This window comes from Dermochelys coriacea, chromosome 10 (assembly GCF_009764565.3).
Source record: "Dermochelys coriacea isolate rDerCor1 chromosome 10, rDerCor1.pri.v4, whole genome shotgun sequence".
NCBI classification, from domain to species: domain Eukaryota; kingdom Metazoa; phylum Chordata; order Testudines; family Dermochelyidae; genus Dermochelys; species Dermochelys coriacea.
Window position 1 is genome coordinate 67811094 of NC_050077.1, and position 144179 is coordinate 67955272.

At 40.5% G+C, this 144179-nt stretch overlaps 1 protein-coding gene and 1 long non-coding RNA gene across 2 annotated transcripts in view; both read right to left on the reverse strand.

Moving 5' to 3' along the window:
- Nucleotides 1-4007: 4007 nt before the first annotated feature.
- Nucleotides 4008-104864, reverse strand: BNC1 (basonuclin 1). Its single transcript, XM_038419393.2, has 5 exons — nucleotides 104746-104864; nucleotides 12818-12920; nucleotides 12426-12661; nucleotides 9272-11199; nucleotides 4008-6914 (listed from the first exon to the last, which is right to left on the reverse strand). The coding sequence occupies exons 1-5, from the start codon at nucleotides 104752-104754 to the stop codon at nucleotides 6230-6232; spliced, it is 2961 nt and encodes a 986-aa protein (XP_038275321.1). The 5' UTR covers nucleotides 104755-104864; the 3' UTR covers nucleotides 4008-6229.
- A 30721-nt stretch (nucleotides 104865-135585) lies between these two features.
- The window catches only part of LOC119862869, an 8669-nt gene continuing 75 nt past the window's right edge, over nucleotides 135586-144179 (reverse strand). Inside the window, exons 1-4 of the long non-coding RNA XR_005295410.2 lie at nucleotides 144020-144179; nucleotides 141997-142153; nucleotides 137460-137509; nucleotides 135586-136081 (exon numbers count right to left, since the gene is read on the reverse strand). The exon at nucleotides 144020-144179 is cut by the window's right edge and continues 75 nt beyond it. This is a non-coding gene — a long non-coding RNA (uncharacterized LOC119862869). The remainder of the gene's footprint in view (nucleotides 136082-137459; nucleotides 137510-141996; nucleotides 142154-144019) is intronic.

The window sequence follows — 144179 nt, forward strand, 5'->3', positions numbered from 1 at the left end:
GCCAGAACGCTAAGCAGAGTTTTACTAACCCACAGGAAGTGACGGTGTACAATGTGGACTGTTTCGTAGTCACTTAGCCATACCATACTCCAGGTACAGCTTATGAACCTCTGTCTTGTATGGAAAGTTAGGCTAATACCTACTGCCCAGCAATTTTGTGGGTTAGTTAATTAGTTTGGACTAGCTTGTACACGGATCCAAAGTGGTTGCATAGAGAAGTGGGGGAGGGGGGCTAAGTCTCCCACCCCCCAACATGGTAGCATTACTGTTACCTGGATTGTGACTCTGAGCACAGGAGGGAGAACAAAAGCCCGGAAGTGATTTGGAAGGGATATGGCTGACTAGATGTTGAGGTAAGGGGAGGAAGCATGGTCCACCCCTAAAAGGATGTAAGGCCTCCATAGCTCACTAAGTCAAAGACTCCCATTGACTTAAATGTACTTTGGATTCGGCCTGAAGTAATTTACTCCCTCCTCCCACTCCCCTGAGGAGTTCTCCCTAAAGCACAATGCCTCCTGAGTTTCCTGCTCAGGCAATGTACAAACATGCAATTACTTACTCAGAGTTGTGACTCAATGCTGTATCCCCGCCCTGACCCTTTGTACAGCCATTGGACTGTTGCTCAATTGGACATTCCAAAAATGTACCTACATTTGTGAAGTTAAAAATAAAGGATGATAATGAGGGCTGGGAGCAATAGTAACAGAAACTACACAGGAGACAAAAGTAGAAGCCATAAAATGAGGAGATAACTGACCTAACATTTAAGAGTTCCCATCTAAGGACCTTGCTCCCATTTGACATGATGTGAGTGGAAGCAGGATTGGGACTTAATTTATTACAAATGAGAAGCTAAAGGAAGGATATTAATGGCATAATATGGACCAACCTGCTCCCACTGAAGCCAGTATTTTGTTATTAATGTATCAGTGGGGGGCAGGCAGAGCCAGCGATCTGGGTGGCAGCCATTGGTGCCAAATCAACATCTTGGGAAGAGCTATATTGTTCCCCCTTCCCCTGTGCCCTTTGCAATAAAACACTTAGGGCCAGCTCTGGGGACAGGATCAAGTACTATGCAAGTGACATGCACCTATGTAGCTACCTGCAGCAGCTGAAGAGCATACATGCTTCTTCAGAAAGCGGTATCATTCAGATCACAGTCTGTCTACTGAGGCACAATGTAACCAATTCTCACCTGTCTGTGTGCATCTCCAGGGCTGTAAATTGATGCAGAATTAGTTAGCTAAGATTCTTACTGAATCGGCATTGCCAGTCAGGAATACAGATTTTTTAAACAAGCCATCGGCTTTAAAGAACAAACATGAAACTTGTAAGGACTTTATTGGGCTGATACGCTTAGAGCTCAACAAACATGGGTTTTTAAAGGCACTTCTGCAAGTTAGCAAATCTACTAATCTAAGATATGCCAAAAGAAATGGCAAAAGAAGAATTAAAAGCCAAAATCTGCCATTGGACTGCCATTAGGTTAGAGAAACCTGAGTGCAACAATGGACCATTTGAAAGAGTTTACAGTATCTTCAAGGACTAAAGCCAGGAATCACGGAACTGAAAGTCACCACACTTTACATCACTGCCCCATCCCCCAACCTCCATAATCTTACCTGCGAACTCTCCCTCCCAAACGGACTCTTCCCCTAGTACGCCTCCAAACATAACCTTTGTCTTACTTTTCTCAGACTCTTTGATCCAGCCACCCTTCCTCTCTTAAACTGTTGGCTTCTCTCCGATTTTCAGACCCAAACCCACATTTGATTGTTGCAAACAGTTGCTTCCCTCTTTAATAGATCAAATTACAACCCTGAATGTGTGCATCTCAAATGGGGGTAGGCTGCATTGAAACTAATTTTGCAATTCAGGCCATTCCTACTGGTGGGACAGGAGTTAACTGTGAACCAACCCAGATTTTGAAGGTCTCTTAGTACATTTACATGGCCCTGCTGTTGCAATTTTAAACTGTTTTTTTAGGCTCTTACATCAATGCAAGGAGGCTAATAGGCGGGGCATAATGGGGGGAGGCAGAGGACCTAGCTCCTCCACTGCACTTATTTTCCTTTCAGCTCCCCTACTATCCCCAGGTCACCTCTTCAGCTGCGACTAATCTCCCCATACACTTCTGCTATTTAGCAGGTAATCTGGGCATAGGTGCTGGAACTAGGTGTGCCGGGGTGATGCCAAATCCCCTGTCTTGAAGTGGTTTCCATCATATACAGGGCTTACAGTTTGGTTCAATGGCTCTCAGCACCCTTCCCCCATTGTTCTCAGCACCATTCCCAACACATTGTTCCAGCACCCCTGGATCTGGGCCTCCTCCTTAGGAAAGTTCTGGGTATGCCCCTGCTGACAGATATTGTCAGGGCCTGCTTCTCCACTCCACACCATGCCACCAGTTTTACATCACTGTAACTGCATTGAAGACTCAGGAAAGATAAATCCACCACAGTGGCCTGAGGTTTGCTGCAGTTCTTGTCATAGTACATAAAGTAGTACGATTGGGCTGAATCCTTGGTGTAACTTCAGTTGAACTACACCAATCTATACCAGCAGGGGATCAGGCCCTCTTACTCCAGAAAGGGCTTTTGCAATGTACTCCTGTGTATATTAGAGTGCACACTTTGTCACAACTACACCTACTAGACATCAGAAACTATTTACCCCCCCCCCCCCCGCCACCAAATAAAACAACAACCAACAACCCTGTCCTCTGAGCAGATAAGCTGTTCAAACTTAAAGCTTGGCTATACTGTAGTTTTCCTGAATGCTACCTCCTTGGGAATCCCAAAGTAGTGACAGGATCCAGTTTAAATAAACAAATCAAAGGCAGCGCACAGTGGAAACAGATACAGAGGAAGTAATATTTGTTTTATTAGGGCTAGCATGTACAGGCCCATTTCAATTCCCATGTAAGGCCTTGATCCTGCAAATGTTTACAACACGCTTATCTTTTCCCATGAGCAGTCTCATTAAAATCAAGGGGACTACTGTGCATACATTTAAGCATGTTTGTAAATATTTGCAGGATTGATTGAGCCCTAGTTCAATGGAAGGATTTTCATTGACTGCAGGGTTACTCTTGGGTCAGACCCCAAAAGAGCAATATCAATATATAACTTTTATGCATCTGTGTAACATGCCCCAAAAGTACCAGGGCGATTGCTCTGCCATGATGTTATTTCCCTGACTTCCGTGCTGGATAGGGGATGCAGGCAGTTCTAAACACCATATATTTCTAAAACTAAAGGAAGGCAGTCTTCTCAGCACAGGTCCAATGCGCTGCAGGTGGCACGTGACCAGGATTTATCACCGAAGTTGGTCTATGGGTTGGATCATTAGCTTCCCCCACTGGGTACTGACAGGGAGTGCAACATGAACGCTGATCCATGCCCCCAAGGCTAGCAGTATGGAGACTAAGTGAGTTTAAGAATCTTAGGGGATCTTGCATCTTGTCAAAACTGTGAGAGTAAACAGCAAAGTCTCAAGAAAGATTAAAAACTTTCCCCAGGAAAGGCCAGAATATTTAACTTAATCAATATTCAATGCTGAGTGATTTACCTCTGCGTACTGTGTGCAACAATATTTAAATGAACTGCACATTACAGGGTGAAGAATCAATACATGATCTGGTAACAATTACCTCCTTATTTATAATAGCTTGTTAAAGTAATTATGCTTCCTTTTTGTGGCAGCAGTTACTACAACTGTCAAACCAAGGTTCTTTTAGTAGAGAGAATGTGCTTAAAGGATTATTTAAAAATAAAGTGGCAGAATGATAATTTTCCAGTTATAGAAAAAAGAAAAGGAGTACCCGTGGCACCTTAGAGACTAACAAATTTATTAGAGCATAAGCTTTCGTGAGCTACATCTCACTTCATCGGATGCTCTAATAAATTTGTTAGTCTCTAAGGTGCCACGGGTACTCCTTTTCTTTTTGCGAATACAGACTAACACGGCTGCTACTCTGAAACCAGTTATAGAAACCTCTTTGCTTTGAATCAAAGACATCATCATATGTTTTTATTAACACATACAAAATTTGTAGGGTATACAAATTGTGTTACCGTTTTGGAAACAGTGAAAAACGAAATAACTGGGCATTACAGTATTTGTTTACATCACACTTGGTTTCAAACAGACCCTTAATGATTAAGCCAGCACATATATATGTAAAAAGCACACCAAATCGTTGGTAACAAGTCATTTGCTTGTGCCACCAGAAGACCTTGTAGCATCCAAGATTATACCATTGGTTTTTAAGCTAAAATCCCCATCAATATTAATTCCTGCTTAAAAAGTGAGGACACAATCTGGTCTTAGCCTAACAACATTTCTAACCGCTTCAAGCCCAAATTGTTTTAGTGTTTCAATACCACAGAGACCTACTGTAGAAATAAAATAAAATTACTGTACACAACATATGAAACCCATTTCTAGTAAGCACAAAAATTTACAACACTGCAAATGTAATAGTTTTTTCTTGTGCACACACACAACCAGATTTTCAAAAGAATTAATGAAATATTTAGTCCACTTTAGCTTCCTTTATACAATATAAAATGGTTACAATACTGTAGTATATTTTAGAATAAGTTAAACATCAAGACATATGGCAATAGCTTTGTACTAGTCTTCCTAAAACCTAAATCAGAAATTCAGTCTAATCTTGTTCAGTCACAAAGATGCATAAAGATGAAGATCCAGTTACACTGGAAACCCAGACTAGTTCTAGGAACCACAAATACTCTAAGCACTTTGGTATAATATGTACAAATTGTGCGGTCATTATCATGCTTGCCCACTACAACTCATGAACACTTGATTCAAAATGTAAAAGTTTACTAAACTTTTTAAAAAAATGGTTTTATAAAGCCAGCTTTAGCATTTCTTTCTGTTATTGAAAAATGATTCAGTCAAGCACACTGTTGCACCACATATACACACACAGCATTGGTATGACATAACTACAAATTAAATATTATCGAAGTGTTTTTTTTTAAATACAATGCAAACCAGTCTTTTTTTAAGTGCATAGAACATAATGCAGAATACTGTTAATTACAGTGACAGGTACAAGGATATTAAACATTTTAATAGATCTCAAGCAAGGTTCTAGTATCAAGAAAAGTGTGTGAATCAGAATAAATGCACTCTTTTTCTTATTGTTACACAGATCAGTGTGTTCTTCCCATGGATGAGGAAAATCAACAAATCATGAAGGACACCTACTGTAGGTTTTTTTTAAACTGTTCCTTTTTCCATAGCTCCCACAGGTTTGAAACTATACCTTTAAAATTATGAATAATTTGGGGGATTTCCTCCCCTCCCCGAATATTCCACTTTTCGTGAAAGTAGAGGTAAAAAATGCAATAAAAATATAGGACTTACTTTTTTCTATTTCCAGGATGTTTGCTGTGGTTCTGGAACCAACATGCTTAGCTTTCTTCTGCTGATACATGTCATGATCTCTCAGATTTAATGAAGAGACCCTCTTGCATGGCAAGAAATATTTCCTGTTTTAAATCTAGTTCTGGTCTAGTCTCAAAGGCCAGAATCCTGCAGTCTTTATCCAAGTAAAATTCCCATTGAAATCAAGGAGTAAGGACTGCAGAAATTGTAGAGAATTTGCATCTCATCCTACATTTCCTAAATTTGTATTTTGACTTTTGAAATGCAGTGAAAACTAAACTGAAAACACCATAATATATTTAATACTGCAAGTGAGCCTCTGACAATGGCCTCAGGAATAAAATGACAGTCCCCAAAGTCCCAACCCAACCAAAGTACTCCCCCCATCTTTATTGACACCCTAGAATACTACTCCCATTTAACATGTAAACATAACAGGATCCAATAGGATGGAGGTTTCTCCTTTGAACTTCGTACTGTAAGTGAATAATACTTTGCAAACTGTCAAAAAGACTTCAGTTAATGGTGCCACATTCATCCCAATGCCAGTACTGCTTTCTTTTCCTTAAAGAAGTTTCTATTATTTAATGTCAAACAAAATAATGGTTTAAAAATGATGGCACCACATTTTGCTCAGTGAAGCTGTGGGAGAGCATCCATATAAGTGAGAGAGAATTTGACCCCGTATGTTAAATGGGCCCAGCATCAAATGAGGTTGTTTTTTTTGTTTTGTTTAAAAATCATTCTAACTCTTTCTTATCTGAAATGATTTACGCTTAGCAAAAAGTCAATTGGGATTAGTATGTTGTTACTGGAGGCTATTTGGTGATCTGGTTAGACTTCTGTGCAGGTTGGGATTCTGACTATGCCTGTTTCGACTGCGAACAGATGAAAACATTGTATTGCAACCTGGGACTTTACATTTGTGGAGCTGGCGGAGATGCACAGTTTTGTAATGGGCCCTGAAGGTTCCTTTATTACTGTAATTTTTTTGGCATATATGACAAGTTATTGGCAAACTGGAAGGTAAATTTGTAAAGCTTTGATTAGCCTTCTCAATTACAGTACAGTCCGGGTAGAGCTCTTCATTGGGTATTAGGCTTGGTCCTTCACAGCTTTCATCACTGTCATCCAAAGGCATGATGCATTCTTCGCTTCCTCCATCAGAATCCCAAGAGGAACGTGCACTGCTCTCAGACTTAATGCTGGAAGTAGTGCTTAAATCCAGAACAACACCATCATTCACTGGATCATATCCATAATTCTCAGAACACGGTTCTCTGATTTTGCTCAGTGGAAAAACCAAGCTGCCTGTTCTGTTCATTCCTTTGAAGATAACAGAAGTCTGTCCAACATGTTGTTTTAGAGACACATCTTGACAAACCTCCTTAGCCATGTCTTTCAAGAGGTATGTTGCATTGAAATAGTTGTCCTTGAATTCCAGTGTATCTTTGGTCAGAAGCTTATGATGAAGATTTAAATTTGAACTATGTCTAGAAGAACAAAGAGAAGCTTAGCAAAAATGATTTTGTCATCAATACCTAACATCAGTTGTTTGAAAACTATTAACTAAGAAATAGTAACCAATATTTGGTAGTCTGCGTGAACTGTGTATGTTTAATCAAGTGCCACTATAAGATTAAAGGAGAAAATTCAAGCATCTGTACAGGTATTTGGCTTGCCTCAGATCTCACTTGTACCTGTGTGAATCAAGAATAACTCCATGGAAGTCATCAGCCCAGATACTCTCCTGTGGTGTGGCTACTTCATGCTTCACTCACATACTAGACCTAATGCTGGCCGAGATGGGTTAGTGAAGAGACTAGTTAACCTCTTCTAGCAGGACTCAGATATCAAGGAGTGGATTGGGTGAGGTTGGATGAGCCAGACAGTGGATTTTGAACCTCTCTCTCCCCCAAGACAAAGAAGTGAAAGAGACTGGCCCCTGGACCTGCTCTATAGCCAGAAAATAGAGGGCTCAAGTCACTGACGACTGCTGCCTGATACCATGAAACATGTGTCCTGCTGCAGCTGCACCCATCTGTCCGGTGTGTCTCCCTGCAGAGCTCACTTCTGCACTCAACAGAATGTTTTACTGTATCCACAATACAATTTTCAAACAGAGATCACTTTGCTCAAGCTAAACCAATTTTCTTCACACACGGGTAGTTGTTGCTCATCTCTGATAGCTAACTTCCAGACCTCAGCCATTTTTGATATGTAAAGAAGAGGGTTTTTTTTTTAAACTTCTACCCTTATCTAACTCCAAAAATGGCTGCAAGGGTATCATCCAGACTTTAACAAGAAAAAAAATTTCTTTCAACAGACAGTTTCATCCAAACGATGGATTATTCAGAACATTATCAGCACATGAAATCAGGGGGTTATCACTGAAAACTTTCTGCCCCGTAACTATAACATTCCTGGTCTAGGCTAGAACAGAATTGCTGTTAATTCTTGTCCTATGTAGAGTTCAGGAACTTTCTTGTGGGATCATTTTGTTTCTCTTTTTAAACTAGGTGCTTGAGGGTAGCAGAATTAAAGTTACAACAACATAGTGGTGTGGAAAGGCATTTGCAGTACAGGTGTATGAACTGCAGCATGGGGCTTCATTCACCCACCTGTTGTCACAGCTACACTGGAAGGGAATTCACTGTAGGGAAAAGAGAGGAAGCAGCCCTGTCACTGCCCTCCCTTGGGACTCTGCCACTGGGGAGTAGATTTCATTTCTAGTCAGGACATCACAGAAGCCCTGCCAGCAGCAGATTAATTCAGTGCATCTCCTGGCTGTAATGGCCACACCTCTCCCTGAATGTCTCTGCCCACTTCCTGGACTGCATCGACTGGCTTCAGGTCTCCCAGCAGAATATGGAGTCCTGGTACCCTGTGTCACTATGAGCTCCATCCAGGCAGATTTTCTACAACCAGGGCCTGCAGTCTGAGTTACAATGGTGTTACACAGTGGAACCAATGCAATGAGTCAATTTCATAATCTTTAACAATGTTACCACCATTTCCCAATAAAATATACAAAATTGAGGGTTTCAACAGTAAAGTTGCACATATGGAGCATTTTCAATTCTTGTTTCTCTATTAACTTACGCATATCAGACCTGAAATCAGTGAAATCAATGGATTTACAGTGGCATAAAACAGAAGTACCAGCAGTAACTTGGGCCCATGGTATTTCATTATCTATGAAGTATTATATGATCTTGTTATTAAAGACAGTATCATGACACATACACACACAAGGGGTAGTTAATGCTGCATGTTCACCTTTAATGTTTGCATATGCTGATCTTGTACTGTGCAATATTAACTTTGCAGTAACTCAAGGGAAAAATCCTGTTGTCCTTATCTTTTTTTCCTCTCCACTTGGTTTAAAATCCTTCAGTGGGACTTTACTTGCATAAAGCAAGGAAAGAATGAAAATGGAGTGAAGCTATTATGAACTTGCCCCATAGTTTTTGTATTTAAAAAAAAACATTAAGATACACACAAGTACATTTTAAACTCACGAACCCACATGTGCATATGCTGGAAAAGTGTTGAAGTCACACCTTATGCCTTTTTATTGATATTTTAAAGTATTCTTTCAACTATTGCAATCTTTATCAGTTATGAAATTTTCAAGGCTTTATTTAAAACCTTGTAGTCTAATGGAAAGAAAATGTTTCTTTCAATGGATTTTCATTTTATGAACATTCTGATAAGTTATCATACCTGTTATAGGTGGATACACAGAAAATCTTTGCAGCTCCATATTCCTCAAACACTTATTTACATTTCAAATTAGGCCCCCATTGTGAATGTAAAATAAATATAATTTTGTTTGTAATTTTCTTACCTGTCTCGACTTCTACGAGAAGGGAAAGCAGCATTACAACCCTCAACTGTGCAAATATGCATTTCTTTCAGATGAACATTTTTATAATGCATTTTTACACTGTAAGGGTTTTTAAAGATCTTCTTACAGATGTCACAATGAAAGCGGCTCTCTGCCTTCTGAATCCCTAGTGCATGTTGACTGATATGATCCATATCTTTAGAGTCTTCTAAACAAGGAATAGCAGCACCTCTGTTTGACAAAGCACTGAAAAGGCCCCCAGTTAGCAAGTGGTGGTGCAATTCAGTGCAATCATTATTAGGAATCCGGTGCTTTGACTGCTCTTTAATATAAAGAGAGGATGTAGTCACTGGTTTTATAACATCACTGTGGTGTTGTTCTGGATCTTCATACATGATTTCACGAGAAGCTATTTTTAATGCTTGGTTTTCTTCTGGCATAACCTCTCTCTTAGAGTGATCTAATTCATTCTCAGAGGTTTCCTTGATGTATGTGTTATTTGGCTCAATGACAGAATCAAAATATTTTGGACCCTTTACCCCAGAGAGAGATTTCCATGAATTACCTGAAATGGGGTGCTTTTCCACCCTGTCACTCATCTGCTTTTCAATCCTATGCTCACAGGTCTCCAGCTCTCCATCGCTTACCACCTGCAGGGGTGTATCATCTTCCGAGCTGGCAAGGTTGCTATTTTCATTAGTTGTCTCAACAGCTTCTTTCTCTATTTTGATGGGCATGCTCGATTTACGAGATTTTTTCTTGGGTAGGGCATCAAATTGCAATCCATTAGCAACCAGCTGTTCAGGTATTGATGAAGAAATGAGAGGTAGAGAAGGGAGTATGCCTGGGGTATTAGCAAGCTCAGCTGGCGTGACTGGACTGCGATAAAAAGGAAGAACTGGCTGAACAGTTTTTAAGTTTGGAAAGAGAACACCATTCTGTCCAATACTGGGAAAACTGGATTGCACCTTTGAATCTGTGCAAGAGCTGACATAGTTGGTAATAGGTCTACTATCTGGGGTTAAAATGGTAAAGTCTGTCTTTTTATTTTCTTCAGGTCCAGAGATAGTCAAACTATTCCTCAGGTCTTTATCTCTGTTGTTTCTGTTCATTGGCATATGGAGTCTTGGGTTGGGGTTTGCGCTATGACGATTTCGACTTCGCAAAGAACTAAACACCATATTGCAGCCTTCAATTGTGCATTTGTGTTTGATCTTCAGATGAACAGCATTATAGTGGATCTTCAGAGTTCCTTTGTCATAAAATGTCTTTTCACAGGCCGTGCAGAAAACGCGCCCTTTTCTTGGCCCAATGTTATTTTTTTCAACAGATTTCATTTTATTTTCTGGAGATAACTGTGTCCTTTCAAGCTTTGTTACTATATGATGTGAGCTAGAATCACTTAAAGGGGCATCGTCCTCTGTTTTAGTAGTGACATCTGGGCTGTTCATGCTCCTCTCATTTTCAACTTGAAATGAAGTAGAACTGGAAGTCAAGAAGCTGCTTTCAGAAAATGGTATCGGAACATCTTGTTTAGTTTCATTGCTGTGATCTTGACCTTGCTCAAGCAAACGTCTTTCTGGTGGTGAACCTATCAAAGGTGGAGGCACTGGACTGAAAAACTGAAAAGGCAGCATGAAAGCCATATTATTTACGATGTTCTCAAAGTGATGAATGTTGGCAGGGCTCATTTTGTCCATGGAAGAAGAAAGACTAGAATTTCTCTGATTGCAACTTTCTATAAATGCCCTAATATCCAAATTAGTCGTTGTTGTAGGTATTATAATTGACTGACCTTCTTTCTCTTGAATTGCCATTAGCTCTACAATAGATTTAGTCTCTCCAAAGCGAAGAAACTGCTGCAAAGTAGCCAGTTCTTCTTCATTAGTCATTATGCTCCAGTGATCCAGCACCTTTCCTGAAGCATCCTAAAAGAGAACATATTTAAAAGAGCGATGCATTCATTTAAACATATTTCAGAATCCCCTTTCTCAGAAATCCTTCTCCAGCAAGTCTGTAAAATTACTCTACTTACAGACAGTTTGATGGCAATTTTGATATTGTCTTTTGAGTTTCAACACGGTGGTGATCTTATTTCTTTCTGAACTAATAGTAATACTGTCTAACAAGCTATTTTGTAAATTTTTTTCACAAAAATTAAGACACGTATAATCTGAACAATTAACAACATGCAAGTACAAAGAGCAGAGATGGAGCAATCAGACCAATGTTTAGCTCCACATTTAAGTCAAGTATTCTTTCACTGCAAGTTTAATAATCTTCCAAGCAACTAAGATCAGAGAACAAATGAACCTGTATTGATCTATCACCAGTGTTCACAGAGCATAGCTGTAATTACACTAGAGTGTTGGAGTTCTTTCAAACTCTAGCTATGCCTAACTTTTCCCAATAACTACAATAAATATTTTATCACAGAACATGTATTTGATGGCCTACTGAGATTTTTCACAGTGCATGTAAGAGTTTCTAAGATGATGAACGTAACATCATAAATTTTTTATCTGATAGAGGTTCAAGGTAATTGATTCCATATTTTTAATCCTAACACTAAAAAGTAAGATTATCAAGACCATTAAATATTGATTTGTGTCATAATATAAGATCATAATGCTACTTTACATAAAAGGTAATTTCCAGCTAGTAGCATCTGTGTAAGCACATAGGGCCAGATTCATCTTTGGTGTAGATCCACTGAAGTCAGTGGAGTTACATTGGAGATGAATATAGGCCATGGTGTTTAGATGTTGACAGGTTAACTTTAAATGTATTATCCCACCATACAAAAATAAAATAAAATAAATTGTTAAACAAAATTTTGGGTCAATTTCTTAGGCCTTTACTTAGACAGACTGCTATTGACTTCTTTCCCCTTAGGCTGGTCAATGTCAATAGATATTTATCTGAGTAAAAACTAAATAAAAACTGAGTCAGGGCCACATCATTTTTACAAGTGTATAGCTGACTTTAAGTCATCTCCTCTGATCAACTTTTTAAGCAGAATTCTTCACTGAATTCAATTAAAAATAGATGGCTCAATATGATCCACAGATACCAAGATTCAAATGGAAGACATTTTAAATTATTACTTTGGTCAACTATTTTTTCGGTATTGACTAGGCTTTCACTACAATACCTGTAGCACATATCCACGTATATAATCCTGCAGTGTCCAATCCAGTGCATGGAGAATCTGTATCACCTCTTCTTGCTTCAGGACACTGAAGAGACGATCTAGCAGGATTTTAAGGCGGACAGGAATGGCTTGGGTTCCATACAGCATGAGGCTACTGATATCGAAGACCACATTGGATTGTACTATCTCTACCTGGCTTGTTGGATACAGGTTGGGAATCCTTAATTTACTTAGGGCTGAAAATAAAATTAAAACAAAGTAGAAAAGACATGAATGGCAAGAGTTATACACAACTGAGTGTGATGTATATTAAAAAATCCAAGAGCTGAGATAGTGTGTTGAGAAGGGCCATACAAGAACCTAGATAGATAGATTTACAAAAGCAATATTACCATGCACTACCCATCCATGTCGGCACTGGTCACATTGTCGTTGGTTTATTTTTCCTGGTTTGAAACACAGACAACTACAGTTCACCAGAGTGCATCGGATAGCCTGGAAATTAACAAAACGGGTTTATTGGTAACAAGCAACATCTGGAGCATGCACACTAAATGTATATATTCATACAGACTTTTTAATGAAGTATAAAATACATATGGATAACGCATATAGATCACATATGAATACACATATAGATTTAGCCAGGTGGACAGCCCAGTTACCACCTGAGCTGTGAAAATCAACAGGGCTGCTGCTATGAACTGGCATTACAGCTCACCCTCTAGAGCAGCAGAATATTATGGGCAGCAAAATATTCAGCAACACTTTTGTGGGTGGTTTGGGGCTGGTTGGTGAGCAGCAGTAGAACTGCTAGTGCTGTCCCTAGATGTATGTCAAATAAATAACTTGAATACACCATTAAAATAAATTGCTGTTATCCATTAGAAAATTATGCTATCCTTACATACAGCTTTAAATCCATTTTCCAGCAGAGTTTAAAAAGAGAAATGGGCACAGAGAGATAAAAGTTCCATTCCCTGATCATTTAGGGCAAATAAAACATTTAGTTTAGACCATTTAAAAATATTTTTGATTGTTTTATATAATTAAAGGAAATTTTAAAATGAAAATTTATTTCAAACCAAATTGAAATATTTTATTTTTAAAATGTCAAAACAAAACATTGGGGTTTTTTGGATTTTTTTTTTTATTTTAACCACAACAATTCAGTGAAACTAAAGTGAATTCAAGAATAGTTTCAGTGTCACGGTAATTGCATCTTTTGGAAAAAAAAAGTTTCAGCTAAAACTTTTCACCCAGTTCTAGGTGAAAGTTAATGACATATAGTGCAATCTATTGCATCGTATAAACAACATATTTGCTCAACAGAGCATCTTTAAGATCCAGGGCTAAAAGTTATCCCTAGCAGGGATTATTTAGCAGTATCCACATGGTGGATGTACTCTCCCAGCGGCAAAAGAAATCTGTCATCCCATTCTCAGTAGCAACACTGCAGTTCAGAATAAGTACTACAAATCCTCATTAATAGAATGGCTGCATTTTGTTTATTCCATGTATTCAATCCATCGGGTAGGCATGTTTAATATTAGGTAATATAAAAGAAATTCTTGAAAGGTTATAGATGAAACACAAAGTGCAGATAGATTAGCAACCTGTTGCATGGTTTAACGGGTGTACTACTTTGCTTTCACTGGGGTCATCTATAATACAAATCCAAATTAGTATTCAGATGCTCATATGCAACAGGCCAATGTAGCTGTGTTTCCTGGAATACACACTTCCCTCCTTACAGACCCATCTTGTGCAGGAAGTGAACACACAACTTTGAGGTCCTGGTTAAATCTCCACAGGGATTGCTACAGAGTACAGCATTTGTACAATCAAGTATTTCTTATCTTTCTTATTCTCAGTACAGCACTTAGTGTCCTGAATATACTTTCTACATAAATGAAATATTTATTAAGGAGGAGTTAACGTGAAGGAATTCATGCATCAGAAAGTGCACTGGAATATAACACACTTCATAGTGACTGGATCTAATCTAAAACATGTCTGAATTACTCTATTTTTAAAGCACCTTGTACAGTAAATACAGGGTATATATATTAAAACAAAAAATGTTAATATGAAATAATGAAGAAGAAAAACAGTCATCCCAATGATGTGCACCAAAACAGGACATTAAGAGCTGCAGCAAGAGACACAGGAAACAGGATGAGATTTAAGAAATTTCTGCAGCTCTTTTAAAGTATGTTCTGATTTTTTTGGGGGGGTGTGTGTGTGTGGCTTCTTTAACACCAAATCATAAAACAAACATCCTTTTCCCTCCAAACCAGAAAAATGGGAGATCTTACTTACAAAGAGTTATGGAAATCTCTTGTTCCCGGTCTCTCACTCCAATGCTAGCCCTCCTGTATGCATGTAATGCTATCAGGCTGCATTTCCTGTTGCAGTTCTCATAAAAGGCATCCCCAGGGATTCCACATCTATCCAATTCATATTAATGGAGATTTTGAAACATTTTCAGGGTTTCATAGTTGAAAATGCTTCTTTTAGAATGAATTTTTCTGTACCCCTCTAAAGCAGTGGTAAAAATTCAAAGCAGTTTTCCTTCAACATACTGAACTTCAAATAAGTTTAGCATTAGTAGCTGAACTTTCTAAACATTTCTCCTTTCTTCTTCCGCTCTTCAGGAGACCCACACCTAAGAAAATATACAAACTGAAAAGCAACCACTTTCATGGGGCCTTCTGTTTCACACACCATCTCCACCTCAAGCCCCAATCCTGTAAAGACATGTAAGTAAAGCTACTCATGTACAAAACTCTTTGCAGGACTGGGGTCTTGGATGTACCTTATCACGGAGGAGCTATTTGGGGCCACTCTCCCACGGTGGTTCAAACTGCATGGTTTCAACAGGCAGGAGCTACTCCCAATCAGCTTTGCTATTGTCTGCCATTCAATAGGTCTCAGAGACTGTTCCAGTTTCTTCAAACTTTAGGCAAAGTTGGAACTTGCTGTATTTATTAATATAGAGTCATAAATGGCCATCAGACTGAGAGGATGGAGAGACCAAATACCTCAGTATGTCACACATGAGATGGGGCTCTTTGCCATGAGCATTTCTTTAGCCATTGAGCCTCACTGAGGGCAGGGGAGAGCCCTACCTTAGAAGTTCACGTCCATGGCACTCCAGCATACAGTGCCTTTTGTCGCTAGATTTAGAATTTTAAATCTCAGCTGCTTGAGTATCTACAGTATTTATCCTGAAATATGATGAATATTAGCGTGCACACAAATGACTCGCTTCTAGAGACTACAAGCTGAGATTCATTCTCATTTGAAGGAACAAGTGGCAACATGGCCATTCAGCTAACGGAATCATTTTTTGCTTAATCCCTTAAAAAAGCCATCGCAAAATGCTAAATTCTTGAGAAAAGTTTTGAGAGCCCTATAAAGTCATAAAATACACAAGGCACCGTGAATTGCTTCACTTTAGTGCAGGATATATTGTAGCTTGGATGCTGAAATCTTTTAATAGAACAGTAAAAAGCCAGACATTTCTTGTATAAGGCTAAAAAAAGCATATTGTGCTAGGCAGATGATTCATTTACATCACAATATGTCAAACTATAAAGTGTAGTTCAACTCTTCTACCTCCCTGTGCTGTAATATACTATAACTTGCATAGATTGCACCTTCTTCCATAAGGCTATTCTGTTAGTCCCATAAACTAGATCAGAATTTCACAAATGTCTCTTTAGCAGCCCCTCCCAGCAATGTTAAAAAGAGGAACTTTCTTTTGCTGTGAGGAATAATAGAAAGATGTACAATAAAAATTGCTGTCATTATAATAAGTTAATTGAGGTTATTTCACAAGTTTTCACATTCTTTTTTCCTCCGTTGCATTCTGTATGCTACTGACCTCTAAAACTGTTTTTAATATTTTTGTACGTAGTTAACTAAGATAGTTAAAGTGCATTTAATTTTGCACTTCAGAGGTTTGTATACACCTTTCCTGTATGATGCATGTATCTGTTTCGCTTGACCACTTGTCTTTATTGTGTATATATGATATGTAAAATTTCTTCGATTAAAAAAACTGGAAAAAGAAAGAGGGACTTTTACATGCATGTAAATAGCTATTAGAAGGGCAAATATAAGTCCCCCCTCAAAATAAATACTGTATTTTTTTTTAAAAAAAATCCAGATATTGATGCTTATTGGAAGCATGCTTAGATGTGGCTAGCTCATGAATTGGTCTCTCATCAAACAACAACTCTTAAATCACATTTTTCTAAACTGGCTAAATTTTTTAACATTGCAGTTACTGACAGTGCACTCACTGAATAGCAAGGCCTGAAATTTGTTTTAAAACATTTCTTTAAACATGTTTATAAAGGTCTTTTATCCATTCTAGCTGAAGTTTACAAGGGGCTTTTCAGCAAGGAATCTGATTATGGCCCTGTGATCGGGTTCCCCCATCACCTGCTAGAGAAGGGAGAAAAGCGCCAATTAGAATGCATGTTCAACATCTGTGGGGTGCTTTGGCTGATTGCCTTCTGGCCAGAGAGGGCACTGCTAGATGAGGATTCACTGGACACCTGGACATTATAAGTAGACTGAAGGACCACAGTAAGGGGAGGAACTGCAGAAAAGGCAGCACTCTCCTGCAAGGAAAGAATCATGAGGGACAACAAAGGCTCTTGTGAGGGAAGTCCAGATGGGAGGACTGAGAGGGAAGCTGGCAATCTTGTACCTGGGGAGGGCCAAAAGGACCTTTCTGTTTATGGTTGATTGGAACTTATTACACTGGACTTTGGAGAAGTGAGCAGGCTAGGCTAAAGGACACAAAGATAAAAGGCAAGCCGGTGTAGGGCAGAGTAAGTGGACAAAGGGGATACTAGAGGTGCAGATTAATGCAATGTCATGCCCTGATACCAGGAGGCCTACGTCCATGAGAAGGAACAGTGACAGGCCCCAATCTTCCATGTACATAAATGCTCAGCGTGCTGGGAAATGCATCAATGTTAAAAAAAAGTTACAAACAAACAATCCCCATGAAAAAGAGAAAAATACCACATACTTTTTTTCAGTTATAGTCATCTTTGGATTATTTGTAAATACACTAGGTACAGCATTTTCAGAGAGAGGTGATTTTTCAAGTTGTACAGAGAAGAGCAAAATGTAATGTGGTCAGCTAGATTTTAACATGATTCAACTGAGATTCAAGATCTCAAAAGTTTTCATTCATTATTCAATCTAGTAAAGAAATTTGTGGAAGCTGTGTTTAGATTAGTTCGAAATTAACTAATGTTAACAAGGTTCATTGACCAAAAAACTTATCAAGCATCTAGAATAATATGCTATTCTTTTATAAAGAAACACATAATTACTGGGCTTTAGAATATTTTTGATATATAATTGCTTGATGTGCTTTGTTATCCCACCAACTAGAAAGAAATTCTGTGTACATTCTGTAGAACAAAAGAATAATTTTCCACATTTAATACACGTAAAAATTCAGAAGCCTAATTAAAGGATTGGAAGTACAGATGGAAATTAAAATGAAAAAAAAATTTAAGTGTAATCCTTTCACTCTTTGTTTCATTTTCTAGAAACATACAGCAGATGTTTAAAGTCTTCTGGTCTTATCAAGGATATTATCATTGCTTTCCAGTTACTCCCTCTTTCCTAAACGTGTCCTTTCCAGAACTATCACCACCCATACAGATACTTTTAAAATTAGTACTGAAGATTTGGGGCCAAATTTGTATCTTGGTTACATCAGCACAACTAAGACAAGAATCTGGCCCACAACTTTTTAGTAAGAATGCATCTTAGCCATTGTCACAAGAGGTATACGTTTATTATCAAAATGAATATTCAAAAGCTAACAACTAATCATTGAAAAGGCAGAGATCATTGCCAAACATGTTACCTAAATGTAATGACTTCTGACTTTTCTCTCTTGCAATATTGACATGGCTTTGATTATGCTTTGTGAGGTTACACTGAAGATCCTTTTCATATCCCAGTCTTCAGCCTCTGTAGCTAAAGAGAGGCACAAGATAACAAGTTCATCCTGATACTCGGCATACATCTAACATTTGTTTCCTGAAGTTAATACTAGGTGTTTGTGGGCTATGAGTTTACCTTGCATCAGTGGTGACTTTAAAATAAGAATGGCACAAAAATAATAGGAATACAAAACATACCAGTGTGTATGTGCGTGTAGCTAAGAGGAGACTTTTCATCTGTCTCAAGTCTGATTGCACATTCAGAATTAAAATCTAAAAGGAATCTAATTCAATGAGGTTCAGATTTGGAGTAAAAGGAATTTAATATGTGCAAAAACTCTAACGGTAGAGGGACAAATTCCCAGCTCAACCAGTCAGGATATCTGCACTGGGTCATAGCTGCTAGTGCAGGCATAGGGAGATATAGCAGAATGAGGTCTCTCATTCTCCCATGCAGTTTACCCTAGTTCATCTCTATGATGCACAGGACAACACGCTGGTTTACTCCCCTCCTAGGGAAGCTGTAGACATCCATCAAAGAGATCATCTCTATGGTATAAAGCTTCGCCTTGCAAAGCTACTTTGGGGCTTTTTGCCAATGCTTGGGGTGCTCTAGATTTTGGCTCTGTCTCATCACTATTTTGTCACCCAGAACACTAACAAAATGGTGTTGCAGATGAAGTGCCAAAGCTTGTATGCCGTCAGTGTCTCTTGCTGCCATGGATTAGTAGCTTCCCCCTTTTGTCTAAAGGGAGGTGTCCTTGTGGTTTCTGTATGAACTACACCTAATCTGAAAGAAACTTTCAATACTGCATGTGAAATTGAATTTCAGATCCAGCCCTCTATGCACCCTATGGAGGGTCTTCCAGCCACTGGACACAATCCCCGAGAAAAAATCCCACTGGATCCACATAGCCCCCCGTGGAGCTGGGCTCCATAGAGTACAGGAGATGCACATCATATATGGGAGCGAATTGAAACTTGCCCAACTTCTGTGCAACAGAATCTCACCAGTTCCTGTGTAAGAGAGACCTCTGCACCTGTGGAGGAGGGGTTGGTATTTACAACAAAGACATGGGCTGATCATTTGGTAAATTATCATCTTTTTGGTCTCCCCGTAACTAAAATGTGAAGGATTTTATACCTTCATATTAGAAACTGGATAATAAGGATCCATGGAGATTCGGTTCCCTTTTTTGGTTGGTAAAAATAACACAAAAAGTAGGATGTGTGCCTGGTTACCAGGAAATATTTTCCTGCTTATAGCTGTTAAACAATTTACAACATTAAAGGATGTACACATCCTAGTGTGCTTTTAAAGTAACACTGTAAAATGCAAAATCAAAGATTGATTCAGATCTGATGTCTCTCTCTCACCGATTTAAATGAGAGCTACACATGGGGATCTGAGGCCAAAATTGGGCCTCCTATCTAATTTTCTTGTCCTGTATTGCTAATAATTCAGGTTATTACCACTGAAAAGTTTAAAAATCTAATTTTCTTCCCCTGTTTATGGCCGTTTACTTTTACATTTCACTCACTTTGGACAATCATTGAAATTAGAGGCAAGCACAGCCCTATTAAGTTATTTAGCCCATCTTCTTGTCAGTGCGGGACAGTGCCCTACAGCACATTTTAATTTTGCCAAGCAATGAGGCTTCCACCACTTCCCCTGGGAAATTATTTCACAGATTGATAGGTCTCACTGTCAGAAAGCTTTTACAAATACTCAGTCTCCATTTTCCTTGTCTTACCTAATAATATTGCTTCCTCCCCGATAATTGATATCCTCATATTTGTAGAGTTCTATCTTATCTGCACTTATTCAAGCTGTATATATTCTACTTTTGCAATCTTTCCTCCAGCACTTAATTTTTGTTGCTCTGCTAAGCTTCCTGCATTTTATCATAACTGACCACAATGGTCCAGATGGTGTCACAAAAGAGCCAGGACTAGGATTTCCCTGCTTTCTTACATGATGATTTTTCTACAGAGCCCAAAACTGCACTGTCGTTTTTGGCAGCCATATCACATTGTAAACTTATGCCTAGAATTGGACAAACTATTTGTAGGGAGAATTGTGAATAGATAAAATTCACCCATTTTCTATTTGTTAACCATCTGAGAACAGACTTTAGTAATTCAACTTATTGCATATTATTCAGTAAACACTTTGTGTGAGACTGACCTCTGTGAAGAAGGCCAAAATGAAGACCATGTACTGTTCTCGGGTACACTGTAGTGGTACGTAGGTCTTGTGCTGGTCCTCTGCACAGTGGTGAATATTACCTTGTATTGCAGCCCAGGGGTTGTTTGTGAAATATTTGCTCAATATACGTCATTGACCATTTACTATTTAGAGTGTGTGACTGGACACCTAAGTCGCAAAGTATTCTTGCTTCTCCCACACTGGATGGCTGAAACCTTTCTATACAGGAGAAAGAATCAAAAAGATTTTGAATCCCTCTTCTAGATCATTAAAGGATTTTGAGGTGGCTGCAGGAATTAAAGGAATGAGCCAGATCCTCAGCTGATGTAAACTAGCATATCTCCAGAAAGTCCATGGTGTTATGCTGATTTACACTAGCTGAGGATCTGGTCTATTAATTAAGACCAGACTTCATATATTGCTCTATGGTCCTCCTCTGGACACTCAGTGTTTATTATGCTTCTTTTTTGGGGTTCTTGGTTGAGATTGTTCAGAACAATGCCTCAAATTTAGCCACATAGAATATCAGGGTTGAAAGGGACCTCAAGAGGTCATTTAGTCCCATCCCCTACTCAAAGGGGGACCAATCCCCAATTTCTGCCCCAGATCCCTAAATAGCCCCCTCAAGGATTGAACTCACAACTGTGGGTTTAGCAAGCCAATGCTCAAACCACTGAGCTATCCCTCCCCCATATCTTCCCTTAATGATAATCTTCTAAACTGCTCTTAAAATCTCTGCACTTAAATCAGTTTTCAGTTCATGGTGTGTTTATATCCAACTCAAGTATACTTGTCCATTTCAGATTCTAACATTCATGCTCTGGTATCATGTTGTTGTATTTAGGTTCACCACTATGCTGAAGAATATTTAGACTAAAATAAATGAAGCTATTTTCATGGGGGGGGGAAGAATCCTTAAGATTTCTATTGGTTCAAATGCTGAGGTTCTAAAGCCCTGCAGATTTGGCACATTATCTTTTTGTTTTATAAACAAAATCTCTCTCTTGGGAAGATATTATGATAAACTCAGAGTACATCTCAAGCATGGATCCTTTAAGAGCCCACAAAAAATACATCATCAATGCAAAATTTTAATGAAAAGAAGACAGCGTAATATAAATTCTCTCATGAATATCCAGTGAACAAGTTTTATAGTGTTTTGTCCTGAGAATATACACATGGATATTTTGAACATATACAACTTTGGAGTAACACTCTTTATGATAGGAAAACGTTTTTACAAGGACACTAGGATGGACTGCATGACCCAAGAGCTTTATTCCATATTGAACTTCTATGAATATCAGTTCCAGCTGACGCAGATAATTTCTGCACATTCTTCAGTAGCAAAAGAATTCAGTGAAATTCTGGTCCCCTGCGCAAAGGGCTTTATGCAAGAGACCAGCATGTAGGACAGGGATGGGATAGACTCCTCTTCCCCAAACCAGAGACAGGCCATGAGGCACATGCAACTTCAACCCCTGACTTCAACGACAGCAGAGTGCCTTTGAAAATCCCACTTACACACAAATATTGTCATACCTGGGTGCTGACAGGTGGGGTCCTAAATCCATGATTAGGCTCCTAAATAAATGACCGCGATTTTAGAAGTGCTGAGCAGCCAAGCTCCCACTAAAGTCAAAAGGAGCGGCAGGTGCTCAGCACCTTTGAAAATCTGAGCAAAAAAGCTTTCTTGTAGGAAGCTAACTATGGATTTGGAAATCTAACTTAAGGCATTCGAGTTTGAAAATTTTGGCCAGTCTTGTGACATTGCTAAACTTGACATAAATGTGCATTGTTGGGAGATTACACCCCATAGGCATACACCTTTCATTCACAATGTTTACTAGTTCTGAGTATATTTTATAAAAGAAGACTGCAGAAAACACAGTTAATTATCTGGATCCTGAGTGTATGTATTCAACTATGGACAATATTTTGTATTCTGAGTCAGAAAATCAAACCTGACTTCCCTTTATACACCCACAATTTGAGGATACAAGTATATGGAGGTACAATTTATATAATTTGAATGTCTACAAACTAAGTTCTGATTTACATCTGATGCTATCCCATTGCCTTTTGTTGACTTGAACAAGATATACGTCAGTGCTGAATTTAACCCCAAGTATCTCACTTGTGGGTAAAAATTGATGCTCAGATACTGAAATGCTTAAATTGTCTGTGCAATATTTTGTGCCCATAAAATTGAGGATGCAAAGGAAGTCCGGTTCAAGATGGAATTAGTACTGTCTATATACGTTTTCTATATATGAGCCCAATATTGATGCCTCTACTCAGTCAAACCACCCATATGCATTAACTTCAAGGGCTGGAATGGACCTCAGACTTATGGGCCTATAAATGCATACACATACACAGTTACTTTGTTAAAAACTTCTCCTGATAAAATATTGCATTGAAAGCAAAATGTCTGCAGTAGAGGATTATACAAAGTAAAGACTTTTTCAAAATTTAATGCAAGCATTCAGTCTTGCTTAACAGCAACGTTAGTAGCTGACAGATAGGTGTCTAGGACTGAGAGCCTCAGATAGTGCAACTGGGAGAGAAAGTGAATGGAGGAGTTTCTCAGAAAGGTAACATACCAGAAGGCCAGACCTTAATGATAACATAACTTGTGGGATGAAAAACACTCCTCATGCAAGTCATTTACCCTCCAGGGCCCCTCAAGGCAAACTCTGTTAATGGCCACTGTCAAAATAATTACTAAGACAAAAGAAAGCATACACACACGCGGACATACACACAACTGGTACTTTTTAAGCAAAGCACATTGGACAGTAAAGCACAAATTTGCTGTTAGACAACACGTTTATAGGTACATGATCTTTGCAATTAATCTTACGTATTTATAAATAACAGGTATGCACTGAATGATTGTTTTCTCAAACCAGGAAAAAGATTCATATACTTTTTTATATCCAATTAGCATAGAACAAAGAGAAGTGGGAATTACGGCTAGAAACTGTCTCAGTGTCATCATCTTATGGGTATTATTTAAGCTTGACCCTACAACCAAACTGAAATTATTTTCATACATACTGAATCAGTAACAATGTTACAATGCACATTACATAACTGCCCAAAATACTGGAATGTATAGACTGTAATACCCTGCAAAATTTAAGGGATTATGTAATACCCCTTACATGAAGCAGAGAAGTTTCTTTTAAAGTAAATTTATAAGGCAACCTATCTCTGGTAGCATAGGAAAATTTCCCACTATATATTCAACAATGAATAATAGATCACTGCATACTCATTTGACAAACCACAGCTGTTTAACAGTAAAGTTTTTAGTTAAGGATTCTGAGGTAGGGACAGGTCATTGAATTTGAACAATGTGAAAGTTATTAAAATAAACCTGATCGCTTCTCATTTAATGTTATGCATAGGATGTTGCATACATACAGTTTGCACATATTTATGTGTACCCTGCATACCTATATATACAACACCATGTTACATATTGAAGCTAGAGAACTACTAAAGATTAATTAAAAAACCAAAATCCTAGGTTAACACAAATTTAATGTGTCAAATTTACTCACAAGAGTTAGGAAACGAAAAAAAATATAAATATTAAGTTACCCACATTGCACATAATTGCACACTTGAAAACGTACAGTAACAGTCTTACTAGTATTAAAAAGTTCTATAGATGAGCAATGTAGGTGACTTAATGTTGCAAAGATAATGTTAACTTTTTCCTTTCTTCACTTCGCTGTTTAAGTTTGCAGCCATAATGTTGTATGGACTTAATTTTTTGCATTTAATTTTTCTCTCATTCTTTTAAATATTTATATTTTTAAAAAGGAACAAATACTAACCATGCTCTGCAATAGACTTTTTTTGCTTTACACAATTTTGCTTTACACAATTCCATAAATTTTAAATTCAATCACACTGTGCGTACACACACACACACACACACACACGATACTGTCTATGATGCTACAAATTTACATAATATTTTATGCAAATCCACAGCACTGCAGGCAGATACAATTTAAAAATAAGTAATTTTTCCCTCAGCATGAATGAGACCAATTTTAAAATGACTTCTAACACTGTAATTTAATACCTATTTTCAAATACACACAGTGACTATTTCTCATTGTGGGCTAGCCACATGTGAAATTTGAAGCGTTAAAGTGTGAGCATTTTTTCAATATCTATGTGTTTGCTAAAAAAATCTTAAAGTGATTTTAAGGCATGAAATGGATATTCACTGTTCATAACTCTAAAATGTCTATGGAGATTTCTTTCCCCCTAGCCCCCCAAAAAAATTCATCTATGGGCAGAGCCTGAGCAAGGAAAGTTTTAGTCCCACGAGAAAATTTTTTGGAGGCAGCTATGGGCAATTAAAAACAGAGGGGGCTGCAATGAAAGTTGTTTTACCATCTTACCTCTAGCACTTGCTAAGAAAAAAATGGTGGCTGCAGAGAGAGAACATAACAAAAATAAAGGGCCTGAATCTGCACCAAGAAGCCAATTAGAACAGGATAAGGCCCAAAGGACCAAACTACAGTCCTTACTCACTGGGTGTTTTGCCTGAATAAGGACTTCAAGATTCAGCTTGTTAACTGCATGGTAACATTTGCCATATACCAGAATATATAAAAACTGCTTTTAAAAAAATAAAGCATGCTGCAGAAACCATGTTTTAAAATAAAAAGAACTGAGATCTGCTTGCATATGATGCACTCTTAATATTATTTAGATGAACTATTGCTACTTTATTGCTGAAAATATCACCTTAATTTGTGGATTATCAGATTGGAAATGAAATTATAGACTCGTATGAACAGATTTTTTTATAATATTGTTCAATGTTACTGAGGGTACAAGTCTGCTTTATTCAGGACATTTGGTACCAAAAGGCCCAAGCCTGTTCTTGCTGAAGTCGGGTAAGATTTCACCTCAATTTTCAGTGAGTGCAGAAAACTTGGAGAAAACTTTTCTGTTATTTTAAAGATGCACATTTCCGGTGGGTATGTATGTGTTTGCATTTATCATTCTTGTTAAGATATGAAGGAAAAGTGCAAGAAGGAAAGGTGCGAAAGATTAAAGAATTTGGAAAACAATTAAACATTCTTGTTACAGTTAGTGTTTCTAGGAGTTTTATTTGGGGTCTTCAGGGGAAAAAATAAATTTCCTCATGTATAGGGTTAGAAATGTCTTTCATATTTGTTCACCTATTGCTAAAATATAACTCTGTTTATGAAATACTGTGTCTGTTCACTAATACCAAAGATTAATTCTCACCAAAATGCACAATTAAAATGTTTGTTAGGGAAAACGTAGTGGCATGATAAACCTAGTGGTATACAGACAACATAATAATATGGGGGTATGCTCTTTGAAAGTCAATTAAATATATTAATGATCCTTTTCAGCTGAAAAAAAAATGGGGGGGAAGGGGAGCATTCTTCAGCATATACTAGTCTCTTTCTGTCACCATCACTAAAATAAAGAAAAACAACCCACATTATTCTCAGCAATTGAAAATATCCCTGGCATCCTTCATCACCCTGGAACCAGAAAGAACACTGGGGCTCCCTGAGTCATGTTCCAAGTCATGTTCCCTGAACGTTTGGAACTGAACCCCAGTTTCAGTATTTTAAAAATCTGACTATAGAAATATTGAGACTCTTACCTGAATCAAGTGCCTATGTATTTTTCAGTATGCTGAACTATATTTTTGAAAAGATGTTAAAAATAGAAACGTATGATCTTTTTTCCATCTAGAATTTTATCCTTACAATTAAAGGCTATTAGCTGGCATCCCCTTTAGCCGTCAAATTCAGACAGTGGCAGTTCCATAGCCACAAAGAGAAGCAGTAAATGAGAAGAACATGTTACTACACTGAATTTGAGAAAGTTTGGCTCCAAGCTATGCACTGATTAATATCAGATCTCCTTCTTTACTTGCCTCTTGACAATCTTGTCACATCTGGCTGACAAATCCTTACAAGCTTATCCAAACCAAGGCAACCCAGATCATGCTCCAGGACTAGCTTGAAGGAAGCGGCAACACCAGCCATGCACTGATGTGCCATCATGAAACTAATGAAGCTGACTTCACTTGCAGACTGCAGGAACACGAAGAAACACAACATGCCTGAAGGTTTTGCAACATAACACAGAGCTAGCTCACCAAAAGATAAGACAAACAATCAGCTCCTGAGGTTCAAGAAGCCAAGTAGTTACATGATTTTTTTAAAAAGGGATTTATAAAACACTTGAATAGCAAACTCAACCAAATGAACACAGCACAGTCTACCACTCCAGATCAGCTGTGCAATTTAAGTGCTAGTTGCCTTTCAAATAATGATGAGTTTTAAATTAAAACAATGAAAAAAACAGTTACTTTTATTTTCCCTTTCCCTCTTCCTTTTAAACCCCAAAATCACAGTCTCCCATGAGTTCCTAAATTATCCAATCTAAAAGAAACATTTTTTTAAAGCAGCTGTCATTTATTACCCATAGCATTTTAAAACAGGATAAACCATAGCATGTATATATCAGAAACCCTCTCCATGGGTTTGCAATACGCCGATTCTTCATTTTTAAAACAAGCATTTCTTAAACTGGAGGCTAGGGTACTTGACCAATTAATAGAGCAGAAAGTAAAATGCTTTTTCTTTAAACACATCTACCAAAATAGCACTGGGTTAAGTTGACAGTTAATGCCATATTTATTTTTCTTTGTGGAAAAAAAATCATAAGAAATAAAATGAATGTCTTAAATTCTGATTCACTACTTAAGCCTCCTAATTACTTCAAAGTAAAAACTGAAATACAGACATGCAGACTGGATCTCTAAGAAAAAGATTACTGTCTTATTTTTCTGGATGCTGAATAGTGAGCAGTGAATTGTATATAAAGGGCATACATTAGGCTCCACTTTGTGCTAATTCCACTAGAACTTCATCGTGAAATGATATTGTTGTCTGGTCTCCAGTGCATATGTACATCACAATAATGATAATGTATTTGCTTAAAGCACTTGGCTCAGAATACATTTAAGTCACAAATCACAGATTTTATTGCTATTAATGTATATTCAGGACTTGTACAATTAAACATTCTTAAGTATTTATGATTTACGGATGCCACTACTTCAATAGGAAAACAATTATCCAAGCAACGGTTGTTTTATTACAGCCTTCTTAAGATTTTGCATTATTTATTTTCATAGAGCCATTCACTATGTATTTCAGGTAGAACAACAGGCTTTCGTAAAATAAACTAACCTAACGCTTTCACAGTTTCTTTTAGTAATTAAGGCAGAAATGGAGAGCTGTGGTTCAAGAATCACTAAAGGCATTATCCAAATCAACACCACCTTAGATTTTCATGTTTCCACAGTACATAGCCACAAGTAGAAGTTGTACAGTGAAAATATGCATTCATATACAACTGCAAAGAACTTTCCTTACCTCAGACATTCTTACTGTGCATATATTTCCAGAGCTATAAAACAGGTTCCCATTCCCTCAGCGAGTTGTACAAAGAAGTGCTGGAAACACTCCTGTCTGTACAAGTACTAAGGCAGAATCATCACACGCCTCTTTACTCTTGTCTGAATCTGAGCACCTCCAGGTCTGATGTATGCTCAGACTGTGCACAGGGGAGTGAAATAAGATCCTCCCTCTTGGTGTTCTCCAGACCTACAGTACTAAGTTGTGTCTGCATCTCACCTCCGCAGTGAGCTCTCACCTCAGTGCCCCAGAGTGATGTGTTCCAGCATGTCCCTCCAGTCACAGGGCAGCCCCCTCACAGCTGGCTTGAAGAGGCCATGACACTCATCTTTCACAGAGATTTGATCAAAAGGAGTCACAGAGGCTTGAGGCACTCCTAATGCAGTGCGAGGAGATTCTACTCTGCTCTGGCAGCTGAAGTAAATGCATTAAATCAATGCAGCTGACCTAAGGCCTATTACCATTTTCCCCTAAAAATCTACAACTATCTGCAAATAAGCTATGAGGTATTTATTCTTTAAATTACTTATTTTTAGCACTGACATTACATAGTAGGGTTTTTCCCCCCAGACTTGGAAGTGTGGATTTATTTATTTATTTATTTAGCATGTGCGGGTCTTAAACGTTAGTTCATTTTAAATGGCATCTGTTTTCTTTTAAAAAAAGCTATATTGATTAAAATTTCCCCATCAGCTTACGTTTCAGGAAGATTAATTGAATTTTATTTCTTTTTATGAACACAACATAAAGGTTTGAAAGACTGATAAAAATATACCAATTGGAGATTTCTGGTGGGTAAAAATATGAGTAATAAAGGGGAGCAGAGAATTAATTACCATAATTGGGCCAAAATCTGTTCTCAGTTACCCACATGTGGGGTTGTACGCAGGTGACATAGAACAGAATTTTGGTCTCATAGTCATCCCTCATCTGATAAATTTTATTCCTTTAGTTGTTAGGATTCCAACTGCCAAGAAACCGGAAGCAAAAATAAATGAAAATAAAATAAAATAAATACATTGTCAATCCTATTCTCTGAGTCCCTGTTCTGCCTCCTTTATATTAGTTAGTATTTCCTATAGAGACAAATTTTGATATACATGGACAACTCACATTGAACTCAGGGGGAATTTTTTATGGGCATCTGAGGATAATATTTGCCGAGGAGGAGATTTGCCCCCATACTAGAGGCAGCAGGAAGTAGGATGGTTGGGGAGAGAAGTCAGCTAAGGTAACAATTACTGACAGGAATTTCTTCCTTTAATTGTTATTTGCTACAGATGTGTATGATGTTTTACAGACAGAACCTGATTCGGATCTCACTCACTATTGGTATAAACCCAGCATAACCCCATTGGAGTCCATGGAGTATACCAGCATAAAACCAGTGTGAGATTAGAATCAGCCCCAAGATCTCACAGTGAGGTGCACATGTTCCTCTAAGTCTCTGCTTTCCAACACCCCATGATGTTTCTCATACTGAACTTTAACAAGAACAGAAAACAGTGAGGGAGATTTAGCTTCAACCACTGCCTGCTGGTCATTTTTGACAAAGAGTATCTGTGTCTGAACAGTCAACTGCTTAGGGCTACATAGGTACACAAGCTGCTTGTCTTCAATTTCAGGGCACTTAACGATCTATCCCCCTCCACCTATTTTCTCTCATTCACCAGCGAGATTTAGACTTCTGCCTCTGCTTGTCCCATGATGCCATTCTCCATCACACACTTGTTACATTTTCAAACAAGAACCTTCATGTTTTCTCCCAAGCTGCGCCTCACCCTCAGGAGAAGCTCCTCATAAATATCTGCAAAACATACACATTATCTTCCTTCACAACTCTCCTCAAAACTCTCCTTTGCCTTGATGCCTATAAAAACTTGACAATAGTTAGGCTGCTATTACCAATGCTGATACCATTGCCTGTCAAGTTGACCAGTACTGTTTCATTGGCTATGTCTACACAGCAATGAAATATCCGCGGCTGGTCTATGTAAGTTGATTCGGGCTGCAGGGCTATAAAACTACAGTGTAAACATCTGACCCTACAGTGGGGGGCCATCCCAGAGACCAGGCTCCACAGCCCGAGCCCAACTGTCTATGTTGCAGTTTTATTGCCTGGCAGCCTGAGCCCCACGAGCGCGAGTCAGCTGATGCAGGCCAGCCGTGGGTGTTTAACTGCAGTGTAGACATACCCATTGTTATTTTGTACTCCCCCATCTGTCTGAGGGCTGCTAGGTACTATGGTTATACAAACAATAAATAATAATAATTAGTCTTGAATTGCCATGGGTCTACATAGAGATTCCACTGGAACTTCAGCCCCTCAGAGAATGCCCTTTGATAGTTACTGTCAATGTCTTTCAGCTTGTAAGCGGTGTGGAAAAATAGTTTCTTAACCAACACAAAACAGCAATCACAAAGTTGTGATCAGCATACTGTTAGCTAACCTGACTCTTCAACAGCTGTCTTCTAACATGATACAATTCTGTTATGAAGACAAAGTCTAACCACACGTTCACTATTGTGTGAGTCTTTGTAAAGCCAATGGCCTTCCTTATTAGTAAGACCATATTTCATTCTTAATTTAATAAGCAGCGATGCAGAATGTCATACCAGGGATGCGTCTACCTCATTGACAATTTTTCAACAAAAGCAAGAAGAGTGGTTTAAGATTATATGAACTGCCAGGTGGCCTGAATTTACTTCAAAATGATAAGTGATTAAAATTTAGATCTGTGGCAAGCTGTTCTCCCCTCTAGTCAGCTCAGAGGAAGAAACTCTTTATTAACTATTTGCCACTCACCTGGTAGAGATTTAATTCTCATTACAGAATGGGCAAACTAGCTATAGTAAACCATTTATTTGACTAATTTAGCTTTCTCTGTTCACGTATTATCCATAATCAGATTTTGATTTTTTACACATTTTTTTCGTTATTCAAAATTGTTCAGTGAACACTTTGTGTGAACATATTCCAGCCCTGTTCTTTGCAAACTATCCACTATGACTAGATCAGTGATTCTCCAACTTGTTACTGTCTGGCCCCATTGCAATCTAAGCAAATGAGCTCTGGCCACACCTTCACATGTGCTAGTGATAATATTCATCTTGATATCAACGTTTATTGAAATGATAGAATATTAACATATTTATCAGGTTTCAGAGTAGCAGCCGTGTTAGTCTGTATTCGCAAAAAGAAAAGGAGTACTTGTGGCACCTTAGAGACTAACAAATTTATTAGAGCATAAGCTTTCGTGAGCTACAGCTCACTTCATCGGATGCATCCGATGAAGTGAGCTGTAGCTCACGAAAGCTTATGCTCTAATAAATTTGTTAGTCTCTGAGGTGCCACAAGTACTCCTTTTCTTTTAACATATTTATGTTATACATAACACATTTATAATAGTTTTTTTGTCATATGTTTCAGTGAGATGGACAAGCTTGTTTTTGTGCAGCGATTATCCAGCTATGTAAAAACTAAGACAAATGGAAACTGGGGAATGCCTTGCAAAGCTCCGCTGAAGAACAGAGATAAAAGGGGTACAGCTGTGGAGGGAAAAAGTGGGGGTATAAGGAAGTGTGGTCTAGGGGGTAGACTAAGGGACTCAGAATCAGGAGGCCTTCGTTCTAATCTTGGCTCTGCTACTGACCCACTGTTTAGCCTTGGGGAAGTTATTTCACCTCTTTCCCCTTCTCCCATTTTGACTTGTCTATTTGAACTGTGAGCTCTTTGAGGCAGGGGCTGTCTATTTGTATGCACAAAGCTCAGTCCAGTGGGTTGAGATCTTTAGGTGCTAACATAATACAAAGCAGTGATAATAGGTATGTGGAATCAAGGCATAATGAAGGTTCAAGGGGAGCTCCTTTCTTTCCAGCCTAGTCTCCTTGAGTCTCTGCCCCAGCCTATTTCCCCCTGTACCCTCGTCCCCATCCCATGGCTCAGCCTGTACATTCAGTGCAGCACAGGAGTGTTTATGAGTATGTAGGTCAGAAGGTGAAGTGCTTCAACTACTTATTTATAGCAAAGAGAAGAGCTCCTATTGGGGAGCTGGCTGAAAGGCTGTTGCTTTTGCTCTAGTTTGGTTGTTTTTTTTTTTAAGGACATCATCATTGCTTTTGGGACTGTGTAGGTGCAACACAAAGACAGACCCAGCACGGAACCCCAGACACCAACACCCTGGAACTTGTAGGTGTTTGAGATCCAGATCCTGATCTGGTTTGTGGCTTCATCTTATTGATAGAAAAAGCCCCTCCTCCCCACAATGCTTTGATTACATTGAGGGGACAGAACTGGTCTAACTGCTGCAGCTGCTTTTTGTATTCCAAAGAGCACCTATTTTCTCATCTGAGCACTGCCTGTCTCTCATTCCTACTGCTGGAGTTTGCTGCAGTGATGTTGACCTTTGCGTCATGCCTGCTTGACCTAAATTCCATCACATGCCCGGTGTCCCTCTTATTTAACTCAATGCTGACAAAGATCCTGGCACTTATTTTATTGTCTGCTGACTTGTTGCCTTGGGGAGTTGTGTGGGTTAGACATTTCACCTCACAACAGCCATGAGAAGAGAGTGGTCAGTCTACATAGCAATGGGTCACTTTTAGGTGAGGAAAGTATGCCAGGGATAAGAGAGTTCTCACACTAAAATATGGTTCAATACTGATGGAACACAAGAAGTTGGTGAAGAGGAGTTATAGTATTGTGCAGTGAAGGATACAGGAGCAAAGACAGCGGAGAGTTTCTTTTGTGACAGGGATCAGTAGCAACAATCTGCTACATAATAAATTTGTCTGCCTCTCTAACCCTCTTCACCAATAGTACACAAAAGGAACATTTCACAGATGGCCATTGTATTACTTTTGCTTGAGATTTTGTGAAATTTCAAGTGAAAATTATTTCCCTCTCATTCATGTGCATGCACGCACGTGCACACACACACAGACAGACACACACATTTTAGCAAAGAGCAAAACTGAACTGCTTCTCTGAAATGTGGCAGACAGGTGAAATGTCAGGGGTACAAACCTCACCCAAAACAAAATGGCGACAATTTTCAAGCTACATTTTATGTAAAGTGTCTCACTCCTTTTGCATAACATTACACAAACTGTGAACTCTGTGCCCTGGGGTCAGTCTGAATGAGGCTGGGATGATTTGTTTTTCAGGTAGGGGGAAGTCAGTGAAGTAATCTGCAAGAGACAGAATAGGAGAGAAGGCATGAGGGGGCTTTGAACCTTGAAACAAAGAAAACACATTCACCGTTCTGGAATACTAAAGAAGAGAGAGTGAAAGGTGATTGAAGGCCCAATAATGGAAGAACTCTTTTTTTCTGCACTGATGAGAATTTAGGCCCTTGGCTTTAAACAAGAGTTGGGTAAAATTTTTTGGCTGAAACTTTTTTTGGTAAAATTTTTTTCTGCAGATTTGTTGACTCTGAAATAGTTCATTAGTTCATCTTTTTTCCAATGAATTGTTTGATTTTGGAGGTGGGTGGCACACAAAAATAAAAACAAAAAATTCCAAAAATGTCAAAATGTTTCGATTTTTTGATTTGAAGAAATTTTTTGTTTCAAAATTTCCTTCAACCTTTTTTTTTTTTGGTTTAAGTTAAAAAATACTCAAAATTGAAATGAAATGCTTAGTTTCAGGTCAAACAAAATATTTTGTTCTACCCATAAGGATTTCTTTTTTGGTGTGAACTGCTAGCAAATGAAAAAGTAATTTATTCAAACAGCTTGATTTTAAACCCAGTTAGGGACCCAAGTTTAAATAGGGTTTCAAACACAATGGTTTCTAGCAATCAGACTAGTCTGCATGCATTGGGACAAGGACTAACATGCTAGTCTCAGAGAACACAGTTTTAAAACCACTGTTTTAACTAGAGATGGGCTCATTTGTGTCCCAACATATGCAGATAGCTCCTAACTTTCTCAAAAGTGAGGAGGGTTCTCCTACTCAGCTCCATCTCTAGTTTTATGTTACAATTTTCTAAAGCACCAAATTGATTTAGGAGCCCAAATCCTATTCTAAAAAGTGTCTTAGGCACTTAGAAGACTTTCCATGAGATACAGGCTCCTAAGTCCCTACATCACTTTTGACAATGGGACTTGGTTTCCTAAGTCATTTTACATGTGTATGAAAATTTTGCCTCTAATGTTGTTTGGCTCCATATTCATAGCGACCAGTCAAACTGAGTTCACAGCTGTTGTAGCTAGAACCACATATAAACTGATCGTTATCTTGCTTTAAAGCCGTGTATACATGGGCTCAAGAACATGATAAGGTAGGGAGCTTGTTTAACATTTAGTTACTCTTGCACCCCTCCAAGGCTATGATTTTCAGGAATATGTTTGGTACATTAGTTATCTTCACTGCTAATTTGTATTTAAAGTAATACCGTAAGTGTGAGTTAGCCATTATGGTATTTAAAGAAGATTCAGATCTGGTGCCCAATGAAGGGCTAGTATAGGATTTGAACCTACAGTCTTTTGGCTAATATGAAAAAGTCTTATCAATTAGAGCTGGGTAATAAGTGATTTTTCAGTTCACTGGTAGTTTTGAAAGGAAAAAAAAAAGCAGGCTAGCGTGTGATTCTCATGTTCTCTGGCTCAGTGACTAGTCAAATACTTTATACAAAGTGGAACAATTTCGTGAGGCAAGCCTTGCCACAGGATAGCTCAATGGATAGGGTACTCTCCTGCCGTGCAGGAAGCCTAAGTTCAAATCCCTTCTCCACATCCGGCAGAGTAGGGAATTGAACACAGGTTTCCCACATCCCAAGTGAATGCCATGACCAATGTACTAAAGGATATAAGAAATATACCACCTACTCCTCCAGCTGGTTTGTGATTGTGCCTAACTCCCCAAAAATGTTTTTGGCAAAAACTGTTTAACCAATTTGTGTCAAATCTGTGACTCGTTTCAGGTCAACCAAATGTTTCAGGTCAACCAAACTGCATTTTTCAGCAAGTCAACTATTCATCTGAAAAATCTACTCAGCTGCACTGTCAATTGAAACACAACATTTTCCATTCTTCTCCACTAGCCCCTCAAAAATTAAAAGTACTTTCAAAAAAGGCAGGAGAGCAGAAGTTACACAATGGCATTTTTGGGGAGGATAGGAAGAGTAAACTAAACTTATCTTTATGCATTTCCCTTTAATGTGCACTTTTAAGAACTGCCTTCTCACAAATCTTGTAACTTAATTTACAAAATTTAATTGCTAACAGCATTACAGAAGAATCTACTTTGTTGAGTTGCAGCTTCCAACAACATATGTCTCCTACAACAAATCAGTTTTGATACTGACATTTCCCAGAGGTGCGGCATTTAATCCTCAAATTACAACACAAGTTTTAACAGGCAGGATTTGTCTGTCAGTAAGAGTTTAGTAATTAACAAAAAAACTCTTAACTCTAATGGCCTATCAAAAATACCAGTAAGTTAAGTTACACTAAACCAGGCGGGAATACACTTGGAACAGACACTAGCTTGGTGATTCTTTTTGCGGTATCTAATTAAAAGCATCTTAGACAGAATGTCAGAAACACTGCATTGTCATTAAAGGAAGAGTCACCAACCATGCTTTTATCTCTGGGCTAAAAGGTGTGCCACTGGGCTAATGGGTGTGCCAAAGTCTGGGCAGAAGCTTTGTCACAAAACTGGGAACAATCAAGGTACAAATAATTAAAAAAAGAAGGGTGGGTAGTATGGTACCCTGAAACCTTAACACTGATATTGCACCAGTAAAGGTGATGCAAGCCCAAATCTATATATCTCATAACGGCAGATACCTTGCCTACAGAAACAAGCCTCATTTATTTTCACAGCTTCCAGTGTTTCACTGGGATATTCACTCTGTTTAGTACCAGTTAGTGGTTTTATTAAGTGTTTAAAGCATGGAGTATAAAAGCCAGTGAGTAACATGCTAGCAATGCCAATGGTAGCAATTTTCCTTTGTTTCATGGGAGTGTTAGAATATTACACAGATGACTATGTGTGTCTCAGTGGCAGACTGATAAAATGAATGAGACAAGTATTTTGCCTGCCTAAAGCGTTGCCAAAATTTTGTCATAAAGTCATGTAGGTTTTCTTTTAGCTACAGGTTAAGCCTTTATTATGTAGGTAGCAAAAAGGAAGCAAACCATTAAACATTCCTTTGTAAAATGAAAAAATTTGGTGGAAAAGTGTTACTATGAGAACTAACAACAATTGCAGCAAATTTTTGCAAGCTTTTTCACATTTTAATCTGAGTTGGTTGCAGTGGTCACATAGTTCTGATTTCCTGACTGGACAAGCCTATCAGCCATTTAAATTTTTTTAAATCAACATTTATTATGGATGGGCATTACCAACTCCCACACACAATGAACACCAATCTGCTTTCAGATCAGGCTTTGTGCTTGCGCCAGGGCTATAGGTCTTGCTTTCCCTCTCCAGAGCAAGTCTCTATCCAGTTACATAACCCTTCTCACTGGTTGGGCAGCAGATGTTTTTGATGGAGTTTTACACGTACCCATAGCACAATGACATTCGGACTGATTTTCAAAGGAGTGTAAGGGAGTTAGGTGCCTGACTCCCACTGAAGAGACTCCTTTGAAAATCCCCAAGTCACTAATTCCACATTAAACACCTCCTGCAAGTTGTCTATTTCTGTTTACCTCTAAAATACATATGGCTCTTTTAAGTTTATTCAAGGGTGAAGGAAGAAGGCACAGTGCTCTCTTGATATACCATCATACTTTACCCTTCATCCGGGAGTCAAATGTCAGTATTATGATTCTTTTCAGGGAGCCGTTTTTTTTTTAAAATGGACAGTTCCCAGGTGCCACTTGACATTGCTGCAGTAGCTGCAATATCATACATCCTTGACTGAACTTTGATTAATTTTCCAGATTGTCCAGAGCCTGTGGCAATAGGATCCACAGCTGCAGCTACAGCCATAACGCCACCTTTTGTGATTTCCCCTTTTACATTATGTTTGAGATTTGATTGTGCTTTATTCCAAGATAGTAGCTTTCGGCAATGGGCAATGGAGATAAGAGCACAGAAAGTTACTATATGAGAAAATTTGCAGTGATAAAGTTGTATGGAAAGCTGGTGACATCCCTGAACATACCTAGACAATGAAAGTAGTGTTAGCATGCTGTATTGGGCTGGAATCCTGGCTAATCCCGGTCAAAATGACTTAAGCCCACCCACTCACTTTATATGTCAAAATTCAGAATGTTTTTCTAAAATTCTAGTGCACGTAACTGAGTTTATTTTGTTACCATGTTGTACAAATTTAGAATCCCAGCAGCAAGTTATGAACAATGCGCTGACCAAAAATGGTGATAGTCATCACAGACTCCACGTGGTCAAAACTGAATTCCAGATCTCGCCTTCTAAACTCTCTCTACTCCTCATAGGTTTCAGAGTAGCAGCCATGTTAGTCTGTATCCACAAAAAGAACAGGAGTACTTGTGGCACCTTAGAGACTAACAAATTTATTAGAGCATAAGCTTTCATGGGCTACAGCCCACTTCATCGGATACATAGAATGGAACATATAGTAAGAAGATATCTATCTATCTATCTATCTATCTATACACATACACACACATACAAAGAAGGTGAAAGTTGCCAAACAAACTGTGAGAGGCTAATTAGTGAAGATGAGCTATTATCAGCAGGAGAAAAAAAAACTTTTGTAGTGATAATCAAGATGGCCCATCCTTGCAACAAAGCCCGATGCCAACTCTGTTCACATATTTATTCAGGTGACACCATCATAGGACCTAATCACATTAGCCACACCATCAGGGTCTCGTTCACCTGCACATCTACCAATGTGATATATGCCATCATGTGCCAGCAATGCCCCTCTATCACGTATATTGGCCAAACAGGAGAGTCTCTATGCAAAAGAATAAATGGACACAAATCTGACATCAGGAATCGTAACATTCAAAAATCAGTAGGAGAACACTTCAACCTCTCTGGTCACTCAGTAAAAGATTTAAGGGTGCCAATTTTGCAACAGAAAAGCTTCAAAAACAGACTTCAACGAGAAACTGCTGAGCTTGAATTAATATGCAAACTAGATACCATTAACTTGGGTTTGAATAGAGACTCGGAAAGGCTGGGTCATTACACATATTGAATCTATTTTCCTAAGTTAAGTATCCTCCTCACACCTTCTTGTCAACTATCTAATTTATCATTACAAAAGTTTTTTTCTCCTGCTGATAATAGGTCATCTTAATTAATTAGCCTCTTACAGTTTGTATGGCAACTTCCACCTTCTCTGTATGTATATCTATATCTATATCTATATATATTCTTACTATATGTTCCATTCTATGCATCCAATGAAGTGGGCTCTAGCCCACGAAAGCTTATGCTCTAATAAATTTGTTAGTCTCTAAGGTGCCACAAGTACTCCTGTTCCTTCTACTCCTCATACTCTGTTACTGGCTATACCACCACCATGTCTGTAACCTGGGTGGCATCTTTGACTCCTCCCTCTTTCTTACACCATGCTTCCAGGCTGACATTTCTTCTTTCCTTATAATTCTAGAATGTGGCCTTTACTTTCTATACAAAAGCTCAAACTCCTGTCCTGGCCCTCATCATCTCCCATCTTGACTGTTGCAACCTCCTTCCACTGGCCTCCCTGACACCACATCACTCCCCTCCAATTCATACCTTCTAGATCATCTTCCTTTTCCATTGCTAAACATATCATCTCCCTTTCTGAATCATTCCACTGGCTCCCCTCTTCACCACATCAAGTTCAAGCATCTTCTCCTTCAAGTTTCTTCACAACTCTGCCCCTCCCAATCTGTTTACTCGTCTCCTACATGTTGCCCCGTGTTTCCTCCACCACTGGTAGCAGCCTCAATTACCTGCTTGTCTGCTCCTTCCATACGTCTTCATGCTTTCTTCCACATGCACGAAACACCCTCCCTGAATGGACCTGCAGAGCAGCAGTATCCTTTTCTCCTTCAAATCCCTTTCTCAAGACTCACTGCTGTCATCAATCTGCAAGAAACCAACTAGTGCCCTAATGGTTAGGCTGAAGGGCAGCTGAGAAAAGCTGAGATTTATATCATTAGATAGTAAGCTCTTTGGGGCAGGGACTGTCTTTTTGTTCTCTGTTTGTACAGCACCTAGCACAGCGGGGTCCTGATCCAGGATTGGGGTTCCTAGCACTACTATAGTACAAATAATATTACAAAACTAAAAAAATTAAATACACATATTTTAGAGAGAGAGAGAGAGAATGGGTGTGTGTATATACAAAATTGTATATATTTACTTGTCTCCCTATCCCCAGCCTTCATTTGTTGTTATTCTTCTTGTTATTCTTCTTACATTGTATCCTCTTTGGGTCAGGAAGCAGGTCTGCATCTGTATTTATACAGCTCCTAGCACAATAGGCATTTACTCCAGCTGGGGCCTCACCCTCCTGTAATATTAATAATATAATAACAACTCAAAACTACATACATGTCCATTACTATGACAACTCAAATATAGGCAGCGTTTGAAATTTTAGAATTAAACAAACAAACAAAAACAACCCACAAAAATTCTTCTATTTCTTCACATTAACTCTTATTTATGCCAAGAAAGAGTTGACTGGTCCATCAGTGTCTGTTACAACCTTCCATTTATTTTTCCACTATGGCCTTACCAGCCCAACTGTCCACCCTGCCTCTCTGGTTCCCAATCTCTGATTCTCATATACCCCAGCCAGACTCTGACCAGCGGCAGCAGAGAGACAGTTAGTGAACATGGCAGTCCTGCTCAACTGCAGGTTTGCACCCTGACTCCAAGCCCTGCTTCCTTCCCTTGTTGCCAAGTTGTGATTGGTCATCATTTGGCTGCCTGGTCATTCTGATTCCAGGTTGCTTCCACACAGGCAGAACCTGACTGGTACCTTATGTTCTCTTAGGTAGTGATAACACATTCTAGATTTTTATACTGTACGTCTATTGGTTAGATATCTTAAACTTGCTGAGGCTGGCATTAAACTCATGTATTTGATTATGATTTTGAGGAACTGGATTTTATGCATAATGGCTCATTGAATGTTGGAATTGACAGTTAGTTTGTTCTGGAGCAAAGGAGCCAGTGAGAGTTTGGAAATTGTGCTGTGTGGGTGGTAACACATGTACATTGAAGTGGTGAACTGTAATGTTGCCTTAACTATTGCGTCCCTTGATTTTTAGTGACTGTGTTGATCAAAAAATCTACTTGAGCAACTGGAGTTTGTGATGGAAGTGAAGCTACACTATAAAAACTGATTAATACTGTATGTTGACTTAGCCATTGGGATGCTCACTGTTTGCATATATTGGTTTAACTTAATGGGTGTCTGTAATGAAAAGCAAGCAAGAAAGGAAAGAATGGCCCAAAGAGAAGTCACTTCTCATGAAACACTTGCAAACTGTTAAGAGATAATGCCAGATCTGGAAAAGGCCTGGAAACTAAGAGATCAACAGAAATGTGGCTGGTGTAAAAATGAAGACTCTCTCAAGAGGCAGTGGTTCGGGGGAATTCGGCAACTAGACTGTGAGACAGGCACTCGCTGGAATATCTGAAGAAGTTAAGTCTGCTTAGGTAACCATCAGGAATGGTAAACATTTAGGTAAGATAGACCTGCATGTAGACCATCTGTTTTACAGTCCATTTTTCCTCTTATGCTTGTTCTTACCCTTAAAATAAACAATAGGTAGGTGTTTAAGACAGCTGTTTTGTTGCTGAATGCCATTGGTCACAGACTCCCAAAGAGAACAACAACTGGGATCTGAACTCAGTCAGACTTGGTGGGGAAGCATGTATGATATAGAGGTTTCGGTAGCCCAGGACACAGTCTAAGAGTGGATTAATCATGGAATACGACCTAGGACAGGTGAAGGCATGAGGTCATGACACTTGAGGAGGTCTACTCAGAGACAAAAGGACAGAGGTGCAGTTAGCTCTGTAACCATGTCATAGTTTAACTATGTTTTTTATGTGGGTCTGTAAATGAGCGAAGTACATCCTCTACAAGTAGTATGCAGAAAGTGATTAAAAAGACATGAGGATTGTACTGCTTTAATCTACTTTCAAGGATGATATTTCTTTGTACTCTTCCAGCACTTGCTGGAAGACAAATATTTCCAGTTCACGTTCTCAGATTTCAACTCATGTTGCCAATCTATTAACACAGTTACAATTCTTCGCTTACAACCACTACCTCAGTTTCTATCTTCCCTTCTCCAGTCTTACCTATTTGGAGGCAATAAAAACATTGTATGTTGTCTGTAGCTCTGGCCCTCTTATTCACAGCCTGGGCCAAATCTCCCCTCCCCCCCCTTAAGTTACCTGTATGCAGCCCTGGCTATTGGGTTGAATTAGGTTTCACTTGTGTAACACAGGGCAAAATTTGTTCCTCTGTCACTGTCAGCTCTTCTCATTATGGAACTGTGCAGCATATCATGATTTACATAAAGTCCATAAGTACGTTAGGCACGTTCAGGTATGTGTGCAGAGAATACATAGTCTTTTATAGACTCATGCAACCCTATGGCCCATGATACTCTGTTTCACTTTTCTGTTTTTTGTTGGTTGCTGTTGCTGGCCTATCTCCCCCATCTCTTTTTTGAGCCTTCTCCTTTTGTCTCTTTTTTGATCCATCATAAAATGGCATCTTAATCTTGTCTCTCAGCAACCGCTCTCTATCTTTCCCCAGCAGTTCTCACCTGTCCATTCCTGCTTTCCTCTCATGACCCATGTGCTGCTTCTTCACCAGGCACAAATATACAATATCATTCTCCACGATTACTTAATACTTCATTGACATTCTAACTTATTCTAGGTTCTTACCATCTGCTTCTCCTCTTCATAACCAATAATTGCCACACCATGGAATACAAACAAGAATATAACTTGACAGACATGGCAGCTCCAAAGAGGTTAACGGGAACTCAAGACTACTTTTATAGTGCCTTCTTCATTGACTCAGACAAAGCCCCCCGTAGCAAAGAGTCTCCACAAACTAAAGAACAAGTCCTGCTTCCATACAGGCCAATGGGAATTTTGCCACTGACTTTAAGAAGAGTAGGATCAAACCCTAGAGCATAACCATGAGACATTTTTATTCGCCTGACTCTATGTCTTATTCCAAAGCCCTTGACTGGTCATAAATTTTCCTACATTAAACTATACACCGGAATATGCTTCTATCCTCATTTACCCAACAGATCACAAAAATCTGAATAGGGTTAAAACATTATACTGTACATAATCGTTATTTTGTGCTTTCTTCCTTTTTGAATATCCATAATGAAGTTAAGCAACTTCAGATTTAGTCAGAATCATCTCTATTTAAGTGCATTTGAGATTTTAAAAATAGGTATTAAAGTAATATTTAGGCTAGATTTTACTTTTTTCTATAATTAAAAAGTTTTAACTAGAGAAAAAAGTGCCTGTTAGAAAATACACAGGGCCAGATCCTCAGCTGGCATAAATCACGATATCTCCATTTTAGAGATTGATAAACTGAGTCCCAGAGAAGTCTGGTGGTTTACACGGCAGGTCAGTGACAGAGCTAAGAATAAAACCCAAACAGTCAATCTATCAATATTGTACTCCAGCCACCTTGCTATGTGTAGCACTTTCACACTGATTTGTCATTATTTCTGTAAATAGCAGAGTCGGAATACAACCTTTGCTCATATAGACTCTTTGTCTGTGCAGACTTACAACAGTATGCTCTTTAAACATAAAAATCATGTTTCTGCAGAACCACCCTATTATATTAACCAGTAAACAGAAATATTATTTCCTTTGAAATGTATTCACCTATCTTTTTAAAAAATTCTTTAGAAAAAGCTCTAAAAAACCCAGTATATACAATTCTAAGGAGAGAACTGAAGTTATCAAAGTGTTTCCTCTGTATTCCAAACTACCTTATTTGGGCACCATTCACTTGGGAGCATCATCACCACCAAGTGCTTAAGGGATGTTTGCAAGGGAGGAGGGATGCAAGATGCTTTTATATAGAATTTTTGTGATATAAATAAGCTGTTGCAAAGCCAGACTGTGAAAATGCCAATATTTGGCACTACTTTAGTCTAATTAGAAGCTGCTCTGCACAGCCGCAGCTAGCAGCAGTCAAACATGCTGCTAGTTTTACTTACCAATAAAAATGTTACACCCCATGACTAGCCAGTCACAATTGGAAAAACTGCCACAATGAGCAGTTGTGAGCAAGAGTGTATCAGAAGCCTGCCTGATTACATCACTAGTAAATAAGCACAGTGTGAATTTTGTGCTGAAATCCCCTAAGTGATTGATAATTGTATACAGGGTTTTAAATTATCATTTGGCCTTATACCATCTATTACAAGCTCTGAATGCTCAGCTAACTTTGAAATGTGGTTGAAAAAAAAAAGATCTGATAAAATAACAGTCATCTTGGGAAAGGACAGACATGCATATTAAAAAAAATTGCTCACACTCAAATCACAAGGTTTTTTTTACTAAGGACTTTGAGAATCACTAAAAGGGATCTAGGACAACAGGAATACTGAGTCATTAACCTGCCTCTGATGCAGAAGATGATAAATCCTACTCCCACCCATAATCTACATAGCCAGTTGTGCAATGCCACATGGTGTATGCATGCATGTGAGAGTGACTCTTGCACTGATCCATTTATGCCATGAAATATAAGAATTTGTTACCCTTTTAAAAAAATTATATCAGTGCATTTTTAAAAAATAACTTAATTTTCAAATGTTTCAAAAAATTATCAAGTTCTTTTAAAAAATCTGATTCTCTGAGCTCCTACAGCAGTGAAATCCACAGGCTGACTGCAGAAAGGGTAAAGAAGTATTTCTTTAAATTTTATTTTAGTTTGAATTTAGTGTATGTGAAATGCACCAAATGGACAGCTCTGGAAACTGATGTCCCCAGTTTATCACAGAACATGTACAGCGTGAGCAGTGACAGTCTACACTTTCCCATGTTGCCTTACTTATGCACTTAAATCCAGATCTGGAGGGACAATTCATGGAACACATGAAAGGGTAGTTCCCACTCCATGATTCATCCAAATACGCGCTTTTCCTGAGACTGCCAAACATGGTGTCATTTATTAAAAATTGTGGTGATGATTTCTGTGATGTGAACTCCTGACCAGAGGGAATTAGCCCTAGACCCACCACTATCACTTCTGTACATCAGAACCATTTCCTGTCACCAGTGATGTGGACTGGATTTAGGAGAATATTATGAAGAGAAAGAAAGAAAGAAAGAAAGAAAGAAAGAAAGAAAGAAAGAAAAACACACTGTATTCAAATTAAATGTATTAAGACTAGTGAAATTTATTTTTTTCATGTAAGGATCTCTTGTAGAATAATAATGACCCACAAGTGGTTAAGTACTAATGGCCATATTCTCTCTCTGTGGTGGTTTGTGTTTGTGAAAGATGCATTATATCTCATCATCTACAGGAACACACATACAGGTTTCTAATCTCACTTTCTTGTGTTTCTTAGCATGCAAATACAGCTCTGGGAGTGGTTTGTCTACACACACTTTTATCAAACATGGCCATAAGTTCGATACCTGGAGGCCCCTTTCATGTCCAAATGCATGCTAGGTCTGTGCCATTACAGGTAGGCTGGGAAATCATGAGAAGGGATTTGCACGAGTATAGGACAGGATCTGGCATATAACAATACATCAGATGTTTACAGTACCTTACATCACCATCTGCAAGAGAAATCATAGGCATCAAACCACCTTAATCACTGTATCACACGTTACCACTGCAAGGGTGAACATCAGATTAGGGTCAACATTGGCCTCCAAAGGGCTCTGTTTGTAGCTTGTAGCCTCTGTGAGCATATAACACAACTGATCAGATCTATTATTGGCTTTCTGTTTACTTCCTGGAGCCATCCCAGAGGCTGTAAAATTCTTTCAAGCCTTGAATGGCCCTGGACCAAATGATCAGAGACAACCTCTGACCATAAACCCTCAGTCACAAAAATTAAGATCAACTAGGAAGCTCTCGCTGTCAGGTTTTAAGGTAAAATCCCTTGGGGCTGGCAGTAAGATTCTCTCAACTGATGGCCCCAGCCTTTGGAATTTGCTCCCCTTGGCAGTTTGCCAGAGCACGAGTCTAGTGACCTGAGTGCATGGTGCACAACTTATTTATTTGGTTTTGTTTCTGTTTGTCTTTTCTAGTGGTGTTGGTGATGGGTGTTTCACAGCTTTCAAAATGTAGCAACTTTAATGTTGTAAATAAGCATCTACCTGTTAAGGAAATAATTTCTCCGCCAAATACTAGATATTAAATACACACCATATTGTCCAACAATAGCTAACTTTTCTGAACAATTCTTTATACAAGGTATAGCAATCCCGAGGACACCAGTTTGGCCCAAATACTTTTGGTTTCCACGGCTGTATCTTCTTGATCATAGTTTTCCAAGCAGTGTGGCCTAATGGATAGAGCACTAGACTGGGAGTTGGGAGAGCTGGAAGCCATTCCAGCTTTGCCACTGGTCTGCTGGGTGACCTTGGGCAAGATCATTTCCCTGTGCCTTAGTTTCTCATCTGTAAAATGTGGATAACGATACCAACCTGTTATGTAAAGCACTTTGGGATCTACTGATGAAGACGCACTATATCAGAGCTAGGTATTCTTCTTCTTCTCCTACTTAATTTTCATGTTAACCAGTAAATAATTCTTTAAATGAAATAGCAGATGACTTTAAAAGGCTTCTAAGCTGTTTCCTAACTTCTTGTCTTGATAATTCAGTGAATTTCCATGTATTCTATAATTCTTTCGCAATACCCTGACAAGTATTGAGTTGGCAGTGTTTTCTTCAGTATGATTACCAATTTAAATTTTCTCCCAAATATAATTAAAAACAGGCTCCAGTAAGTTATCTGTGAGAGAAACAATTACAAATAAAGCAACTTAATGCTGCTGCACAAAAACACACCATGTTTGCCACAAGGCAAAAATGTAAACAAGGATGCATTCATTTGCCATTATATTGTACTTCAATTTCAGGTCCATATGAAGAGATATTTTAAAAAATTGTCCATTTCTAGGAACTGGCACTTTACAACAAACTCACTGTTTCTTCCTGAAAACTTTTCAAGTGAAGATAGAGCCACATCAAATAATTATTCTGTGAACATCTATAAAAAACTTACATGACTACAACTGGATCTGCAACTGTCATGAGAGATGGGACTTGAACACAATGAAACCAAAAGTGCCTTACTTAGGCACAGGAAAACAGGAGTGACAATAAACAGGTTTGCAATGTTGTTGTGGCCATGCTGGTCCCAGGATACGAGAGAGACAAGGTGGGTGAGGTAATGTCTTTTATTGGATCAACTTCTGTTAGTGAAAGGGAGAAGTTTGTGAGCTACACAGAGCTCTTCTTCAGGTCACGTTACATAAGAGTTAACTCTTAAATTTCACAGTCACCAGGAAGAAGTAGTCAGGGATCACCTAAAGTACAGATTATGCAGTAACCTCCTATCTTCAGCTTCCAAAGTACCAAAAGAGCACCTCCCTCTAATTCTGTCCAAAATGAAAGGCACTAGCATTTATAATAGTTGCTGTTATAATACAGTATTGGCTGTTCTGTGGCTTATTTCTGAACTGCAGACAGGCTGATACCTACAGGGTTTATTTTTTCATCCTAACCTCAGCTCACCATGCAGGAATCTTTAATGCCAGGTTAAGAAAGGTGCCCTAGCACTGACCAGAAGGAAGCAGGAGGAATTCCTGCCACCCATAAAACAGAAAGAGAAGACAGTTTCAGTGTCATATGTAACAAAACACACTAGGGATTCTCACTTATTGACAATGGCCATTTTGTTTGAAAGATCAGATGGTCCATTCAGTTAAGTACCCCTAATGGTATAAGGCCACACCGGCTAGTCCTGTCAGGTTATGCAGGTGAGCACAAAGAAGTCTGAGTAGGGACCAGCCTCAACCCAGTGTTTGCAGAACTGTTATTTTAGCTGTCACCAGGAAATGAATATATTCTCCACAGCTAAGGACGTAAGCCTCCACAACTTGAACTGGAGGTCTAAATCCCTTGCTTGGCAGCTATAACGGAATTATAGCCTCTATGGATCAAGCACAGAAAGGGGGATGTGTAGCATACACTGAACAGTGGGGTTCCTGGGTCTAATCCTGCCATGTGCTAAGCACAGTTTACCACGCTATAAATATCACCCAACTCTTTGCACGAGTGGTTCTCAAAAACATGACTGAGTGCTGGTCCCTCTCCCCTTTCATGATGGCCATGGGAGTTAATCTAGCTGTGGTGGGTATATATCCACTGCAGCCTATGTCCCTTCTCTGGCAATGTGTTTCTACAATTCAAAGCCATAGTATTTTCAGAGTGACTCTAAGTGTGATCTATTATTCAGAGCCATAGTATTTTCAGAGTGACTCTAAGTGTGATCTATTATTAATTGATAGGAAGTACATTCTAAAATTTAGAAGGGAGTAAAACTGTACAATCCTCAGTTATCAAGGGCTGTAGCTCAGTAGCTAGATCATAAAAGTCAGAAGTTATAAGTGGACTGATTTATGCTAATTTACACAACTCTGTTCACCAAGGAGAAAAAGTTGTGAAAAATGAAAGAAAAAACAGAGAAAAGACATATGAGCAATCCTTTATCATTAAATCAGCATACAGATGATTAAATCAACCCTAAGGTTGCATAATACAGTAAAGACCTGTGGCAGTGTCATTGGCTCCAGCTGCTTACTGAAGCATTGTAATCACGTTGCAAATTGCAAAGAAAACCATACTAGAAAAAGGTAAAAAGCGGAAAATTCAGAAATTGTGAGCCAGATCTTCAGTGGGTGGAAAACGGTGTAGCTCCACTGACATCAATGGAACTATGCCAATTTACACCAACGGAGGACTTGGCACTATGCTTTTGTGAAGGAAAGTCATCACAGAGCGTTAGCTTGGAAAGTAAAGACCTGGCTTGTCTGCTAAGGAGTTTGCTGCTTAACTTTTAGGTTAGCATTTGAATTCCATGGCTTTATTAAAAAAAAAAAAAAAAGGACTGGAAACCCCACCTGGATGCTATCAGTCTTGTCCAAGTAAACAGTACTGACATTAGTGCTAGCCTGCTGACTGGTACAGGTTAGGAAGGGTCACACAGGCAAAATGGTGACCAAACTTGCCTCAAGGTAGAGATGTTCTGGAATCTGTCACAAAAGGACAGAGCTGAAAGTTCATTTTCCTCTAGCAGTCATTTGGTTTTGGAGTTCAAAACAATTACAGACATTGAAGAAATGTGGATTAGAGCAAGTCTAAATATACAGAAACAAACTTATTTAAAGATGCATAAATATGCACTGAGCTAACACATCTACATGTGTGAAGAGTGATGAGCCGGAATCCTTGCACTTTGAGACGATTTACAACGGGAAAATAGAAAACCAAATATAGGAAGCACTTCATCTCCACAGCACCAAATAAAAAACGGGAGGGGGATTCAGCTGCATGCAAAATGACTCAGAATTATCTCCCTAAAAGAAATAAGCCAACGTTTTCACAGCGGCAAATACAATTTAAAAACAAACAATTTAAACTTAAAAAACACCTACTCTTCAGGTTCCCAGCAGATTCAACAGGCAGAAAAGCACATGACATTGTAATTAAACTTCATTTAAATCTGCAGAGAAATTAAATCAGCACTGGGTATTGATCATCACTCTCAAGTATCCCTGTTGTAGGGAAATATTCAAGCACAATGCCTTCATGGCAAGTACTTCTACATCCAATGGCTAAATGTAGTGAAGTTATTTCATGATCCCATTGAGAGAAACTTTCTCCTGACTTTCAACCAGTTGTTTATGTTTCACTAAAGTCTGTAAAACAAAAATAGCCATTTTACAAATTAATCACTGGGCTTCAACAACTTTTAGCAAGGATTTTCTTCCCATATCTTTAAACCAATAAAATTTTTACTTAAAAGAAATAGCCTAGAGTAATCAATGACTCAGATTTACCCATCTTTCTTTCCCCACATCTGCAAAAACATCTATAAAAGTTCAGCTGGAAACTGCAATTCCTGAAAACATTCAAACAGCAATATTTTCTGTAAGAATAGTAATCTAGGTTTTTCCAAAATACCACATCTCCCATTTCCCCCCTTTACTCACATGCTTTGCTATGTACCAGGAAACTGGCTAAATGGTGGATGATATTTGCTGATGGTGTCAAAAAGCTAAAGATTCAATTGTTTATATATTTTTGGAATCGTCCAAACCTGCAACCATGGTGTTCAGGTGTAACTAACTCAGAAGTAAAATGGTTAATGAAAACCTAACTACTGGTCCTTTACCAGGCCTGTTCAAAGAATATAGTAAACAAAACTCAATTCTAAAGTTTTGAACTAATTTTACTTCTCTTACTGTGTGCCAGGAAGTGTATTACATGCCATTGGCAAGATACCAAACTTGTGACTCTAGGGGGATGACTTAAGGAATCCACACAATTCTACATCTTGGAAATAAATTCTATGCTAAAGGAAAACTACCAGATGCCAGCTGGTCCCATGACCTTCTTACATGGAAATGAAAGACTGCTTCTACATATTTAGATCTAGACACAATTGGCCACATACTGCTGTCGATAGCAATGGTATAAACTCAGAGTAATTCCACTGATTCCTTCTACTCATAGTTACAGCAGTGTAAAAAACAAATACTGAAACTCAATTGAAGCCAATAGAGTTATTTGAGATTTATATAAGTGCAATACTTACAGTGGCATTTGGTCTGTTGACTGCAATAGAATAACATGTCTAATTGCATTCCAAACAAAAAGCATTGCATCAATGCCATTATACTGCATTCCCTGTACTGTGTTCTCAACTATTTATTGCTTTACTTTTTTCTCTTAAGACATTAGTGTTTATCTTTTTCCAAAAAAAGGGAAAAATCTTAACTTGCTTTTAAAAATTGAAAAACAGCACCTTATACAATTATTTCCTACAGTTCTAGGACAACTAAACAAATGCATAATTGAAGTGCTTTATGTAAGCATATACTGAAGAGAAAATCCAGATTATGAAATATTTCAGAAAGGGTATTTTAAGGTTCTTTTCAAGAAGAAAGATTTATTCCTCTATAGTAGGTTAAAAATAGTAAAATATTCAGCAAAATAGGTGAAGAGTTGCCACACTAAATTCCCATTGGTCCCAATTCATGTTTGTCATATGGATTCTTTATGCTGTCAGAGCCAGCATAGAAAGGACTTTAAAGTAGCTTGATACTGTCCCCAGAGAATTCCCACAGACAGCAACATTTTGAGGGTACAGCTTGAGCATTTTTATACCTAGCTCTTTTCAGCTGCTGTAATGGCCCAAAGGGGCCATCAGAAGCCAAACTTTGGGAAACCCTCAGGCTATTCTAACCTGCAACAGGGACCAAATTGGCACCTGTCTGGCCCACGACACAAGAAGCACAAAGGTTACTGAAAGTCAGCTTCATCTGCCCTGGAGCCCTGCATAGAGCTCAGCTCTTGCCCAGGAATTAATTTGGGCTGCTGATTTCAGTCGTATGGGATAGGGCCTGTATTAACTAATGGGAATTTTGGATGCTCAATGCCTGTTAGGTCAAGAACAAGTCTTGTATTTATAACAATATCAAATCGGCAGCATGACAAAGTCAACAATTTCTATTGAATCAGGCGGTCCTTGCAGTATTATGGGATCTATTTACTTCAGATTAGGACAGCAGAGAGTATTAAGTGAGCAGTGTTCTTACATTATACATTTGTATAATTGCTGTATTAAAAAACCTGTCACAATTGGCTCAGTGCAAATATTTAACTCCTATTAACATTAACAAGGGGTTACCCAGCATGTGCTTTAGTAAGAAAGCAGAACCCAAAGTCTACCATTAATCTTGAGTAAGCTTTTCAACTTGAAGGAAACTTTAAAAGAGCCTTGTATTAAAATCTTAATTAATTCTAAATCTGGATTTTTTATGCAGCATTTACAAAGATAAAAACAATGCAGTTAAACTTTGGGTTATGCATTTTCTGATGGGAAATAATTGTGTGTTATCTTTCTGCAACAATGCATTCACAGAGCAAGTTATGCAGTCTACTGTAGACAATGATAAAATCTTTAAAGAATTCACTTTACATGTCAAAGAAATCAACAATTATTTCCTGTAACATGCTTCACTTAAGTAAATTAAAACAAAACATTTCTCCCAATAAAGTGGCACAAAAGGATATTTAAAAAAAACCAACAACTGAATGCATCCGATGAAGTGAGCTGTAGCTCACGAAAGCTTATGCTCAAATAAATTTGTTAGTCTCTAAGGTGCCACAAGTACTCCTTTTCTTTTTGCGAATACAGACTAACACGGCTGCTACTCTGAAACAACCTTTTTGGCACTCTGTTTACAATTTTGGGCAATATTGTACCAGCCTTGCTCACATGAGCAGTCTCATTCAGGACAATGGGAATGCTTGTATAAGTAAGGCAAGCCGAATTGGGCCCTTTGTCATTTTGTGAAAATGCTTTGATCAAGACTCCCTCAAGACATTATTTTAAACTAAAATGTAATTGACCGGTATTGCACCATATGTTCCTTATATGTGAGCTGTATCTTGTTCATTAATTTTTATGCCACTATGGTTGGAATTCAGCCAGTATAATGTGGAGGCAATTAGCAATGTCAGTGTGCTGATGCCAGTATATAATAATGAGACAGAGATTATGCTTCCTGCTACAAGCAAGGGTCCTCTTCAGATTTTTGTTATGCTTCTTGCAAAGTGAAAGATATAATAAAAACAGACAGGTGACATGAAATAAAAGTCTTATTACAGAAGTCAGATTTACTCACTTTAAAAAACCTCTCTTTCCTAATGCCCTCTAAAATATTAATTTATTTTCAGAGGATGAAATTACAGGAATTCTGTGGCCCAATGACCTGCTCCACTCATCTAACATCCAAATCTGCTTCTTCTCCTTATCAAAATGCAAAGTTTTGGGATGCCAAACAAAATTTTAGAATATAAATGTTTATGTGAAGTAACATGTTAAATCAATGATTTTTTAAAGCTCCCTTCATAGTTCCTACCCTCATATCTGTAAGACATTTTTTGTTGCCATTTGTGCTCTTCAATTCTCCAAGATAAAAGGAACAGAGAAGTGCTGGAAGTTGCAAGTTATACTAGAGAGCTCCCTAAAGTTTCCCCCTCTACCCAATCTCCTTTCAATGAGGTTACTAATGTCAGAATGTAACCTCTGTCTTCTTATCTCAGGAAGTCTCACTTAGCATAAACGCAGCAAAAATCCTGCAGTATAAAAAACATCTGCCTGTAGTTGAATTCTGCTTTTCAGTTTAGATTTAGAATTATGCCAGACACTAGATTTTCCTATTGAGCTCCCCATTCCCATATACTTCAAAGTATATCCAGAAAACCAAAAATAAAAAACCACAAATCATAAACAACCTACACACACACACACACACACACACACACAGTAATATCCTCACAGTCCAAAACCCTTGATAGAATTTTAAAGTTTCCTTGTTAACAACCCACTTCAAGAAACTACATGCATGTTTACAAACTGGATTTCTCAAAAGGACTTTGGTTTCTGACAAAGAAATATAACTTTATAGTCTAAAGCAGGGAAGGGACTAGAGTGCAAAATTCAGAGCCACATTCCACCACTTTCCTTCCAATTCCCAAAGTCCTGAGAGAGTCAGATCTCGAGTTTTGGGTCAGTCAATTAAAAAGACAGGACCTGGCTTTAAATTCAGACCAGGGCTCCAATTCTCAATTGTGTAATTGTTTGACCATCTAACTCCCCTCTAATTTTCATGTGAATTCACTATGCGACTTTGTACTAGTTCTACAAAAATACCGCACAGCAACATCATATTGTAGATATTTAATACAGTAGCATACATATGCTTGTAGTGAGGGGCTGGTGGCCTAATGGATTAATACACCAGATTTTCCCTCTTTGAAATCTTGGGTCAAATGTGAAGTGAGTTTGATTAACTCTCTTTAGTTCCTAGTGGGCATTTGTTTACATCACAAAATCACCAGTGTCTGAGGCAATTTCAAACTGAGCAGTCTTGTTTAAATAAGTCCAATCATAGGACAGCAAGACTGCTGCCAGGCTAGACTGAGACATTGAGAGCCTGAGCCAAAGCCCACTTTAGTCATGAGAGTCTTTCTACTGAACTGAATGGTCTCTGGACCAAGACTTAACAGAGCTGTGTGGAAATCTTTGCACAGTCTGGCAGCGTTTTGACTTGAACCTAGCTTCTATTATTTCTTCTCATTTTCATGAGCAATAAAATTTAAGTCAAAGCATTTATGTATTTTAAAGTATCTGGCTAGAGCTGGCTAAAACCAATTTTCTACAGAATAGTTTTCCTTCAAAAAATGCAATTTAGTCAGAAATCAAATAATTTTGCAGGAACATGTCTATTTCAATGTGAAAGAGTCAGACAGGCACAGAGTTTAAGGCCAGAATGGATCACTACGTCTTCTAGTCTGATTTCCTGTACATCACAGGCCACCAGCATTACCCAACTCCCCCACACTGAACCCAACAACCAAAATTAGACGTAAGTATTAAAGCCCACAGAACACTAGACTTATGTGCCATAGGCAGAGAATAGGAGGGACTAAGGTACACCCATGTCTGAGGTCCCCACAATGGGAAGGAAAGGATTAAGTGAGATATATCCAGATAATCGTGGCAAAGTGACCTGTACCCACAAGCTACAGAGGAAGGCAAAACTCCCCCAACATCACTGCCAATCTTACCTGGGGCAAAATTGCTTCCTGACCCCACATATAGTGATCAGTAAGACCTTAAGCATGCGAGGAAGAACCAGTCAGCCAAGCACCTGAGAGACAGAATACTCAGTAGCACCTCAGAGCCCTAGCCCATCCCATCCTATGCCCCATCTCCAGCTGTGGCCATTCCTAATGCTTCAAAGGAAGGAACATTTTTTAAAAAAATCCCAGAATACATTGGGAGGGAAAAAATCCTTTCATGACTCCTGCAGATGTCTGGCTGAAACCTTAAAGGATGAGCTTTCAGGAACAAACTCAGACACAAACCAAAGGTGAGCCCTAGTGCTGTTGAGCCCTGCCCCCTACAATTACAAGCAATTCCATCCTACAATCACATTAATAATTTATCCACCTCTCTCTTGAAACTAATTAAGTTGTTTGTTCCCACAACTCCTGTGGAAGGCTGTTCCAGATCTCACCTCTCTGATGGTTAGGAACCTTCTTCTAATTTCCTGCCTGAATTTGTTCTCTGTCAGTTTATACCCATTTGTTCTTATGCCAGGGTTGTCCTTTAGCTTAAACAGCTCTTCGCTTTCTCTGGTATTAACCCCACAATATATTTATAGAGAGCAAGCACATCTCCTCTGAGCCTTCTTTTTGCTAGACAAAAAAAAGACAAACTCTTCCAGTTTCCTCTCATAAGACAGGATCGCCATACTCCGATCATCCTAACAGCTCTTCTCTGCACCTGTTCCAAACACAGTTCATCCTTCTTGAACATGGGCTGCCAGAATTGTACACAGTATTCCAAATGAGGTCTTATCAGTGGTTTATACAATGTCATTAATACTTCTCCCTCTCTACCGGAAATACCTTGCCTGACACATCCTAGAATTGCATCATCTAAATGAATCATTTCAATAATGTCAAAATGTTTAATTTTGATAAGATCGAATTATATACAATATTAACATTGAAATTTAGTTTAAAATAAGTCTAAAACTATATGAAATAATGAAGTCAAAACTAAATGTTTATCTTAAAATAAATTTTATATTGTAATATAAAAGTCAAAATGAAACATATTGACATTATTGAAACAATTCAACGCTATCAAAACGAAATGATTTGATGGCCCTGAATGACCATTATTTTCTTTTGCAGGAAGACTCAAAATTTTGCTTTTTTCGTTCCCATTCAGACCAAGTTCTGAAATTCTGGAATTTCCCACAGAACAGACATTCCAATTCCACTCTGCTCTATATCTGAATTGGTTGTGTATCCACTGAGAAGAGGCCCAATAGTGGACCTCAACCTGCTGCCAATGAAGTCAATACCAAACTCCCATTGACGTCAAACAGGTGGAGGATTACGCCCAGGAAATCTTTACTGGTGTAACTCCCTCCTAATTTGAGTAGAGGCTGCCTCATTCACTTTCATGTTGTCTGTAATAATAAAGGACAGTTCCATGGTGCCTGCATGGCAGGGAGGGGACAGGGAGGAGAATTCTGAAAGCCCAGTCATGAGTTGGTTAAATGAAAAAAAATGACAATATACAGTAGCTGGATAGCACTTCAGCCAAATATTATTAATGGAATTAATATAATCCCATTGCAAATTGCGACAGCCATTTCATTTCCCTATAGTCCTTTAAATAGGTTAGCCTATTATAACAAAATGTGTGTTAATAGCACCATCAGTATAATGATCTGTATTCTAGTTCTGCAAGAATCGTCCATCAGCAGTTATATTTTGCTAATGTTCCCTCTGATCAAACGGTTTCTCTGATAGGCAGCATTTACATGGCAGTTTCTACATGATGTAGCAAGTCTATCGCCCCCTCTTTTCTAATAAGCCTAGAATGGATTATAACTCCGTTTTCATTCAGCTTGTGCAGTTGTCTGCCCTGTGGCTCTCCTCCCTAGGACTGACTTCTGAGGCTCTCCTTATGCAAAGTATATAATGTGTTCAGACACCAGGGATGCAGGGAGAGACTGCAGTCAGCATGAGGCATGGCAGAAATGCCAGCTACAATCACAAACTTGCCCCAACCAATTCTGCTTCCGACATAAATGATGTCAGGCACAGAGTTGCAGGAAGTGGTTTCCCAGGCAGTTAGCAAGGATGCAGTGAGCGTGAGCCAGCCAGCCCTTTTTAAGAAAGGGAGTGCAATTGTTTTTTAAAAGCAAAATATTTACCCTGTTTCCTCTCTGTCCTTCTCAAAAGCTCTCTGCTAAGCCAATGCATTTCAGTGGTGAGAAAAGGTGTCTCTCTATTTTTCTACTCGAATGTCCCTATTTCTAACTTCCAAACACTAGTGGATACTTAGGGTCAGAGAGCACACAGCCTGCTGCAGATGGTCAAGTGGATGGGAGCCTTCCCCTTCTTGTACCCCTGTGGAGGGGCTGGACTCCATCACGGCCAGGTGTGCAGGTGATTCCAGGTGGTATCCTTACGACCTCCAGGGCCAGATTAAGGATCCCAGGACATGTGGCCTTGCCTCCTACTTTAAGTGGCAGTGATAGAGGATCCCTCTGCCCCTCCCAGAGAGGCAGGGTAGTGGTATAGCGCTTCCCTTCTTCTCCCAGAGTGGCAGCAGTGATCCCTTTCTCCTCTTCCCTCTGCTGAGAGGCAGGGACAGCAGCAGTAGCTCCCAGTACATGCCCCAGTAGCCCAGATGCATCTGTTTAGGTGGGTTGGCTAAGCATGTTACACAGTTCTACTCCTGTGACATGCACAGTCCTCTGCTGGGACTGACAGGGCCCCACAAAGCAATGAGTCTTGGAGTTAACACCCCATTGAGTTGCATGGGTACTATCACTCCTCTCAGAACTATTGTCTCAGGGCTTGTCTTCATTTACTGCGGGATTGATACCAGCAATCAATCCACCGGGGGTCGATTTAACAGATCTAGACCTGCTAAATCGACTGCCGATTGCTCTCCTGTCGACTCTGGGTATTCCACCAGAATGAGAAGCATAAAGGTAAGTCAATGGGAGAGTGTCTCACATTGACCCAGCATGGACACCACAATAAGTTGACCTAAGGTACATCGACTCCAGCTACATTATTCATGTAGCTGGAGTTGCGTAATTTAGCTTGATTTAGCTCTGTAGTGTAGATGTGCCCTGAGTCTCAGGCAGATATACTTGCATCAGTTTCACTCCAGTCATGTTTTCAAACTTTTCTTCATAACCACCAAAGTTAAAAATTTTCTTAAAAAATGAGAGAGAAAGGGCTGCCATTCTGAGGTAATTGCATGATTCCAGGAGCTGGGCCTTAAGCATTGGGTCTATGCCCATTGGGTCTATGCCTTAATCCAATCCGGACCGCCCCAATTTTGTCCAGTGGCTGAAAAACAATAATTTTGGGACACAGTGGCAGGGTGGGCTCTTTTGACAACAGTATTCTCTCATTGTCACAGTGGGAAACTAAAGTCCATGACAAAACCTGGAGTCACCATGTGACCTTGGGCAAGTCACCCAAGCCTTTCTGTACTTTAGTGTCCCCACAGGCGAGATGAATACAACAATCTTACCCACCTCATAGGGCTGTTGTAAGACTTACTTTATTTTTTCTAAATTACCTTGCGATCCTCAGGTGAACGGTGCTGACAGTGTAAATTATTATTATTCCTCTCTTATTACAGCTCTAGCCCATGCTAGGGGACTGAGTACTCACCTTGAACATTGTTTCACAGAAAAATAAAATTTGAAATTTTAAACATTTGGGAGAGTATAAAGTAATCAGAGAACCAGCTTGTAGTTTTCATGCAACTCGGAGTCAGCTCCCCACAGAAAGCCAGTGGGCTAAATTCACCCTGGAGCTACTATGTTGGCTTCTGTCAATCCAACCAAGGCACAGGACTTCTGCCAGGGAGAGAAGAGGTCACACCAGTAGAAAGGACCCACTGCCTTCCCTTTGTACCAAAATAAGACTAGTATAGCACTTGGCTAGAGAAGGTTCATTCCCATGGCAGCCCAAGATGCCCTGATCAATGCATTCCTTGCTGCAGCCTCTACTGACAGGGTTGTTCTAGATTTTAAGCTGTCCGTGGCAGAATCTTCCACAGGGGAGAATGATGGCAGATCCACACCCCCCCCCCCCAGCAATTCAAGGGGCTTTGTTCAAGCATGGACAGGTCTTTTGCAGGAGTAGCGATGACTCCAGCTAAATGGATGGAATCCATCCTAGATGTTGTCTTTCATGTTTATGGCATTATCTGTGATTTTGTCTTTGTTCTATTGTAGTGCTTAATATATGATCAGATTAAGCAGGGTACCTGTTTTTCGACTAGAAAATATCTGAATCACTCAAATGCTTTGGAGGTGGAGTAGAGCAGTGTTTTACAGCTAGCGGTCCTCATTTCTCAGTGGTCACAGAGTGACAAAAACAACAATGCATATCCACTATGCCAACTGTATTATCGCTGTGCAGAAGCTCCCATTTGGCAAGATATGAAAAGGAGCTTAGTAAATATGCTAATAGTAATTAGGCTTTACTTGCTCTTAGCACAGTTGTAGATTACTACTAGAGATAGATTCAGAATTCTGATTTTGGGCTAACTCCCTTCAAATTTAAGGGGAGTTTGGATTCAATTCTTCCTCCAAATCCAAACCTCTGGCTTCAGTACTTGATTGGATCCAAGATGCGAAGGCACCTATTTTTTGGTTCAGATGCAGGGACGTCTTGGAAGACCTTATAAAATTTCTGCCATTTGCAGCTCAAATATAACAAGAAGACTTTGTGAAGTTTTAGTCTGATTTGTCCAAATCTGATTTGGCTTCATACCTCAGGCCCAAGACCTAAACTAAACCTAATTTAGATCTCAACGTTGCCTTGTGGGTCACTCGGTAGGTAGTACTGTGCCACTGGGAAAAGTAATCTATAAAACATCAAGCCAAAAGCATCCCTGGTGCAACTCCACTAATTTGATGAATATGGCCCCAAGTTTATTCTGTAGGAATACACAAGGATCTAGTTTTATGGATAGTTAAGATTATGAGTATGGGTGTGATCATCTCATCTTGGTCCCCATTGGAACAGATCCCAAAACCACCTCACACTTTGACACTGTTTATTACATTTGGCAACCTTTGTTGAAGCTAAGTGGGTGCATTGGCAGAACTTGTGAGGAACCTCTCCTCTTTAATTGGTGAGAATATACCTGTAAGACTAAGCAGTGTTTGTTAGGCTAAGCATTCCCGCAAGGGAAAATGAAGTGTTTAGACTCTCAAGAGACAGAAGGACTGAGACACTCTTTCATGTTACCCAAAAGGCTCTGTTAATACCTTCTGTTGGTTTACTCTGAATCTGTGTCCCTTGTCTCAGTTAAAGCAGAACCTGATGAAACACAAATCCAGCCCAGAGGAGTTCTTCCCAAGCTCTGTAGGGAAAGTTTGCACAGGGACCAAGTGAAGCTACTGTTATTATACTCTTACTTGCATGAACTTTAAATTCATGCTCAAGCTTTTTAAAAAAATAGATTTTGAAAAACTCTTTAAAGCAAAGAAATTCAAAGTTACAACTGGCATTAGCCTGATATTTATATTCCTTACATCATTCCATATCAGCAAGATAATTGTGCTCAAGAAATGAAAAATTAAATAGAAATATTTTTGGGATGTTCATTCTGCCTAATGTCTGCCCTGTGCTTTTGTGTATTTGACTCAAATTTGTGATGGTTATAAATTTCCTAAAATTAAATATAAATTTCACGTGCTGATCTGAGAGCCCACTGGCACACAAGAAGAGTTAAGAATAGAAAATGGGGGAGAGGGGAATTCATTTAGGTTGTATCACAATTTTAACATTAGTAAACCTGTTTTTATCAAGAGTGAAAGGACTAGACACAATTCCCAGTTTCACTTTAATTATCCATAGCCACATAAATGCCATTATGTGGTGTGTAACAGAGCTACGTGAACTTGGATGCTTGAGCTGATGGAGACTCTCACATCTAACCACGTTCTACAGGCTAAGGCTGTTATAAGTTGAAACACCTGAACAGGTGGTACATATACACACACTTCCCCAGCGCATTACACTAGGCAGTAAGTGCCAGGAGTTCTGTGGGAGTAACATGCTCAACAGATGGAAATAAAGATGTATGTAGTTAGTGCTTAAGGTCATGTGATTCTGCACCCTTTCCTTTACCATATGATGGTCTGATCCTGTGAGGGACCACATGCCTTCTGCAAGGTGCTCCTAGTTAAGCCAATGGGAAATGAGAGATCAAGTTCTAATGGCTCCAAAAGGGAGCCAAGTAGGGTGACCAGACGTCCCGATAAAATCGGGACTGTCCCGATTTTTAGGTCTTTGTCCCGTGTCCCGACCGTGCATCGTCATTTGTCTTGATGTTGTGGCTTTGGCTGCTCCGGCGTTTTTTTTGTTTTTGCTTCGGCAACTCTGGCCGCTTTTTTTTTTTGCACTTCCCCCAGGGGTCTCAATATTTTCTCCATTTAATCTGGTCACCCTAGAGCCAAGCCCCCACTGCCTCACGCACACACAATCCTATCTATCTCCCTGGCCTCCTCACCATGAAGCAAACTGGTCTCACACCCTGCAGAGTGTGTGTAGGGGTGGTTGTGGGAGGGAGAATAGTTGAGGGAAGGGAAAGAAGTTGGCAAAACATTGTGAATTGTGAACAGGTGTTTGATGTTATTAGGGACTCTATAGTGCAGCTGTAACAGAAATAAAAATAATTTAAAATGTGTAGCTGTGAGAGTTTAATCAGGATATAGGTAATGTAAAAAATTGGGGCTTTGAGCCCAACCACAATAAAATACTTATTACCAAGTGTATTTCAATGCACAAATATCCTCACTCTTTTTAATAACAGCTCATACTGTCATTTTACAAATTTTGCCAAGTAATTTTTTGGGCTATGATTTGTTCAAAATATTGAGAGAGAGAGAGAACATAATCTGGTAGTGACTGCTGCAGTTGAGGTTGGATAACAGTTTCAGTTAAAACCATCTGTTTTCACCCTGGCCAAAAAAATTAACCTTTTGTATTGAAATTTTTCATGCCTGGTCAGCGTCCAAATGTTGTTTTTAAAAAGTTGGAGGATTTGTTCCGAAACAGTGAAAAAATTCACCGTTTAAAAAAGTCTGAACTTACTCAAAAAATAGTGGAACTTTGGGATATGGCATGTAGAATAGTGGTCAAAAAGTAGGAGGTACATCTGGGAATTGGTTATAAAAATTAGTGTGATGGTTAAAGTTATCAAAGTGACTGAAGAAACACCCCTTGGTATGCTTGGGTAGGAGTTTTTAATTAATCTAACAAAGCCCTGCCCAATGTGTAAGATCACACTGTGCATTCTCCATTCCTGGCCCTCCCAGGGGGGTTCAGGAGGTATGAAAGCTGAAGTAATATTTTGCAAGATAGTGTGTCAGCAAAGTTCTGCATAAAGCCACTGCCTTAACATCGAGGACAAGAGAAAAATGGCAGATCAAGAAGGTTAGGGTATCTCTACAATATTTGTTTTATTCTGCAAAATCCCTTTAATTCCAGGCTCTCTAGTATTTAAAAAGCACACACCTTTTTAATGCTCAGATACAGCCAAAACAGTGGGCTCAGTCCTGCCCTCATTGACATCAATGGAATTTTTGACATTGACTTCAATGGCAAAAGGACTAAATTCAATTTGAGAGGTAGAGAATCTTCTAGAAAAAAATTCCAGAAAAAACTGAACTTGTAGCAAAGGTTGTAATTTACCCCGACCCACACTACTCAACCCCAATCCCATGAGGTGTGAATTGCCGCTATCCCCTCTATAATCAAGTGGCTCACCCATTAAGGCTGGGGCTAGCCAGGGGCGGCTCTACCAATTTTGCCGCCCCAAACAGTAGCCACCGAATTGCCGCAGCCGCAACAGAAGAGCAGCGGAGCTGCCTCACAAAAGCTGCCACGGTGGGAAGAGCAGTGGAGCTGCCACCGAATTACCGCCACGGGACACGGACTGCTGCCCCATTCTCATTGCCGCCTCAAGCACCTGCTTGGAAAGCTGGTGCCTGGAGCCGGCCCTGGGGCTAGCCAACCGAGATTACAGAATGAGCCACATCGGGGCAAGAGCAGGATACTTCCCCATAAAGTTCAGCACATGGCTGCAGTGAAGGGAGAAGCAAGAAAGGTTTCTGTAGGGAAGACCCTGACAGCAGGGGGTTTGGAGGCAAAAGCCAGAAAGCGAACGCTCCATCCAGGGGCTGGGAGTGGCCTGCCAAAGCAGGAAAGCCTGGGAGTAGAGTGAATTGGAGACTGCTTGGAATTAACAGGCTTCAGCAAAAAAACCTGGAACATGTGCAGTGAGATTACAGGGAGTGGGAGTGACCTGACAAGAGGGTAAAACTGATGGACTATGTTTTTGGACCTTGAGTTTCATTTTGGAACTTTATTTAGTGAATAAGCTCAGACCCCTGAAAAAAGGGGGCAAATAGACAAGAAAAGCCTCTGTGACATTTAAGAAGTCCTTTGAAAAGACAGTTACCTTTTTCCGTAAATGGTGTTCTTCGAGATGTGTTGCTCATGTGTATTCCACAGTAGGTGTGCGTGCTCACCACGTGCACCGGTGCCAGAAGTTTTTCCCCTAGGAGCACTTGTAGGGAGAGCACCGCTGCGCCCACTGGAGTAGCACCTCCATGGCGGGGTATAAGGGGAGCTGTGCGCTCCCTCCACCCTCAGTTCCTTCTTGCCGGAAAACTCCGACAGAGGGGAAGGAGGGCGGGATGTGGAATAGACATGAGCAACACATCTCGAAGAAGGCCAATGAAAGTTATGGAAAAATGTAACTGTCTTTTTTTCTTCGAGTGATTGCTCATGTGTATTCCACAGTAGATAATTCCAAGCTATATTTGTTGGAGGTGGGTAGGAGTTCACAGATTCCCGGGACGGAGTACCACCCTACCGAACCCGGCATTGTCCCTGGTTTGGGAGACAATCGCATAGCGTGAGGTGAATGTGTGAACAGAGGACCGGCAGCAGCCCTACAGATGTCCTGAATTGGGCCATGGGCCATGAAGGCATCTGACAAGGCCTGTGCCCATGTCAAGTGTGCCTTCATGATCGGTGATGGGGGAACTCCTGCTAGATCGTAACAGGTGCGGATGCACGAGGTGATCCAGCAAGAGAGGTGCTGGGTGGAAATCAACCACCCCTTCATGCGCTCAGCCGAAGCAATAAACAGTTGCAAAGCCTTCCTGAATGGCTTAGTCCGTTCCAGGTAGAAAGCCAGTGCCCTTCGCAAATCGAACGTGTGGAGGAGGCATTCCTCATTGGGTGCGTGAGGCTTGGGGCAGAGGACAGGCAGGAAGATGTCCTGGCCCATGTAAAAGGCGGAGACCACTTTAGGGAGGAACGTGGAGTGTGGGCGGAGTTGGACCGTATCCTTGTGAAAGACCATGTACGGGGGTCCAGAGCTCAAAGCCCTGAGCTCCAATACCCGCCTGGCCGACGTGATGGCAACCAAGAAGGCCACCTTTCATGAAAGATGAGACCAGGAGCACATGGACAAAGGTTTGAAGGGGGTCCCGTGAGATGGGTCACCACCGAGTTCAGATCCCACTGTGGGACAGGGGGCCTAGCATATGGGAAAAGACGGTCCAATCCCTTGAGGAACCATCCGGTCAAAATATGGGAGAACACCATAGACCCTGCACCGGTGGATAGAAGGCAGATATGGCTGCCAGGTGCACCCTGACCGAGGTGGGGGCCAGGCCCTGGGTTCTAAGAAGGAGGAGATAATCCAGAATAAGCTGAATTGGGGCAGGTGTCGGGGAAACACCCCGCTCGACAGCCCACCTGGAGAACCTGGACCACTTTGCCAAGAAGGCTCGGCATGTGGACGGCCGCTGACTTTCCAGGAGGACGCGCTGGACCCCTTCCGAACACACCTGCTCCTCCCCTCCTAGCCATTGAGCAGCCACACCATGAGGTGGAGAGCCTTTAGGTTAGGGTGGAGGAGACAGCCTCGGTTCTGGGAGAGCAAGGCTGGGCGGAGAGGCAATGGCTGTGGCAGGGCCACCACTAGGCTCATGAGGGTCCCGTATCAATGCTGCTGGAGCGATTAAAATGACCCATGCCTTGTCTAACTTCACCTTCTCTAGGACCTTGCAGATGAGGGGGAAAGGGGGGAAGGCATAAAGAAGCTGGCCTGACCACAGCAGGAGGAAGGCATCTGAGATAGCACCCTGTCCCAACCCCCGCCCCCCGGAGCAGAACCGGGGGCAATGCCTGTTCTGCCTCGTTGTGAACAGGTCCACCTGGGGAATTCCCCACGCTCGGAAGGTCTGGTGAGCCACCTCTGGGTACCACTCATGCTGGAAGGAGAAATCCCTGCTCAAACCATCATCCTGTGTGTTGCGGGCTCCCAACAGGTGGAAAGCCCTCAGGGAGATGTCGTGGGCTATACAGAAGTCCCACATCTTGAGGGCTTCTTGGCAGAGGGCCAAGGACTGGGTCCCGCCTTGCCTGTTGATGTAAAACAATCGAGGCTGTGTTGTCCATGAGGACCCTGATTATCTTGCCCTCTAAGTGTGAGTGGAAAGCCACACATGCCAGGCGTACCGCCCTGAGCTCTCCGACGTTTATGTGGAGGGACAACTCTGTGGTTGACCACAGCTGACCTTAGGTCTGAACTGTCCCCATATGGGCCCCCCCAACCCAGGTCCGACATGTCGGACACTAGCTCCAGTGACAGGGCCAAGTCCTGGAAGGGTACCCCTTGGAGCATGTTGCTTGGGGAGGGGCTACCACATCAGGGAGGCGATCACTGAGTTGGGCACGGTGAGGACTTTGTCCATACTGTCCCGGGCCTGGGAGAACTGTGAGGCCAACCAAAGTTGGAGGGGACTCATCCAACATAGTACGTAGTATGCCACGGAGTCTGGCGTGGCATACTACGTACATGCATGCCGACAAGTGACCCAGAAGCTGTAGGCACGCCCTGGCCATTGTCACAGGGAATTTCGAGACCAAGGCGATTATCCCTTTCAGGGTCTCGAACCTGCCCAGTGCGAGGGAGGCCATGGCCGTTGAGGCATCCAGGAGTGCCCCGATGAACTCTATGTGCTGGACTGGAACTAATGTTGACTTGGCCTTGTTTACTAACAGACCCAGGTTGGAACAAGTGGACAAAAGGAGCACCACGTGGTCCAGCACCTGCGACCAGGAGCTGCCCTTGACCAGCCAGTCATCCAGGTAGGGGAAGATCTGAACCCCCTGGCGCCAGAGGTAGGCCACCACCACCGACATATACTTAGTGAACATCCTGGGGACAATGGATAGGCCAAACGGAAGGACCATGAACTGATAGTGGTTCTGCTCCACTAGGAACTGGAGGAAACACGTGTGCCCCTCGAATATATAAGCATGGAAATATGCGACCTGCAGGTCCAGGGCCACGTACCAATCCCCGGTGTCCAGGGAGGGTATGATAAAGGCCAGGGAGACCATGCAAAACTTGAGCTTGACCATGAACTGGTTCAGGTCCCGCAGATCCAGGATAGGCCTTAGACCCTCTTTCACCTTGGGGATAAGGAAATAACGGGAGTAAAACCCCCTGCCCTTGAACTCCCCAGGCACCATTTTCACAGCTCCCAGACTGAGGAGCCAGCCCATCTCCTGCTCTAACAGGTCCACATGTGATGGGTCCCCCAGAAGAGCGAGGGACGGGGGGTGGTTGGGCAGGGGCGAGACAAACTGCAGCATGTAGTCCCGAGAGAAGGTGTTGAGGACCCATTGATCCAAGGTTAGTCACGACCATCCGAGAAGAAAGCACACAAGCAACTGCAGAAGGGAAGCTTTATTGAAGGGGGAATCCCCTTGGGAGTTGCCTGGGTACCCCCTGGTGCCCCATCAAAAGCGCCTTTTTCCCGCCTGCTTGCCCTTAGAGGGCCCAGGTTGCGGGGCAGGACGTGACTGCCATTGAGGGAGCCCCTTCCGGTCCAAGGAGGGGCGGCTGCGAGCGAAGGTCGGGCTGACAAGTGACCTGGCACTATCGTGGGTGCCGGGAGCGATGGCGTACATGGGACCGTGACCCCGACGCAGAGGAGCGGTACCACTCATTGATTCTGCTCCGCGATCTACTCCAACACGTGGACCTTCGATGGTGCAGTGCTGGCGATCTATGACTTGAGCTGCGGGGAGCGGTGTCTTGGCAGGGAGCGAGAGCAGGAGTCCGACTGGGAGTGGCAATGGCACTCGTGCCGTGACCAACTGTGGTAGCCCCAACAACTTGGTGACTGTCTGCGACGCCTTTCTCGGTCATGTCAGTAATCACTCTGCAGTGTGGAGTGGTGCCAGGAGCCCCGTTCGGACGGCACCCAACCAGACAGTCTAGCAGGCGTTGATGGCAATGCACGAGGACTGCGTCCCGAACGATTGCTGGGTGGCGAGCAGGGTCGGGAGCAGGGTCGGGAGCAGTCTTTTGACCAAGACCTGCGCCGAGCTGCGGGTGATTGTGGAGAGCCCAGCGGTGGTTTGCCACTAGAGCGGGGGCCTGACAGCGGCGGCGCCCCCGTTACCAGCATGGTCATGATGTCTCGAGCTGCTTGCAAGGCCTCCGGCGTCGAAGGCATCTGGACATCCGGAGAGGCCTGACCTGACACAGCCAAGCTACTCCGCTCCACATGAGTCAGAGGTCTAGGTGCCGGAGGGGAATGAGGGCTTCCCGACATGGGTCTAGCCTCTGCCCCTACTTTCTCTCAATGCCGCTGTGAAGATGAGCCTTTCCTTGGCTTCTTATATACCATAGATGGGGAGCAGTGCCGGCTAGTGGAAGGCACCGAAGGTGCCCGGAGCCGAATCAGTGCAGCGTGCCGGAGCTGGGGTCAGCGCTGACTCCATGATAATGGCCCGGAGTCTAATGTCTCTTTCCCTTTTTGTTCAGGGTTTAAAAGATCTACAAATCTTACAGCGGTCGCCGATGTGAATCTCACCCAAACAGCATAGGCAATCCGCGTGCGGGTCACTTCTTGGCATAGAACGCCTGCAAGTGTCGCACGCCTTGAAGCCAGGGGCATGCCCTGGCCCGGGTATTCTAGCTAACTGAACTGACTGAAAGAACTGACTAACAACAGGTACTAACACTAAGCGAACGGAAAAGTTCTGGGGACAAGCTACAGCTAAGCTGGAGCAGAGTAGTTCCAACACACCTTCATTGGTGGCAAGAAGGAATGGAGGGTGTGGGGAAGTGCGCAGCTCCCCTTATACTGCGCCATGGAAGTGCCACTCCAGAGGGTGCAGCGGTGCTCCCCCTATAGGTGCTGCTAGGGGAAAAACTTCCGGCACCGGTTCATGTGGCGAGCCAGCACACCTACTGTGGAATACACATGAGCAATTACTCGAAGAAGGAGCAATTGTTATCAGGGCAGTACAGAGGTACTCCTGGCCTTGAGTGAGCACACAGGCTGAAGAAGACCCCATTACACCCTCACACATCTCATAAATTAGATGTGTACGACAAAACTTCCTGCTGACTGTTTCAATGCTTTGCAGAAGCAATATTTTTCACTTCTTCCTTAAAAAAAAAAGAAAAAAGAAATTAAGTACAACTCCCCCCCCTACATTATGCAGGCTTATGGTTAGTTAAAATTACTTCTCAGGAAATGCAAAATTTAACTTTCCTACAGCAGAATTAACTTGCCCTGATTGCACAGCTTGTATGTTTTATGATATTCATTTTTACTTCAAAATCAGTAACCTGTCAACCTATGAATTTAGCTAGGAACTACTACATATGTGCAACATGTGTGGGATGATAGTGATGTATAGACTTAAACCTTAGCATTTCTTGACCTTAATATTTTTTAACTGTGCAATCTTAAGGTTGCATTTGTATAGGGTTTCTCATCTTTCATCCCTTCCCCCACCTATTGAACATTATAAGGCTGCCGAACTAATATGTAAGCCAAGTTTCAGCCCAGAGTGAACTTTTATGGCTGGGTTAGAAATACTGAAAGTGGAAATGCTGACATAACTTTAGCTATAGCTGTGTTAGCAGGAGAATATTTAATGGAAAAAATGAAGGAGACAGATTCTTGTAGCTACACTTGCTTCATTGCTTTTAGGTGAAAAATTCTGGTAAGTATATCCTCTGTTTATGTCCTTGACTACTTAGAGGATTCCTTCATATATAGGAAATATTGTATATATATAAGAAATACTGTGATACACACTGAATGACAAGAAGTATTGTCAGTACATAGAAACCTCTGTTACCAACAGGCACTATTAAAAAATTAGATGTTAATCACCTTATGCATGAGTTCCAAAATATGTGAGTTACTGTAACATTTCTAAAGATCAGGAACAGTTGTATCTATCGGGGCGTGGATTGGATATTTTCTATCAGCTCATCCTGACGTATTATAAATTTTCTTACTGCACTGTAAAGCCTTGACAAAATACTCCTTTGAGCTGCATCTACAGTTTTTTCCTTCCCCACACCTGCCTCCCCTCCACAACTCAGTGGACTTCAGATTTAGCTTAGGCTGTAGTCTTTCCAGATGGCCTATCTATGAGCTGTGGGCTTTATAGCTGTCGAATGACAGTTCCTATCAGCAACTCCCTAATGAAAGAGGGTTACCAAGAAGGTCAAATGGCATCAATTTATGTTACACCCCTCCTCCCTCAAGGTCTGTGGAAAAATGGATACTTGTAAACAATCAACTAAGAGCAGACCCCAAATTTGTAATTTGTTGGAACACTCCATGCAATTTTAAATCTTAAAAGCAAAGTAAAACTTGAATTCAACTATCATGTAAGGTGTTCTAATACTTTGGGCCACACTGGGCCCAACAGAACTTTCTTTGGAATAACACAGTAGCACAATGAACAACTAGCATAAAGGTTTTTGTTGTTGTTTTTGAATGCACATACAAGTAGAGTAGGTTGGTGTATTTCTTATAAACTTTTTAAATTACAAACACATAATACACAAAATGAACAAATTGTAGAACTGTTGAACTTGGCCAAGTATATTTGAGATGCCAATAGTGGGTAAATCAATTTGTCTGATCACTGAAAAAATGAAAATAAACCCAAAGGAAAAGATGAATAGAGGGAATGACACATTTACTTCTACAGTTAAATTTAACTGTTCTTTTATCAGCATGCCAAAGAAGCTGCTTGCTAGCAGACTGGGGTAACATTAACTGGAAGATCATTCTTCCTAAGAGGCTCCCTGGAGTTCAATTTTTACCTTAAATGATAGTGTCTAAGCCCCCATTAGTATGCTAAGTACTATCAATACTTTTGTAAAATATCTTGAAGTAGGACCTGTAGGATATCAAACACTGATGGAGCTACTCAGTGACCAGGTGCTTTGTTGTGGTAGCAGTTATCTGCAAGGCCCTGCTCTAGAGAATACTAACCACCAAGCCTTTAGGAACAATATGCCAAGCAAATATTTATTTGTTGCCTTGACTCTCCTGGAACAGCTATGCAAGTGTCTCCCAGTGTGGATTTCCTCCTAGGTAGAAGGGAATCTACCACTTTCTTTAATAAAAAAAAAAACAAAACTATAACTTGTAATCTCTGCCTGTCACACGTCCAGCCATCAGGGTGAGATTTGGCACCGGTAAGGATACAGAATGCTCCCACGCACAGCTAGCCTTTGAGGGAAAGTTCACAGAGAGTCCATCCCCAAGTACACCCAACAGGCAAATTGCAGCTGTCTGGGCCAGTCTGGAGCTATGTGAAAGGCTCAGGCTTGGTCATCTTAATCTTTTTAATAATCTTGTGCATCAGAAGAATATGTACATCATTTCAACCAAGGATCTCAAAAGAGCTTAGCAGTTACTGACAGCAGAAGGATCCTAAGTGCACTTTAAAATGTAGTGAGTCAGATTCTGCCCTCACTACAGTAGTGTTAGTCCAGAGTAATTCCAAGGAAGTCAATAGAGTTACTCTAGATTTACAATGGTGTAACCAAGAACAGAAATTTAGTCCACTCGTTTTTCCACTACAGCCTGTTACCCCTACAGATGTTGCACTTGTACTTTTTTAGTCTTCCAAATGTTTCATGGTCTATCTATTTTTTTTTCCTTTGAGAAAAGGATGTCTATTCTGAGCTGGATGAAAACTGTGAAGGATGCAAAAGAAAGGGAGATACTTCAAATATATTTTCATCAAAACTTTAATTTCTATCACTGGCATTGCTGCTGTTAGCCCAGCCACCCTTCCCAAAGGCAAGCTGCAACCCATCATACATCTGAAGATATGAAGGAGTTAATTTCCTTTCTTGTAGTTTTCTATATCAGACCAGATGTTTGGTTGGGAGGAAATGTAACCCAAGCATATTGAATAAAGAAAATATTTTTATGCACTATGCTTATAAAATGTCCTGTTCACTGTGCAATACCTGGTATGTTTAGAGTCTTCTTTTAAGGATTTTCATTTCAGACTGAGAAATAGATCCATATGCTCCTTGTTAAAATGCAACTACCCTGTAAAATACCTAAACTTCTTTGTGAACACTGATCCTTGGCTGTTGGACTGTGGATTTACTGTACCTTAAGCATGCATATTAAAAATAATAAACCAAGGTGATGGAAATCAGAGTATCTAAAGTGCCACTTTAAACTTCAGTGTAAAGTTTATACATCAAGTGCAATGCATTCTTCTGTTTCTCTGATGACAAGTTAATGTGGGTGATAAAATGGAAACAAAAAGCAAGGGAATAATCTTGATTCAAAGAGGTTAAACACAAACAGCGGTAGAGAATATTATTCAAGGAATTCACAGGTTCTCTTTACATAACACTTATTTCAGACAGTTATTACAACCGCTGTCTTAAACCATGACAGATTGTGAAGGGTCAAAGATAATTTTTATCAATCAGCCTCTTTTTGTCTTTGGCAGGTTTAATCATGTCACTTGGAATGTAGCATGAGGGGTCTGATGAAATTGGAAAAGCATGTGGAGATAAAAATCACTCTCAGATGAATTCAGATACTTCCTGCCACTCTGCAGATGCCACAATGCTGCAAGCCACCCTCCCAGGAGAGATGATTCACCTGGAAGGAGGGCCAGGCTCTGCCAGATGTGTAGGAAGCTGCCTGAGACCCACATGCTAACACAGTCTCAATTGTATGAAGCATATGCTTTCAGTCAAGGGTGGAAAATACAGGCACCAGCACATGCCAAAAGTCTTTCAAGCATGGCCCACCAGTCAGCCTGAAGCTTAATGCGCTGATCCATCGAGTCAGCAGATGTGTGTCACCACCGTACAAGCTGAGGCTGGTTACAGCTATATAAGAGCTAAAAGTGACCTAATCCAGATATTTAAATCCTACAAAGAAAACCATCTTGTTGTCACTTGGAAGGCTTAATGTGGGACTTCAAGGTTTTCAGTATTTGTGCTTTAAAAAAAAACAAACAAAAAACATACATAGCTTTGAAAGTACAAACCCCAACCCAGAGTTACACTTGTATGTATTCAGAGTCAATCTGATCAAGGCATAACCTGGCTTTCCTTTTAAGCACGGCACACACAAAATGAACATCTGCAGAATTTTATGGCTAGAGCCATAAATGCTCCTTATCCACTTGGTTTGAGGCAGAACTCCAAAAATACCTGAACAGAAAGTTTATTTGCAGTGTACCACCATGTACTTTGTAGAACTAGTGAGTTATACAAGCTATTCTTTCACTCCCAGCAAGTACTGTTAGTGTCAGCAAGGAGTCCAGCAGCAGCAGCTGGCTCTGTGCTGCCTAGGAGCTCCTCCCTCTTTTCCATTTAATAATCTTTTAGTGGGGTACTGTGTTTCCTGGCACACACACAGCAATTTACCACTGAACTATCTGCCTTGTCCACACAGAGGGACTGGTTTAAAGAAATCAAAACTTCTTAGCATCCAAGGATCAACATAATAGAGCGCAGGAGTGCAGAGCGCCACTTCAACCGCCAGCAGCAGTCATTTCAAACAGGTTGTCCAGACATAAGTGATGAGATGTAGCTCTCACTGGGCAAACACAATTAGGCTGATGGAAAGCCTTTTCTTAAAAGAGAGTCTTCTCTATAGATGACCTGGAGTCCAGTTCAGAAAAAACATTTCTTAAAATGTTTCTATCTGTAAATACCCAGACCTTTGGAAGAACACTGATGTTTCACAGTGATTTCATTGTGCTTTGACATGGCTCCCCTGCGTCTGTGGCAGTCACACACCAGTTCCATTTATGCCAAAAAGACCACAAAAGGCAGATTTACTTCAATCAGTGTTTAAACTCAAAATAATAAAACAGGACTTTTCTGCCTTGGGAAAAGTCAGTCTTGCAATAGGTTCTTTGGAAGGAATACCTGGACATTTAAAAAAGTTAACTCCTGAGCAGATAAAACCATATCAGATTTAAGAAAATAAAGATTTGTTGGTTTACATAGGAAACTCACTGGACAAATGTATATTTTTTCTATCACTAGCCCCACATCTACTCTGCTTCCTCAGCCACACAACCATTCTACACTCCCATAGACTGCCCAACCTCACATTTGCCTCTTGCCCGAGCAAACCTCTGTTTCTCCTGCAGCAACAGAGTTATTTCACCTCTCCCAGGCTGAAGGGAGCTCCTCTCCCCCTTCCCAGACCTGGTTTTGCAGCACAGGGACTGGGCGGGGGTAGCAGGGAACAAACTGACCCATTTTTCACAGGAGGGGACTAGAGAAGGAGTGTGCAGAGTCACCCTGAGATCTCTCTTCCACTATTTTGAAAATAGCGTTGGCTGCTTCCTAAGACTCCACCCTAAACCTTGTCTCTACTTCTGAAAGTAGGGAGAGGAGCATGCTGTCTACCACCTGCAACAGCTGTAATTGGCTGTTCTTCCCCAGGAGGTGGGGAGTAGGGAAGGCAGCCAATTGAGAGGGCATTCCAGTTTTGCTCCTAGGCTGGAGCTTCTTGCATCATGGCAAGATTGGCCCCAGCAGAGGTCAAAAGAGCAATAAATTCACGAGAGAGTTGCCAACATTGCAGACAGGGGTTGGGACAAAATAACAGTGAAACAACCACAGTCAAAAAGGAGGAGAAAATTAAATGATTTTCTGTTCTAGTTTAGGTTCTAATGTGGCATCAAGCATCATACTGTCTAGATGTCATAGTAACCGGACATTGTAACATTAAAGTTTACAGTTTTATGTACATGTTCATTTGTTTTTAAAAGGCAGCGTACATTCCAATTATTCCTCGCTTAGAAGATCACAATCAGCTTACTGAATTACACATCCCACTAAAACCAAAATATATTCTTTTACTCTATAAGTGAAGAAATTGTGAAGAAATTCAGGGGAAGAGATGTGTCTTGCTGCATGTTTGGACAGTACTTAGCATGTTGTTGGTGCTATCAGGATACAATGGCATCAGTACACTCCCAATGATTTTAAGGAAACAGAAATTTTGTGAGGACAACAATATATTGTTAATTTAATTAAATATGTAATGTACTTAAGCAATTGGGAAACATTTGTTTTTATTCAAACAAGCTGTTCTGAAAGAGTTAAGCTACTGTATATATGTGGGCGAACTGCTTTCCATAATTGTTATCTACAACAGATCTGAAGGGCAATGTTGATCTTCTGAAATGAAGTGTGTAGATGCAGGTCTCTGTAAACCTTCTTAATAAAAATACCAACTTTTTTGTTGTTGTTGTTATGAATCTTTTGAGTGCAAATTGCTCAAATCCAGATGGAAAATTAAAGACCTCTCCTTCGAAACTTGAACTTATGAAAATACACGGCCGCATGCAGAAATCACATATAAACAAACATGACAAAATGTCCCTTTTCCCATAGAGGAACTGATCATATGATTCATAGTTGGAGTTTACACATATGCATATTCAAAAATAATTAGTCATAGATGCTCTTTTTCTGCTCCTTAGTACAGAATGGCTTCATACACTCACAAACACACTCTTGCTCAACTTTGTACCTTGGAGAACCTCCTCCCCCAAAAAATCTTTATTTGTTCCACAAACACAAATTCATGTCTAGAGATAACGAAAAAAAAAAAGTCAAACACCCACCCAAAATATGCAATTCTATGAGTCAGCATGTATACAACTTTTTGTCTAGTATTGGTTGTGGGATACTTTCATTCCAGCAAGTTGGAATTCTAATGGCGAATGCAAGGATATGTATGGCAAGTTGTGTATATTACTGTATTATCTTTCATACTGCTGGGATTTTATCTTTAAATTCATAGGAGCATTAAAGTATTGTATTACTACTGATGCAACAGTTCCCAGAGCCTTAGATAGGAGTCCTTTAATTATTTTAAAGCTAATCAAATAAAAATAATTAAATACGATCTTTGACCATAAAAACAAGGAGTCTGGTGGCCCCTGAAAGACTAACAGATTTATTTGGGCATAAGCTTTCGTGGGTAAAACACCACTTCTTCAGATGCATGCAGTGAAAATTACAGATGCAGGCATTATATAATGACACATGAAGAGAAGGGGGTTACCTCACAAGTGGAGAACCAGTGTTGACAGGGCCAATTCGATCAGGGTGGATGTAGTCCACCCCCAATAATAGATGAGGAGGTGTTGATTCCAGGAGAAGCAAAGCTGTTTTTGTAATGAGCCAGCCACTCCCAGAACCTATTTAAGCCCAAATTAATGGTGTGAAATTTGAAAATGAATTTTAGTTCTACTGTTTTTCTTTGAAGTCTGTTTCTGAAGTTTCTTTGTTCAAGCATAGCTACTTTTACATCTTTTATAGAATGTCCGGGAAGATTGAAGTGTTCTCCTACTGGCTTTTGTATGTTACCATTCCTGATGTCCAATTTGTGTCCATTTATTGTTTTATTTAGGGTCTGTCCGGTTTGGCCAATGTACATGGCAGAGGGGCATTGCTGGCACATGATGGCATATATAACATTAATAGATGTGCAGATGAATGAGCCTCTGATGGTGTGGCTGATGTGATTGGGTCCTCTGATGGTGTCGCTAGAGTAGATATGGGGACAGAGTAGGCAACAAGGTTTGCTCCAGGGATTGGTTCCTGGGTTAGTGTTTCTGTGGTGTGGTGTGTAGTTGCTGGTGAGTATTTGCTTCAGGTTGTGGGGCTGTCTGTAAGCAAGGACTGGCCTGCCTCCCAAGATATGGGAGAGTGAGGGATCGTTTTCCAGGATAGGTTGTAGATCGTTGATAATGTGCTGGAGAGGTTTTAGCTGGGGGCTGTACGTGATGGCTAGTGGTGTTCTGTTATTTTCCTTGTTGGTCCTATCCTGTAATAGGCGATTTCTGGGTACCTGTCTCGCTCTGCCAATCTGTTTCCTCACTTCCCCAGGTGGGTATTGTAGTTTTAAGAATACTTGATAAAGATCTTGTAGGTGTATGTCTCTATCTGAGGGATTGGAGCAAATTCGGTTGTATCTTAGGGCTTGGCTATAGACAATGGATCGTGTGATGTGTCCTGAATGGAAGCTGGAGGCATATAGGTAAGTATAGCACTCAGTAGGTTTCTGGTATAGGGTGGTGTTTATGTGACCATCACTTATTTGCACTGTAGTGTCCAGGAAGTGGATCTCTTGTGTGGACTGGTCCAGGCTGAGATTGATGGTGGGGTGGAAATTGTTGAAATCCAGGTGGAATTCTTAAAGGGCCTCCTTTCAGTGGGTCCATATGATAAAGATGTTATCAATGTAGTGCAAGTAGAGGAGGGGCGCTAGGGGACGAGAGCTGAGGAAGAGTTGTTCTAAGACAGCCATAAAAATGTTAGCATAATGTGGGGCCATGTGGGTACCCATAGCAGTGCCACTGACTTGAAGGTACAAGTCATCCCCAAATCTGAAATGGTTGTGGGTAAGGACAAAGTCATAAAGCTCAGCCACAAGGTGTGCCATGGCCTCATCAGGGATACTGTTCCTGACAGCTTGTAGTCCATCCTCATGTGGAATATTGGTGTAAAGAGCTTCTACATCCACGGTGGCCAGGATGGTGTTTTCAGGAAGATCACCAATACACTGTAGTTTCCTCAGGATGTCGGTGGTGTCTTGAAGATAGTTAGGAGTGCTGGTAGCATAGGGTCTAAAGAGAGAGTTCAAATAGCCAGATAATCCTGCTGTAGGAATGCCAGTGACTGAGATGATGGGGCATCCAGGTTTATGAATCTTGGGTAGCAGATAGAATACCCCTGGTCGGGGCTCCAGGGGTGTGTCCATGTAGATTTGTTCCCATGCTGTAGCAGGGAATTTCTTGAGCAGATGGTGTAGTTTCTTTTGGTACTCCTCAGTGGGATCAAAGGATAGTGGCCCGTAGAATGTGGTGTTAGAGAGTTGCCTGGCAGCCTCCTGTTCATAATCCGACCTGTTCGTTATGACTATAGCACCTCCTTTGTCAGTCCCTTTGATTACAATGTCAGAGTTGTTTCTGAGGCTGTGGATGGCGTTGCATTCTGTACAGCTGAGGTTATGGGGCAAGAGATGCTGTTTGTTCACAATTTCAGCCAGTGCACATCTGCAGAAGTACTCTATGTAGAAGTCCAGTTCGTCATTTCGACCATCAGGAGGAGTCCATGCAGAACTCTTCTTTTTGTAGTGTTGGTTGGAGGGTTCCTGTGGGTCACTGCACTGTTCAGTGGTGTGTTGAAAATATTCCTTGAGTCGGAGCTGACGAAAGTAGGCTTCCAGATCACCGCAGAACTGTATCATGTTCATGTGGGGGGTGGGGGGGCAGAAAGAGAGTCCCCGAGATAAGACGGACTCTTCCGCCGGGCTAAGTGTGTGGTTGGATAGATTAACAATATTGTTAGGTGAGTTGAGGGTACCACTGTTGTAGCCCCCTGTGGCATATAGGAGTTTAGATAGTTTACTGTCCGTTTTCCTCTGTAGAGAAGTGAAGTGTACGTTGTAAATGGCTTGTCTCATTTTTGTAAAGTCCAGCCACGTGGAAGTTTTTGTGGAAAGTTGGTTTTGTATGAGAGTCTCCAGTTTTGAGAGCTCACTCTTGATCTTCTCCTGTCTGCTGTACAGGATGCTGATCCGGTGGTTCCTCAGTTTCTTTGGGAGCATGTGGCACAGTCTCTCACCATAGTCAGTGTAGTATGTCAATTGCAATGGATTTTTTACCTTCAGTCCATTTGGTATGATGTCCATCTGTTTGCACTTGAAGAGGAAAATGATATCTGTCTGCATCTGTGTGAGTTTTTTGTTGAGGTTGATGGATTTCCACTCCATACAGCTAAATTTAGTGCCTTGCATAGTGCCAAGTATCAGGGGGGTACTGATACTTTGACCATAAAGCATTACTGAATTGCTCCTTTCAAGCAAAGATGTGCATTTGTATGTGTTTTATGTATGTTTGTTATTTTAAAGAATTTTCATCAAACACTTGCTTCTGCCCAACCCCCAAATACATTGAGTAATAAGTATCTTATTTTGTGACTTGTCCTATTGATTTCAATGAGGCTGCTCTCAAAGAGTTCAGAATAATTAATATAAGTAAAGATTTCAAGACCTGGCCCTAAATGAATTTTTACTAAAAATCAATCCTGCAATACTCTCAGGGCAATTGTTTGGCCTGTGCAAGGACTGAGTAATGACTCATGAGATACAAAGCTTTTGGCATTAGATCCTTACTCACATGGAGACATTTCAAGACACTAGTGATTGTGAGTAAATGTAGTATTCTGTGTATGCGGGTGCGACTGTGTGTTGTAGGTATAGCTCTGCATCTGGGAAGGGACATGCAGTGGTGGACTACCCCGGGGAAGGCCTGGAAAGCATTCTGCCTCTGGATCTCCACAAACTGCAGAGTCAGCACACCTGCTATTAAACCCCTTTGTTACACGATACAGGATTACTCCTCTCCATCCATGTGGCCAGCAGATTCAGTGAGCCAGGGTATTGGGGGTAGCAAAGACATGGCCCTGACTCCTCCCTAACCCTTTGGGGCAATGTAAACCCTGGGATGAAGCAGTCCTTCTATGCCATGGCGTGCAGCGCAATTCCACCTGGTCTTTATGCTGCTAACTCCCCCTCAGAACACATTGTACCTGTATAAAGTCCAAGCAGAATCTGATCCTGAGATTTGGAAACTAATCACCACAGTGCTTTCCAGCTCAGCTCTTGTGAACAGGGCAATTATTTAGCAATGTGCAATTACCAAAGACAGTAGAACTCAGTGGCAGGCCAATCCATATTTCCATCATTTTCAGTGATGTTCTGTGCATTTTGTAGTATTCTCAAGAAGCAGGGCTTTCCCTGTAAAAGACTGATTTTTCATTCCAGACATTATGATGATAGAAATAATCTTCACAAGCCCATTCCCACAATCTAATGTCCCACAGTCATGTTGATCACGCAGCCAGACAAACTGCCATACCAGCAACAAACGTTTTCCATTTACATTAATGAGCTGTGAACTCTGAAGCCTAATTATGACTACCAAGATGCCACAATAGTTAGCACTTGTAAAAGGATGCTTACCCTTTAAGGATGCAACAGGATGGCTTGCCCTTGCCTAGTTACTCAAGAGGCACACCTGGGTTGGATCAGGTATTTCCCTATAAAGGGAAACAGGTAGTTACAGTGAAGAGGGAAACTGCAGAAAGTAAGAAAGGTTGCTGGAAGGAAGACCCTCTTACCAGGGGGTCTGGAAACCACAGGGTCCAGACAGGTAGGGTCATGTGGGATTAGCCTGCCAGAGCAGGAAAGGCTCCAAGCAGGAACACCTTGGAGTAGGTTGAACTGGAGACTGCTGAGAGTGCACAGGGACCAGCAGGAAGACCTAGAATTAGAGGTTTCCCTGCTGAGACTACAGGCAGGAAAAGCCTGGGAGTGACCTGAGAAGAGGGTAAAACTGATGGACTGTTTTGGTACTTGATTTTATTTTGGAGCTTTATTTATGTGAATAAACTTGGACCCCTGAGAAGGGGTGGCCAATAGACAAGGAAAGGCTGTGTGGTGTTTAAGAAGGCCTTTTGCTAGAAGGGCACAGTTGACCACAAGGGGATGCTCAAGAAGTGGCAGACCCTCTTACTACACTGGTACGCTGCTGAATGACTTATCAGATCCAGTCAGCAAATGCTGGTGTCAGATGTGGCTAGCCACACTTGGCATATCTCGATGTTACATTTGTTTGAAATGAGATTGCACAGGTGACAGATGCCAGACCATGTGCAGGTTCTAGCCACAGCAAAGATTGTGAAACAACAAGCTGTGACAGTCTGGCTTAGTATAAAAAGTTACTATATTTTTATATATAAATAAAATAAAGACACCAAAAAGGTGACTCTTGTTAGCTCAGGGTCCAGGTACACACTGTAATAGTAACTCTCCCAATGCCATTTCTAACCATCAGCTATATTTCATAGCTTCATAGATACTAAGGTCAGAAGGGACCATTCTGATCATCTAGTCCGACCTCCTGCACAGCGCAGGCCATAGAATCTCACCCACCCACTCCTATGAAAAACCTCACCCATGGCTGAGCTATTGAAGTCCTTAAATCATGGTTCAAAGACTTCAAGGAGCAGAGAAGCCTCCCTCAAGTCAACCATGCCCCATGCTACAGAGGAAGGCGAAAAACCTCCAGGGCCTCTCCAATCTGCCCTGGAGGAAAATTCCTTCCCGACCCCAAATATGGCAATCAGCTAAACCCTGAGCATATGGGCAAGATTCACCAGCCAGATACCCAGGAAAGAATTTTCTATAGTAACTCAGATCCCATCCATCTAATATCCCATCTCAGGGGATTTGACCTATTTACCCTGAATATTTAAAGATCAATTACTTACCAAAATCCCATTATCCCATCATACCATCTCCTCCAGAAACTTATCAAGTAGAATCTTAAAACCAGATAGATCTTTTGCCCCCACAGCTTCCCTTGGAAGGTTATTCCAAAACTTCACTCACCTGATGGTTAAAAACCTTCGTCTGATTTCAAGTCTAAACTTCCTGGTGGCCAGTTAATACCCATTTGTTCTTGTGTCCACATTGGTGCTGAGCTGAAATAATTCCTCTCCCTCTCCTGTATTTATCCCTCTGATATATTTATAGAGAGCAATCATATCTCCCCTCAACCTTCTTTTAGTTAGGCTAAACAAGCCAAGCTCCTTAAGTCTCCTTTCATAAGACAAGTTTTCCATTCCTCGGATCATCCTAGTAGCCCTTCTCCGTACCTGCTCCAGTTTGAATTCATCCTTTTTAAACATGGGAGACCAGAACTGCACACAGTATTCTAGGTGAGGTCTCACCAGTGCCTTGTATAACGGTACTAAAAACTCCTTATCCCTTCTGGAAATGCCTCTCCTGATGCATCCCAAAACTGTATTAGCTTTTTTCACAGCCATATCACATTGGCAGCTCATAGTCATCCTATGATCAACCAATACTCCAAGGTCCTTCTCCTCTTCCGTTACTTCTAATTGATGCGTCCCCAGCTTATAACTAAAATTCTTGTTATTAATCCCTAAATGTATAACCTTACACTTCTCACTATTAAATTTCATCCTATTACTATTACTCCAGTTTACAAGGTCATCCAGATCCTCCTGTATAATATCCCGATCCTTCTCCGAATTGGCAATACCTCCCATCTTTGTATCATCTGCAAACTTTATTAGCACACTCCCATTTTTTGTGCCAAGGTCAGTAATAAAAAGATTAAATAAGATTGGTCCCAAAACCGATCCCTGAGGAACTCCACTGGTAACCTCCCTCCAACCTGACAGTTCTCCTTTCAGTAGGACCCGTTGCAGTCTCCCCTTTAACCAATTGCTTATCCACCTTTTGATGTTCATATTGATCCCCATCTTCTCCAATTTAACTAATAATTCCCCATGTGGCACAGTATCAAATGCCTTACTGAAATCTAGGTAAATTAGATCCACTGCATTTCCTTTATCTAAAAAATCTGTTACTTTTTCAAAAAAGGAGATTAGGTTGGTTTGGCATGATCTACCTTTTGTAAAACCATGTTGTATTTTGTCCCATTTAACATTGACTTCAATGTCCTTAACTAATTTCTCCTTCAAAATTTTTTCCAGGACCTTGCATACTACAGATGTCAAACTAAGTGGCATGTAGTTACCTGGATCACTTTTTTTTCCCTTTCTTAAAAATAGGAACTATATTAGCAATTCTCCAATCATTCAGTACAACTCCTGAGTTTACAGATTCATTAAAAATTCTTGCTAATGGGCTTGCAATTTCAGGTGCCAATTCCTTTAATATTCTTGGATGAAGATTATCTGGGCCCCCCGATTTAGTCCCATTAAGCTGTTTCAGTTTTGCTTCTACCTCAGATATGGTAATATCTACCTCTATATCCTCATTCCCATTTGTCATGCTACCATTATCCCCAATATCCTCTTTAGCCTTATTAAAGACTGAGGCAAAATATTTGTTTAGATATTGGGCCATGCCTAGATTATCTTTAACCTCCACTCCATCCTCAGTGTTAAGAGGCCCCACTTCTTCTTTCTTAGTTTTCTTCTTATTTATATGGTTATCAGGTATATTATATTAATTAGTATGTAGTTCAGCTAGTCTGAACCCAATCATTCCCTTTTACAAAACAGAGGGAGTTATTTTTATGCAGGAAAAAGAAGCAAGATCATAGGCCTGTTTCTCGATTGCTCTACAGTAACTCTATCATTACTACCTGTGCAAAGTGAGCATAAGACTTTATGAAAACAATGGCATTGCTTCTTACTCAGTTTGCACATGTCATGTAAATGACTACAGAAGGTGCCAGGTAATAGAGATCCAGGCTCATAAGATTTGCAATATTCTCTCCTTCCCCATAAATATCTGCTTTCTGAAACTAGAAATTAGATATAGGGCCAGACTGTAGTTTTAAAGTCACACTGCGTAAGGGATTGCATGAAGAGACAGTGTAATTCCTGGAGATATGCTGCCTCCAGAGAACAAAGAGTAGGCAGAATGCATGGAAGAGAGCATACAGGAATGGCAATGGCTACACTCAGTAATATAACAATGCTTCCTCCAGTATGTACCACCCCAACTCCTCCAGTGTCTCAATAAGACCACAAAACTATGCCCCAGTGCAATGGGTCTCAGCTCTCTTACAGCAATCAGGAAAGGGCAGGTTTGCCATAAACCCTGACACCTGGTTGTGACCCCAGGATTGAGAGAACAGTCCCAGAACTACAGCTGTATTCAAGGAAAGTGAGCAAATTATACATCTGAGGAATTCAGTTAGGCCCACAGTTTTGCAATGGCCTCTATTTACAACACAGGGGCTTACTCCAGCTGTTTTCAGGAGAACCTATGCAAATTACTTCTATTTGCAGTCATTAATTACTGCACAGTTTTAGTTCAATACTAATTCTGAAATGGTGCTTTTTTTTAAACAAAAAAAAAAAGTCATGCCAGAATTGCTTTTAAGATTAGTATTTTTTTCTCTTTGACTGGGTCTTTCTATCTACCTTACGTAGCCACCTTATGCTGTCAACAAACCTAAAACAGATAAGAGATCCAATTAAAAAAAAATCCCTGCAACTTTATGTGCCCCCTCCCCACAAATAATTACAACAACAACCCACTTTATGGCTCCCAAAGATTCATGCTTTGAAAGGACAAACATACTAATCTATTAATTAAATATATCTTTTGGATGATTATTTTTGTCTAAAGGTGGAGTTCTTCTAGGGAAGAGGAGAGAATCATGGAAACATAGGGCTGCAAGGGACCCTCGAGCAGTCATTGAGTCCAACCCCTTGCATTGAGACAAGACCAAGTAAACCTAGACCTCCCTGACAGGTATTTGTCCAACCTGGATGATCATTCAGTGTGGACTCAAGAACAAAACAGCATCATGTAATTTCTTTTCTTGTCTTACAACACACCTTCTTACATATTTTTTCAGTCATGCAGTATCTATTTGATCATTTTTCATGGGGCATGTGCGGGTACTCTTTCTTGCCTTTTAGCACCAGGCACAATGAACATCCAGCACTATTCTAGTTGCTCAGCGCTTTAAACAAGAAATGTATGCATCATCAACACTATTCCAACGCACACACAATTCATTACGTGGCACATTTGCTAAAGCTGACCGCATAGACTGGGTAAATGTCTTCACTCAGGTGATCTTTGAACTTATCCCCTTCCAATATCTTTTTCACTCATATGACCACACTTCAAAGACTGGGAGTGTAGGATCTTCCTTAGAGGGAGAATCTATATATATCTATAGTTAGTGTGTGTGTGTGTGTGTGTGTGTGTGTAAATTATGGCACTTTTGTAGCCAAAGATGAATAGGTCAACTAGAGATGGAAACATTAATAGAAAAATGAAATAGCAGTGGCAACTATGAGTCAAAGCCATGGTTACAACCATTAGGCTCTGTAAGGCATTAGTTACATAAACTCTCAGCTTGAAGGTCTATAGTTTGTTTTTTTGTTTTTTTTAAAATGAGTGGGGAGGGAAAAAAGATCCCTGAGCAACAATTTATTGGGCATGTTAATCTGAAATTTCAAGATTGTTTCTATGGACATCACATTTTGCTGATAAAGATTTCACATTTTATAACCTAGTGTTTTTTTGAATTGAAGTTAAAAGGGTAAACATCCAGCTATTGGACCAGGATACTCTGGATGGGGGCCTAAATCCTGTTCCTGCTCTAGGCCTGACCATCATCTCCTGCTAGAAAAGTCACCGGCAGTGGATGAACGGGAGGAAATCCATCGTTTTTTCCTCACAGATTTACCCTGTTTGGTTGGGAGCAAGTGTGGGGGTGAGGAAATGATGTTTGCCCTAACCACAGAACAGCCCACAGGAGATGGCCCACAAACTCTGCAGACCCACAAGCATTAGCAGCACATCATGGTCATCCACACAGAGTCCTGTGCATCTGGTAATCCCTACATCCACCTGGAATGCAACTCCATTAGAGCCTTGCTATCAGGGACTCTACCATTAGTGGCTGCCCTAAGAATTGCACTTAAAGGGAGGATCTCCCCTGTGAAGGGGTCCACTGGAAAGATAATACAGGTTGGGGCTAAATTATCTTTCCTTCTTGATCTCCAAAGGCAAGGTGTGTGTGGAGGAGAAATGGTGTCTTTTACAGCTCTAGTTCCTTTCCCTATTGTGTGGGCCCACAGAACACCCTCTGTGAGGTCCATGGGAGGGGATATTTGCCATGGAGGAGGCAAAATCTCCTTTACATATTGGAAGGGTGTGATCCACTCACAGAGGGTCCTTGCTTGGACCTCAGAAAGATATGATCAGGCCATCGGGTTATTCTAGATTTACACCAATATACTGCACAGATGCCACCAGAGTTACTCTGAATTAAAAATGGACCATCATTCTATAGAACCTCTCTGCCAATATTAACTGAACATATACTATATTTAATTTTCTATTCTGTAAAGATAAACAGTATATGCACTAAATAATGTCACCTCCAGTACAAAAATACAACATAGATCCTTCAGAAGAATAATTTTCCTGCCTTAACTTTGAAATATTCTCAGTATTGCTTTAAAGTTGGGCATTAAAATAACTATTAGGGAAGTACATCACTAGAGCTATTGTTGCTTTCAAATGCAGTTTACTTAAAAAAAAAAAAGTCTGAGTATGAGAATGGTCCTTAGATTTTTTTTTTTGCTTTGAACTGCTCAGGCAGAGCATGGTTTTGTCATTGTTACTAGTAGACGGCATCTGCTATTTCAGATCAAACAGTATATAGTCCAGATGTGTTAACTGTCACTCTAAGAGTAAACATTTTTGATGGACAGTGTGTTAACATATTATTACTCATGATGTTACAGGATTACCAAAAGTTAGTCCAAGAATCAGAGAACACCACTGAGTACTGCTCCTAGAAATGATGCAGACTGAAATGTTTATGGATATGTTTACTTTTTTTTTTAAACCTACTCTTAAAGGGAGACTGAGACAGTACAGTCTTCCGCAAAAACAAGTGACTTTAAACAGCTTGCACAGTGACCACATGGGCAGTATGGTACTATTAATTCTGGGGGACAGAACTGACAGTAGACCAATAGTTACCAAGGAACATTAAGCAGCGTAATAATAAATTAACGGTTATCTGGTAGAAGTACTCCAAACACATGTAAGAGTGACTCTAGTACCAGGCATGTTATTTCAGACTCATCTATTTACATTTTAAAGGGAATTTAATGCTTGTAAAGTGTGCCAGATTGACATTCCTTTAGAGGCAAGATAGCTATCAATCCACACACCAGATACAGCACAGACAATAGTATACGCAATGCAAGTTTCTCCCCACACCAGCTGATCTCGATCTTGATGAGAAGAAACCTTTGTGAGGGCAGGACTATTGTTCAGTTTCCATGCCTGTTCAATCTTTGTTTTTTCTTCTCAGACTGCCAACAGCAAGTTGTGTTCTGTGTTACGAGCGTGACCTCAAAGAACTGTACTGAGATAGTCAGCCCATTTCACATAGCTCACCAAACAGCCATCAATGGTAACAATCTTTGATCACCAGGTTGCACCTGAGCCAATTCTAGGTATTTTGTTTTTTGCTTCTTAGGTTATGTGGCTGTTGTCAATCTCAGAAAGATGTTACATCACGAGAGAGAATTTCAGGCAGCTAAGGGCTTGTCTACATTGGGAGTTATTCCAGAATAACTTCCTGTGTGGACTTCTTATTCTCGAATAAGAATGCCTTATTCCAAATTATCTTAACCCCACATTGAGAGGGCTTATCTAGACACAAAGTTAGTGTGCAGCAAGCTTGGGAGTAAGTCTACAATGCACTACTGTCCCCCAGATAGCCACATTCTGGCCTGAGAACTCTCACAGAGAGGCATGGCAGTAATTGCTCTCAGCTGTTGGCAGTTTCCATGCTACTGGGTGCTCTCACACAGAGTATTATGAAACAGATAGAGTACAATATTTAGTGGATCCCAGTGCAGGATCAGGGTCTCAAATTCTCAAGTCACTAATTTCAGTTTCCCAGGACTAGATACTTTACCTTAGAGAGAATGGACCTTTGCCTGACAATCAAATGTCGTTATGGGAGCTGCCTTGCTTTGCTCATTAGGATAGTTCATGTAAGCTGAATTGGCCCTCTGCACACCCATATGCTGAGGGACAGTACAAGTCCCGAGGCAGTTCTTAAGGGCCCAGCTAAGCACTCAAAATTGGGATTAAGTGGGATTTGTGAATTTCAGCCATACTCAATATTGTTCGCTTATGTGACATTCAATCAAATAAATTACAGAAATCAACATAATTTATCTTTTGGAGAACCCCAGTTTCCTGTGCACTGCAAACTCTAGCTGCTCCTTAAAGTCATCATGCTTTATGCAAATCAACATAGCTGCACTGAAGTCCATATTATGCTGACCTACTCCAGCTGAGAAGATAGCTCATCCTACTCAAATAATATTCTTTAGGGCTAGGGTTATTCTTTACACATTTGAATGGGAAAACATTTTAAATTGAGAAACCATCAGAAAGCATAAAAGTCACTGCTTAGCACAGGAGATATCAACTTTTAGATATCAACTTTTAGTCTTAAACTGCAGCAAACATGCTTTTGATTACGGGGTGGGCCAGTGGTGTTACAATTAAAGTGTGCCGTCACTTCAATCATAAGTCCTATTGTTCAGTGTTTATAAAAAAAACTTGCCGCAGGCTGAAATGTCTTATAGAAGTGCTCAGTTAGGGAACAAATATATACCCAAGATTTTAAAAGAAAACGAATGGGCCATTTCTTATGTTAGACTCTGATTGTGTTTTGTGCTTCTAGAAATGAAACATTTTAAAATGTTTTATAGTTCTAAATCTTCAGTGAAGAGAGGGCTGCTTGCTGATTTCTTGCCACAAAACTATGGAGAAATTCAGCTGTAGAAAATGTGTGTTTTTTGTTGGTTGTTTTTTGTGTTAAAGCATAAAACTTTTGAATTTACTCCTTTTTACAAGTGCAAGTCTGTCTGATCACTAGAATTGGTGGACAAAGCCCATCAAAGCAATAAAAGGCAAGGTTGGCAGTCTAGGAGGGCAAGATTGGTAGTACAGGAGAACCAAATCCACTAGTTACCCAGAGAAAAGATATTACTTTCTTGGTCTCTCTACTGAAATTATCAAGCATGATGGTGCTTTGGTGATGTGGATGTCTGTTCACTCCGAAGTGGACCCATCAATGCAGTACATGCAGTTCCTCATTCCTGTGGCATTGGCACACACTGAAGTTCACGTTCCAGCACACATGTTTATGCCACTCTGGAAGTTGCTAGAAAGCAAGAAGAAGATGCTGGCACTGGTTCTGAGACACATATAGGCAACTTTCCTGTGGTATGGGAAGCAGGCAGGAATTCTCAAACAGATTTCCAGGCAGGAGATGCAAATTAAAATGAAAAGAATATAACTGCAAGGTTGGGAACGATGGAGTGAGGTAAAGAGTGAGATACTGATTGTTCATGCCGCAAAGATGTTGCTTCTGAAATGAATTTCAAATGGGCACCTTGATGTATTTACTGAGCAGCTGACATTCCAACAAAGGCAGCAGAGATGGTTAAGCACTGGGTTATTGAGCATACCAGCTATACAGAGGAAGTGAGGTTTGAAAGTGGGAAGCATGCATCTCAGCTCAGGATGATGAGTGATAAATGGTGATAGATAAGTACAATAAATATCTATTGAGGGCAGTTCTGGTAGTACACTTCAAAAAGATACTCCATATCCAGCACATCTTATTGTGTTAACTGCTGACAGAACCCAAAGGCAGAATTTTCCTGGTGGAGGAGACTGAAACCAAACTGCAGGATAATTAGAAATATGTAGTGCTAAAGGTGCTCCAATAAATGAGAGAGTTGGGACTGTGGTTGCTGTAGGGTTGAGGAAGTCAAAAAACCTATCCTTACTTGTGAAATTAGTTAGAAATCTACCTGGCTGTGGGCCTAGCTGTTTCTGAGTGTCATGGGTTTCACACAACACAAAAGGAACAAAGATTGGTAGAAAACTCAGAAAATTGTAATCAGCATTATCTTGTAAACAATGTGTTTTTACAGCAGTGTAGGAACTTGATAGTAATGAGCCTTAATTAAACTGTAGTGTCTGATCCTGCCCACTGAAGTTAATCACAATATGCCCCACTCGGGCATGTATAAAACCTTCTTATTGCAAATAAGAGACTAACAGCCTACATCTTGATTTGCAGATCCAAATCAGATTTGCAGCCATAGACCACTTGAAAAGTTAAAAACAGAATATGGACATCAGTAAGAAGACTGTACTAGAGGAGAGGTTTATATTTGCCCTTCATACTATATAGGAATATGTTACATATGGCCCCTTATCTACAGCAATTTTTGGCTCCTACTACTTCCTCTTTTCTCACAGCGAGGCCCGATTGATTGGTAACTTCCCTGGTGCTTTCAGGGGTGGCTAGAAGGTTCACACCCACCCCCTTAGTCCTTGTTCAGTGTGTTTGATAATGAGGCAGCCTCAGGGATCTGCAGGATTTTTGTCTCCCCCTCCCACCCTCTCCATGGTGCTCACTCTTAACAGAAAGAAAAGGAGTACTTGTGGCACCTTAGAGACTAACAAATTTATTAGAGCATAATACTCTGTGCTACCTGCTCTTTCCCACATCCAGCTGTGTAGAAAGCATTCCGGGGTGGAGTTCCTGGCATTTTGCCTGATAGCTGGTTGGCACAGTGGTTTCCGTGAGATCACAGCAGATGGCATAATTTAAAGCAGCCCCCACATCAATAAGTAAATTTTTTCTTACGGATTTTCTAAAGCAAAGATGCCTGATCCACCTTTTCACGTTTTAAGATGCACCCAAACTAGATAATGAGCTGAGACGTACAAAGATATTCTGTCAGCATCTTCATTCATTTATACTGGTGTAAATCTGAGTGCAGAATCTGACGCATTGTAACCACACACACAAACAAAGAGTGGGTCCAGTGTATGGTGCCATTCAAAAAGAAAAGAATGTAGTTGTGTATTGTCCAGCATTTACTGGCATTTGAGACCAGGCTGCACTTTGCCATTTTAGCAATAACGATCAAAGCCCAAGTCCTTCCCTGAAAACAAATGACTGGTTAGGAGGACAGTTTAAGGTCCATTTACCCTAGCTGGTTCTTAAACTCCGCAAAGGCTTTTCCTGAGAATTATTATTGCTGTAAATTGAAAATGGAGGGAAGGGCTAGGTGGTTTCATCTGTACAGTGCATTTGTTATACGATAATATACAAGTCCTGTATATTAGCCAGACTGTTTGAATAATTTAAGCATCTATTCATTTATAAGTAAATAACTCTTTGTACCTCTAATACCTCTCCTCTGACCCGAAATCCTTTGCAGCCAATTAATTAAGCTGCAACACCCCTGCAAGATAAGTGAGGAAAGAGATATATAGAAATCACTTCACTCCTCAGTGAAATGCAACTGAAGTTTGCATGGAGAGTGATATCTATTTAACAGCTGACAGCACCCCCTACACACATCTGAGGGCAGAGAGCAAAGAAGGTAATAATCAACTTAAACTACAGCGAGATGTAGGTAGACAGAATGTAATTGCTTGAACAGAATTTGGCCAGAGAACTGAAGCCAATATCCCTTACTCTTGCAAAAGGTAGCAGTGGTTCTTTAGGGACAGACTGTTGAGCAATTACTCACAGAAATAGTTCCCTTGAACTTTAATGGGACTACTGCAGGGAGTTAAATGCTCACCAATGTGAGTAAGGGGTTCACAATCTAACCCTTATCACAACAGTCAAGAATGTATTGGATCACTGGGGTTCCCCAAAGCCTGTATTTTGTGATTAAAAAGTACTAATTCACCCAAGTATGTTGGACTATAACAGGAACTGTGTCACTCTTATTAAGAAAAGTACAACTAATTAAGTTAAAGTATCAACTTCTATATCTTACCCCAAACTTAATTTCACATCAAACTACAGAGCATTAGTAGTAATTAGCATGAGGAGGGGACAGAGATTTTTTTAAAATTAGCACAATGTGGCAACCAACTGACAGGTTAAATTTAAATCTCAGTGGTGTTACCTTTAATTGTACAGAGGTTGACAATCATGTCAAGACTTGAAGTCAGCTATGTACCACATTTCCCTGTGTATTTTCCCCACAGATTTAATCTAATCAACAATAACAACAAAAACAACTTGTCTTTAGCATTATTATAAAAAAAAGACCTCAGGCATTCAAAATTAATCATGTGACTCAGACAGTTCATCTCTTTTTAAAGGCTCAACACAGCAAATAAAGTTAAATAGGCTTAATTTGTGATGAAAACTTTTATGAGAAGGTTTGATCCAAAGCCTTCAAGAATCACAGAAAGAATCCCATTGACTGGAATGGGTTTTGGATCAGACTCAGAGTGATATTCTACCAGGGTTTGATCATTTTCTCATATACAAATAAACCAGATACTCCATATGCATAACTGCATGTGGACAATGGCAATTTTTGCCATTTAAACCACGTCTCTTCTTACCCCCAGCTGCATTCTCCATCCCCATCACCATGCCCTAGATCCTTAAAAGATATAGATTTTCTGCACTGGCCTCCATTCTACTTGGTGCAAATAATAAATTGAATTATTTGCACCTTCAATTTAGACCTCTTAAATGTTTAAGCCCCGCATTTCCAGGCACAGAGATTTAGTAGCCTAAGTGAAACAAAGTCTGGGAACAAATAACTTAGTATATACTAAATTTGACCCACAGATATTTGCACCCACAATAATTGAGATCCAGTGAAGGCAGTGGGAAAATTTGCTCCCAAACATCAATCTCTTTTTGACATGACTTTTTAACAAACTATTTTAGTGCTGAAAAAAATGCAATTTACACTGAAATCTTGAAGTGGTGCACTTTCCTCCAAATATTTTTAAAATTTAGGTTTGATGTCTACATATAAAGAACTTTGGACTGAAACCATCTTCAAAAGTTGAATAAATTTTGCATTCAAAAAAAATATTTTCTGAATGTACAAACAAATATCAATGTTTATTAGAAATTAATGAAGAAATCTCAATGGAGATATAACTCAAACCATAAATTTACAGATCTCTTTGCTAGTTGATTTTCTATTCATGAACATATATTTCCTTTTATGAAATTTTATTCTGATATAATTGAGTTTATGAAATTTACACTTTGGGCCAGATTACGATCTTATTTATGATATAAATACATAATAGGTCTAATGGCATCCAGTTTACACTTGTGTCCCTCCTGTCCCAGAATCTGTCCCTTTTTTTCTTTAGTCAACCTAGGCTGTAACTCTCTGAAAAATCAGATTCAGTGGAAATAGAAGATTGACTATGAAGGAAATCATTCATGCTTCTGTACTAAGAATAGCAAACAAGAGTCTTGAGCTCTGAATAATTCTAACATTACCATTCCCAGATAGTAAAATAGTGCTTCTGATCTACTTATTTGTCTCCATTAACAAATTAAAACTTTGTCCCTGAAAGCTAGGCAAATAGCAGTCTGTGCAAACGTGTGTATTACTATTACCTGACCCTTGCTCCTTTCCTTTGTTTGTTTCACTCAGCTGCTGTGTCTCCTCTTAAAGTAATGACTTGATCCTGCATTCATTAATTTCAATGGAGCAGGCTAATGCCCTCACACAGTAAGATATCTGAGGTAGGGGCACTTTCTGTGGTTCTACTTCTACCAAATGGGAGATTAAAGAAATGATTTGTAAAATGCTGACCTCAAACGCCTCTGATTCTAGATGAGTGCCTAGACCCCTTACTATACTTATCTGGCCTTAAAAATCATGACCATCTCTCCATCCCCAGGCTTTCTAGAGCAAAGAGAAGAATGAACCTTCTGCTTGATAATAACTTTTAGAGCTTGGTTCAGCATATCTCCCAAATAAAAACATCTACCTTCTTTAAATGCAAGAGAAGCTGATCTCATTTTTGCAGGCAGGTGCGATGCAGAAGGGCACAATCAGATTGTTAGGTGCCCATACAATACTTACAGGGGAAACACTCTTTGGATATTAAAAAGGGACATAGCCTGATCAACACAATTCATAAGAACAGTAATGTGTGGCATTTCCAGTCACATACAGAATTGAGAAGGCACCAGAATAAGCAAAAGAGAACCCTGCTTGTACATGCCCTCCAAACCCATTTTCCTGTATGTACATGGGGATGCAACTGAATAACAGAGGTGGGGAAGTTAGTGTGTCTGGCTTGGTTTTGTGTTTATGAAAGATAAGCCATGCCAAGACAGAGAGGGTATGCTGACATTATTTATTGGCACATCATTGTGAGAGCTTATACACTTTATTAACTTCCTAAATTTATGTCGTTCCACTTTTGGGCTCATAGAGCTAAGCCATATCCCTTGGCTTTAGGCTACTTCCAAATGTCCTGACTTGTCCTGGCTTACATGGCTTTGAGAGAGAATGTTCACAACACTGTATATTCTCTTCTTACTATTTGGGTGTTGCTTAAATGACATTCTGTGGGATCTAAACATCATTGCTAGAAACAATTTTACTGTATGTACTCAGATACCACTACAATGGGCACAGTACAAGAACCTGGAGGACAAAGATTAGATTGGGTAGATACTATGATCCAAGGTAATATAACAACCAAATTCAAATGCATAGCTGGTAATCTGGACGTTGTGATTCAGACTTGAAAGCAGTAAGCATCAGAAAGACAACACACTGAATAACATGTGGTGCCTGATTCTTCACTGCCTTACAGCTTGTGTTGTCACCAACATCCGTAGAGCGGATGTAAAATGCTTCCAAATCTAACAGTAGCATTTTACTTTCTCCTTCCTCATGAGTAAGCGTAAGTGATGATTGAAGGTGGAAGGCAGAAAAGAATCAGGACCTCCAGGTGAGAAATTCTTTGTTTCCATACTTAACATTCCATTGTTGATCTTCAGAATGAAACTTGTAATGAAGATTAGGTTCACAAGAAAAAAAAAGTATTAGGAAAGTTGCTGATTCTTAACTATTTGACCTTGCCTAAAGTAGAATTAAAATGTGGTCCTCAATTCAGAGGGGAGGAAGATGACAATATCCACATGGTTCTAGCTGTTAAATTCTTTGTCATGACCAATGCCACAACGTGGCGGCTGAATACCGACAGATGGCTCCACAGTCTAAAAAGCAACGATTTCAAGCAAAATAGCTTTTGAGGGAAAACATCAAAAGAGGAAAAACTCATACCTTATGTCAACAGGCAGTTAAACACTGCTATGAGAACTGTCTCAGGAGTGCTGAGGTCAACACCGAAAATCTGGCCCCCATCCTTGTACATATCTTAACACCATCCCTCCAAAGAGAAGCAGCAATAATATGTGAATACGACTGTATGATAATGAACCCAGACTTGTCAGTCTATGAAGATCTCCAACCCCTTAGTCCGCCCCAGATGCGGCCGTAAGTCCAGGAAACCCGCCTGGCTAGTGCCCAAAGCTCTGACAATTTTAAGACAGTAATCAAAAGATAAGAAGTGGAGACTATGGAAAAACAGAGGGATCAAGATCACGGATCCCACAGACCAACCACCCATCTTCACCATGCCACTTAAGATCTGGATCACAGCAAATTGCAACCGAACTTCACAAGGGTGTTGCAATGACCTATTACACAAATAGAAAATGAAGGACAGCCAGATATGCGAATGTAAAGAAGATAGCTAAACCATGGAATATCTAGTAAACCTCTGCCCTCTAAGATCCTTCTCCAGAGGGTTAGCTGTGAGTGATTCATTGTATGTCACTGGAAGCCATAGAGTGGATGGCTAACTGGAACATTAACCTTTTGTGTTGCTTTTTAAATTGCCATATGAAAGAAGAATGCAGAGTATCTCATGAAACAAGACAGTCAGCTATGTTTTAAAGGGCAGTTCTACCTGAAAATGTAGCCACAGCTATGCCTGTGCAATTCTGTTGTCTTCAGATTATATTCTCAGTAACGGCTATGCAATCCCATTCGCTCTAAATGTGGAAAAGGGTTATCACTAAGGACAACAGGTTGCACAGGTGTAGCTAAGGGTATAAATTGGCCAGCAGAATCTTTGATTCATACAGATGCATGAAATGGAAAGAACCCAGTTTGGCTGTCAGAGCTCATGTTGAGTTTCTGGGTATACTAAGTATGGGGATACAAATTTTATTTGTGTACTGAGCAAATTTGATATGGGAATAAGTGAGCACACTGCATTTGGAACCTCAAAGAGTCATATTTAGAAAAATCATTTTACATTTTTTCCTAAATAAGGATTTAGAGCCCATTGTTGCTCTTGTTGACATCAATAGCAGTTTTACTATAGAGTTAAGTGAAGTAGGATTGGTTGCTTAGGTCCAATTTCTGCTTCCAGTTACACTGGTGCAAACATAGAATAACCCCTAACTTAAATGCAAGTACCCTTGATTTGTACTGGTGTAAAGTAGAGTTTGGCCTTTAATTTATATTTGAACACATTCAAGCAGACTGCTTACTTGGAACTTGCTCATTCAAGGTCAGAATCAGACCTCAGTTATACCGGTGTAAATTTGGATTTATTCTGGCAGAAGTGAAGAACACTTTTTACTTCTTAACTTGGAAAATATTCATAAAACAAGCAACGTTTTAGACATTGGATTCCAAATGTTACAGTATAAGTGCCTATGTTCATCTGGTTAACATGCAAGGCATCTATTAAGACTTATGGAAGTAATGCATGCAGGAGAGAACACACCCCAATGTGTAAAGCTTATGTATGATGACAGAGAAGAAAGATGCAGCTGTTACACATAATATTGACCTCTGTAAGCATTAAAAGTTTCTATCACCGTACATTCATTCTACCACTGTGAGTGCACAATCACCATCATGCTTTAAGAAAGTAGCAGAAGGAAACTAATTATGCTGCAACTGTGTATTAGGTAGGAATAGAACATAAATATTATCTTTTGCATTAAACTTTTGATAGTCCAGGGCTATGCCTTCTTTACTATTTTAGTCCTGAGAAGTAGCTAAAGATATTGGGAAAGCAAAAAATAAAACAATTCATTGAGTACAAGAAAAAGTGTAATTTAATCTACTGTGTCAGAAGAACATGAATTGTTAAGTTTACCTTGCTGGATAGTTTCTTATTATATATGGATCTATTGATTAAAAAATCATGACACTCATTTTCTGCTCAATAGCATAACCAGCCATTTATGGTATGCCTCACAGTGACAGAAAATGGGGCAAAAATTAAGGCTTATAGGCAAAGGTTAATGCAAGCTAGCATAGCATATTTTCTGCTATCTACAATGCAGAAACTTAGGTTCACATAAATTTTACATGCAAACCTGTTATGCTTTCAAGAAGATGTTAAGCAACAAACATAATATGCTTATAGCTAAGCTTAATTAATTAGCCAAACTGTGTTGAAGGAAGAAAATTAATTTACTGTGTAGAAATTGTGAGAGTTATATGTGGTTTCCACTGCAACACCACAGAATACAGTTCATTTAATAAGGCATTTACAGGTACTTTCCATGTATTTCCATATTTTCTATTGTAATATCTCATCAGTTTATGCCTTGATTTAAATTGTTGCCATCATTCACTGTTGTGCACTAATATATGCAGTGTTTCGAAAGCCGAAATACCGTAGCCTTTTTGTGCTATATACCAGATTTTGTAAATATGTGGAATTGCCTCCAATTCTTACAAGTTGTGAGCAGAGGCCAAAAATGAGCCTCCCCAGACACACACAAAAAATGACGATTATGATTTAGTATTTCACATTCTAGCCACAGTTTCAACATCCCGTACCCCGTGACATTAGGGAAGGATAAATCAACAAGCATGACAGCTCCCTTGTAGAGACTGGTACGGACCTGGGATCTGCCACAGCCAACACCCACAGCTTCTGCCAGATGTCTTTGTTTTATGGTATTAACCCCTTCAGGAAGAAGTAGAGTTCTTATGCTGAATTCTTACTAAACAGAGTAGTTTAAAAAAAATAAGAATAACTGTTTTGACACAAGTTAATTCAGCACAACTAAGCTAACCGAAAGAATAGGTATGGGCTAATAATGATAATGAACAATTAAATCTAAGTCATTTAAACTTTATGTAAATATATGAAATACCTGAGTAAGTTTTCCTTAGACAAATGCAAAAGCTTGGGTGTTTGTGTTATATCTTTTACATTCCATGGTCTGACTTGATTACCAAAACATAGTTTATGTAGTTTACTCAACTATAAGACAATAAAAAAAAAAGAGTAATACGTTAGGATTATTACATTTGGGATCCAATTCTGCATTCATTGTGCACACAGAACTTCCATTAATTGGCCTTAAGCCAAACAGTGAGCTGTTTAGGGCCCCAGTTCAATAAGGTTTTTGATCCAATGCCCTTTGAAGTCAATGAAAACACTCACATTGACTTCTCTGGGCTTTGGATCAGGCCCCAAGGTTCTTAAGCATATGCATAACTTTAATCATGTGAATAGTCCCATTGGTTTAAAGTTATGCACATGCTTAAGTTCTTTGTTGAATGAGGGTCTAGGACTGCTACTTAACTCTGGAATGAAATGGAGGTTGTGTAAAGAATGAGCTTTTTTTAAAAAAGCATTTTCCTTCTGAAATAGCATCTTAATGCAAAATATCCAACAAAATATAAATTCTGCATCTTAAATTGTACAGCAGCTATTCACGAGGTAAATAGTAACCAAGAAACCATAAACATTAATGTGTGTTGTTTGACTTAAAAGGGCAGAGTCAACTTTAAAAAAAAATCAAATGTCCTCTGAAATTCCTTCACTTAGTATTGTGGATAAATGTGACTACAGATACAGGTAACACCTACGATGACTTAAGTATCAGAGGAAAAAAGTGGTCCCTCTGTTTCATTTAGTTTACTTTGTGCATTTGACAGCACTTTGTCTAGTTCATTTCACTGTCTCTCCTGCATTTCATTTGTTAGTCTCCCCAGTTTGTGTGGTTCTTTTTTACAGCAATAGGGAGAAAAATATAATTAAAAGAAAAATGTGGTACAAACAGCAACATTGGAAAGGGAACTCATGAGCAACGTACTTCCTGGAACTGCTTCTAATTCACTTCTTAGATTGACTAGATTTCAAGTTGACTGTATCCATTTAAATGATTATAAATTATCCCATTTCAGTTTTCTGCCATTTGTGACTGAAGTTATATTGAGAGAGAGAGAACTCTTTCAAAACTTTCAGTATAAATAGTTTTGCTTTCAGCAACATGGCAATCATTAGTGTTGGACTCAAAAATTAGTGTTGGTCACAAAAATTAAGTTTAATACTTACTGTAACTATTTTTAATCTCAGTAACATGCCGTTGACTGTGCTAAAACACTCAATATAATTTCATCTACAAAAAGAAGAAAACTTCAGCTCAGATTCATTACAGTTGTTTAAATCACCCCCACCCCTACCACTCCAACACACACTAACACTGGTGGATTCAGGACTAACTTTTAACATCTGATTGGCTAATGTACATTTTAAGTTGCAGAATGTGTATTTCATTGCATGTTCTGAATCAAGTTGATATTTTGAGAGGCAAATGTATTTTAAAAAGTTGTCTCTTTACACATCTTCCATTTCATGCTAAAGGGTTAAGTAGCTATAATATTCTAAAGCAAACTGTTTGCGCCTTAGGGCCATCTCCTCCTTGTTCCTGATGAATTGCCTGATACTTCATGCATCATGCATTACTTTTCATTAGGAAGTAACATTTGGTTCCAGTCATGGTATAAGACTTGGCCTTGGTGATATGAAGCAACAAGGAATGTGCCAGAAAATTAAACTCTTTTAGTGTCTGCTAAACAAGCTGTTCCTAAAGTGTAAACTTTTTTTTATAAATGTATGTATTCATTTGTTTGTATTTTGAAAAGAATATTGACATAACAGTATTTGAAGGATAAATTCTACATAAGACAAGGCGCACAGGAAAACATGAGTTATGCTAATGCACTTCATAGATATTTATGTAATCGCATTAATTTCTTTTGCAGCTATGTGCTCCAGGATGTAAAATCCACCTATAAAGTTATTCAAAATACAAAGGGTAGATTCAGCTAGACAGGTATGAAATTCCATGAGTTTTCTCCTGAGCAGGACAGTCACATATGCTCCTGGGACTTGAGACCAAAGAGAGAAAAATAGGATTACAGATGTAATTTTAAAAATCCCAGACACTAGCTATCAGGGAAGATCATGTGGCACAGGAGTTGCATTTAGGAGCTGTAGGTTCTGCTCCAGACTCTAACACAGTCTGTGTGTGGTGTTATGCAAATCACTCATAAGGGCATGGTGTTCAGAAGCACAGAACACTTGTAGCTCCCATTGGAGTTGCCAGCGCTTAGTAACTGAAAAAAAATCAGACCCTCTACCTCGTGTGACTTATCTCCTATTTTATGGATAAGACAACTAATACTTCCCTACATCACATGGGGTGTTGCAAAGGTCAATTCACCACTGTTTATAGAGCACTCTTAGGCAGAAGGTGCTACAGATATGCAAAATCCCTGGATTACATGTAGGCTTGGAAGGATTAAATGTTTATCAGTAAATGTTGATTTCATTGTCCACATACACAAACTGGAGTCTAAAATATTTCCTCTCATAATAACTGAAATTTCCAAATAAGCAAAGTAAGAAAAATGCTGCCTGAGAACTTAGAGACAAAATCCAGTGATTTAGACTTTGAATTTGGCTGGTTCCAAATGGACAACCAAATAATTGTAAAAACCGATATGATCAATTGATTTAAGGATATTTGCTTTGTATATTTTGACATGTGATGGTGACAATTTGTGTTTTAATGGTTATAAAGCTTTAATTTTCCAAATATCAGTGTCTACTGTTGTAAAATAATTGTCTGACTCCCTGCCCCTCCCAATTTCATGCAACTGTGAAAGTTTAGCATGTACTGAACTGAGAGCAGGGACACTCTCTCCCCTATGCTCTCAATATTCCCCCTGTTGGTATCCAAGCAGTGTGAAAGAAAAGGAGGAAGCATCTTGACTTGCTTGAATGCAGAGAGGTGAGGACAACAGCAGACTGAAGGGGGTGCATGCAGGTCAAGGGAGAAAGGAGCAGAGGAGGACAGGGATAGGCTGTGTATATATATGTAGGTGGGGGAAATAGAAGTGGGGTGGGGAGAGAAAACTATAGGTAGAACCCAGTATTCCCGACTACCAACACTTCTCTGCTGCTACCAAACAGCTGTGAAACTGAATAGGAAAATGCATGTCTAATCCCCTCAAGTAGCTGATCTATACATAGGATTATAGCCAGATACTGCCACCACTAACCCCAAGTTACAGGTCTGTACTGTATAAGGTTCTAAACTAAGTTTCCAACCTTGCTGATGACCCGGGGGTGGGGGGTCAAGATGGTTTTTCATTTTGGTTAAAAAACACTTTAGGAAAGAACATTAAAATTATGTTAAACAAAATTAAACTGAGCACTGAGCAACACTGAGCACTCCAAAGTTAAGAAATGCCAGAATGAAGGTTGTCTGTGCAACCTTAATTAGGCCTCCTTTCATACCTGTATTATGATAGTCTTTGATTACATGGTAACACTTTTTGTTTTTTTTCTCCATAGGACTCCTGCTTCATTCAGTGCACAGGATGGACAGTGCTGTATGACCTTGCCTCATTTGTTGCAGAAACTAGGAGATGCACAGTGAATGAGGCAAGGGATTGGAGGAAGAGAAAAGATGACCTTGTGCTTAAGGCAACTGAATGTCCCCCTGGAGATTTGGATTCTCTCTTGCCTCTCCCAAAAAGCATCCGTGTAATCCTGGGTAAATCACTAAATAGATCTTTCCAGGTGGCCCCTGTGGCTTCCTTGTTTTCTCAGTGCCTAACTTGAGACACCTGGGAACTGATTTTCAGAACTGCTGAGCACTCACAGTCAACTGGTCAATAAGAGCTGTGTGAACGTACAAAGAGCCATAAATATGCTAAGTACTGTGAAAAAGTCAGGCCCATCTCAATTTTTCAGTCATAATCCTATCAGACTCTTAGATGTAAAACAGAGACAATACCATTATACCTTATAGGGGAGTTGCAAGTAGGGTGACCAGGTGTCCGGTTTTCAACTGGAACATCCAGTCGAAAAAGGATCCCGGTGGGCCATTGACTGTCTGGTTGGCAGCGCAGGGGTGCTGGCAGGTTCCCTGATAGCCTCCGCACTGTGCAGCTTCCAGGAAGTAGCTGGCATATTTGTCCCCGCTCCGGCTCCAATGCCTAGGGCAGGGGTGGGGAATTTAGAGCCCATGGACCGGATCTGGCCCCGTAGTTCATTTCATCTGGCCCACGGGGCCCCCTCCCCTCCATAGGGCAGGAGTCACAAGTGCCGGCTCACCCTGTTGCAGGGGGAAGAAGCCCTGAGTCTTGATGCCCACCCCGCAGGGCTGGAGCCACAAGTGTTGGCTCACCCCACTGCACCCCAAATCCCTCACCCCCAGTCCCACCCCAGAGTCTGCAGCCCCAGCCAGAGCCCTCGCACTCCTATCCCTGCACCAACCCAGAGCCCCCTCCCACACTCCAAACTACTTGGTCCCAGATTGGAGCACCCTCCCGCACCCCAAATCCCTCATCCTCATCCCCACATCAGAGCCCATACTCCAGCCTGGAGCCCCCTCTCACATTTTGAACCCCTCATCCCCAGCCTCACCCCATAGTCTGCACCCTCATGCAGAGTCCTCATACCCCATGCCCTAGCCCAGAGCCCCCTCCTGCATCCTGAACCCCTCATTTCTGGCCCCACCCTGGAACCCACACCCCCAGCCCAGAACCAGTACCTCCTCCAACCCCCTGCCTCAGCCCGTAGCCCCCTCCCATACTCCAAACCCCTTGGCTCCACCCCACAGCCCAAATCCCCCCCACTGTATCCCAAACCCCTCATCCCTGACCCCGCCCCAGAGCCCTCACCCCCTCTCGCATCCCAACCCACTGCCTCAGCCTGGAGCCCCCTCCCGCACTCTGAACTTCTCATTTCTGGCCCCACCCCAGAGCCTGCAGCCAGCGCCCTCAGCCAGGTGAAAATGAGCGAGTTGAGTGAGGGTTGGGAGAGCAAATGATGGGGATGGGGAATGGCATGAAGGGGCGGGTCATGGGCGGGGCATAGGACGAGGGGCAGGACAAGGGTGTTCAGTTTTGTGAGAGTAGAAAGTTGGCAACCCTAGTTGCAAGGATAAATTCATTCATGTTTGCAAAGCATTCAGATACTATGATGAGTGTTTTAGAAAAGCCAATGAGAAAATGAATAATATTGTATTTAGTAAGAGTTTAAATAGTGTGCAGTAAATAAGGCATGAGGCCACACACTGAATGAGGATAAAAGTAAATATTAAATGGTTTCCCCATTCAGTGAACGCTATCCATTATGTGCACTGGATGAAGCTGGGACCTCTGGAAAAAACTAATATATGATTAGGTAATTAAAGACTGTATCATAATCTACATGCACAATGGGGCTGGATGAAGACAGCATAGGCATTCTGGCATTTCCTAACTTTTGAGTGCTTAGCTTCACAGTCTTAATGTTCTTTTAATACAGGATTTTTTGTATGCTTTATACAAACATGGTAGCAAATTTCCAAGCACCCATCAGCCATGACGGGAGCGTGGATGTTTGGCCTTCACAGGAAGCTACAAGTGACTTACACTGTACATAATTAAACCCTGGCCTTCTTCCCCAATTGCAGGTACTTGTCTAAGAATCTGATTCTCTGCAGACCGCCAAAGAAGCATTCTTTTGGGGTTCTGATTCTGAACAATGATGTTTTGTGGCCATCCTTCTGTGGTTTGCTATGTTTGCTCTGTAGAGCCAGATCCTGATCTTGGCTACACAGGCCTAAATCCAGACTAACTTCATTGATTTAAAATTATTTTCTCTGAATTTAGACCCAATGATTCAAGATCAGAACGTGGCCCTAATCCTGCAATCCTCTACTACACCTTGGTCCTGTCTCAGTCTGATTGGAGAACTAAAGTAGCATCCCTAAAACTCAAGAACATTTGGATTTTTTGGTTTTGACATCTCCAATTAGAGTTATTTAAAAAAAAAAACCCACGGTTTTATGACAGCAATTTTAAAAAGAGAGGGAAAAACACAAAAATAGTGATAACAAATATAAACCCAGAGTGTTATGAAAATACCTTGAAAATACAATAAAAGATCCAGAGGATGGAAGTTAATAAAAAACTTTGCATAATTCAAAACTGCCCTTCAAAGCTGTTACACAGCAATCGGAGAAGTGATCAACAGATGCCAACATCAAATGAAATTCTGAAATTAGGACAACCCATTCCACAGATAAGCTTCTCAGTCTTTTTGAGGCCTAACACTTGCTGATTTGGCTGTAAGAAGAGTTACAGCAAGGTTTCAAGGAGAAAATACATTAGGACATAAAGCAAAAAGGATAAAAGAACATTTCCATGTCTACATCCACTTGCTTTAGAGAGGCCTTTCATGTTTTTGGTTTGTAAACTTCTGTACATGAAAAGGTCATATTCATCTCTGAGTAACAAATATAATCAGAAAGTCTGTTAGCAAGTGAGAGCTCATTTTGGTGCCAGACTCCCTGTAATTGCAGGGGACACTCCCAGCAAGGCGAGATGGAATGTTTTAATGCAGTAATTAAACTCATAACACGTAGACCTTTGCTGTGACAATGACTTCTTAGAATTTGAGTGTCCAAGGCTAATCTGAGGATATAGCTGGACTAGCAGCCAGTCATTAAAATGATGTGGAGGATCACTGTGGATTATTACTTCCGACAAATGTATAGCAATTACTGTTGAAATTTTAAAGCATTGTTAAGGATTTTTAAATTCTTCTCATTTGTGCACTAGAAAAGTTCCATTTGTCTGTTTCTGAGTGTTCTACATCTGTTAACAATTAGCCATTATCTAACCACATCATGTGTGTCTAAACATCAGAGGCCAAATCATGCCCTTTTGCAATAAAAACCAAAGAGGGTAAGAGTAGAAAATTCAATGATCCTGAGGTCAGAAAGATTCCAGCAAACTATTCTGTGAGGGCCCTGGGGTTGGAATCTGCCCCTCTAATATTTGCATTGTCCAAGGATAATATTCCCCGTCTGCCTGTGAATTCTTTAAGGAGCTACATCCATATGTGCTCCTCTTCCTCACGACTCTAGTGCGAGATGATTCTGGGACAGAAAGCACAATTCCACCGTCTAAATAAAGTGTATTACCTTTGTTTGTTAAATTTGTTAGTCTCTAAGGTGCCAGAAGTACTCCTTTTCTTTTTGCGTATTACCTTTGCCAGACAACACAAATGTGGCCTCTCAGACCAGTATGTGACCATGGTCCCTGAGGTGGTCAGCACACCAGAAATCTCACTGACAAATTCCTCTCCATTCCCTTTGTTTGTACGGGGGGCGGGGGGCACAGCCCAGCCCACCCCACACACAATGGTTTGGAGAAGCTCCAAGAGGAGACCTTTGTAGTTGGCATCCCCCCAGTACGTTTGCAGCTTGTTTAGATATGTTCCCCTTAGTTTTCATTCTTTCCTACCATCGATAAATGCAAGCTATTCAAGCATCATGGAAGTGCCCTTTGCTCAGAGAGCGATCTGCGGCACAACGCTTGCCTATCGGACAAAAGTTTAAAACACCGAGTCGCCAAGAGGGAGTCCTCCGGTGGCCGGTCGCAGCAGGAGCAGAAGCCAAAGGCTGACTGCAGCCTCCACCGTTGTGTTTTTGCTTGTGCCTCCTGCGCTCTGGGGAGCGCTGTGACTGTCTCCCCCCCCCCCCCCGCTGTTCACCTCCTGCTCCCTGAAAAAAGAAAAGGAGTACCCGTGGCACCTTAGAGACTAACAAATTTATTAGAGCATAAGCTTTCGTGAGCTACAGCTCACTTCATCGGATGCATTTGGTGGAAAAAAAAAATTTCCACCAAATGCATCCGATGAAGTGAGCTGTGCTCACGAAAGCTTATGCTCTAATAAATTTGTTAGTCTCTAAGGTGCCACCGGTACTCCTTTTCTTTTTGCGAATACAGACTAACACGGCTGCTACTCTGAAACCTGCTCCCTGAAACGTCCTCATTTCACTCTGCCGCCTCCCTCACTGGAGAGCAGCTGAGCCTGGGACATCCCCCGTCCAGGCTTCCCCGCGGGGCGCTGCAGAAAGTTCCTGGCAGGGTCCCAGCCTCGCCGGACCATACTGCAGTGTCTCTGGGCGGCCCCCCGAGTCCTCTCCCCAGTCCCCAGGACTCCCCGGCGGGGCAGCATGTCCCACGAGGGGGCAGCTAGGAGCGGGTCATGCAGCGGGCTCGGCTCCCCACGGGGCTCTGCCTCGCCAGCACGTTGCAATCAGAGCCCCGCTAGGGCGGGGCCGGGAGGCGCTTCCGCGGGCTCGCTGCAGCGACCCCCCCGCCCCGCGCATCTGCTCTGCAGGGGGCTCGATAGCGGTGGCGCCGGTGCAGAAGCGGCTGGCCAACCCCTCCAGTCCCCATGACACCCCCGTCTCCCCCAGCTAGGGTGACCAGATGCCCCAGTTTTTTAGGGACTGTCCTGATATTTGGGGCTTTGTCTTACAGAGGTGCCGATTTCCCCCCCCCTGGTTTTTCACACTTGCTATCTGGTCACCCGGCCCCACAGCCAGGGGCCGCCCTGAGCCTGCAGGCCACGGGCAGGGAGGCACTTTACACTTTCCCCGGCCTAGCTCTGTAAGCAATGGGGCTCGACCCCCGGCCCGCCCCGCCTCCGGTGCACACACGTCTGCACCACCTGCGGAGTCACCCAGCTGGCCCCGCAGCCGGAGCGCGGGGGCTGCCGCTGAGAGAGCCGCCTGCATGAACCGGTCTGGAAAGTACTTACCGCCTCCATCTCCAGCGCCCTGGCTCGGAGTCCAGCAGCCACCCCCCGTTGTTGCGGGAGGGGAGGGCGGCTGAGCGGCCCCGCCGTTTAATGGCCCTGCCTGGTCAGCGGGAAGGAGGGGGGGGGGACGACACACATGCTGATTGTCACCTGCCCCGCATGTCCCCCGACGCGGGGGCGAACCTGCCCAGCCACACCTGGGAGCGCTGCGTGGGGGCTGCTGCCTCCAACCTTCCCGGCGGGGAACTAAGCGCCAGGCTCGCACGCGGTTGGAGCGCGGGCTTCAGCCCTACCCTGGTCAAGTGCCTCTCCTGGGCAGGGAGGGTCCCAAGCTGGGGGTGAGTGTGAGACATCCTCCCGCTGGAGGAGGAAGGGGTAGCTGGGTGGCCTCCAGGAGACCGACCACTGTTTAGCAGCCCCGCAGGCCGGGGCTCTCCCTGCACTAAACTGCTCTGGCCCCAAATGCTAGCTTCATCCTCAGCTGGCCTCACACAGGGAGTGCCAAGGACCCGCTGGTGCTGTGCCACGTGAGCCAAAAGGCAAAGACAAGTGGCCGCTGGGGCACCCAACTGCAGTGGCCACATTTGGAAAGTTGGGCTCTGCTCCTGGCTGGAAGGATTTTTACAATTTAATCTCCAGGCAGCCCACCCAGTTCTTCAGCATGGCCTTCAACTCTGCTAAGGAGCTGAGCTCTTAGACTGTGGCATAGTCTCCTTATCCCCAGTGATGGAGACTGCACCTCTCAGGATCAGACCCCCAATGTCCATTTTATAAGATACGGTTTAGAGACCCATCTATCCACCTATGCAGTTACTGTGTCCTCTGTATCTCCTTAGAAGTTTCCAGCTGAAACAGAGCCTAATTCTGTTCTGGGGGTCATCTGCCAATGCTAGTAGCAAATATCCCCAGCAGCTGGAGGTGGGACACTAGATGGGGAGGACTCTGAGTTACTACAGTGAATTCTTTCCAAAGTCTGTGGCTGGTGGGCCTTGCTGACACACTCAGGCTCTAACTGATTGCCATGTTTGAGGTCAGGAAGGAATTTTCACCCCGGTCAGATTGATAGAGGTCATGCAGGTTTTTTGGTTTATTATTTTTGGTTTGGTTTGGTTTTGCTTCCTCTGCAGCATGGGTTCCTTGCTTATTTAAACTAGAGTAAATGGTGGATTTTCAGGCACTTGAAGTCTCTTTATTATGCTTTGAGAACTTCAATAACCCAGCAGAGATTATGGGTCTATTACAGTAGTGGGTGGGTGAGGTTCTGTGGCCTACAATGTGCAAGAGGTCAGATTAGATTATCATGATGGTCCCTTCAGGCCTTAAAGTCTATGAATCTTACCAATATAAATCAGGAGGAATCCATTCAAATCAATGGAATTACACCAGTATTAAGCTAGTGTAAGTGAGAGGGGAATTTGGCCCACAGAGTTTTCTCTTCGTCTTTGGGTCCTTTACACTTACGCAAGGGGCCCAGGATTTAGTCCTGTGTGCTCACAGATTGAAATGTAAACTGCTGAATGATTTATATTTGTTTTCCCGAACAGACATACATATGTGAAAATACAGGAGTCTAAGGGTGGAACTTTCAACAAACATCAATGACAAAATTAATATAAATACAGCATGGATATTACATATTCTTTGAGGATACCCTATACTGTGTGTGCGGGAACATGGAAAAAAATCTATAACTCTTTCTGGAAGTAATAACTAGTAAAGAGAGTGTCGAGATTCTAATGTACTATTTTTTGGGAGGTAATCTTGTATAGGAGTAGCACTACCATTTCAGTAATACACAGTTATAACATAAATGTTTTGTAATTTATATAGAACAATACTGTACATCACAGAGATGATATTTTACACAGCTGCTGACAAATATGATTAAGTACTCTTGCTAGGTCCAAAACTGAAAATGTTTACACATGAATAACTTTATTCATATTGACAGGTTTCAGAGTAGCAGCCGTGTTAGTCTGTATTCGCAAAAAGAAAAGCAGTACTTGTGGCACCTTAGAGACTAACAAATTTATTAGAGCATAAGCTTTCGTGAGCTACAGCTCACTTCATCGGATGCATTTGGTGGAAAAAACAGAGGAGAGATTTATATACACACACAGAGAACATGAAACAATGGGTTTATCATACACACTGTAAGGAGAGTGATCACTTAAGATAAGCCATCACCAGCAGCGGGGGGGGGGGGGGGAAGGAGGAAAACCTTTCATGGTGACAAGCAAGGTAGGCTAATTCTAGCAGTTAACAAGAATATCAGAGGGGTGTGTTTTTAGGAAGATCACCAATGGACTTCGAGACACCACTGACTTCCTGAGGAAACTACAGTCCATTGGTGATCTTCCTAAAAACACCATCCTAGCCACTATGGATGTAGAAGCCCTCTACACCAACATTCCACACAAAGATGGACTACAAGCCGTCAGGAACAGTATCCCCGATACTGTCACGGCTAACCTGGTGGCTGAACTTTGTGACTTTGTCCTCACCCATAACTATTTCACATTTGGGGACAATGTATACCTTCAAATCAGCGGCACTGCGATGGGTACCCGCATGGCCCCACAGTATGCCAACATTTTTATGGCTGACTTAGAACAACGCTTCCTCAGCTCTTGTCCCCTAATGCCCCTACTCTACTTGCGCTACATTGATGACATCTTCATCATCTGGACCCATGGAAAAGAAGCCCTTGAGGAATTCCACCATGATTTCAACAATTTCCATCCCACCATCAACCTCAGCCTGGACCAGTCCACACAAGAGATCCACTTCCTGGACACTACGGTGCTAATAAGCGATGGTCACATAAACACCACCCTATATTGGAAACCTACTAACCGCTATTCCTACCTACATGCCTCTAGCTTTCATCCAGATCATACCACTCGATCCATTGTCTACAGCCAAGCTCTACGATATAACCGCATTTGCTCCAACCCCTCAGACAGAGACAAACACCTACAAGATCTCTATTATGCATTCCTACAACTACAATACCCACCTGCTGAAATGAAGAAACAGATTGAGCAAGAAGAGTACCCAGAAGTCACCTACTACAGGACAGGCCCAACAAAGAAAATAACAGAACGCCACTAGCCATCACCTTCAGCCCCCAACTAAAACCTCTCCAACGCATCATCAAGGATCTACAACCTATCCTGAAGGACGACCCATCACTCTCACAGATCTTGGGAGACAGGCCAGTCCTTGCTTACAGACAGCCCCCCAATCTGAAGCAAATACTCACCAGCAACCACACACCACACAACAGAACCACTAACCCAGGAACCTATCCTTGCAACAAAGCCCGTTGCCAACTCTGTCCACATATCTATTCAGGGGATACCATCATAGGGCCTAATCACATCAGCCACACTATCAGAGGCTCGTTCACCTGCACATCTACCAATGTGATATATGCCATCATGTGCCAGCAATGCCCCTCTGCCATGTATATTGGCCAAACTGGACAGTCTCTCCGTAAAAGAATGAATGGACACAAATCAGACGTCAAGAAATATAACATTCAAAAACCAGTTGGAGAACACTTCAATCTCTCTGGTCACTCGATTACAGACCTAAGAGTGGCTATCCTTCAACAAAAAAGCTTCAAAAACAGACTCCAACGAGAGACTGTTGAATTGGAATTAATTTGCAAACTGGATACAATTAACTTAGGCTTGAATAGAGACTGGGAATGGATGAGTCATTACACAAAGTAAAACTATTTCCCCATGGTATTTCTCCCCCCCACCCCAACCCCCACTGTTCCTCTGATATTCTTGTTAACTGCTGGAATTAGCCTACCTTGCTTGTCACCATGAAAGGTTTTCCTCCTTTCCCTCCCCCCCCCTGCTGCTGGTGATGGTTTATCTTAAGTGATCACTCTCCTTACAGTGTGTATGATAAACCCATTGTTTCATGTTTTCTGTGTGTGTATATAAATCTCTCCTCTGTTTTTTCCACCAAATGCATCCGATGAAGTGAGCTGTAGCTCACGAAAGCTTATGCTCTAATAAATTTGTTAGTCTCTAAGGTGCCACAAGTACTGCTTTTCTTTATTCATATTGTAGTCAAATTGACTTCCTGATGGGAATATTCAAGTATGTAAAGTTAATCACATGAGGGAGTATCTGCAACATCAGAATATTAATCACATACAAACTAATATTCAGCTAATGAATTAACTAAATTAAGCTATAAACTAAAAGCAGGTAATCTCAGAGTAATATATGGCTTTTGCTTTAAAAATATCACTGCAGTTTCTTTAGCTATTAGACTTTTTCAGTTTGTGCCTTTTGTATTTGCCACATATTTCTACCAGAGCTACTACAATGAATATATTTTAGAAAAAAAATTAATATGTTAAGAATATTTAATACTCAAAGTTTTTAAAAATATAGTATATTGTAATAATGATTGAACAAGAGGTGCAACTTTTTTGGTAAAAAATATCAGCGCAATTTAGTACCGTAATCTGAATTATTACTAATTATATCTTTCTTTAATAAGAATTTTGAAATTAAACACCACCACAAAGACATTTGATAGGACAAATTTTTAATTGACATTTGTGATAGTATCAGCAGGACATTGGGATGAGCTAAGCCATGAAATTTCTTCTGCTTTGAAAGTCTAGAAAATTAAGTCTTGTACAAATATAATGCATTTAAGGATTTACAAGGGTAGTGGAAAATTTGTAATCAGTTTAATTTTATTCTGTATAAAAGAACAAAGTTCTTGTAATACCTATGTATTTTTAAAAGTCACTAAACACTAATGATTTGAAAAAATCTAAATACACAGACAATGATTCTGAATTGGATAAATATATGAATGAGAGTTTTAAGAATTTGATTATTGCTACAATTTTGTAAACAGGAATTTAAAACCCTTTTATTTTCTTTTGTAAGGTGAATTGATGCTTATGAAAGTGAAGGGCTGAAAGCACTGGTAGACTAGTAGATCAATGAGTATTAGAGAGAAGCTGTTGAATTCAGCTCCTTCATAGGAGCGTGCAGTTCCCACTGAATTTGATCAAAGCACTTGAAACTGAATCAGGATCTCCTTCTTGGCAGCTTGCAGGACTAACCCCAGTCTACAGGCTAGCCTCTTGAATGCTTTTCAGTGCAGTGAGTTTAAGTTCGTGACCATGACCAGCTGTGTGAGATCCTCCACAAAAGGGAAGTCCAAAGCAAAATGAAATGGTTTGATATGCTCATTTTGCCCATCATTCTTTCCCCCTTTCCATCTGTTTCCTAGAATGCTGGTTTCTGAGTTCTGGAACAAAGTGGAAAGATTTGGGAGTATGTGTGCATCCTGAACACCATTTGCAAATGGAGGCTGGGATTCTGCTTTATGCGGGCATGTGTGAATGGAGAGGCTGAGCCTTCCAATACTTATGCAGCCTGTGTATGAGCTAGGCACAGTTGCAATCCCTGCACTCGGGGAAGCTTCAAGGATACCTCTTGCTACTCCTCCAGAGGAGCATGACACCCTAAAAGGGGTAGAGAGAAGGCGGCCAGAGTTCTGTTCCTCCCCACCCAGTGCACTAGCCAACAGAGCCAACCAATCACCTGGAGAAATACTGAGCTGCATCCCTCCCTCCGCCCATTGGAATATGCAAACCCAAGAGCCCAGGGAGGCATTCTGGGATCTCTGAAGGGTACCTCCTGGTTCCCCCATCCCACTGTGCTAAATTCAGACTTGCTGTAAGCAGACAGAATTTAATTGAACAATAGGTGGCCACAGCATCACACAGGGTCTGTAGTGGGGAGCAACATCTGTCCCATAATTTGTTTGGGATGCCATATTATTTTGTTAGAAAAACACATTGCTATAAAAGTATTACAAACACTGCATATTCAGTAGCAGCCGTGTTAGAAATCCAGAGCCAACCTTGTCCTGTAATAATAACTTTTAATACTTCATAATAAATATTACCTAGAGTACTTCTTAAACAAATTTACTATCACTTATATTCAAAACTATTTGGAGTAAAGCAGCTTGGAACAAAAGTGATCACTTCTGATCTAAGCATTGTGAAATGATCAGATGATCGTACCAGCTGAATATAATTATTGAGCCCCTGCTATCATCATAAAAGAGTCCACTGCATGAGTCTTCAGTAAAAGAATTTGTGTATAAAGTTTTAACATATAGCAATGTGTAAATTCCTTAGAATCAAAAATGGCTTAAAGGATAATGGCATTTGGGCATAAAAAGCAATTTATCTAGTGCCATGGTGACTTAACTCACACATGACCACATATTCTGCTTTTGTTATTTTAGCTTAGCTTGCCGCCAGCAAATGAGTAAGATACATGTCCATTCACAGAAGGACAAACAGTCTAATCATACTTCTGAAAATGATATGGTGCAGCTTCACTTCTGATTCTTGTTTCTTCTTGTACCTTTATTATGGGTTTAAACTTGCAAGGTTGTGATGACCCTCAACTCAATTTATGGTTATTCATGCCAGTCTAGGTAAAGGCTTGACTCTGCCACCCTTCCTCAGGCTGAGTGGTTCTTCATTCTGAGAGACCTGGAATGTGAGTGGTAGTGGCAGAATCAGGTCCTATGTGTTCAAACTTTTGGTTTGTTACAGAAAGGTTGTAATGTAGCTATGGGTGTTCACATAGATAGGTTGTCAGGTCAAATCATATAGCAAAGGGGTAGAAAACAGGGAAAACACTATTGTTATTTTTAGCCAAAATTTACTGAAGGTTTGATTGTGTCTTGTAGATATAGCCCTGTGTTGTGGGCAGAGCCCAGCTGCACTGTCCCAGAGGGTGCACCAGAAGGCATTCTGTGCACCCTCTATTCTTCTGTTTATGGAGTAGAGCATGCTACCCCACACATGGGTGGCCTGGATGGTGTGGAGGGGATCTGTATGTCTCCCTCCCTTCCCCCCCGTGGAGATCTATGTGCCTGTGGGAGTAGGGAGAGAAAAATCTGGAATTGTGCCTTCAGCAGGCTATGCAAAAGATGTAGTAAGACTTCTTAAGGTCACCTCTCTGCCCACCCACATAAGGGCCCAGAAGAATCTGGCCTCAGTTTGGGAGGGATTCCTGAAGGTTGGCCAATGGTCAATATAATTCTAATGTTTAAAAACAGACAAGAAAGTCTGAGTCACTGTGAAATATTGACTCATCTAATCTTTTCTTATGCAAACCAGGACTTTTCTGCTCCTGCTGCAGCCGCAATGGCAGCATAACTGTGAAATCCTCACAAATTATATGTTCTTCTGTGTCATTATTTTCTTTCACTGTGAGCCTTGTTTAATAAAGCGCTTAGCATCTGGAATTACAGACCAGTTAGCTTAATTTCAGATGTAGGGAAGATATTAGAAAGTACTTTAACAGATTAAGAGGAGGAGTACCTAGTAAAGGCATCCTTCAGCCTGATTAAGGATAGACAACATGCTTTAGGAGGAGAAAGTCACGCTTCACTACCCTTTTGGAATTCTTTGAAGATAACACTGCCAAGAGAGGGTATACAGTGGACATTAAATTGTTAGATTTTCAGAAGCTATTTGACAATGTTTTACACAGGAGATTAATGTTTAAGGAGAAGAGGGTCAAGGAGCAGGAGAACATTTGGCTCATTAAATTGAAAAGTAGCTATAAGGCAAGAACAATTAGTAGCTGAAAATTAAAATTTTTATACACTAGAAAAAATATATATGTGAGGCCCCCCCACATATCTATGCTGAGTTAACTTATTTAATTAAATTATCTGGATGGAGGTACAGTATTGAAACTGAAATGGTATGATTATTTCTTTGTAGTGCCTAGAAGCCCCAAATGAGATTGTGGCCCCAGAGTGCTAGGCATTGTACATTCACATACTTAGGCTACATCTACAGTATTCACTAGGGGTGTGATTATCAGCTTGCATAGAATACTTGCACTAGCTCTTATCAAGTTTGCGTGCTAAAAATTGTAGTGTACCCGGGGTAGCACGGGCATGGCAAGCAGCAGCATGGGCTAACCATGCCAGCTACATACCCATACGGTTTAGGTGGGCTTGTAATCAGCACAGCTAGTTTATGCCACCGTTCTCCACTGCCCGTGCTACCCTTGCTACACTACTATTTTTAGTGTTCTAGCTTGATGACAGCTAGTACGAGCGTGTCCATGTGAGGTGAGAGTTACCTCCCAGCTCCAAATGCAGGAATACCCTAAGAGACTGTCCACACTCCAAAGAGATTAGCATCTAAATAGACAATACAGACCAAGAGTAGGCGAAAGGAAGTATTATTTCTCTCATTTACAAAGGAGTTTCTGAGCCGCAGAGAGTATCTTGTCCAAAGTTGCACAGAAAAATTGTCAGAGCTAGGAATTGAACCAGTTTTCCTGAGTCTCAGTCCAGTGCCTTAGTCACAAAACCATCCCTTCTCTGAATCACAGATGTTATAGTTTGCGGATGACATTTCATAGGGAACAACAGAAAATTCTGAGGAACAACAAAGCAGCCCAGTGGTGCTGGAACTAGAGGGGCTGGAGGTGCTGCTAAACCCCCTGGCTTGAAATAGTAATAAACACCAAATGCCTAGTTTCCATCATCAGCACCCCCACAATAAAAATTGTTCCAGTGCCCTGGCAGAGCCATGCACTGAAAGGGAAATATCCCCAATTCAACAGATGTCAAATGTATTTCCACACTGATATTTTGAAACATTTTAACAAGGAAAGAGAACTGGGGTTTATTGTAAAAGGATATCTTGCAGCGTCACCCCAATATGCAGCTGCAGCAAAGTCTTTTGAATACATTGAGTGACTTGTGAGAGCACATTAAAATATGTACAGTAGTTAGCTCTCTGTGGGGTTAACAATGTTACAAAAAATGATACAATGATTCCTAATTAAATCTAGCTTGAATCATATATGACTAAGTTATAACCTGAAGCCTTGTCTTAAATTTCATGCCTGTTTATGTAACCATTGTACAATAAAAGAACCCACCTGTGCACATTACTTATTTTGTCCCATGATATGCAAATGATAGAACAGCACTGACAAAGTGAGCAAGTGTGGGAACTGATATGTTTACAACTTGGGTCTGAAATATAAAATTATTCAAGATGTGAACATGACAGCACACATATTCCAAGAATTTTGTTCTCCCTACTTGTGCCTAATTCCTAGCATACTATGCTTACAATCTAAACTGGGGATCCAGTTTTCAAAGTGGCTGCTTAAATAAAGTGTACAAATCATGCACCAATGGATGGTTTAGGCTCAGATTTTGCATGCCTAAGTGTCTTTTATTGGACACAGTGTAAGTGACTTCATTTTGAAAATTGAGGTCAGTCCTTTGATCTAACCTGCTCTTGTCCTGTCCTTAAGTATCCCATCCATGAACCCTGCCTGATTATACTACTGATGTTGGACCTGACTCTTCTTACACTCATGCCATTCAAGTGACCTCAGTGGAGGTATTCCCGATTTACAATGGTATTAGATCTGATTCAGGTCTATTGTGTTCAGAAGTGTTGCCACCCTCTCTGCTATTATGCTCGTCTTCCCCCCTATTACTGACAGCTATGCCAGCTGTCTGACACTGCTTTATTCAACATCATTGATAGTTGCTGCTCTGCTACTTGCCCATCTGTAAATTACTAGCTTTGCATGTGCACACATATGTGAATGAAGTGAGCTGTAGCTCACGAAAGCTTATGCTTTAATAAATTTGTTAGTCTCTAAGGTGCCACAAGTACTCCTTTTCTTTTTACGGCTACAGACTAACACGGCTGCTACTCTGAAATATGTGAATGAGTATGTGATGGTGTTCTCTAGGGCTGCATCACAGAAAGGCTAGTGAGCTGATACAAGCAGCAGCCAAAGGAGTTTTTCTTTAACTCAAGTAGTAGAGCCCAGAGTTTTGGAGCTGAAGTACAAAGATTCTAATCTCAATTATGTGTGTGACTGTGATTTGTGTATTTATTGTGTCTGTTTTCTGCAAACCGGCGATTTGTTACATGTCAGATGAAGCACCCAAACAAGCACTGTTGTAATTGACATTGGGGCAACTATAAAGCAGATGAAAACACAGTGGATTACCGTAGTTGGCGCTCCAGAGCAGAGAGGGCCTGATTCATCATTCATTTACATTGGTGTAAATCAGGAATAAGTCAATGGAGTTACATTGGAGTAATGGAAGAATCAGACCCAGAGATTTAATCCAAACAGTGAAACTTATTCTCTGTGCAAGCTGACTGTGTTAGGGTCTTCTAGGAAGACTTTAATATAGAGTGCAGCTGTCCTTAGGTTAGGAGTGCCACACCTTTTATGTGGGTATTAATATCTAAGCTAGCAAAGCTGTTCAGTGTGCTGTTAATGCTTGTGCTATGTCCTAAAGGAACATGAGTCAATCAATAATTAAGCCATAGAGTACTACTTGTTGACATGGCAACATGTTCACAGAAGTGATGTGAACTTAATGTCCTTTTTTCATGTTTCCGATGCAAGTAAGACCCATATATGGAGTAATGTGTACAAGTGGAAAAGGGTCTACTGGGGAAAAGGACAAAATGTAAAAATCAGCCACTTTCTTTTACACACACTGATCATTTGGAAACGTGAGGTTTCTTAACAACTTTGCATCCGATGAAGTGAGCTGTAGCTCACGAAAGCTTATGCTCAAATAAATTTGTTAGTCTCTAAGGTGCTACAAGTACTCCTTAACTTTTAGAGAGTTATTTTTGTAAAAACAATCTGCCATTGCTAATTCCATTTTAGAAATTTGAATGGCGTTTCCCTTTGGATTTTTTAAATGATTTTTTTAACTAATTTTTTAATAGCTCTTTTAGTTTACATCTCATTTTAGGCACTGGATGATATCAGGAAGAATCTGCACAGCTCAGAGAATGTTAGCAGACAGTGGCTTATGCTAAGTATTGGCAGTTAGTCTCAGAGGTGGAATTGTCATCATCATCAGTTGTCTTTCATGCTGAAGACAACAGATTAAGCAGAAGCATTTTTGGAATCGCAGATTGCTAAAAGACTCCTCAATTTCCACAAGTAGGGCAGGAATAAGAGTTCATTTTTGTTGCTTGCATCTGCAACTCCTGTGCACTCTCCCTCCTTGCTATTTACCCTCGTTTTTTGTTGACTTGTCTTGCTTCCAAGTGTTCTACACCAGATTTTATTTTGGCTCACCAAAATGATTTGTTTGCCACTGCAACTTCACACATGTTGCTATCTGTGTCATAGTGGGTGAGGTTCTTTTTTTCAGGGTATCTTTGTATTCCTGCTTCTATCAGTCCCTTGATCTTTTACACATTAAGAGTTTCCAGAATTTTTTTCTTTGGGAGCCTTTTGTCATCTATGCAAAGGACATGTCCAGTCCAGTAAAGCTGTGCTTTTATAAGATTGCTTCAATGCTGTTTATGCAACCTCTTTCCAGAACTTTTTTTATTCATGATTTTATCTTGCCACTTGATATGCATAATAGCTCAAAGGTGCCGTTGATAAAATTTTTTCCAGTGCTTTGATGTGCCAGAACTGCCATTTCCATGCTTTCCAGCTGTAGAGCAAATTGGAAATCAGTGGAGCATGGTAAAGTTTGTCTTTCATCCGTTGGGTGATATCATGCTGGTTTCAGACTCAGTGGACCTGATTCTCCTTCTGAGTTAAAACTATATTAATCAGGAATAAATCCACAGAAGTCAGTGAAGTTACATTAGTTTAAAACTAGAATAAAGGAGAAGTAGACCTGGCATTGTAATGTGCCATACTCAAACCCTGCCTTTTTAAAATTCAAGTAACAATTTGTAATCAGTTAAGTCAGTTTTTGAGAAAAGTCCTCGCAGGTAGGTGAAATTCGTTGCCTCGTGGAGTTCATCACTACTGATGGCTATACTCAGTGTGATGCATTTTCCAAGAGGTGAGTTGCTACACTGCCTCAGTTGTCTTCAGATTAATGGTAAAAGTCTATAGATTTTAGCTACCTCAGCAGATTTTGCAGTGATAACTAGAGTTCTAATGGAATGTGTGCAACAAGAGCACTGTCATTGGCAAAAGGAATCTTATAAGGTCTTTTTGTGGAGGATTCTGTGGCTTTCAGTCTGCCCAGGTTTAAAACCTTGCCAGAAGTGCAGAATGTAAGAACTCCTGGCACCTCTAATCACATCCTGTGTCATTGATCATCACTGCAAAGAAGAGGCTATAGAGAGGGATTCCGTGCAAAAACACACCCTTTCCCAATTCTATTTCATGTTACAAATAGAACCGATAATGTGGCACCCATAGTTTATATCCAGTATTCTGTTATGCAGGTGATGGATGATTTGTTCAAATACCTCTGTAAATTCAAGCTTTTAGGGGAATTTCTAAAATCTTAGACCCTGATCCAGCAAAGCGTTTAAGCACATGCATACATTTAAGCATGGGAATAGTCTCATTGACTACACAGGTGCTTAAGAGCCGTAGTCAGCTGACAGCATAAAAAGTTTTGTTAGTCACTGGGCCCGATTCTGATAATATGAAGTAAATGTACCCATATAGATATGTTCTTTTCCTGGAAGAGCTTAAAATCGAAATAAGAAAAGAGAAGATTTACAAGAGCTCAGACTGTAAAATACTCAGGGCAAGGGACCATGTCTTCTCATGTGTACAGCACCTCGCTCAGCAGGGCATCCATCCCAACTGAAGACTCTTGGCACTACTGCAGTATAGTAGAAAAAGATCTAAAGGGAGACTGCGCTGCTGTGCACGGCAAGATGCTGTATAAAGTGCATGTCATATACTGTATTAAGATTAATTCCATTCCCTATCTTGGTTATAGTTGAATCTGCATTCAAACTATCAACCAAACCTCAGCCACAGGCTGAGGCACAGTTTGAATGTTTTGGGGTCTATATTACCTTGCAGTCAGTACTTGTCTTCCCCTTCCAAACATAAGGTATATGCAGAAATAAGATACATTCACAGAGTTATAAGGAAACAGGAGAGATTGCTAAGGCAGGACGATTAGTATAAATCGTCAGCAAGTCCACCTAAGTGAAGAAATTTCACATACTTTTACCCCACTACTTCATTTTCATCTCCTCTTTCATAAGGAAAAGCGTGTCCCTCTCTTGTTGTTCTCTTTCATTTGTTCTTTGTAGCATCCTCAGCAATTCAGATCCTCGCACACTCAAACTCGTTTTAGGAAAATGTCTTGCTCCTTCTCCTGTCTCTCTGTACATCAGTTTTGGCCACAAAGTTGCAGTACACCAAATACAACTCAGAACTAGGGCCAGAGTGAGATTGAGAACTTCAGGGCCTTAGCTATATTCTTGATTTTAGGTCTGGGCAAGAAGTGTAGTTGCATAGTATATCTCTTGCACCCTTAATAAATAAATTGCCCACTGGCTGCTTTGCGGGCAAACTGGCACCTCTTAGGCAATGCTCATGTGTCCTTGGTAATATTTGAAAGACAGATTCTATTGAGCTGGAAAAAGTAAAAACCCTAATTGTTCAATTTCAAAGACTGAAATGGCAGTTACAGTATTGTTATTCATTTAAAAATGTTCTAAAATGTTCTAAGATGACATAAAGTTCTTGATATGGAATTTTGCTGTGACTTTTGAACACATAAATCACTATATAACCCATACAAACCAGATAATGTACAAACAAAACTAAAGATATTTAATGGGATTTCTGCAGGCACCTTATAATTACACCCAAACAACAGTCAGAGAAGGGAGTGACCATAGTCACATTAGAAAAAAAGGAGCATTACTATCTATGCAAGATTTAACTTGATGGAAATCTAAGATATTCCCATGGCATTTCCAAACACTGGAATTATTTGGTTTAGTACTTAGTGCCCAATCATGAAACCTTTACTCTTATGAGTAATCCTTATTTGGACGAATAGTACATTGAAGTAAATGGACTGTTTGTATGGATAAGAATGACTCAAGTGAATAAAAGTAGCCCTTACATATTCTAACACATGCAGCTCATCTCAGATCACACTCCAATACACACATACTTTTAAAAAGTGTTTTTACTAATGATAGTATTTTTCTACTTCATTCATGTAATTTTAATAGCTAACCTAGCAGGAATGACTTAGCACATGCTTCTGAGTGGCTCTGTTTTAACAAGATTTTTGTTAAACTTGTTACTGAAGAAGTTTTGATTTCCCACTGTGAGACATAAAATAGATATGGCAAGTGAAAACGGGACTGCAACCTATGGACAGATATACCTGTCTCACAAAGTTGTGGAGCTTAGTTATTTTGGGTTTGTAAAGAGCTTTGAGATTGTCAGAAGGAAGGTGCCTTTTTAGTGATAAGTATAAAATGTTTTTTTGTGGGAGGCTGTCTTCCCAAAACATTCCACAAATTTCTACTCAAGGAGAAAAGACAATTTCAAGTAATGAAAACTCAGAAATCTAGACTAAATGTAGCTGGCAATGACCTCTGGAAAATAAATTGAAAATGCACAGGACAAAGTTTTACTTTCAGGTCAAGTCTGTTATCTGCATTGAGACTCTGTATTGCAGATTCTTTCCTTCTTTCACGCCTAGACCTCCAAAGACAGCCAGAAACCCACAGGTTTAAATTGTTATGGGGTTGACTTGCCCCATCATCCTTTCAAGGAAATAAATTGAACTCTCCTCTGTACGCTCTGGGGGGGTTAGATTTTTCAGATGACAACAGTAGTCTCTAGGTGGACACAAAGGGGCTGGTTTTCATTAAGTGATATACATAGTTCACTTGCATTTTTACATATATTATATATTTGTGTACCTATTTGTGCATGTGCAATCAATGTAATTATGGATGCAAACTGGCCATTTGCACCTGCAAATGTTTGTGAACAAGCATATGTAAGACAAATATCTAATTTGCATCCATGAGCTCAGCAACTGTGCATGCAAAGATATCCAAACAACAAATGTATGTAGACTCTGAATGTGCCCGTAGGATAATGGTACGTGGCCTTCTTTGTAACTGTAGGGGTTTGTCTCAGTGTCCGTGGCCAAATCTCCCCCATCCCTCCTTCCCATTGTTGTATAGCTTGCAGTGCAGGCAGCTGCATTTCATTCACGTAGCATCCACATTTTCATGTATTCATCTTTTGACTTAAATGGTTGTTTAGGATGCCCAATGAATGAAAGATAGGGCCAATTTACCAAGTGCTTTAGGAGCCTTCCGGAAGGCAGGTGCTACATAAATAATTATTGTTGACATCAAGGTCAGTTGCATGCATGCAATTTGCAACAGAGATCCTCCTGGCTAAGCATATAGCAATGCAGTCCTGAGAGATGTGTGGTTTAGTGAGTGTGGCTGATAAATTCATATTGATAGAAAAAAAAGCAGATAGGTGGAAGACTTTACAGAGCTTTCCCTTTAGCAGTTGCTCTGAATGATGTAAATGAGTGATAGTAATATGCATTTTTTAATTTGTTTCACTACACATTTCACCATCATCATCATCATGTTCCTATTACGTTTCTGGTGTTTAGGGCAGTGACAAAATGCCTCCACTCCTGTCTGTTTCTGGCTAGTCTTTAAATGGTTCCCCAGCTTTGCCCCAGGTTTTTCAGCTCAGCTTCCACAGTTCTTCGCCATGTTGTTTTCGGGCGGCCTCATTTTCCTTTGCCTTCAGGTGTCCATCTTATTGCTACTCTGAGGATGGAATCAGTTTACATCCGAAGCACATGGCCAATCCATCTCCAATGCCTCCTGGCAATGATGGTGCTCAGATCCTCATGGCTGCACTGTGTCAATAGATCTAGGTTTGAGATTTTTCTGGGCCAAAAGATACAGAGGATTTTTCTGAGGCAGGTTGTATGGAATGAAGACAGTTTGGACATGTCATACTTTCTCATTCCCCAGCATTCTGCACTATAAAGTACACAGCTCTGTTGAAAGTACGCAGCTCTGATAAATCTTGAGTTTGGTTTTGGTGTTGTATTTTGAGGATTTCCAGACTGTATTTAAATGCCTGAAGGTGTTCCTGGCTTTATTGATTTTGTTCCGGATGTCCTGGCTTGTTCCACCTTCCTGGCTGATGGTGCTGTCCAAGTATGTGAATGTTTCTACATTGGGAGAACATAATCCTCTATCCATACTGGTGATGGTAAGGCAATATTAAAGGCCATGATGTCTGTCTTATTGCAGTTTATTTTCTGTCCAATTTGCTGGTTGAATGCGTTGAGTCGAATTGTTTTTTCTTGTATATGGTGTTGGGATGTGATAGGAGAGCAAGATCATCTGCAAAGTCCAGGTCTTCAAGGGATGAGAAGAGCGTCTATTAAATGCCTCTGGCCATGTCTTCTGTTGTACGCCGCATTACTCAGTCGATGGCAACACTGAAGAGGATTGCAGACATGACACTCCTGATGTACTCCTGTTTTGACTTCAAAACTGAGCTCACTGTGATCAATACTGCACGTAAAGTTGAAATAGAAGCTTTTGATGATGTTGATTATATAGAAAGGAATTCAATATGCCTGCAGAATGCGCCATAGGCTGGTCCTGTGAATGCTATCAAAAGCTTTCTCAAAGTCTATGAAATTTATGTAGAGTTGCCATTGCCATTCTAAGCATTGTTCTATTATGTTTCGTAGAGTAAAGACCTGGTCTGTCTGTGCATCCATGCTCTTTCTGAAAACCAGCTTTTATTTACACATTTTCCCCATTAATTATATTTAAATAAGTTTCACTATCTAGGATACTAATAAACCTGTAAACATTTATCTTATACTATGGACAAGTGGGGGGGGAAAGGGGGAGCCAATTAAGTGGAGGCTTGAAATCAGCCTTTCAGGACCAGACTGGGCCCTGTAAGAAAGCTGCGGGGCAGAGAGGAGCCAGTGATGAGAGTGGCTAAGCCAGACTGCAGTTTGCCCTTGGAGGAAGGGCTAGACTGAGAATTGCAGTGAACCACTGCGGTGAGTGATAGAACCAGAAGCTTCTGGTCCCCCGGAACAGGGGGAGAGACAGTGGAGTGGGCACAGCCAGAGGGCTGTGTCCAGAAGGGGACGCTGCAGTCCGGGAGTGAAGTGGGTCCGACTGTGAGGACAGTGGAGACCAAGAAAGTAATGGAGGATGAGACACCACTAGCAAAGGCGCGCCGCTGAAAGAGCTAATTTCCTAACCAACCAACAGGAGGCACCACTGTTGTGAGTCTGTGCCCCGTTACAGCTAGGTATAGCTAACATGCAGCAATCCCCTGTAGCGTTTAAATTTGAAGGAAGAAAGCCTCTTAAGATATGTCTACACTGCAGTTAAAAACCCGCAGCTGGGCCATGCTAGGGGGCTCGGGCTGTGGGGCTCTTTAATTACGATGTAAATGTTTGGGCTCAGGCTGAAGCCTGGGCTATGGGTCCGTCCCACCTTGCAGGACTTTTAAACAAGCTAAACAAGTTAGAATCTAATGGTTAGAAAGAGAAAAGCATCCCTACAAAGAGAACCAAAAAGAGAATGAATTCACGTAGTGATTCAGTTCCTTAAAGTCCAAGGTGTAAGATAAATGTTTCCAACTATTACAGAGCAAGGATAACAAGTGGTATTTTCAAAAGTGATTACGTTAGTTCCATGACTAATGAGGAGGTAATTTGCTGAATTCATAGCATAATCAGAGTGATACATGAAATCATCAAGATGATTTGATGAAGAAAATTTGAGTTTGCTTAAAAGTTGATAAGTGAAATTTTCAAAAGCACCTAAGTAACTTAGAAGCACGAGTTTCATTGAAAGTCAATGAGGACTTGTGCTTCTAAGTCACTTTCGAAAATACCACTTGTTATCCTTGCTCCATAATAGTTGGCACTGGACTTACGGGGCCAGATGATACCTTTCTGCTGAAAATCATGCATAAATACTAAATACCATGGAATTTTCTATGCAAATACCAGTGCTGAAGACAACACAGGATATCCTCAAACTATAATAAAACAACACAAATTATTTTAAAAGAAAACCTGGGAAATACATCAGCCAAATGTACAAGATTATAATTTCCCATTAAATAGCAATGCTAATGTAATATCTTTGTAAGTGTATAAGAAACTTTTCTTTATCCTTCCAAATGAGTTTAACATAGGTGCAGGTAACTGTCTTGGAGCAGTCATAATTTACCCGGCAGTTCTACTGTTTTCTTTCTTCAGAGATGTTCTGTAATGAACATATTTTTTGATCATAGGTAGTCCACCGTTTTTTGCTTCCCCGCAACTCTTTACAGATCTCCCTAAGTTTTAAGAGAGACGTGGCCATTTATATACAGTGGAAGAATAGGATCCTGCAACAGGAGTACTTAGATGATTAAGGATTACTCACATAACTAAGGTTTCAGAGTAGCAGCCGTGTTAGTCTGTATTCGCAAAAAGAAAAGGAGTACTTGTGGCACCTTAGAGACTAACAAATTTATTTATTTATATTATATTAAATATTATATATTATATTATTTATTTATTAATAAATTTGTTAGTCTCTAAGGTGCCACAAGTACTCCTTTTCTTTTCACATAACTAAGAGTTTGTAGGATTAGCCTGAAAACAGTACTGTTCAAAGGAGTAAGGGACCATTTGAGCACTGGTTGCAATTTTAGAAGTGGTGCAGGGAATTTAGTCACACACTAATTTTTAAATTAACGAAAAATGTGTAGCTAAATTTCCTAATCAGCCCTGAAAATCTCAAACATCAACCAGAGAGTTTCCTCAGAAGATACATGAAGATCCTATACAAATGGTTATTACCTCCTAAATAATCATGCCACAAAGACAGGTTGAGATGTAACCATCTGAATAGCAACAGTGAAAAATGGACACTGCAGTTTATTTTGATGTGATCTGCAACAGACCTATAACCCAGACCATTTTTACTTCTACACAGAGGTCTGTCTATCTCCTTTCCCCAGGCTAATCCATGTTCTCTTCCTCAGGAATAGTACTCCATCTCTGTGTGTTCACTTGAGGAACAGGTGGCTCAGATCAGCCAAATGTTAATCCTGGCAGACCTTGAATTTACTGGAGCAGTATTGCTGTTTCAACAGGCTTAGAAGTTCTCTTTCATTTTCCTGCCATTGCTGTGATTAATGTTCCTTCCATACACACATATGCACACAAATTAGAAGTAATATACACAAAATAGAAAACCTAATCGGTTAAGATGCTGAAAAGAGAAATGAATCAGAAGAGTAGAAGCCAACAAGGAATTTGCTGTTGTTTTTTTCAATGTATGTGTTTGAGGGGTGGGGATGCATATTTTTACTAAAGGAAGGGAGAGTTAGTACTTCAGATAATCTTACAAGTCAGAAACAAATGCTCCTCATTATCCATTGATTAAAGGAAAAAGAGTTTCCTAATCTAGATCCATGAACAGCTGGACAAATCACAATACTTTTTAGATAAATTATTGCCAAATGTTTTGAAATATACTATGTCCTGCCTGTCCTGAGCATTCAGACTGGATGTTTATACTATTTGATTATCTGAGATGACCAATTTGTACTTAAACTGGGGCAGAGCCTAAAACAACATATCTCTTATATCTATCCATACTCTATAATTATTTCCAAAATCTAAACTGCCCACCATGCAGTTGGAGTGCTGAGACCACTTATGGACACTTTTCCAAATGATGACTCATTACATTAAGCCTTCTCTTCATGAAACTATGCTTAACTGTGCATGTGCTGATTGTTTTCTTTGTCATCTGACTTTCAGACTGGTTACTGATCTCCTTTGATATACTGTGTATGACATCCTAACAAAACCAAGTCTTTAATCAAAATGATGAGGATTCAAATGAGTGCCACTGTCAGACGGCAGGCTAAAGCTAACATGCAGCAGATGTGTACTTGCAGGTCAGATGGAATGAGTGGATTTAAGACATACAGTTGGTAAAATCATGAGATTAACCCTAGATCTGATTTTAAAAGCCAACTGGGACATTTTTGCAATGCTGCATGTTGGTTTTAAGTGTCATTTGGAGAAAGACCTAACAACCATTTTACAAATTTTATCTGATTTCAGAAGTCTTACAAGTGATAAATCTGTTAGGGAACAGGAATTTGTCCCTGGGAATGCAAATGCTTTAATGGCTCTGTGACAAAGTGTCTTCCCTCTGGGAATGTATAGATTGACATAAATCATCTATTTTCGTGCTATTGCAAAAAATTATTTTAGTTTTCATATAACTAATCTACACTATATGGAAAAGAAGCAGTGCAAGGATGGTTGTTTCTAACAGACTCTTTGTGAAAACAAGTACAAAATATGAGATAGTTGTAGGCTTTATTTAAGCAATAAACCCCAGCATAGCAGTCCCTTATTACACAAATAAGGACTGGTCAGGGTTAGGAAGTACCCAAGGTTGTATACATGCAACCACCCTGTTTTTAATGGGGTGGACAAGGGTACAGCTTAGACAGTATTTGTCACTGTAACCAGTATCATAGCATATTGTCTTTCTATATTATACTGTAAACAGGCTGCAGCAAAGAAACTCTTCTTAGCGATCTCCACTCTCACCATCCTTGACTAGTAAATCAGTATAGCTCGACTTTGAAAGACTGATACATTTCTTTCCCTAGAAATCAAAGAGGATGAGTATACTTTGTGGTCTGGTTGTCTTCTTTTAAAAAACAAAACAATAAATAATATGCCACTACACTCCTCATTATGATGTCATATTCATTGCCAAATGGGGTAATGTAGGGCATGTAGATTTAATCTTTTTTTTTTTAGTTCCTTAGTTGAATATTACATAATGTATCTTCTGCCCCAAGTAAACAATACGTTAGGAAGGGGCCAATCCTGCCAATGTGCTAAGCACATCCTCCAACCCTAGTGGGAGTCATTCTACACATTGCAGAATCCGTTCCTAAGTGACAGGTTCCAGTGTTTAAGCTTCAGTGTAATGTCTCTTTCTTGAATTCAATACAGAGGCAAAGGTTAACACTGCATAGAGACTATTTAGAGCGCAGTTTTTCATTAAAGAAAATGTTACAAGGTATTTCTTTTACCAGTTTTGATCTGTTCCAGGGAGCTACACTAGACATAATTTAATATACTGCGGAAGAAAAAGAAGCAGAATATGCTGTATGGGTAGCTACAGCAAGATACCAGCTGGGGTAGTGATCTTCGTTTCACACTGATGAGTAGAACTGAAGAGCGCCCCCTCATTGCTACTGGCATATGCCTACAATATGTGAATTCAAGCTTTAATGCGCACTGGTTAATTGTAAATTCACTGTGAAAACGAGCCACTTGAGATCAAGATGAGAATACACACTGTTGCCAAAGCAAAGCATAACATACCAAGTACAGAATATTGTAACAGTTGAGGATATTAAATGGAATTCTCTCTGCATGACCATGACCATTGCAGGTTGGTTAGTTTTGTTTATTAAAATAAACTAAATGCTGTATAACTCATGTTGCACATTGCTAAACAGCACTTGACTTGCATGGTTTCTATATGATATCACAAAATATCATGCCGTGTCACCAGTGTTAATCAATTAACTTACTCTGATATGTTATGAACAGTGACCTCAGGTACGTATATAATTTAGCAGTTAACTTGTATCACCACTGTACATGGTATTCGCTGACAGTGAAGACTAGTGGGACCTTTCCCACTGCTGCTGCAAAACACTTTGGGGCCAAATTCTGCCCTTGGATACATGCAACCACCCTGTTTTTAATGGGGTAGACAAAGGTGCAGCTAAGACAGAATTTGTCACTGTAATCGTCATCATATCATATTGTCTATTTATATTATACTGTAAACAGGCTGCAGTAAAGAAACTCTTCTTAGCGATCTCCACTCTCACCATCCTTGACTAGTAAATCAGTATAGCTCGACTTTGAAAGACTGTTACATTTCTTTCCCTAGAAATCAAAGAGGATGAGTATACTTTGTGGTCTGGTTGTCTTCTTTTAAAAAACAAAACAATAACAGAGGCTTTAGGCATCACAACAATCACAGCATGGTCTCCTCTTCACCATCACTTCCCAACATACACAATAGAACAGGAGACTGTATTTTATCATGGAAATGGTGACAAGAAGCTTACTTTAATGTTATTAGCAAAGCTTCTTTGTGTCCAAGCCTGAGGGATCCAAGTCAGTATATAAATTTCCACTTTGACTAGGTGAACAAGTGAAAAATGCAGCAATGTTTTCATAATGCACTGATACCCAATAAATAGACTCTGAGGGATCGGATAGTTTCCTAAATGCTGCACATAATGCTGCCTCAGGATTGGGCACAAGAAAACCCACTCGTGACCACACTCCCACACCACACCTCTTTCACTGTTTTGCATCTTGGCACAAACTCTGGGTGCAGAAGCAGAATACTGGCCTTATGCACCCTTTGTTTTTCTAGATTGATGTCGGCATCTGGGGTGAAATCCTGGATTTATATGAGAATTTTCTTCAATAGGGCCAAGATTTCACCCCTGGTGTCTAAAGGAAGCAGAATTATCCCGAACTTGCCATGTTCGGTGTTAGTTGTTCCACTTAACTCATTGTTGAACCAGGACCAGTTGTGTGAAGCATTGTCTGTTTATGATCAAATTAATAGATGTATACCCTTCAAGGAGAAAAAGCACATATCTTAATTTATTATAAATCCAGAAGTCTTATGTGAACAGGAAAGTAGTAAATCTATGTGGACAAAATGGGTTAAATAAATCTCCGCTGTAAATCTGTTGCAATCAGTGGAGTTACACCAAGGATGAACTTCAGCCATTATTTTGGCATCCTATACATTCTTTTAACCATAGTTTGAAAGTACCCATTAAACTTCTCTTCAGTATCAATACACTAATGTAACATTCCAAGCTTGAATTAATTCAGCTATGTAAATCAATTCAAAGAAAGATTCCAGCTGTGAATTTCCTTATGTAACTTGTATTTGATGCACTATTTCACCAATATAGGAGTTACCAGTCAATATGTGAGTTACATCACTTTGTCCTTATTACTTTAGTTTATTTTTGGGTCTGAAAGTCAATATACAGTACAGCATTTCCCACTGAACTACAATGCCCTTGTGGATTTTTTTTACAGAGAGGGCTAAGTAAACAATGTATTTATCTCCTTCAATACAAATTCAGTTTGGAGCTAATTGTACATCATTTTTACTAGCTGTAGTGAAGCCATACTCTAAAGTTACCTGATTTCTGGTGAGAATTCTACTGTGCCTATAATCTTAATGGCTCTTTACAGCCTTTAATTAAATTTTTTTTTTTAAAAAAACCTTTATTACTTAAATATCTCTTGGATCAAAAGAACAGCCATAACTGAAGAAAAGCCTTATCCCAAAAAGCTTGAGAAGATGCAGATTACTTAAGTCTAGATTGTGAACCACTTACATTGATGAGCAGCTAAAAATGCAAGCAGCTTCATTTACTTCAATGGGGCTGAGGTCAATACTGAGGTATTTCTCTTCCTAATCCTAGTTCCTTTATTTATCGGGTTTTTATTCCAAACAGGCTGAATCTATGGTCATGTCCATGGGATCTGTCTGGTATCAGAGTTGTTTGCTTGACACCTCCAACACAATCACTCTCAGAATATATAACGATGGCCTGTTTACTTAGAGTCCAATGGTTTTGATGCACCACTATTTTGAATATAGCTCAGATTTTCTCTAGTCAAATTTTGTTTCAGTGTTTACTAGAGATAGTAAAATTAATGCAATGACTATTCATATCACCTAAAAACCTGAGTGAAGGGAAGAATTCATCAATAAATCCCAAATTGCTACATTTGTCTTTTAAATTCATTAATATGTAATATTTGATATTTTTTGGCTGTTGCATGGTTGTATCATGTCTGTCATAGTATCACAAAAGAGCTTCAGTTTATAGCAGAAATGGTAGAATGCTATTAGCTTAAAAGATTCAAACTAGTAATTAATTAGATTGGTTATGAACAGATTGGTTATGAACAGCCACATTCCAGTTAGGTGTCCATGCTGGCTTGTTTGTTTAGTTTGTATAATGACTGTACATATATTCATTCCTTTGCCTGTGGGTCTTTAGCCTTTTGCAGTTCATTGTTCAATGAGTGTGTCTGCTTTTTCCTCTTGCTGAAAAAGAATGTTAGGCCTTGATGTTATCTTAGGATACTTTGACTATTAGTCATTGATTGAAAAAACTGGAGATAATCTCTAGGAAAATAGAAGAAATGAGGGTGCACACACTGGAATTGCAAAATGCCTCTGGGGCAAGCAAGGGGCATCCATTTCTTCTGCTTAGATTATACAGTTGCCAAGAACTCTCTAACAAGGTAGATATAGATCCAGAGTTCACAGCGTGGTCCTCTCTATTGAATAAACCAAATCAAAACTCTCAAGATGATCCAAAACTCCCACGCTTTGGTAGGAATAATGTGCTGGATTTAAATGCAAAATGGTTACCAGTGTGTGTCAGGATCTGGTTTGCTTTACCGTAAATAGGAGGCCACCAACCTAGAAATCTCTTTCTGTATCAACAGCAGGGTTTGTTTGGATAACCTGTATTACACTTCAAACCCTTAGAGTAACCGAATCCTGGGATCAGTGCTACAAGTGCTGCATCTGGAGTTCTATGTTGCAGAAAGAGACATTTAGAGCTGGCATGCCAGTTCTTCTGAAGACTTAGAAAAGAAAAGCTTTGTTGGAGCTCAGGCGCAATGGGAGCAACACTGCACTTACATTAGTTTCTGTGGGGCTTTGAATGATATTTGGAGCGCATGCTTTTATTTTTAAGATTCAAGAAGTTTTGCTCATTATTGCTACTGAGAATGTGGAGATGAATTTGGTCCTGCATTGAAATCCATTAGCTCATTAAGTCTGCTTCCACAGCAAAGAGCAGACTGAAAGTTAGTTTAATGGGCTACCTAAGGATTCATTGGATGTAGGACCATCTCCAAGTGGTGCAGGGCTAATGAAATGACTTCTATATCCCCTACCTTCTAGCTGCAGTGTAAGGGGTATGGCTGGGCAAAAGAGTGTGTGGCCATGGAACTCCATGGCCTGCCTGATTCCCAGCTGCCAGGCAGAAGGGCCCCTTGGGGCCATAGTCCGGTGGTACAAGACTGAACAGCCCTGAGGCTGCTCCATCACGTTATTTCCAACTCTCATGGTTTCATAGCAAGTCTCATTTTATTTGGTGTTTTTCCAAAGCCCCAGCTTCTGAAATCCTGTGAGTAGGTAAGAATTTCAGCTTTCATTTCAAAAGAAAAAGTTTCTAACCTTCATGATTGCAAAGAAAAACTTGGAAATGTGACCCAAGTGTACCATAAAGACCCAGAAACCAGAAGGCAAATAAAAAGAACCAAAATTATAATTAAAAAAAGAATTCATGATTTTTAAAACAATCTTGGGACTTTGGGGAGCCTGACTGGTGTATTTTGAGCAGTTGGAGTTGCCTGTGCTGCTATCTTGTGCTGGGACTGTGGAGCTGCAAAGCTACCTCTGGGTATATCTCCACTGCAATTAAAAACCTGCAGCTGGCTTGTACCAGCTGATTTGAGCTCACAGAGCTTGGCTAAGAGGCTGCTTAATTGTGGTGTAGGCCTTCAGACTCAGGCTGACACCCAGGCTGTAAGACGGGGTGGGCAAACTACGGCTCTGTGCCTGTCCTGGCCCCGCACCACTCCCAGAAGCGGCCAGCACCACGTCCCTGCGACCCCTGGGGGAGAGGGGAGACGCAGAGGGCTCCACACGCTGCCCTTGCCCGCAGGCACCACCCCCCGCAGCTCCCATTGGCAAGGATTGGGGAACTGCGGCCAATGGGAGCTTCAGGGGAGGTACCTGCAGATGAGGGCTGCACCATAGAGCCCTCTGCTCCCTCTCCCCCCATCCCCAGGGGCTGCAGGGACGTGATGCTGGCTGCTTCTGGGAGTGGCGCGGGGTCAGGGCAGGTAGGGAGCCTGCCTTAGCCCCACTGCGTGCTGCTGCCACCCTGGAGCTGCTCAAGGTAAGCAGCTCCAGGCCGGAGCCCACCCCCTGAACTGCTCCTGCACTCTGCACCCCAAACCCCTGCCCTGAGCCCCCTGCTACACTCCTCCTGCACCCCAATCCCCCTGCCCTGAGCCCCCTGCTGTACTCCACACCCCCTCCTGCACTCCAACCCCCTGCCCTGAGCCCCCCACCCCCCGCATGCCACTTGCCCCCCAAACACCTTGCCGTGAGCCCCTTCCTGTACACTGCACCCCCTCCCACACCCCGCACTCCCTCCCTCACCCCAACCCCCTGCCTCAGCCCTACATTCATGGCCCAGCATGCAATTTCCCCACCCAGTTGTGACCCTCGGGCCAAAAAGTTTGCCCACCCCTGCTGTAAGGCCCTGAGAGGTGGAAGGGTCCCAGAGCTTGGGCTGCAGATGAGCATCAACGTCTACACTGCAATTAAACAGCTCCTTAGCCCAAGCCCACAAGCCTGGGTCAGCTGGCACAGGCCAGCTGCAGATATCTAATTGCAGTGACCCTTAGTGCCATTAGGCCGTCCCCACTTGCTCCAGGCAGTGCAATGAATCTAGGTCAGAGTATTTAGGGAAATGTTTTCATGTGAAAGGCGGACTGAAAAGTTCCTATAAATAAATAAAACACCCGTAAGGGCCCAAATCAGTCACAGAATATGTGCTATCTGCAAACTCAACATTAAAAACATGTTTCTATGCTAAAACAAAATACTGAAAATTAGTTTCCCCTTCACTTACCTGTCTAGGTCTGAGTTTATGGTTCCATGTTTCAGCAGTGGTTGAGGACACACAGCTATTTACAGGATTATAAATTCCCCCGACTTGGATGGGTTTCTTGTTTGTATTAAGACTGCATTATGGTGCTATACAGCAGTTCTGGGAATACAGGAAAAAGATCTGGTTTAGGACTTTGTTGCCATCAGTTGTGCCAGGAAAAACAATAAGAGACAGATTTGCTAAACTTGCTCTCCCTTTTTGCACTTGCAGTTGGTGGGCACACATGATTGTGAATGCGTTGTCCATTTTGCACCCACAGTTATCTGCTGGAAAAATTTAGACCTCAGAGGACCTAAATGCACCCACAAATCAGACTCTTGGGGCCTTCAGCCTGCAAGGTGCTGAATGCTGTGGCCCAGATCCATGGAAGAGCTTAAACACATGGTTATCTTTAATGAGCAGTCCCTCTGAAGTCAAGCATGTGCTTAAGTGCTTTGCTGGATTGGGGCCAGAGTGCTCAGCCCTTGCAGGATTGAGCCTTCCATGTCTAAATGGCCTAAAGTGTGCAATAGTTATTTACACCCCAATGTTTCAGACACAGAATGGAAGGCACAGTTAAGACTCAGGTACCAGAAAGGAGGAAATTATTTGGTTTTAAAACATAATTATTTCCCATTTTTATGTTTACAAATAAATGTTATTAATGATTTGGGATTTTAAGTAATTTAATTTTTTGAAAGCTTTTCAGCTCATAGCATGTTAATTCAGGAACTCCTTCAAATGCCTATTCATGTGTTAAAATGTACTTCGGAGACTTTTATGAGGCTTAGTATGAATTTAGCAGACCATAATGACTCCAGAAAAGTTAAGGTCTATCAGATAAATAAGTATTTAGGGACTTCTTAAAATTCCTATTATTTACGCAAAGGACTGTAACTGCTTCTTTAGCATACCAATACTTAGAGACTTCTAGCCATAGATTATTCAGTTGCCCTGTGTGAGAACAAAGTCTATGTGCTAAAAACTCGTTATGAAATTTTGATTGAAAAAATTGTGTATGCACTAACCAGCTTTCAACATGAGATTGCTCAGCCATATATTTTTCTAAAATGCCAACAGGTTTAGTTCCCCATTATTTACTAATGACTTGCAACCTTTTATTTAAACCACATGAATATTTGTTGTTATAAGAGCACAAAACTGTAGGACTCGATGGCTCAGAAAATTAGTAGTGAGATATGGAGCCCTTTACTTCTGTCACCAGTATGAATTTGACGCAGGTCAATAGTGACTGATAGCCATTACCAGCTAATGGCTGTTTGGTGGCCTATGTCAAATAAGCTGGTGGTCTCTCTCTTGATGTGACGGTCCAGGGCTTCAGACTCAGACACCACAGTCCTGAGCTAAAACATATGTGTACTGCCTGGAAAAGACGATGTAACTCATGACTGGCATCTTCAAAACACAGGCTGCTACCACTTAAGTCAAAAAAGGCACTTGTGTCAGCAATTAATAGTGGCAAGTCTTATATTGTACCAGCCATAGGGGACAAGACAGTCACAAACAGGCAAGTCTGTTTCCTTCTGGGCAGACTGTGGAATGCATATGTACTAGCTGGAATGTTACATTATACAAAAAAAACCCTATTCGACATACTCTACTAAGTAGAGTTGTAACTACCAAGTAAATCCCTCATGCCGCCTGGAGTTTGAGCAAAAACTCAGTGAAAGGGCAAGTAAAGAGGTGGAGAACCAAAGGGGGGACAAGGCAAGATGGAGTTCTAAGGTGATGGAATGTTGCTGGAGAAGAAGAGAGAGGAAGAGAACAGAAAGTGAGATGGCAAAACTAAGCAAATACGTTAAGGAGGGAGCTACACTTTCAGACAGATCTGGCCTCCTTTTGTTTTAATCTGTCCCCTGTAATGCAGGTTCCTAGTGCATAGAAGCCTGGCCCAAGTTCAGGAAGCATGTGCCTAACTTTAAGCATTTGAGTTATCCCATTGACTTTTGTGGGATGACTCACATGCTTCATGTAAGATATATACTTAAATACCTCAGTGGATTAGAGCCCTCGTAGGGGTTAGTGACCGCACTATAGGGACTGCCCAAACTAATGGGCTTGGCTATGATTTTGAATGGTGGTTTAACTACACCACCAGGATGTGGGATGACAACCAGGAAGTAGTAAAGGGGCAACAAAGGGAAATGAAAAGCCCTCCTTGAACTGAAGCTTTTAAAAAAAGGTTGGGAAGGTTTTAGAATTGATACATGGTGGGTCAGGAATTTTTCCAAATTGGTTCACCCAATCCTACATTTGCTATTAAATATCTGTGACAGACATGGGTTGGTTCAGTAGTGAAAGGCTTAAGGATCAGGCCTGATTGATATTTTTCTTGTAAGGCTCAATATCATGAAAGCATTTGAAGGGTAAAGTGCTGTAGAACTGGCTAGTTTCACATGTCATACTGATGCTGTGTGGCTTTGTAAAAGAACTGATACACTTTGACGCTGTAGGCCTGAAGCAAATACAAAGCAAAGGACTTCAGAGCATGTTAAGATACCGTGAAGCAGCAGCACAAAGCACCAGGTAAAATCAGATTCCTGGCTGTCTTCCATTTCCTTGTCACACCGTGTATGCCTAATAAACTGTTTTACAATAGTGATAGGATATGACTGCCACCTGCATGATAGGTAATATATATACACTCTATGTTTTAAGCACATTTAGCAGCTGCAAGATATTACTAGTTAAACTTAGAATATCTAGGTGTACTTTGGTGATCTTGCCACTCTCTGAGCTGTGAAAAAGCTTAATCTGTGTGTCACTTTACATTAATCTGCAATCTAATGTTATCAGTGGGTTGGCACAGGGGCATAACCAAGGGCAGAATCAGGCCTATCATTTTTAGTAAGATATGGTTCCTCAACCAAAAACAGTGCAGGCCAACGGGTGCATATATTCTGCTTTGTTTTCCACATTTGAAAAGCAGTTAAGAGTGGCTCTTGCTCTTTTCAGAGCTGCAACTGCTAGCCCCTTTAAAAACATATGAGCTCATTGCTGATATGTGATAATCTATAGAGGATAAGAATATAGACTGGTTTCTAAAGAACTATAGGAAAAATAACCAACTATAATTGGTTGTGAGCTGCTTTTTTTGTCTGACTGATATTTAGATTGCAAGCTCTTTGGAGCAGGAACCACCTTTTTATTCTGTGTTTAGATAGTGCCCAGCACAATGGGGCTCTAATTCTGATTGGGACATCAAGCTTCTACCACAATAATTAATAACAATTAAATGTACTATAAGGGCTTAGTCTAGAGTGGCCTCGAGCATTTGGTATAGGGTAGGGTCCAAGAGACTTATCAATGGCTTTGATATTAAAGCTCCTTTTCTGTCCTTAATTCTTTCCTATTTTGTTTCTTATAGGTACTTGTTTGTCTGCTTCAGTTGTAACACTTCATTCTTTTTATGACTTGCCCTGTAATACCAGTAGGTTCTGCTCTGCTCAAAGGCAAAATTGTATGCTAGAGTTATGGCAGAGGATTTTCTTGATGTGTTTAGCCCTTCACTAGAAACTTGGTGCTTCCCACTATCAGGTCGGCATAGCAGTCCTAAGACTTACTATATTACAACTACATTTTTATCGTCTGCACCCCACCATTGCTGAGAACATAAGAAATCCCAGCATCTTTCAAGAGTGGGGGAAGCATCTCTCTACTTTCCAATAGGTAACTACTGATACTTCATACATAACCATTGATTTTCTATCCAGGGATACGCAGGAAATTGTACAAAGAGCATGAGTAAGGATGCATCTAATAACATGTCAGACTTTTCCTGTTTCCACACTTGGATGCTCAGTCCAGAATACTGATCCATGCACCAGAGAACAACCACAGTTTACAAAGTCAATATATACTGTATGAGGTAGCTGTATAGTAATGATAGCTGCCACAGGGAATGAAACCTAGACTTTTTAGATGCAAGCACAGAGCATGGGCAGGATCTGACTTTTCTCTGAAGTAGGCTCAGCTAGAGGAAAAGTATTGATTTTCACCACAGCCATCCCTCTTTCGAAAGTTATTTCATGTTTGAAAGGAATATGAGGTTATGGAGGAAAAGAAAAAGCACTGAATATTATTTAAGTTTTTATAATTATTTTATTTACAGGCCTCAGTCATTTTATTTTTTGTTCCTGCATAACAAGAAACAAATAATGTGGAAGGTTTTCTTTCACTGCAATGCATAGGGCAGCGCTGTAGTGTAAGTAAGTAATGAGCATTAGCAGTCAGTCAGAGTAGTCTTAGCAGTTAGTGTGTGGGCAGACTTTAGTAGTTATTCCTTCTTCCAACTAGATAACATGGACAATCATACAAAATGAGAAGTATCAATAAGCAAATCATGAATGGGTTGGGTCCATTTGGATAAGGACCCAAACAATGAGGTACTTCTCTAAACCATCCCACACTCTTGAGTCTGCAAAAGAGGATAAACATTTCTCTAAGGCTCTGTGAAATCTGCCAGTTTCAGTTCATGAGGATTTCACAAACGAAAATCAGTAGGTTTGATTATAGACCTTCAGTTGATACTGGCCACTGTGAGAGGCAAGATACTGGACTAAAGGGTCAGATCCAGAATGACAGTTCCTTCATTCCTATGCTTATACTTCCTGTGTGATTGAGGAAAACATAATAATAATTACTTATAAAAGAAACAAAGAGCAATCCACACAACGCTCACATTTTGACATCTTAAGTGGGATAATTGTAATTAAATGGTTTGGAAATATAGCAGAAGAGTTATTGTGTAACTGCCTGTAGCAATATAAAAACAAATTTAGATGTGCATGTGTACAATGTACAAATTAAAATATAGCTGCAGTACATATATTCTAGTCATTTTAATTCTAATATCATTCCTATCCCCTTTATAAAACTGTGACCCTGATTTTTAAAAAAAATTAAGCAATTTCACTTTGTGTTCTCTTTGTACATTTTTCTGAACTTCTGCCTGAAGGACTACTACTGGATACTCACACATCAGCAATCTCCTGTATTCCAAACACTCCTAACACTACAGTGCAAACAGCTGAGACTGCATTTTTTTAAAAGTGAGAGTTGCATATTCTTAAAGAGTTGAAGTATTTTTTAGTTAAAGGGCTCAGCCCTGAACACCCTTCTTGTGCAGAACTCCAGCCAATAGCTCAATAGGAATGCTACACATAGAAGGCTTACACGTTCAGGCCCAGAATCTCTCAGACGTATGTTGTGAGAACAATGACAAACAAACCCACAACACCACACACCCAACAGCCTCGCCTGTATTAAATGCAGCTCTTCATTTATGAAAGAGTAGATTTTTTTAGTATATGGCAAATATCTATGTAATTAAAGTACTGCATTCTAAATCAAAAGCCTGATCCTTCATTCTTTGCTCACTCAAAGCTTCCACTGACTTCACACAGCAACAATGAGGCATATAGGTTTGGTCTAGACTACCAACTTATGTCAGTATAAATACGTTGCTCAGCAGTGTGGAAAATTCAATGTAGTAATGTAGTTATACCGGCCTAACTCCCAGTGTAGACAACGCTATGTCGACCGGGGAAGCCCTCCCGTCAATATAGCTACCGTCTCTTGGGGAGGTGGAGTGCCTACACCAACAGGAGAGCTTCTCCCATCAGCATAGGTAGCATCTTCACAAGCACACTACAGTGGGGCAGCTGTACTGGGGTAGCTGTGCAGTGCTGTACTGTAAACAAGCCCAAATTCTATGTAAGTGTTATAACTTTGTTTTTGTCTCCTATAGAAACTAGCAGACATTTTGTGTTCACTTCAGTGCAGACTGTTGTTACAGAAGAGAACTAGGCACTATATTCTCATGAAAACATCACTTTTGGTCTTTTCTGCTTTCTCAATCTAACATAAAAGTTAGAACGATAGTACGGGTTTGCACTGTGCATTTGTAAAAACATAACACCAAGAAGGTGGTGATATTTTGGGGATTTACATTGGTATCTCCCAATAGAATTAATAAAGAGAACATACCCTAAATGTTCTTAAAATTTCCTCCTTTATGATAAAGAGTGGAAGTTCAGCTGTAAAAGAACATACAGGAAACATGAACCACATTAATACAGCAGTTATAAGGAGTTACTAATAATGAGGTAATTACATAACATAAGAACATAAGAATGGCCCTACTGGGTCATCCCAGAATCCTGTCTTCCAACAGTGGCCAGTGCCAGGTGCCCCGCAGGGAATGAACAGAACAGGTTATCATCAAGTGATCCATCCCCTGTCGCTCATTCCCAGTTTCTGGAATTATATGGAATTATAAATCACATCAAATGTATAACAAAAGGTCATGGACCTCAACTGAAATCTACATGAAAATTGAGTGATGGACTTTGGCAGATCCTGCTAAGGAACAGCAAGTTACAAATTCACTGAGCCCAGCAGAGGGAATTAGATGAACTAAATACAAGATCATTCATTCCTCAGTTGACTCTGAAGTAAAACACTTCTGCATGAAATATACACTAAAGCTTTCAGCACTGATACTTACAGTGACTTATTTAAAACACCAGACATTGGAACATTATGGAAAAACTGGTGAATAGATTCCTACCAGTTTGACAAGCCTTAATACTATTACTTATGCTCAGAAACAAGGCCCAAAATTCTTGTACGCTGATATATGACAATACGGGAATGTCTGTCATCAAACTGTATTGTATAGTAAAAGCTGCAGAAATATGTCTTCAATTCTTTTATGAACAAGGTAAATTTCTTCTGTCAAGCCAGAGCAGTGTGTAAATTCCAAGACAAATTACAGATGAATGAAGTAATAAAATGAGAAGGGCTTAATTACCTCATAATTTAAAATGTGAAGATGTCTGGTATTTTTTAACATTTTTGTTAAAATGTTGTTGTTTAACATTGTTAAAAGAGGCTGTTTTAATGGAAGCTATTTTATCTGTGTACTTTAAATATATTTTAAGTGAGGTTATCAACTTTGGGGGAGATTTTCAAAGAACAATGGGGGCCCCCCACTCCCACTGGTTCTCACCTCTTTGTCCTTGGTGCCTTCAAAATCTGTTCTTTTATGTTATTTCCTTCCACTGAAATCTCATTGAAATCAGTGGAACATCCAGACATACAAAATGTGGTACTGTAGGTTAATCTACACCATCCAGCAGTCAGCTACTGCATTAAATCAACTTAGATATTTTTCTAACTGTTCATTCTTTCCACAGAACACAGAGTGCAAACCTGGTGCAGAAGTTTTAGAGCGTGTTTTAGTGTCTTAAGGCATCAACTGAATCCTGCCATTTGAAAAAATGAGAGGGAAAAACATGGCAACCCAAACTGTTACTCTTCAGAAGGATTCACCCCTGGAAAAACACTGCTTATATTCAGTGAAATGGCCTCCCTGGACACTAGTCACCCCATCTTCTCAGTCTCTCATTCCCCTCGCCATAAATCCACTCCATCTCTCATATCCATGTTTCAGAGTAGCAGCCGTGTTAGTCTGTATTCTCAAAAAGAAAAGGAGTACTTGTGGCACCTTAGAGACTAACAAATTTATTAGAGCATAAGCTTTCGTGAGCTACAGCTCACTTCATCGGATGCACATCCGATGAAGTGAGCTGTAGCTCACGAAAGCTTATGCTCTAATAAATTTGTTAGTCTCTAAGGTGCCACAAGTACTCCTTTTCTCATATCCATGTGACCCTTGTCTCTTCCCAACACTGTGCACAGCTATTAGAGTGCTTGGTCACAGGTCTACAGTCCTATGTTAAATTTGGTTCAAAACCCAGCCCTGATTATTTTCAATCCATCAGAAAGTGGAAGAGCAAATTTAACAAGATATTTATATTTAATTGGAAGAAAAAGTGGGTTTGTGGACTGCCCCAGGGGCATACAGAACTGAAGCAGAGTGGGAAGAACAACATTCTTATCTATCAAAACAGAGTAATTTCTAGTCCTGAGGTATTGTTTCACAAAGTGAAGGAAACCCCCACTTTTCTTACGGCCAATGGTAACAGGTTTCACAGTCTGATGACAAAAGATTTTTATCTATAACTTGTACAGAAGGCTTTCTAGTGCATGGTAGTTTCAATCCCATAATGGAACATAAGCTATTAACTGTTCTTTTCTTTTATGCAATAGAATTAATTAAACTAATTAAACACCAGTGACTGGGAACACCAATATCAATTACTATGGTTTCAGAGTAGCAGCCGTGTTAGTCTGTATTCGCAAAAAGAAAAGGAGTACTTGTGGCACCTTAGAGACTAACAAATTTATTAGAGCATAAGCTTTCGTGAGCTACAGCTCACTTCATCGGATGCATTGCATCGGAATGCATCTGATGAAGTGAGCTGTAGCTCACGAAAGCTTATGCTCTAATAAATTTGTTAGTCTCTAAGGTGCCACAAGTACTCCTTTTCTTTTTATCAATTACTATGTTTGCAAATTAGTGAGTTAGCAAACAGTATTGCCAACTCTTGTGATTTTATGAATCTAATGATAGTTGGGACTTTTCCTGAAAGTCCCAACTCTGGCAGATGTGATTACATGAGAATCTCTGCTTCCATTAAAAACAAAAACAATCTAGGTTTCCAGCACTCAGGGTTGCAGAGAGTGAGTTTGAAAACATGACCCAGGTGAACTCAAAACCGGAAGACAACTAAAAAGAACCCCAAATGTATTGTTTTTTAAAGATATCATGATTATCAAGCCAATCCCTTTTTATTTTATGGCCTGATTCATGGTTTTTGAATACTTGTGTTTGGGGCAATACTGAAAACACCACAATATTCAAACAAAAACAAACAACCAACACTCCAAGGAACCTACAAGACAAAATTAATTTATTCATTTGCATCCGGAGTCTGCAAGTTGCCAAGCAGCTCCCAGTTGGAGCTGAGGGCACTCAGCACCTCTACAATTTGTTCAATACTGTACAGGATTGGGCCCATATTTAGCAAGTGTAGTTAAATAATTTATGAAAATACTTTGTAAATCTCCATGTTATAGTATAGTATAGACTATAAAATCAACAAAGTCTTGGTAATATGAAACTTTAGTACAGCACTCTGGCCCTAATTCAGCAAAACACTTAAGCAAGTTTATAAAGTTAAGTACCTACTTCAGTGTGGTGACTATTCCGTACCTCTCTTTTTAAATCTTTGCTGAGAAATACAGAGAGGCTGGTGGCTTCTGGATGCACTTTAGAGGGTGCCCAAATTATTTAAATCACATTTTATTTTATTTTATTCTTCATTCAGGGAAATGGGTCTAGCGCTTTCAAGCAGTCAGAGGTATGGGCCACTCATAAACTGGTTACAGAGTAGCAGCCGCGTTAGTCTGTATCCGGAAAAAGAAAAGTAGTACTTGTGGCACTTTAGAGACTAATAAATTTATTTGAACATGAGCTTTAGCTATAGCTCACAAAATCCCAGGCCCCGCCGCCACTCCACCCCTTCCCCCAAGCCTCCGCCCCGCCTCTTTCCAGCTTCTGCCCCCTCCCATGAGTGACACTGGGAGCTGGCAGGGTGTGGTGGAGCAGGGTAGTCTGAGTCGCGGGCTGCTGCTGGCGCCAGAACCCTGGTCACCGTCCAGAGCACCCTAAAACCCGTATCCCGAAGCGCGGGGTCCCCCAAAGCGCGGGGCCTGGGGCAGGTGCCCTGGTCCATCCTATGGACGTGGCTCTGAGTAAGGCGAATAATATGGATTTTGTGTATGTTAAGCTGATGTAGCGTTCATGACTAATGCTTGTTTTTTCTGAATAGATATGACTATTAAAGCTGCAGTATTTATATGCCACGGCTGTGTAGTGTTGTGTTCTTGCAGAATAGACTGGGGGAGAGGTGGTGAACAGGGCAACATTAACAATACTCCAGGACTTGTGAACTTCTGCATATTTTAAAATGTTTTAGTGAGAATCTTTTACAGGAAACTGCCTTTCCCCCCAGATTTGGGGATTTGTTATTTTTTCTTTTAAAAAAAAAAACCCACTTTTTTGTAAGCAGAATAAAAAAGATAAAATATTAAAGGGTCAAATTCAGCCCTATGCTTTGTAGTTTGTTGGGTGTTGCCATGTGGTGCTGTTGTAATGGCGCAAAAGCTAGTTTTATACAGTTTGGTGGAGTGTGCCCTCAGAACTCACTCAATGCTCCAGGAGCCAGTTTACTCATGTTGTTTAATCTGGTCATTTGAACAGCTAATCCTTTCTTCAGAACATGGCTTTTTTTAAGATACTTCAATGCCTTTACAATTGATTTGGGTTTATCTGTGTTGTGTCTATTCATAGCTTGTGTTCCAATGTCTCCAAAATATATTTTAATATAATTTTTATATCCAAGTTTCACCATTGGTCTAGCATATCGTATCAGGTGGGGTCATCTTTCTTCCCAGACCAGTTCTTTCTAACGCTTCGAGCTAGGTCATCTCCCCTCCAAATGACCCTTTTGCTGGGCCTTAAGTGTTGCATTTCACAGGCTGGTGTGTAAATTTCTGCCTGACCCACCAAGCTATTGTTTTTGATGGGTGTACTCATTGTCATTGCGGAGCATACCTTCATCTGGCTTGGTGGAATGTTTCCCCCCATAAATCTTCACCTCCTCACCTTCCTTGGTTATCAGATATCAATTTATTAACGACCGTAGTTGGTCTGTCACATCCATTTTACCACATTTTTAAGGGAAATTGAAGTCAAAGTTTATTAGGGAGATCTGCCAAAATAAATAAATAAGGAACAAAATCTGTCTGGGCATCATTCTAAAAGTACAGGATCTATCATTAAGCAGGAATTTACACAGACAGAAATGTAGAACTCAATACAATTCAACAAGCCACATTGTTTTAATAGCCACATCAGTAGAAGGCAGAAGATCTGTAGCTCTGTAAATCAGGAGTAAGTCTATAGAAGTCAATTGATTTACACCAGTATAAAACTGGTGTAAAGGAGTTCAGAAGCAGGGCCCACTGTATCTGATGTATTCTGTGCAGTTCTTCCTGGTTAATCTAAGGGATGGCTGTGTCAATCAACCAAAGCAGAGGACACTCTCATGTTAGGTTTATAGGAGAGATCATCTGATTTTCTTGGCACTCATCCCATTTATGGAAAGTGATTTCAGCAGAGACATAGACTACACATGGGACAGGGACTGAATGCCAGACATGATACTCCAAAGATGCCAAAAAGGGAGGGCATTTTTAAATTATCCTGTGGGAACTGCAATTAGCCTCCCTGACTCTGGAGGTCAGGAGACCTGAAAAACTCCTTTAGGTGCTACAAAGGCAATTTTGTATTAAACAAGCCTTTAAAGAAAAGTAGAACTTGGAACAATAGCAGGTACAAATGGGCTTCTTACTTTAAACATACTTTAAATCACGTTTCATTAGTTTGCTCAGCAAACTTTCACCAAAGGTTGCCTGGAATTCTGTATATTGATTCAAGTCATGCTTCAATAAATGTTCAACATGACTTCAATGGATGAGTGAGTTTACATTTGTGGCTGCTCAGTTTACTAGCAGACAATGCTTCTAATCCCTGTGGAGATGCTATTAGCCATTGGTTGACCTGAAATTCACATGAGCTGGCTCAAATTCCAGGGTTGGTCTGCTCTGCATAGTTTGCCTTACATTTTTTTGACCAGTGGCTTAAGTAAGTGTTGTTTGAGTTCAGAAAAAAAAAGTGGAGGGAACTGAGCATGATTTAAAAAAGTTTCAGCAGACTTCACTAATGAATGGTAGCTTGATGGGGCAGTAAGTCTTAAAGGACTCTTTCCAAAAGTAAATATTATAGACTTTTTATCAGACCCATGTTATGCAGATCCATCCCACTGACTGGAATTGAGTTTCCTAACTCTTCCAGTCATTTTTGTAGGCTTTGCATTCTCTAAAGTTATTAGATATCAATATAAAACACTCTTTCTTTGCAAAGGAACTGAGGAAAATGAGCAAGGCAGATGTCTATTTTTAAATACTAGGGACATGTTCCAATACTACACTGATGGACCATTGTCACCAACCCCATCAACATCTCTTGTCTCCTCATTGGTCTTTTGGCTTCTCCCCATGTGTTCACTTGCTGCAGCCTCATGGCAACACAACTCATTGGTAGAAGGCACTTCTATCCATGTTCTTAGAGTGAGACTGATTGAGGGGTTTATGTTCCTTGAGCATCTCTCCTTAGAGTTCTCTTTTCTTTCAGGAGAACTGCATGTTATTACTAATACAACAGTTGTTGTAAGAAAGTTTCCCCCCAGAGTCCAAGATTTTTCCAAAGTGGCTAGTGATTCTGGGTGCATCTGCTTTTTGGTGCCCAACCCGAGATAACTTCAAGAGGTTTGATTTGCAGAAAGTGCAGAACATTTGCCCTTGAAAATCAGGCCCCTTTCAGCTTTCTCAGATTGGGGACACAAAAACTGAAACACTCAAAATCACTTTTGAAAACCTTGTCCAGAGAGAAAATAGAATTAAAACAAAGGAATGGTTTGCTTAACCTATCTAAATTTACAGTTCTCAAAAGCTAAAGTAGGTAGGCCTTTTCAGCATACTTACAGAACAGAAAAGAAAAACAGCAAATAGCTTACATCTTCTGAAAGCAATGTCCTCTCTCTGACCCATACAGTCAGCCTCTCATCATCATGCTGCTGTCCAGATAGCAACTCCTTTGCATCCACAGATCTTTCTTATCAAGCCCTTGTGGCTGGGTCAGCTTTTATGTTCTGTCCCAGCTCCCTTGATCTAGGG

Bases quoted from the DNA above. Each gene is read 5' to 3' on its own strand.
- BNC1 (XM_038419393.2), bottom strand. The intron at 12,662-12,817 runs GTAATATTGCTT...TTTTATTTTCAG, and splicing joins ACATGGATGGGTAGTGCATG to CCCTAAGTAAATTAAGGATT. The intron at 6,915-9,271 runs GTAAGAAAATTA...TTGTTCTTCTAG, and splicing joins TCTCGTAGAAGTCGAGACAG to ACATAGTTCAAATTTAAATC.